Raw genomic sequence first — 115,699 nt, 5'->3', positions numbered from 1 at the left:
TATTATTATTATTATTATTATTATTATTATTATTATTATTATTATTATTATCCTCCTTTATTTATGAAGCGCTGTAAATTTACACAGCGCTGTACATACAATCTTTTTAATTAGACCGTTCCCTGCCCTCGGGTTACAATCTAAAAAGACATGACACAAAAGGAGAAGGTTAGGGTAACATTATAGAACAAGTCACAGCTTCATCCACTCCTTCCACTCCACAAACAGAGGTTTGGAAATTTCAGTTCCTTAGATTAACTACAGTTTATTGTCTTGCCTGGATCCAGACATACTGTGTTCAACCTTAGTTATGATTAGTGGAAGGAAATCAGCTTCGAAGTACAGATTGTAATGATGGGTTTTAAAAATCTGAACTTGAAAATATTATTTTTGGACTATAATTTTCACAATTTTCAGACATAGCATAGCTCTTGAGGTTTCTGGAAGTTCTAGTCCAAAAAGTAGTATTTCTAAGATTTGAAACTAACCATAGTTAAGATTAACCAGTTTACGGTTCAGAAAACAAACTAAATGCATCTAATTTGGAGCAAGAATGGAAGCTTTGCAGGTGTGGTGGAGAGGAGAAGAGGGTGTACAAGCCTGAGGCTCATTGCCATACAGCTCATGAAGTAGATTCGGTTTAGGGAAGCTTATGCTACAAACCTCTCTTAGCTATCATGAAAGGTGCTATAATATTTCTTTGCATACCAATCCAAACGAAGGTGGTTATGCCTTTGAATTAAGTCACTTCTTGTAATTCTAACCATGGGTTAGCTTTATGTCTAAAAATTGCCTTAAATGAAGCATATTGGGGCCCAGCAACCACCTAATGGAACAAAAGGAACAAAATAAACACAAAATAAAGGAAGCAACATGCTTTATCCAACAATGGAATATCCTAAAGATCTTTTCACATTGCACACTTTTAGCACTATGAGTCCATATTAACTGCTTTGGCTACATCATAGGGAATGTCTAGTTTGATAAGGCACCAGAGCTCACCCACTGAGAACTTTAAATACCTTTATCTAAACTGAAAATCCCAGGATTCCATGGATGGAATAATGACAATTAAATTGTATCACATTGCTGTGACTGTGTAGTGTGAAAGGGCCCCCAGTAGTCATCCAGGTGAACCTGTTCTATTAAGACAGACCTGTATGTCACAGCATATTAGCTTAATAACATATTTCAGAAAGAACCCTTGCAAAAGGGTGTTACCATAAAGTTACTCCCACAGCAATGGATATGATTATACACCAGATAATACTTTTAAAATAGTCCTGCAGTTGAAAAGCATGAACAAAATCTTTCCTCTGAGTAACAACTATGTGAGATACAGGTACACATATACTGTATATACTCATTATAAGTCTAGAAATTTAGGTTAAAAAATTGACCCAAAAAACCCTGAGCCGACTTATCCACGGATCAATGTTAAGTACTGTATCTTAACTCTTATTTAAAAGAAAGAACTGTCTTGTGGTGAAAAGCAATATAATCTGTGAAGCATCAACCCCCTCTATTCTCTCATCCATCCAGTCTAAGAGTTATGTCTGCTGGAATTTTCTAAGTTCTTTGACATTGTTTTGCTTTGCTTCATCCTTTAGATTGTTTGCTATGTGCCTCTAAATTTTACTCTCGACCTATCCACGGGTCATAGCAAAATCCATAATTTTGGCCCCAAAACTTGCCCTCGACTTATACATGAGGTCAATTTATAGTCGAGTATATAAGGTATGTGTGTATTAGTATTGTATTTCTCTGTCCTAAATACATGCATTTAAAGATTTATTTATTGGTATTCTCAGTATTACAAAAACACAGGGATCAGTGAAGGTGAACAGGGTGGTTCTACACTGCGCATGCTTGTATAGCCCTTATCTCTGATTCCTTTGATCAGTCCTGAGGGATACTGAGAAACAGCCACAGACAGAATTTAGATTCAAAGCACAGAATAAGCACATAGGAAGCCTCTGGAATGTGTAATATAATGGTGGTGTTAGAATATCTACACAAAAATATCCAACATGCTAGATTACGTAACAGCACAAGATCCCTTGCACATAATACAGGCATACTTCACTTAACGAAACAGATGTGTTATTGGGCATTCCTTCTTTTAACAGAAAATTTGTTACCAGAGACATAAATAACAGGGAAAGAAAAGGGATACATCTCTACACCACAAAAAAAGAGCAGTTCAACATGTTTCGGAGAACCTTTTATTCAAAACTAACAATATGCACTTGAAACTTGGTTGTTTCATTTCCAATACCAAGAGCCTCAACAGACCGGCATCAATGTCCGGCATTCTCCACCTTGCTTATGATTTCCAAACATACAGATCTGTACTGTCCAAACTTAAAAGATTTAAGGGGGAGCTTGTGAGACAGGCTAATTTGGCTTCCCACTTTCAGTATCTATTTTTGTTGTTCACACATTCTAAGGGATCTGGAGGCAGCTTCTGTTTACCCAGTCTGTTGTAGGAAGGCACACATGGCTACATTAGAATTAGCTTGAAGTGAATCTCATTCTTTCCCAGCTCAAACTTTATTGTTTAGTGCAGTCATGCTGCTGCTGTTCAGCACCAAAACTCTGTATTTTTCCAGTTTTCCTTCTCCATCTTCCAATGCTAATGCTAGTTTAAAAACACACACATAGAGTATGAGGAAAGGGGGTTGGCCAGGGCTAAGAAAACTCTATGTAATTCATGGGTTGCTGTAAGTCAACAGGCCACTTGATGGTACAGATATACAAAATCTTGCCTTCTGGTTTCTGAAATAATAACAGGTGATCATCTTAAATCATAAGGATAATGTTACAAAAAGTTACGAAAGTTAACTAATGAAAATGCACACCGTGATCTTCAGCTCCATTGCCAAATGTAGACAGCTTGCGGTGCAGCCCTGCCAGTTATCAAGAATTGTTGTTCCTTCTCTTTTGTTTGCATTGCTTCTGGCTAAATTGTAAACCAGCTGGGTAAAGAACTTTTTGCAATTCTTTTATTTTTAGAGTATTTATTTATTTAGAGTATTTATACCCTGCTCTTCAGTCACAAAGGTTCTCAGAGAGATTTATAAATGTCTAATTTGACAGCTCCCTGCCCTTGGGTTTGCACTGTAAAAAGACATGGCACAAAAGGAGAAGGGAATGGCAGTGGGGAAGGGGTTCAAGTCTAGCAGATACTGCTGGTTTTTCTCTTCCTTTCTCTAGGCATGGTGGAGATGAATTCTTCTAGTATGCAGTTTTATGCAGCGAGAATTCAGAGTCAAGTTCTTCATGGTCTCATTAATTTCACTGGAGAAAATTTAATTTATCGAATTAAATCAATTTAACTTTCACCCATTAAAACTTGAAAGACTTAAACATCACTGAAGTCTAAACTGCATAATGCCAGTTCATTCAATTTAAGTGTGATTTGTTGTTCTGGGGCTTTGGGAAACGGTGGGCTTTATGCTGCCCTTCCTGCAGTCCAGCCACCATCATCCAGCCTCAGAGGAGAGAGGAGCAATCCAGCTCCATCAGCCCTAGCCAAGAGTAAGAGAAAGGCCCTGCCTTCAGCCCATCTGCCATAGCCATGGCCCCTGAGGGAAATAAGAACTGCTGAACTTGATCCCCTTCCCCACCGCCATTCTCTTGTCCTTTTGTGTCATGTCTATTTTAGATTGTAAGCCTGAGGGCAGGGAACTGTCTAATTAAAAAAAAATTAATCCGCTCTGACAGCCTTTGTAGCTGAAGAGTGGGGTGTAAATACTCCAAATAAGTAAAATAAATAAATAGAATGCAGGCAAGTCACAATCTCTCAGCCTCCGATGATGATCATGGCAAACCCCTGCTGAAGACACTTTCCAAGAAAAACCTATTACAAGTTCACCTTTGAGTAGCTGTAAGGTGGAAGGGACTTGAATGCACACAACAAGAACAACGCTCATTTGGGAGTTTATAATCCAGGAACAAGAAATGCCAGACGTCCAAATTGGGTTCTGAGGAAGAGGCACAAGGGATCGTATTGCAAATGTATGTTGGCTGAGGGACTGCATCAAAGAATTTCAGAAGAAAACCCTGCCTGTGCTTCATAGATTGTGGCAAAGCCTTTGATTGTGTAGATCATGAAAAAGTGTGGATTGTGCTTGAAGAAATGGGTGTGCCACAACATTTCACTGTCCTGATGAGTAACCTGACTCAGGACAAGAGGCTACTGTTAGGGCAGAATAGGGAGAAATGGAATGGATTCCAATTGGCAAAGAAGTTGGGCAAGGCTTCATTTTATAATCCTATCTGCTTAACTTGTACACCGAATGTATCAAAAGCAGGATTGGACTCAGAAGAAGGAGGCAAGAAAATTGGAGGAAGGAACCTCAACAATTTAAGATATGCAGAGGACATCATACTGCTAGCAGAAAAAAGCAAAGACTTGGAACGATTACTGAAGAGAGTCTAGGAAGAAAGTGCAAAGGCATGTTTACAGTGGAACATTAAGAAGACAAAAATCATGACCAAAGATTATTAAAAAACTTGAAAGCAAGCAAAGAAGACGTCAAAATAGATCCAATACAGTATCTTCCATACCTGTGTAATGACTGGGCCTCCAGTCACTGGAAGGCTTCTGCCAGGTAATAAGAGTAAGCTGGGAGGGAGGCACATGCAAATAAGTAATGGCATCACAGGGGACAGAAGGCTCACTTGTCCAATCAGGGAGCAGGAGCAAGAGTTTCTTCCGGAAGCTTCTAAGAGAAAAAGTCTCTGAGACCAAGAGACACTTGTGACAGTTGGAGAGTCTTCAGCAGTTAGTGGTTTCTACAGTGAGAGTTCAAGATGGGAATCTCTCCCTCGCGTTAGTCTTACAGGTTAGGAAAACTGTAGCATTGTGCCTACAGCAAGAAGGCATAATTCAGGCAGAAATGGGATTTTAAAATCCACTAAACACCCGCAAATGCAGGTTGTTTATCGGACACGTTAGAGAAATAACACGAAAATAACCTGAATGGAAAGCCGAAAAAAACCCACACTTCTTTCTACTTTCAGAATTTCCCCAAACCAAAAAGGAATGGGATTTGTCAGCTTTCTGTTCGGGTTATTTTCGCGTTCTCTTTCATGCAAACGTTGCCTGAAAAACAACCCACATTTGTGTTTTTTCCCTCTACAGTACTTTCTGTTCTGGTTAATCCTGAACGTCATGCGGGTGTTTTCATTTTAAATCTAGTTTCTGCACATGATTCGTCCCGTGTGATAAACTCCTAGGACTTGCAAGGGCAGCTATGAAGGAACTAGACAAGATCCTGATGTGTAAAGATATACAATTAAACACTAAAGTTAGGACCGTTCATGCCATCGTATTTCTCATTTCTATGTATTTCTATGTATTCCATTTCTATGAACAGGTTTAATTTCTAAACTGTATTGTTTTTAATCCTGTTTCAAAGGGGGTGTGTGTCAATTTATTCATTGGAAGTATGTATTATTCCAACATATTCTAGTCATGTAAGCCACCTTGAATGCTACAGCAGAAAAGTGGGGTATAAGAATAAAGTTTATTTATTATTATTATTATTTATTTTTGTATAGTTGTGAAAGTTGGACAGTGAGGAAAGCTGAAAGGAGGAAAATCAACTCATTTAGCAACAGCAAGCACATTTCTATACCACTTATCAGTGGACGTGGTTTACAGCCTATAAACCAATTGCTCCCAAGAAACTGGATACTCATATTACCGACCTACGAAATGATAGAAGGCTGAGATGTGGTGCTGGAAGAGCCCAAAAGACCAACAAATGGACCCTACAGCAAATCAAACCTGAACGTTAGAAGCCAAGATAACTAAACTTTTTTTTAAAATAAGTTTATTTATAGCAAATATAACACTTAAACTGAACAAAATAATCGCATATATTGTCATGTAAATCTCGTATCTTATTTACAATATTTCCTTCGTTCCATTAATAGCTAACACCTTAATGAATAATAGCATTTTTGTGTTTTTCTACATCCGTTCTCTTTCCATATGCACTCTTGATCGAAACAAATAAGTAGATAGCCCTACTTATTAGTGTGTGTGTGTGTGTGTGTGTGTGTGTGTATATATATATATATAGTCATCTTCAACCTGATTTATGTTTAACCTTCCATTGTTCCCCTTGCCAGTTCATTTCCATATTTCTTTACAATAATCTGCTACTGGAGACCATTCCTTGTCTACTTGCTCTAAATCTTTCTGATTTATTAAAGCTGTTAGTCTCTCCATTTCTTTCATCTCAGTTAGTTTCATAAGCTAGTTCTCTATTGTAGGTAGTTCTTGATCTTTCCATTTTTGAGCGAACAAACGTCTAACCGCAGAAATCATATACAGTATAATAAAATTCTCCCATTTTTTTCCCTCAGTTACCGGGTCAGTCTTATTTACCATATTTAATAAATAGACCACTGGTCTTAATTTGCATTTGCTTTTAAATATTTCTTGTATTGAATCATGACTCTTTTTCCAATTTCTTTTTCTCAGTTTCAAAACTGAGTTGAAAAGACCATCCTGTTCAGGGAAGCATTCCCAGATATTGTGGGGTTGTAATATTATGTTTTTAATTTGTTGCCTGCTTTATTTTATTGAACCCTTCCCTGTATTATTATGGATTATTTTATATGGATTATGCTATTATTTCGTGGAAAGCACGCTATGGGCAGGTTTATTTATTTTTTATCTATTTTACTGATTGTATGTACAGTGCTGTGTAATTCTACAGCACTATATTAATAAAGCATAATAATAATAACAATAATAATAATTTCATTTTAGCACATCTCCACCACACATGGAAACATGAACCAACATTGTTTGCATTTCCAACAGTTGTTTGTACTCCCCCCCCCCATAATTCTCCTTCAAAAGAAGCCAAGATGACAACTGAGGTGATTTTACTTTGGACATATCAAGAGAAGACAAGATTCACTAATAAAGTCCTGATGGAAAGGCGGGGTATAAATAAAAGTTTTGTTACTATTATTATTATTATGCTTGGCAAGGCAGAAGGCAGCAGGAAAAGAGGATGACCACATTCTAGAACTGTGGTCTCAATCCAGGATGCCACTTAGGTTTGCAAGACCTGAGCAGAAACGGTGGGCTACTTAAAGGCTCTTATTCATAGGGTCGCCATGACAGCAGTAAACAACAACAACCGTCCAGGTTTGGGCTTTTATTAGTTGTGGGCACACCTAGGCCCCAGACTGCTGCTCCCCTGTCAACTACAAAATGACCACAGACAGGGAGCCATCTCTTCAGCGTCCTCAGTATTTATAGAAACCCCTCGACCAATCCGGTCCCGCTCCTGCCCTCACGTGACACCTCCCAGCTGGCACGAGCCGCCAGTTTGAATAGAAAAGGGTCGGTTGGAAGAGCTCTCAGCTCCCTCCCTCCCCAAAGCTTCGAATGACACGTGACCCCTTTCAGCCAATAGCGTTCAAGAGCAAGACATGAGCGCCGGCCGGTATCTCTCCCTAAACTTCCCTCTGCTTCCCCCTCCCCCTTCGCCTCACTTCTCCAGCCGTTTAACAAAACTCACCCGCCAGTTTTAACAGCCTCCAGGAGGAGCGGGCGCGAGAGCTGTCAATCAGAACGTCAAAACTCCAGGCGCTTCCGGGTTGTGCGTTACCCTTTGGAACCCGAAAGGAGTGGGCGGAGCCTGTGGACGCCGCCTCAGGGCTGGGCTCCATGGAGGCGCCGCCATTTTAGGCCTGGAAAGGCGGTCTTTCTGGGCTGTTTTCCACGCCTGTCTCCTCCTCCCTTCGTTGACGGGGAGCGAAAGAGGCAAAGCAGCCTAGAAACCCCGCCCTTTCTCTGGGCAGCTCCGTTATCGCTGTAAAAATAAATATGAATTAAAATACACACAAAAATACACAAAGACACACTTTTATTTATTGGGCTAAGCTTACTGTGGAAAAAAATAAGCACAAAACACACAATTCCCCTGCTTGCCCCCCCCCCAAATAAACCGGCGTTTATTCCTCAATGTGCGTACTATTTTTATAACAAAACTCGCGTCTTTGCTTTTGTATTTGCTTTCTTAATGTTTTACATTGTTTGGAAAATCTTAAAAACCCATAAAACAGCGATACTTTTGTTGCACAAAGTACACAACGCAAGCCTTCCAAAGTTTCCACTAACTGCTTCTTCTCTTCAGGCTAAGGCGTTTAAAAAAGAAAACCATACACATGGGGGGGGGATATGTGGAAGTTTCGAAATTCAAGGGTTTTTTTAAAATGTGTTGAAGTCTAAATGGACTAAAGGTAAAAGATCCCGTCTGATCTTGGAAGCTAAGCAGGGTCAGCCCTGGTTAGTACTTGGATGGGAGCCCGACAAGGAAAACCAGAGGCTGTAGGCTGTATTTCAGGGGAACTGGCAGAACTACCCATAGGTATTCCTTGCCTGAGAAAACCCAACACAGTTCCTGAGGTCATAAATGCACAGGGGACTTGAAAGTTATATCCACAGACATTTGCCCCTGGATGCTGGGATGGATGTCATGTGCTGACAAAGTTATTTATTATTTGAACTACAACCCCTTGAAGCCTCTGGCCAATGCAGAATTCTGGGAACTGCAGTTTTAAATAAAGTAACTTCCAGGCTTTTCCTGTAATATAGTCTACTGACTATATGGTTGGCATCCTTGTTAATGACTTAAAACATGTGCAGTGGTCCTTATACATGTAGTTTTACTGTTTTGGGCTGTAGCATAAAATTGAAGACTGCAGAAGCAAAACTGAATGCACACTGCAATGTTCTTGCAGATGTCCATTGACATTTTGTGAATGCGCATCTCACATTTGTTTGCACATTCAGTTGCATACAGACTTCAGACTCTCCTTAATGTGGCAAGGATACCTTCAATTAATCCTATTTCATGCAATCATTCCAGCTGCTTTAAAAACAGCCCAGTTCCTCTTCCCTGCCATTTTCCTCAGCTTGAGTTGCTGCAAAGGAGCTTCAAAGTGTTTGCACTCAAATAACTCAAAGGAAGAGAAATCCTTCCCTCCCCAGTAGGCTTAGGCAAAAGCAACGTGCTGCAATCTCTTTTGGTTTGTGCATTCTTCCCCAATAACTTCTGCCATCTTGACCATGCTCTGGCGCTGCTTGGCCGCACATGTTCTGGTTTTCATCTGTGAAATGCTGGGGAGTATGCTATATGATGCTGCAATTCACTATTGCAGAATCATCAGGTAATTCTGCCAGTGTAAGTTACTTTCTCCTTGTTGTAGGATCTTGACCCTTCTTATACACTGATTTTTATACACAGATTCAAGCATCCACGGTTTGAAAATATTCAAAAAAGTATAAATTTTAAATATCAAACCTTGATTTTCCATTTTTTATAAGGGACACCATTTTAGTCATTATATTTAATGGGACTTGAGCATCCACGGATTTTGTTATCCATGGGAGATCTTGGAACCAAACCCCAGCATATACCAAGGGTCCACTGTAGTCTCTAGAAAGTTCAAAATGCTTTTATTTACTTATGCAGGGCTTACCTGACCTGGTTGTTTCATTTCCCATGTGCTGGAACATTTTGAACTGTTCTTCTATCCCTATTCTGTCAATTTTTTTGTGTGTCTCTGGTACCTAATTTTCTGTTATAGAAAGAATGCTCATGAACACATCTATTTTGCTAATGGATCCATGCCATGATTTCTTGTTTGTTAGGTTGTCAGTTACTCTCATACAAATATATGCTGCATTACCCTCAGTGATAATCCCCCAAAAGGGAATAATTAAATTGTCACAAGTGCTCTTACCCTGAGTCCAGTGCAATTCAACATCTTTATCAATGATTTAGATGAAAGAATAGAGGGCGTGCTTATCAAATTTGCAAATGACACCAAATTAGGAGGAATAGCTAACACCCCAGAGGACACGATCAAAATTCAAAATGACTTTAATAATTGGAAAGCTGGGCCAAAGCTAACAAAATGAATTTCAACATGGAGAAATGTAACATGCTGCATTTAGGGCGGAAAAATGAAATGCAAAGATGTAGGATACCTGGCTTGACAACACTACCTGTGAAAGGGATCTAGGAATCCAAGTAGACCACAAGTTGAACACTAATCAACAGTGTGATGCGGTGGCTAAAAAAGCCAATGCAATTTTAGGCTGCATCAATAGAAGAATAGTGTCTAGATCAAGGGAAGTAATAGTGCTACTCTATTCTGCTCTGGTCAGGCCTCACCTGGAATACTGTGTTCAGTTCTGGGTACCACATTTCAAAAAGGACATTGAGAAACTAGTGTGTCTGAAGAAGGGCGACTAAAATAGTGTAGGGTCTGGAAACCATGTCTTATGAGGAGAGACTTAGGGAGCTGAGTATATTTAGCCTGGAGAAGAGACATTTAAGAGCTGATATATTGGCCCTGTTTAATAATTGAAAGGATGTCATGTTGAAGATGGAGCAAGCTTCTTTTCTGCTGTGCCAGAGAATCAGACCAGGAACAATGGATGCAAGCTACAGGAAAAGAGATTCCACTTAACATTAGAAGGAACGTCTTGACAGTAAAAGCTGTTCAATAGTGGGACACACTGCCTTGAAGAGTAGTGGAGTCTCCTTCTTTGGAGATCTTTAAACAGAAGCTGGACGTCCATCTGTCGGGAATGCTTTGATTGTGAGTTCCTGCATGGCAAGGGGGGTTTGACTGGATAGCCCTGTGGTATCTTCCAACTCTATGATTCTATGGAAGTTTCCTGCTTTTCAGAGGAACTTTTTCATGTTAGTTTGTTAAATAATAATAATAATAATAATATTTATTTGTATTCCGCCCTCTGGCAAACCAATCCGGGTGGTTAACAACAGTAAAATATAAAATATGACAATTAAAAACACTTTATCCCTCCCCCCCTTAAGACAGTATTAAACAGTATAACATATTAAAAACACAATATCAAAGCATAAAAACAACAATTAAAAACTAAAAACCCTGATATCCCTCTGTTGATCCTCAACCATCACTAAGATGGGGCCACGGGAGGAATGAGGGAGTCAGGGAACCTGGGCTGGGATGGTTAATCTGGAAAGGCCTGCCGGAAGAGATCCGTCTTGACCGCTTTTTTAAAGCTGTCTAATGATGTTATCTGACAGATCTCATTCGGCAGGTCGTTCCAGAGTTTGGGGGCGACAGCAGAGAACGCCCTCTGGGAGGTTGCCGCAAGCCTAGATTTTAAAGGCTGCAGTAAGTTCCTCCCAGAGGACCGGAGAGCGCGGGGAGGATTGTACGGGAGGAGGCGGTCCCTAAGATAGCTTGGACCCAAGCCATTTAGGGCTTTAAAGGTGATAACCAACACCTTGTACTGGGCCCGGAAGCCGATAGGCAGCCAGTGGAGGGACCTCAAAACCGGAGTAATGTGGTCCCTCCTAGATGTTCCTGAGACAAGCCTGGCTGCCATATTTTGAACCAGCTGTAATTTCCGAGTCAAGCACAGGGGTAGCCCCATGTAGAGTGCATTACAGAAGTCAAGGCGTGAGGTTACCAGCGCGTGCACAACCGTCTCGAGATCCCTTACTTCCAGAAAAAGGCGCAGCTGGCGTATCAGCCGAAGCTGATAACAGGCACTCCTGACCGTCGCATTTACCTGATTTGTCATAAAGAGTCAAACTGTTTATATATGAAAAACATACAGGAGGAAAATGTTTTCCAGACAATCTCAGATCCCCTAGAGGCAGCAACCTTTGTTAACATTGTGACAGGCAGAGATTCAACAGGTGAATTAACCATCAATTAAAGTCTCACATATGTGGACACACCAATGACTTTCATATTCCTCTACCTTGATTCCCATTTTAAAAAAAATACTGTTAGGCTTGGGTACTGGCACTCTAGGTATGTTGACTTAGTATTAGAGGAATGAGGACTATTTTATACAACTAAAAAAACAGCACAGGAGGCTGCTTTATCCTGAATAAGATTACTTCTTTGTCCATCTAGGCTTGCACTGTTAATTATGACCAGGACTTCTCTAGAGTTTCAGGCAGGATTCTTTGTTAGCCCAGCCAGGAGATCCTGATACGCTTCCAGCTAAGTGCTAATACCACCCTCAACCTTGCTTTCAGTCAGTATCTACATAAAGTCTGAATTGGTACCCTTTCTGTATGATCCAGCTGTATGGTTATTGAACAATTCACCCCATCAAACTTGGCCTTGAATCAGTGCTATCTAATTAAATACTTTTAGGCATCACACTATTGAAAATTCTTACTGACAATGTAACATCCCAGGCAAGTATTTAATCAGAGGTTGGAAATGTTATGGATTACCTAGATCCTTTGGTTAACCTAGCTAGTGTTCATGATAGTTAAGGGATTTCTGGGAGTTATAGTCCCCCGAAATAACATGTCCAAGCTCTGGATTTACTCCCACATTAAGTATGTAGGATTGCAGCCTGAATCATACCTTTCTTACAAATGAGACTAGAGCCAGGAGGTTTTTTTGTCTAAGGTTGTAAGAACAGCATTTTTTGGTCCCAGAGGTTGGTTTTGGTGCTGGCAATGGGATGAAAGGAAGAGAACACAGTGAATTGCTGGAAAATGAGACATGTACTCCAGAATTGTTGTGGGCAAAACGTTAAGTTATGCTATTGTTTAAAAGGCTTTTATTTATCCTGCTGACGTGTTTCAGGAAGACCGTTCGTCAAGAGGTATTGTTCTGTTTCTCTCTTTCTGTGGGCAGAGTTTTTAATGTTGAATCAAAATAAGCAATGGAAAGTACTCTTTATACAGTATATTGAGATTATATACTGAGCTGGCAGTGGGAGGGACAGGGGCACATATATACGCATGCATATGCATGCATGCGTGTGCCCCCAAACACATATTTCCCCTTTTCTCCCCACTCCAGTGTAATTTGTTCATTTCCTTTCTACTCCAATTTCATCTGGCTGGCTTACTTACCAAGTAGTGAAGTTGGTTCAGTTGAGATGCCCATTTTTCATATTTTAAGAACTTGACATAGTAGACAAGGGGTGAGAAACAGCTTTCTAGATGTTCCTATACTATAACTGGATTGTCATGGATTGTAACTAGCAACAACCAGTAGCTCACATCTGGTGGGTAACCATTCATAACCTATGTTATAAAAAAGGACTCCGATCTGGGAGAGAGTGAGGAAGAATGATGGAGAGAATTAGGGATATGAAAGTAGCAGGAGGGGGGGACTTGATTTTAAAAGGCTTGCATGCAAGATACCCCTTCAAATATGTAATATTCCCTATGGCTGTGTAATCCCTACATAAGTGAAAAACTAAACTGATGCTTGGAAAACTTTTTTGGACTACAAGTCACACAACTCCACAGTCTGAATGGCCACTCAAGAAGTTACATCTCCAAACTTCAAACAACACTAGCATGGCTGTCAAGAAAAATGATGTGTTCTCTTAATTTATTGCATCTATTATAAAAATGCTGTTCTTAATAGGTCCTTTGTTTTGTGTGCCTTCATGTTGTCTGTCTTATGGTGTGCCTAAGGTGAAAACATCATGGGATTTTCCTGGGAGAATTTGTTCAGAGGGGATTTTCCACGGCCTCCCCCTGAGGCTGAGAGGCTGTGTCTTGCCCAAGGTCACCCAGTGGTTTTCCATGTCTGAGCAGGGATCTGAACCCTGGTCTCCCATTGTCTTGGCAAACACTCAAACCACTACACCACAGTTGCTCTCTTTTTATAAAATCACAAAATAGCCAAACAACAGTCAAAACCTTATTAAAATTTGTCTTTTTCAAAATCTGCATTATAAAAAGAAACCAGAATGAATTTATTAAAAACAAAATTCACCAAGGACTAATTACTATAGCATCAGCTGCAAGCCATTGTTTTCAAACTTCTCATGCTTTTTTATTATCCAGACATACAGCTCTCCATAGGCCCTGAATAAATTTATAATACATGATAGACATGCACTGAACAAACCACCAAACCAGCTACCAGTATTTCAGCATGTTGTAGAGTACATTATTTTGTACAAAGCTCATGCTTGTGTCTACTCTCAAAATGCAGAATTTTATTACATCTCCCAGAAATCTCCTTTTTGAGATAGTTCCTACCTTTCCAAATACACAGCGTTCTTACTAACACATTAGTTGTATTGTTGTGTGCCTTCAAGTCATTTCTGACTTATGGCGACCCTAAGGCTTTTCTTGCAAGATTTGCTGACAGAATGTGAATTGTCCAAAGTCAACCATGGCCAAGCTGGGATTTGAACCCTGGTATCCAGTGTCATATCCCAGTGCTCAAACTAATGCACCACACTGGCCCGTATCACACCTGGGGGGTTTGCAGCTCAGATCCACAGTCACTCCTGTTCTAGCAATGTGAAACATCATGTTTTTTCACACCAGATCCAGAGTCACTCCTGTCTAGCAATCCGAATTAAGGTTAAAATGTGATGTTTTACCACACCTGGTTGCCTTTCTGTTGCCCTTCTGAATGGAGGGGGAAGCGAAGTCAGTTCTATTCCAAGCAAGTCACGTGATGTGGATTCAAGCAAAGCAGGGTGTGTGCACATTGTATTACCACAACGGAACATACTTTGAGGGTTCAACAATTCGAATCAGCACCCTTGCGCATGCTCAATGGGGCTCTGGACGCTGTCATCCTTCCCTGCCCCCTCCTTAGTTGTCATCCTTCATCAAGGCGAAGGAGGCAGGGGAAGATGGGATAGGTGGCAGGGTGAAGGAGGGGAGCAGATCGGGGTCTAGGAGGACGCAGGGGATGATGGGATAGGCTGCAGGATGAAGGAGGGGAGCAGATTGGGGTCTAGGAGGATGCAGGGGATGATAGGATGGGTGGCAGGGAGGAGGAGATGGCGTGAAGGAGGAGGAGGGGGATGATGGAGGAGGGGAATGACGGAGCAGGATACAGTGGGCCAAAGGGGGCGACATCGGAGTGATCTTCCACACCAAACCAATTCGAAGTGAAATCGAAGTGAGCTTGAATGTGAATTCTGTGAATTCCCTTTTTTCTGGAATTCATCAAAATGAGGAGTCACTTTGGATTCACTGCGGAAGCCCCACAGAAGGCGCTCCCATAGAAAGGAATCGTGTCTGTAAACACATTCACATTATGATGTTAATTCACATCGTCGGAACTGAGCTGCAAAAGCTCTAAAAATCTCCGTGTGATAAACCTCACTGACTCTCAAATTCTTCAATTCTGATTCTGACTCTGAAATAAGTATGCATGAATCCAGTGAGACATAGGGGCAAAACAGAAGGCCTAGATAGAGTGGCGTTGTGCCGCCCTTTTCAGCACCTGATCAGCCCCACCACAGCCCCAAGCCAGCAGTTTGCTGGCTCAAAAAGAGGCAGCAAAATGCCACTCCTTTGAGAGCTAGCAAAAAGGTGATATTGCCACCACGGCAGCACTTTGCAGCGCTCCTTTCAGCATGCAGCATATAAACACTGCACCAAAAGATCACTGTGATGCCACCCTCCATGTGGTCAGGCAGGCGGTGTGACACCAGTGTGGGACAGCATGAGGGCATGCATTGTCCAAATGCCATGCCCCCATGCCATCTCCACGTCGGCACTTCAAGCCGGTCTGTTTAGCCCCATAGTCTCACAGCTACTGACATATAAAATTGCGGCCTCAGCAAACTTATACTTAATCCAAAACACCATGAGATGAAAATCAGATGAACTGAACTGCTGAATTATAGTTCAGAGTTCCAATATTGTTCTGATGGATTTATATGAATATTCAGGGTAGGGATGAAAATTGTGCAGCCCTCCAGATGTTAGACTACAACTCCCATTAGTTCTAGCCAACACAGCCAATTGTGAGGAACGCTAGGTGTTGCAGTCAAACAGCAATTGGTGGGCCACATTAATCCCACCCTTGATTTTGGATTTTTCCCCTCACATGTAAATATACATGTATCCCAGATTCAAGAAATGTCTGACATACATGAACCAGCTAAAACATACACTCTTCAAAGAAACAAATATATTATACAGTAGCATAAAAATTGGGAGGGCAGGCAGGAAAATGTGACTTACAGCCCAATGATATACATCTTCACTGAGAAATAAGTCCCACTTCTTTCAATGGCAAAATCAGAATGGATGCCTTAATATTTAGAGAATCCAGATATCTAAAGGTCAAAACATTCTTATTAACAAAGCTGTTTATTAAATGTTTCCTAAATCATCATGTTGGTTCATTTATTTGCCAGTAACTACATCCAGTTTGCAAATCTGACTACTACTGTTGCCATCTGAAACTTCTATGTAACCTGGGCAACTGTACAGTAATTAAAAAGTGACACATTTCACATACTGTAATGGCAAAGTACAACTGAGCAATTATGACTATTACTTTTCCTACTGGGAGAAAAGTAGCACACAGTGGGGAGAGATTTATTTATCAGAAAGACGGCAGGAAGATAAATGGTTAAATCACTGTCAGATCACTGGGAGTGGGATGTCTAGTTCTGCCTTTTCAGTGAAATCAGCAGGACATAATGAAAAATAAAGTATGTAGGATCCAAGGCCAAAGTATCCCATAAGAATCTGACACTTGGTCAAGCTAATTGTAAAACATTGTGTGACACCATGTAGTTTGCTTACAACAGGATTTACTAATGACTATTTTAGCTTAGCAGCACAAGGAATGATAATTTTAAAAAATGTCACTGACACTTCAACAGAAGTAATTTTTGACTTGGGAGCAGTTATGCATTGCTGATCTTGCACATGTAGTATTATTTACTTTCTAACTGCAGTTTCTCAAAGCAGTATATATTACTTAACATAACATAAAACACAATTTCAGTTGTCACAGTAGATTCTATCCAAAGATACAGGCACAAAACCATAGCCTATGCACACCTATGGTGATTCAATTATGATTGGAAACCAATCCAACAATATGAATCATCTGTACATTCCCAGATGATGGAAACATCAAGGCTGAAACTGGGCACACAACACTATTTGAATGGCTTCAATCTACATACATGCTTTCAATGTAGAAGATGTCATAGTGACAAAATCACCATATTCATTTTCCATCTTTTATTTAAATTACATTTCCGGCTCATTTTTCTTCTTGAAAAAATAGGATTATCTATCCTGGATTAGATCCAGATTTAGTCACTGAACAAACTTAAATCAATGGAATTTAAGCAGATACTGACTAAAGTCTCAGTAATTTCAGTAGGTCATCTACTGACTAAATCTGAATTCTGTGTTGAACATGAAGGCTCGCTTTAGCAAGGAACATCCTTGGATGAGCCAGGGTGGCATAGTGACTCTGGTAACTTAGACTATGACTTTGAAGACCAGGGTTCAAATTGTGTCTCAGCCATGTAAATGCACTGGGTGGCCCTGGGCAAATCACACTCTCACAGCCTTAGAGGATGGTAATAGCTAACCTACGCAGAACAAAACGTGCCAAGAAAACCCCATGATAGGTTTGCCTTAAGTTGGAAATGACTTAAAGGTACACAACATGAACAACAACAAAGCTTTCTCGCATAGTTCATTGCTTGGGTTGCAAACATCAAAGTAGAGTTTGCCTCAGCCTAGCATGTGTGATGGCTGATAAATCCCAGCTAAATATGATATTCAAGACACAGCTGGCAGAAGAGAGATAAATGAATTTCCAAGTAACTTATAACATTAAATCTGAGGTTGGGCAATGTTGATCTACTGTCCTTCGAAAATTCTTTAAAATAGAAGATTCAAGCATTTCTAGGAAGTAAGAAAGGAAACAAAATGGTCCATTTAAAGGAACAGAAAATGGTAAAGCCTTGCTTTATACTTTCATGCCCTACATAAAATATTGATCCACTAGGTTATTAAAGAGCAAATAGAGCAGGCCAATAGATGAATATATGTAAGCTGTAACACATGTAATCTGAAGACATGAGAGTAATGAGCAAGACAGTTAATTAGATGGAACATCAACAATATTCAAATTTGAAGCTATTGTCTATATTAAAAACTTTGCTAGAAATAGCATCTCCAGAATCCAGGCTCTTTCTTAACTAAAGTCTCATTTAGAAAAAAAAAGTTAAGCGATGTACATTAGGGTTGATGAACCATTTAAAAAAAGACAGAACCTTTTACAACCTATGGAAACATTTTCTACTTATAGTTTTAAACCTTCCTCAGACTGATTCATTTATATACACAACACCACATTATTATAAAAGAGACACAGCATCTTGCATTACAACAGCTGAAACTATCTAAATATTCAGAGAAATCACACATTTAGAACAAGACTGAGCAACCTACAGCCCTTCAAAGATTATTAGATTGCAATTCCCATCAGACCTAGCAAGTATAGGCAATGTTTTGGAAGGCAGCTATAATCTGCCCATCCCTAAATGTAAATCATTCTTTAAATTGCCCTTTAATTTATATCATCCTAGAACCACGTGCACATCCCTAAATTTAAATCCTCTTAGAACCAGTGGCACCTCTTACAGTTGCACATTTCCGCCTATACATGCTTTTCTACTGGCTGGATCTCTGCCTCCAGTGCTCATGGCTAGACTCCAGGGATGAACAACAGATGAATAACTTGCACAGCATCCATCCGGTATTTGAGAGTATGGCTGAATCCTACCCATGATGGGAAAGCTGAGTGACCCACCAGGTACATATTATATAAGCAATTTCCTTTTTTTAAAAAAAAGAAAAGAAACACAGATTTTTTTCCCCCATTCTCAAAAAACTGCTTTTTATTGAAAAGAAGCAGCTGCAAAATTTGAATCCAACAACCCATGCCTTCAATTATGACAAGACAAAAATTAGGCAGCATGGAATGTTGTCTTCAATACTAGAAAATTCAAGGATAAATTGAAAAGTGGAGCAATGCACTTTTGCCTGCATGGATTTTAGCTGAACTTGTCCTTTTGTATTGTGTAACCTAATAAAGCTGGAAAACATGTTTCTAGAAGTTATTTACTATCAAGATTAAAAAGGGTGTCGTTCTGACACAGACATTTCTGAAGAAATGGAATGTCAAAATTATAACCACACTCATTTGCAGGATCTTTTAGGTCAGAATGTCCCAAACTGAACATCTAGCATTATTTCCTCTACTCATCTGCATCACTGAGATGTTCCACATGAAGCATTTTAGAACATCTTAACTGGGCCTTTGTTTCTTCATGGAATGTTATGCCCACAAAGAGATCTTAATTCCACAGTCATTCCCAGATAAGACTGAAGAACCCCTAACATACCATATGGGTTTAAGCTGCTGGTATCCCAAAGAAAGCAGCTGCCAACAAAATATCAAATAAAAACCAGAGCAAACAAACACATTGACTAAGAATGTAATAACCGCTGCCCAACTGAAGTGCTACAAGATGCTGGGCAGACTTCCAGGCTTTAGAAGCTTTCCAGTTTAAAGCACATTGATGCAAAACCCTCTTTTGCAACCCATTAAGCTGCATGGCAACAGGTACAGGTTGACTCTGAACCTATACAAAGACTGAATTCAAAGTTTTCTCTTGATGTGGACAGTATCTGAATGTATTCCATTCTCACCAGGTATATGAGCTGTGCTTTGACAACAGGCAGAACAAAAAATGTCAGAAAAAAAGCAACAGCTTCCTCCATGTTTTTGAAATACACATTGTCTCTACATGGATGTACTAACCAACATCTGTTGCTCTAAGTGATGTCATTATTACAGGGCACAACACTGCACTGGAATTTCCACTGACAAATGCACATGAAAGCAAAACTTGATCATTCATTTCCATTCCTGTTGTACCGTTTCATGTTTTACATCCGTGTAGCATCTTGAATATGTCTCGATCTTTATTTCAGTCTGGTTTCTTATTAGAACATGTCCTCTGGCTATAAGAATGTAAATACTGAAGCTATTTTAAAGCTGCTTCAAAAATTTAAAAGGAGAAGCACAAACCCTTTAATTCTCTGAATGAAAAATTCTAAAGTTTTTTTTTAATTCATTTACTTCTGACGCCAGCCTCCACGAAACATTCGAGCGTCTGCTGCTGGTGCTATAATTAAGGGTATTTTTTCCCCTGTTGTTTTTAAATGACAGTGTGACTGAATGCTTCTCCCTGGTGATTAGTAGCCATGTTATCAATAAATGGCATGCACTGTGCATTCAAAGCCTGAGAAGAAACCTCAGACATCACCCCTTTTTTGCAGTTGGTCCAGCTTCCTTTTTAAAAGACTATAGTTCTCCCTGGTCCCAGCTGCTGTGGGGTCAAGCTTCAGAGAGACTTCATAGTGTTTCTTGGCTAAGTCAAGATTTCCCCAGCGATGGTACAGCACAGCTGAAACAGCAAAGAGAAGCTTTTGTTAGCAACGTTGCTGAAGAATAGACAATCTTGCCAATTACTTAGAAAACATTAAAACATTTGGTTGGACGTCGGTATGGTGGCAGCCTGTTCTGTTGCCAGCTGGAGGGGACACATTTGAGAGCCGAGCAGGCCAAGGAATGACAAGAGCAGATTGTGCTAGAGCCATAAATTGCTGTTTTTATCTGGAGAGCTCATGGCGGTTTGCAAGCACGACACAAAAGAGCCAATTTGCCACCACTGACATGCAGCTACCTCTGGGCTGCAGTGTGCTGCCTGGTTGGTCTACCATACAATGCAGTAGGCTTTGCATTCTTGGGACCCCATCTCACAGGACTCCATTCTCTTGTTGGCAATTTGTTTAGCAAGCAGGCAGAATAGAAATCTAGCCAGCAAAAGAATGCCTTAGAACAGTACTTTTTAAAGACAATGAACATGAAAAGAAGTACAAGCAATGTGTCTGTTTTTTGAGTTTTTTTTTAAGTTTGCACTAGGGGAGCTGTAAAATGTCTTACCCAAATTACCATGGTAACTGGCTGCAGTTGGATTGGCTTTAATTGCCTTGTGGAACAAAGCTTCAGATTCCTGAATAATTCAGAAAAAGAGATCAACAGGACAAGCTATTTTTGTAGTGCATACAATGTCAAGTACAAGCAAACACTACCAATTACCTCATGCTCTGTGGTCTATTAATGTGATTATGTCACCATATTTTTTTCATGTGCATTCACACTTCTACGTTTCTTTAATGGATATACATACAATATAATTCACAGCCAGATCCAGCTGTTGTCTGGTAGTTGCTGTCAATTAAGAAGTAATTACTTCAGTGCTAGTAAGAACACAAAAACACTTGTGGACGGCATTATAAACCGGATGCTCACACAAATCACCACTTAAAACCAGTATACTTGCATTAATGTGAAGTTAATCAGAACAGAAATCAATGGGATGAGCTATCTTTAATACAGGTAGATTGACATACATCGCTATTAAATTACAGTTATTGAGTTTTGATAAGGTATATACTTTATTTTAAAGCTAAAAAGAATAAATATTTTACAAAAGATGTTTCACTGATTTCTGTCTGTTGTTGCATTCCTGGGCAAAACCTCTCTCAGTTTTACATGGAGTCTTGTTGCTTAAAATAAAATCCCTTTGCTGGACAAACTGAAACTACTGGATGTTTTAATGATTCGTTTTTATGTTTATTTCTACAAAGTGCTTACATCTCTCCTATGTGACACCGTTAAACTTTTAAGAATATATTTAGTTCAATTTGCACAATAACCACTTTTAAATAAGTGTTGTTAAATAAGTACAGTCACGCTAAAAATAAAAAATACAATGAGTTGAATGCAATGCAGCTTATGTTGACATAATTAAATGGTTATTTTACAGAAATGTTTGTTAATATTAATGTAAGTACTGAAGTCATATCTAATCTTGTTTGGTAGAAAACTATAGTTATTTTTTGTAACTGAGCTTGTGGCATATAGTAATATGTGGGGCACTGCCACCTTTTAAAATGTAGTTTAATTATCCTAGAAGGCACGTTTCTTTGTCTGTTCACTCCCCACCCCCTGTAAAGTTTATCAACATATTTGCAGTAAGGAATCCAGTGCCTCTGCTTAGCTTGAAATGTGCCCAAAATACAGAGTAGTCTCTTGCAATTGTTGACTGTAACGTGTCCTTCCAATAGGACAAACTCTGTTTGGAGCATACCAAAGTTTTCACGCAAGACAAAAGATATGAAGTCTAAGAGCATATACAGGTTGCGTATCCCTTAACCAAAATGCTTGGGATCAGAAGTATTTTAAATTTTTTCAGAGTTTTGAATATTTGTACATACAGTACATAATGAGATATCTGGGAGATGGGACTCAAGTTTGAACATGAAATTCATTTATGTTTCAAATACACCTTATATATGTAGCCTGAAGAAAAAATTTATACAATATTTTTAATACTTGGTCCATGAAACAAAATTTGTGTATATCAAAACACCAGGAAGCCAAAGTGTCACTGTCATTTTTGTATTTTAGAGTATATTGGCATTCTGGATAATTATACAACTTTTATAACTATAAACATATATCATTATCAATGTATTATTATAATACTTGCAATATACCACTCTCTCCATCAACTGCAATAAATACAAAGATTCCAGTCTGTTTTCTTTTTTCACAATAGGACTGCAATTTTTTTAAAATTCAGAATGGTGACATTAAATCAGTTTAAATAGGTGAATCACTACATTAGTAGCTTAAGAAGAACTACAAAGGATCTCTCCAAAAAATAAGCAGAAAGAGTGTTAGAAGTATTGTGACACCTAATCCTAACTAAAAATTAATGGCTTTTGAACTCAAAGTAGTTGGGATGTCATCCCTCTACAATCTTGGGCTTGTTATAACAGCATGCAACAAATGGAATAGCAAAATGTGTCCTGGTGCAGTGCATCAGCTCTAAATTCCCAAGACATGCACCATACAAACATAAGAAGTCAGTGTGTGGACTGCACAGCCTTTTCCTCTGGTGGATGGGAAAGTAGCACAGGATAATTTTGTCATGCTAGTCTGGATAGGCAAGTTGTGAAGTGGAATTTCATCACTTTTAAGAACAAGATAATTATGTATGTGCAAGATACAAAGGATCAAATAACTTGTTCTGCCCTCCCAGACTTTGTTCAGCTTGGTTTTTTTTTAACAGAAGCCCCCTACTCTTCGAGTAAAAATCATTTTTGAAATTGACATTTAGTAGCATACTATGACATGGTCCAAGGATATCTGCTATTTAAATAAATTGCCAGACTTGCTACTGCGACATATAAGCCCTTGGATATTTCGTAAATAGTGCCTTCTGTCCCAGCCACAAAATCAGACAACTGCTTAAAAAACACAAAGCCCAAGGATGGATTTTGCTTTTTATGAAATCTGTACTGTTGACACTATTCACAATGTATTAATAAGTGGTCCATACTCAATGCTGGAGGTCTGCTTGTGCAACAGCAGAAAACAATATAGGTTAAGAAAGGAATCTCCCCCCCCCCCCTCCGGCCTACTGCAGCTCCTGAGCACCACAAATACCAGACGAACTCCACATTTGGGGGCTTGGTGCCTTCTGGAGCTGCTGGGGGGAATGGGAAAGGAGGGGATGCTATGACATGCTTTTCCATCATTCCTGAGTTTGGGCCATTAGGATTAAGCCTAGTTAATTCCAAGTCACATTAAAAACTCACTTTTGTTAGTCTTAGGCTGCATCTGCACTGCAGAAATAATCCAGTCTGACATCACTTTGATTGTCTTGGCTCAATGCTATGGAATTCTGGGCATTGCAATTTTGCTAGACATTTAGTCTTGCTTGTTAGAGAGCTCTAGTGCCACAACAAACTACAGTTCCCAGAATTCCATAGAACTGAGCCATCGCAGTTAAAGTGGTGTCAGACCACTATTACTATTTCTGTAGTATGGAGGCAGCCTCAAGAGGAATTGAAATAACATTTTAAAAGGTAAATGAATTTTTTCCAAATCATTCGTTTTTAAATTTATTCTCACCCTACTATTTCTCTCTTGTTTGACATAAAAAAGTCTGTAAAATTAAGCCTCTTTCATTAAGGGAGAGGTGGAACTTTGTAGCCAGAAATCATTGGCTTAAGGTGTCTGTCAAATAGCAATGACCTTCTCTTGCACGAAACAATACCTTAGTTTAATAACCCACTGAAGCGATAAATTTTACAAGTCCAGACTGTAACTGTCTAAGGATATGCAGTGAGGGAACATTTTCTGATACTTAAAACAGAGGCTCATTTCATAGTTGGTATTCCCCTGTCACACAACTGTGAAAGCACAGAGTATATCACTTGGGGGTTAAAATTTGCATCTTTAATTAGTTTAGCCCCAGGAATTGTTTCAAAAGACTATCCTCCTTCCTGTTCCATAGAAAATCTTACATCTGTTTAACATCTATGGAACACCATCAGATTCCACACAAAAATCTGTCAGTTTATCCAACTGAAGTTTTTTTTTGTAGTACTCTATGGTCTTCGATATTTTTCCTTTCTTTCTCTCTCATGACCCTTTCTGTCACCAATGAATTTATTCTCCCGAATTTAGGATTTCTAGAATAGAATGAATCAGTAGGTTAAAATAAAAAAGCCACTACAAACTTGGTTGTTTGACAAAATTACTGAGCTTAAGAGAACTGGGTTTGGTTTTCTGGAAGAATCCATTGCCTAGAGATTATGAGTTGCAGGCTATTCGAATTAAACCTCATCACACATTTCTGTAAGTGTGGGAAACATCTTCCAGGGCTAGCTGTGTTGGCCATGCAGAAAGTTCAACAAAATGCACCAAATCCATAAAACAGCCAACCAAAATGCACAAAATATATCATGCAAGGTTTTGAAGCTTCACTGGCTTCTTCATCAGGCAAAGATGTTAAAATCATAAAGGAGAGGAAAAGGTACAGTGTTAGAGTCACAGGTCTACTATTTGTCTTAGATGTTACAGTGCTTCTGTTGTCAGTTAAGATGGTCTGGAAAGATTTCAATGTAGGAAGAGGTCACTCCCTTTCTTGGCCATATGGGGACTTTGTTGGAGGTAATACCTTGAAGAATTAAGTTATTTAGCTTCCTTTGTGAGTTTGCTTTCTCTTCCTGATAGAACAGAGGAGAAATTAGAAACAAAGGCTGTTAGTAGTTTAGGAAACTGTGGGGTTTGGCAGATTAGGAAAGTATATACTGAGGAATATATGGGTCCTTCGATAAAAGTGGATCCAAATTCTCCATGGGAAGAACCCCTGCCTTGACAACATGCACATGCCATCACAGGTAAGGAATTTATATGCTTAATGGACATACAGAAACTGTAGATTTCTGTTGTACAAGGCTATGCTGACACCCTTTTTAACAGTATTTTGCTGCACCATGAAGAACTTCTTATACAGTGAAAAACTTATTTAAGAAGCTATTTTTTATCAGATTAGTAAGGTTTTTTCAATATCTGTGTTTTTATCTGCCACAACTATCTCCTTTTGTTGTTGTTCCTATTTTGGAATGTTATTGTTTTTGTGCACTATTATTAATGGTTATTAATTGCCCTCGGTTATATTTAAGTTACAGAAAAAGGGACTTTTTAAAAAAAAGAAACACACAAATGCAATAAAATCTTGACATTTGCAAAATCCCAATGACTTTTTAAAAAACCAGTCACACATTTAAAGGATATATTCTGTCCATGAGTAGTGAAGACATAAATATGCTAAATATTATTTGAAATTTGTGTATAAAAAATATTTGTACCTTATATTTCTGTGATTTCCCCAATACATTTGCCAATGAAAACATGAGCGCGTGATCATTGGGTATTAATTCCAAAGCTTCCCTTCCCACAGCTTCTGCTTGTGCTAAGTTACCTAGGAACATACAGACAGATAGGACTGAGTGAATAGCAATATTTAACAAGATAAATGTGTTAACCATTTCCCATAAATGTAAGTAGTAAAAGTCACATAAAAGGACAAAAAATGAATCTTGCAAATGATGAAAATACTGCATTTATATATCAAGACAAGTAATTTGAGGTGATTAAAATTGTTACACACGGAAACATTCAGTCACCACATCAGTTCACGAGACACTGAAACATTTGTACTGATTGCAATTTGATCCTTTTTTGCTCAGTGATTACAGTGTCCTTGCATGCCACTAAAAGATCTGGAGAATTTATTTCAGCTTTCTGCAGTGAACCTAATCTGGAAACCAAGAACCCAACATTTTCTGTTAACATTCTGTAACCTCCACTTCCTCCAAAAAAATTACAGGCTGAGTTCCAGCAATAGGAAGCATCTGTTAGGTGATTAATAAAAACACTGGTCCTCTGTTCCTGATTTTTTTAAAAAAAATAATGAGTGAAGTAAAACAAACTGGGATACACTGCAGATAACTAATCAACTGGACATTTGATTTGATGTTCAAAGCTCCTCTTTTATCAAGGGATGAAATAATGAGACTACAAACTGAATATAAATTTCTGCTTCAAAAAGCACCTGTTTCATTGCTAGTTCCTCCACCCTGATGTGCACTCTATGTTACTTTGCTGATCTCAACAACAGGGAAAGTATTAGGGGCAGGAAAACCCCCAAGCAGGTATTGACACAGTCACAGCAACTGGCTGGATCAAACTGCTAGAACATTCCATTTCCCCCCCAAAATTCAATTATGTTTTTCCAAATGCTAAACTGCTGTTTTAAATATAACAACAACAACAACAACAACAATATTTATTTGTATGCCACTTTTTCACAAAGGAATCAAAGCAGATTCCAACAGTATAAATAAAACATCAAACAATTAAAAATTACAATTAAAAAACAAAACAAAATCCCAACCCTCCCCCCAGTGATAAAAACAGTTTAAAAGATTAAACATAAAAAAATTGAAAATTATCCAATAGGAATATATTAAAATTTCAAGCAGATTAGCACAAGAAATGAACCTTCCTTTAGAGGAGAGGGGGACAGGGGTAATGGTATCAATCAATTTGGTGTTGGTATCAATGGAGGGGGAGGCAAGTCTGATGGATCTAATGAATCTAATGTATTAAATATGATCTGAAAGCTTTCATACAAGAACATGCAAGAATAATGGGTAGCATGCATTTGATTCAATCTCCAAATAAACATTTTAGGCATGTATAATACTCCCCTCCCCCTGTAGAACAGCAGACTATGAGGAAGGTTTCAAAAGCAGTTTGCAGTAAGGTGTTATGTGGCAGTAACTCAACTTCAAAACTTTGCTTCAAAATTTTGGTAAAAATTTTGCAGCGTGCATCACGGCGTTCCTGACTGGGGTGTCATGTACAAGGCATACTAGCCTTTCTTCTACAGTGGGCAAGTATTGAAAATAAACCATTTACTTAAATACTGTTCTGTAAATACTGTACCTGTATTATCAAGCAATATAATCATGTTGTTCCAAGCTAAACTGTGTTGTGGTTTCAGAACAGTGGCATTTCTCCAGGCATTCAGTGCATCTACGTGGCGATTTAGATCGGCATACTGAAAGCAACAGGGTTGGCAATTTGATAGCAAGTACAATAAAGATAGTTAAGTCCTTGTTCAATTCCCACCCCACTCTTTATTTCTCTATGCACACAGACTATAGAGATGAATAAGTTAGAGTAGTGAGTTACAATGAATTCTGAAGATAAATGCTTGGGAATCATTTTAGTGGTCAAAACTGAGAAAGAAAACCTACAGCAAAAACTGATGCTGTTAATAGTGCCAGGGAATGAAATACAGGGTAAACTATGTGCTCATTGTCACCTGCCATAGAAAAACATGGAAAAACCACAGGTATCTGTATTTTCTAAGCATCTGTGATTCCTGTCCATATCATTTGTGACTATAGCACTACTGGGATTTGTGTGAGGGAATGAGGTCTCACAGAGTGAGCAGAGACAGCATTTTCACAACATTTCCATTCTAGTGTTTCTCAAAAGAAACACTACACACATTTAGCAGCAGCCAATTATGAAACTCATATAGTCTAGTGATGTATATATATTTCTTATCCTAGGAATATACTATACCAATCACCTGTGAAATAAACAACTGTGCCTAGTCTTTTGATTTTTTAACGTTATCCTACATTCTTTAAATATTTTTTTTGCATGTTAATTACTTTTAATGGTTCAATTCTTCATCTTCTTTTGTTTTTATCTGCTGCTCTTTTCGTTAGCTTTTCAATTTGCTTTTTTGGAAGTGAAACTTAATACTCAGTTTTAAGCTGGAAAGGTAAGTAGTTGTGTATTCTTAGTTATTTCTGGAGACCCTAAGGCAAACCTAACACAGGGTTTTCTTGGCAGAATTTGCCAGAGGGAGTTTGCCTTTGCATTCTTCTGAAGCTGAGAGTGTGTGACTTGCCCAACATCACCTTGTGGCCGAATGGGGATTCAAACCCTGGTTTCCCAAACCACTATACCATGCAGGCTTAGCAAGGTAAGATATAAATATTTTTAACAGAAGACAGAATACATGCATTCTGTACATGTGCCCAGTCACCAACTAAGCAATCAGCACTTGCTCAATTGTTGGATCGCCTCATTCTGAGCAATATCAGCAGCACATGGATCCAATGGGATTTAAAGGTCTATTGACTCATCTTCTTAACAGCATTTAAAAACCTTATTGAACTGACACCCCCTGCTATCTTTTTTCCTACACTCTTTTCCAGGTTTTTTTTTAGATTTTAACATGGGGAAGGGTCTTCTGTGTTTATTTTATAAACAATGCCCAACACAAGTGCTTGAAAAATAAGCAATTATAATAATTGAGCAATGCTTTAAATATCCCAGTCTCGTGACATAACAGTGACACAAGGGAGATGTTCAAATGAGTATCTGTGTAGTTTACACACATATAACTTTAGGTGTAAAAGGCTCTCTTTGCGCAATTAGGATGCTTATTTGTACTGCAGGGTTTCCGGTCATGGAAAAGAAGAATACATATGTAGACTATAATTAAAATAATTAAGTTTGCCCACTCATGTGCATTCACTTATTGCATTTATTTCAGGGTTTACAGTGTCTTGGTGTTTCCTTCCTTAGTATACTGTTTGTTTTGCTCTGCAGGGAACATTTACATTGCCATAGGAGGTTCAGAGTCTGATTTTCGGCATCTGTGGAAGATGGCAGAACGTTAGAAAAACACACCAACTTCTCCTTTCTATTATGCCTCCTACATGGCAATCCTCCATGTCTAGTCCAAGGTAAATGGCACAGGTGCACAACCTCAACCTTTTTTTTTAAAAAAAAGGCAAAGTAAACAAATCCTGAACATGTTTATTCAGAAGCAAGCCTCAATTATTTCAGCAGGACAAGTCCTAGTAAATATGGCTCTGTTTGATACAGAAACCTCATTCAAAATCTATTCCATTCCATAATCTCTTGGCTCATTAGTCATAAATATAGAGATACACATACCAAACGGCCTAAATTATAGTAACAGTCTGGATATTTTTTTCTGTGCCTAATTGCAGTCCAATAGCTTTGCTCCGCTTCTTCATATCTTCGCAAACTATTTTGCACTATTCCTAAATTCATCCATGCTGCTGCAAAATCAGGCCTAGGAAAAATGTTTGGATACATTTTAGCATACAGAACACAACATCCCTTTAATATCTTTTAATTATTTATCAAATGGTTTCTCAGCATCCATTGGCCAAAAAACACTCCCAAGTCAATTTACAATACAAAACATTAAAATATCATAACACACCAAATTAAGGAGGGAAAATAACCCACCCAGGAACTAGAGTTAACACTATAAAATCAAAGAAAACATATGTTAACAGCCTACCTAAGCATAAACAGAGAAGGGTTTAGTCTACCTTTTGTAGGAAGAGAGTTCCTACAAACTCTGAGGTGCTGCCACAGAAAGTGGCCTTCATTGGCAGTGAAGGAAAGAGATCTTATACTAGAAGCATGTTTATGGGAGGAGGTGATCTTTCAGATACCCTGACCACAAAACATTTAAGGCTTTTTAAATGAATTGTGCCTGGTAAACAAAATAGCAGTCTAGTGTAACATTAAAAAAGAAAGTGACAGAAAGCAATCCAGTGGCCACGTTCTTCATAAGCTGAAGTTTCCAATTCCAAGCATATTACAGTAGTCTGAACAGGCATGGATCACAATAGGCAGCTCTGCCTTCTCCAAAAAGGAGCAAAACTGGTGCACCAGCCACAGCTAGGCAAAGCCAATCCTGACCACAGCAGCCACATAAACCTCCAGAAGAAAGGTTGTGTTCAGAAGCACAAGCTGTGATTCCCCATTCTTCAGAGGGAATGCAATTCCATCTAGAATAAGCTATATCTCCAATCCCAGTTGTCTATTGACCAGACAGTATCACTGTACTACCTGGACAGAACCTTGTTAATTTAGATCCAGGACTTTTTTTATTCCAAAACTAGGCTTTATCACAAATGGGAAAGGATCCAGATAATGGACGATAAACTGCTGGGCAACAGCAACAGGATTCTTGTGTTTAAAACGTACTGGATTTGTACAGCTAGCAGCAGAAGCTCTTCTGCTTCTTGTAGTTCATTCCTTTCTTTCAAGATGTTTCCCAAGTTGTTCATAGCATGCACATACTTTGGATTCAATCTGGGATTAAAACAAAACAAAACAAGAGGAGAGAAAATTCACTGCAAGAAAGTAGCTCTATTCCTTTTTCTTAAAAAAAACAAACAAACAAACAGAGAACTGTTACCAATCCCACCTCCTCACCATTTTTACATCAGAGCCAGCTTTGGGCATTTTAAAGCACCTGAACTGTCTGCATCCCATTCACGATGCAGACAGAGAGGCAGGAAATGGCGCCCCCTCCAGAACACTCATAGAAACAGTTTTCATGCTGCTACATGGCTAGACTGATTTTACTATCCACAGTGCTTGCTGTCAAGCTTTGTTTTAATGAATGACAATACTGATAGCTAGCTAGGCAACCTATTTTGATGGTTAATAAAATCTGTACAAATAGGAAATAAGTCCTTCATTATATAATTTCTCCCCCCACAAACACCAGTCATCCCAGTTGCTGCTTTCTTTCATGAGCCCACACAACCATTTAATTTGTTAAGGTTGCCATTGAATAAGTAAGTATTGTTTGGTTATTTTTGGACACCTCTGTGCTTTCATACCACATTATAACTGCTGTTTATAACATTTGTTGTATCTCAACATCAACAACAAAGTGCTGAATTGAAATCCAAATTGTTATCTTGGAGAGGTTTTTTTATAGCTATGCAAATTTGGATTAAGAGGCCATCACCAAAAAGGATGAAAAGTAGTGTTTCTTGTGTCACACTGCCTCTATTTTTCATTCAGTTTTTGCACTTGGTATGACCACTAAGGAAACATTTATTTACACAACAGAACGTTGTATTAAAATTGATTCTACATTAGGAAAGACGTCCTATGGGTTTGTCGAAATGTTCAGTTAATCACCATTGTGCATCTACTCCCTGTTACTTTTTTCCAACAAAGTGACCCATACCTTACCGCCTCCCTGTAATAGTTGATTGCAGCAGTTTGGTTGCCTTTATCAGCCAAGTTTTTGCCAACATTATAATGAACCTGAAAGTAAAGGAAGGAACTGCATTAATTATTCTAAACAAACATTTATTGCTCTTATAACACAGCATGTTTATAGTGTACAGTACTGTATTTTACCTCTGTAAAATATATTTATGACTTAACAAAGCAGCCATAAATCTATAAAGTGGTTTGTATGGAGTTGATTGTAGTGGCTTTTTATCTTCTCTGAATAATATGAATTTATGGTGATCTCTCAAAATGATAAAAAGGGTTGGCTTCAAATAAAAATATCCATATTTTAACCATTCTTATTAAAGACGTATCCCTTCAACCTCCTGAAATTTTGACCCAGGTCAACATTAAACTGATGCATTCATTGATACCTTTTCTTTACCCAGTGGTAGTAGGACTGAGGGAGCCAGTGTGGAATAGTGGTTTGAGTGTTGGATTATAAATGAAGACCAGGGTTCGAATCTTGGTGAAGTGTCACACTCTCAGCCTCAGAAGATGGTAATGGCAAACCACCTCTGAAGAAAGTTGCCAAGAATACCATGATAGGTTTGTTTTAGGGTCACCAAAATGACTTGGAGGCAAAACAATACAACACAGCAGGACTGAGGGCTACCATATAGACAAACCCCTGTTAGGCATGAGAAGTGTTTACGACACATTCTGGTGGCATCTAGGACTTCCAGTAATAATTCAAAATGAAGCTCAAGAGAATGTGGTGCAAGGAAACTGGGAGATTAAGAAGAAGATAATGAAAGAATAAGCATCCCAGCTTAAAAAAAGCCAGCAGTTATTTAGTTATTTTTTAAAATTACTGAATTCAGCTGAAATCCTAGCATATAAATTGTTTTTATGTTAGTCTGATGTATTTACAGATTTGTGGGTGTTTAAAAATCTGCTGATTCTAGGAGGCACTGGTCAGCAAAGAACAGATAACAGCTGCTGCTTATTTTGCTGAATAATAAAAATTCTATTTTGGAGACTTCTGGAAGAACTCTATTTGAATTGGGGGCAGGGAAGAACTGACCTCATAGCAGCCTCACTAAACAGACCTGATGCACTAAACAGACACATGCCTCCACCACCAGAATATCAACCTGTGTCAGTGTACCTGACATGCTGCCATTGATGAAAAAGAAAGGACTATTGGTGGTTCTGGCAGCAGTAATCCATTGTCCCTGCTAGGCCCAGTATGCTGGTACAAGCTGATTAAGAATTTAATAAGAATTAGTACACTTTAAGCACACAGTCTGTATAGCCAAACAGTAATCCCAATTGTGCCAAAATCTGTGTAGGTCAGAGAAATTCAGCTGTACCTATATTTATCTACCAAATACCAAATGGGATATAAGAAAGTAGTGAGCTAACAAAATAACTGATTTGAACATAGTGACGGGTGTATTGTTTCTTTGCTAATAATATTGCATCAAGGAAAACAGGCCTTTTCTGTCCTGGCCAGTCAGTCCGAAGCCAGTCCAGAGCATTATGCTCTGACACTGGCTCTGAATTTGCCATAATGGCAGCCACACACAGTGAGCCAAAACCGGGGTGGCAGTACAGCATTGTCTACAACATTGGTGGTACAGGGTTGTATGTCCTATAACTCCATCCCTGGAGCCATCACTGCTGCATCACTTACTTGCATGAGCTCCAGAGATCTTTGCCAAGTGATCAGTGGGTCCCTCTGCCCTATCTTCTCATAGGAAGAAGTGGGATGACATGGTACTTGGCATGTGAAAAGCTGGCCAGTGCAAACTGGGCCTGATCCAGCTGTTTGCATGCCACAAAACCCTGCACTAATCCTGGAGTTTGAAGAAACACTAAGGTTTCCCACAAGTTTGCGGACTCCAGGAGAAAGTCATCTTAACTACAGAAACCCATGGTATTTCACTGGAAGTCATCATGCATTGTAGAAACAGACAACACCACTGTCGGGGTGAGCATGGGCTTTCACCCATGCAGGCAAGGCCACAGTATGAAAGACTGGTATATTCTCTACTGTCCCTGTGCCCTCAGAGAGCTATCTGGTAGACTTTTTCAGATGATAAAGCCACTATCACATTTAGACATGCAGAAGGAAGACCTGCTGAGACAGATTTACTGTGTGCCATGAAGGAAAAGGTGCTCAAAATATGTTCTAATCTAAATGTCACTGACACAGTTGTAGAAGGGATATAGGACAGATGTTTTGAGATTGCTTTCAGCTGTTGTAGCAACTGACAATGCAGACAATGGTATTTGGAGAAGTCTATCCATCCACCTTTTCTAGAGATGGAAAATAATTACTTTGCACCTCTCAGGATCTCATAGAAGACAAAGCATACCTTGCCTCTGAGGTCTGCCCATTTGTAAGGTTCACAGTATGTGCTGCAAGCACACAATACACAAAAAAAGCATACATTTTTAAAATATGAATGTTAAAAATGTGTACGGTTGAAAAATTCCTAAAACATACTTCAGCCAAAAGAAAAAAATGTGCACAAATATGGTTTTATTAGGAAAAATGCATAGAAATATGTACATAGTTAATAGTATGAAAATCTACTGTGACATTAAGAAAAATCCGAAGATATAGCTGTGCTAGTCTGTAGAATCAGTATGTAGAAAATTCTTGTAGCACCTTTGAGACTAACTGAAAGAAAGAAGTTGGCAGCATGAGTATTCGTAGACTGAAGTCTACTTCCTCAGAGGCATTTAGGAACAAATGCATTTAGGATAGATGCATCTGAGAAAGTAGACTTTAGTCTACAAATATTCATGCTGCCAACTTCTTTCTTTAAGTTAGTCTCAAAGGTGCTACAAGATCCCTCTACATTAAGAAAAGTTGACAGATTCAGACACACCTATGAAAAGAGTGACAATAAAAAATCCTGGTTCATTGCAAAAATGGCTGGAAAAATTACACATTACAGTATAGCTTTCTTCTGGTCATCTTAGAGACCAGATTCTGGACACTTTCTTCCTTCTTCTTTTTCGTGGGGAGGGAGTTTCATGTATTGGTGTTGTGTGTCTTCAAGTTGTTTCCAATTTATAGCGACCCTAAGGCAACTCTATCATGGTTTTTTTTCTTGCCAAGATTTATTCAGAGGGGGTTTGCCTTTGCCTTCCCTTGAGGCTGAGAGTATGTGACTTGACCAAGATCACCCAATGGGTTTCATGGCTGGGCAGGAAATTATACCCTGGTCTCCACAGTCATAGTCCAACACTCAAATCACTAAGATGTCTCTCTTCAAGTATATTAACCCACTTCTAAAATAAGGCAAATGTGAGAAAAACTAACAATTCAGCTGCTCATATTTTCTGCATTAGCAAATGTAATAAGAAAAAGTAAAAACGGGGATGGCAAAGCTTGTTGGGGAACTAATTTAACACTTCAATCAATGCAAGGAAAATACGATACACTCTTAAAGATTTTATTTTATATCCTGTCATTGTGTTTAGTGATGCATAAAAGCAGGGATTGACCTGATTTCCAGAGAAATATTATGCATGCAAAAATGATAACAGATCTTGAATTCTCTGAGATCCTCTTATGTTTATTCATACTGTTAAATGACACAATGAAAGAAATCCTTAGCTCTAGAGTAGGTTTGAGGATGTATCTTTGTTGTCACTTAGAAATAAAACAGTAATATTTCTCCAAATGCCTTTTCTATAAGCACAACTTGAGATTCTAGGTAGCAAACATGGATACAACCCTATCAACTTAAATGAAATAATTTCTGCACTGTGTATTTACAGTTCATGCCTTTGGACTCCAAGTAACAGGCAATCAACAGGTGGCCAACTTCAATAATGAGGGCTGTGTGTGCTGTTATGTATGCATATGTGTTTGTATACAAACATACATGTATAAAACTACATCCCAATCTATTTGAGGAAGCTTATCATATTTTCCTGATCTACTCAATCTGAAGACGAGCAGTATTGCACCGGAACTTTTATGTACAATAGCTTTCCCATCTCTTATCTCCTTTCCTTTTGTACAATTTTCTGTAACAAGATTTCTCTTCATAAACTGGCATGCACATAGATGATGCTACATCTTTACTGCTGTTCTAAACACTGCCTGACAGAAAAGCTATAACTTCTGATAACATTCCTGTGGAATTTTAGTAGTAAATACTACTTTATTAATTGCTGAATTTCCTCATAAATTTGCTTTACTCAGTAAAATCTGGCTTGTCATCCTTCCTAAAAATTAATAAGAAGAAACAACAAGAATTTTGTAGTCCTATGACTAAAGATGTAACCATTCAGCTCAGCCTCTATGCTTCTAACTACCATTAAGAGAGCAAGATGTTTATGTCGCCAATGCAAGGAAGTGAAACTGTGAAAGCACAGACAGAAAAGTTAGAAATGAATCTGTCAACATGTATGTCTTAATGAAATTACTACTACTGTAACGACAAACTGACTGGTAAGTGAAGAATAACTCTGGTCCTCAAATGCAATCTTGTGAGACGCTAATGCTAGCAATGCAATTTGTTATTACTGTCAGTCAAATACTTGAAAAAACAAAGAGAAATCTTACTTTGGCATTCAATGGACACACTGACAAAGCACTCCTAAAAAGCTGCTCTTCTGATCTCCACTGGTTACTGCGGATTACACAACGCCATACGTTTATCACCAAGACGCCCAGCAGAGCAGCAACAAGAAATTTCTTGAAGAAAGGAGATACATGTTAAAGACCACTCCTTCAAATGTCCTTTTACATGTCCCAGTTGTCAGTAATAAGGTTCACTTCATTAGTACCTTTTTCTTAACTTGTTTGCTCAACAGACTGAATCCATACGTAATCAACATGCAGTAGCCAATACTGGGCAAATAGGTTACTCTTTCCGCAATGACAAATCCAACTCGAAAGAACAGATTGCTCGCCGGAAGAAAAGGAATAATGAGAAATCCCAATCCCAATGTAAGGATTCTGGAAAACAAGAAAGACATCACAGGTTGAGGATTAACTTTACTGCAGTACTGTACTTTTACTTATCATTTTAATAACTGGATATAGGGTGGAATTTTGAAGAGTTCATTTGAGTGGTAAAACTTGAATGTAGAAGCTGTGGGCACCATGAGTCTTTTCAGTGTTGTCTGGCAACAACATTAGTCCAAGGTCACATGGGAAAAATCCATGCCACAGCTACTTTTCACCCCCACATCTGTCCATTCCCCAGGAGAGGCAATGCAAGTAGGAAGGAACTGCTGCATGGTCTCCTTCTTCCACAAGATCTTGAACCTCCAGTCCTACTATGTAGAGGGAAGAAGCCTATCTGCCACAGCTCACCTGCCACCAAAGGTAATGCTGAAAGCGAGTCCAAGCAATTTAAAAGAAATTATGAAAGCAAGTGATTCTCAAAGTTTGATCTTCTAGGTGTTTTGGGACTTCACCTCCTAGAAGCCAACTGACAGAGTAACACTGATGTAAATGACATATTTATATGCATGTCATGTGATAGTTTAAGTGATGCAGGGGTAAATAAAAGGCTCAAGTCCAGAGATTTTACCTACACTTGTGGACCTTGTACATTCCCTTCAATCTAAAAGGGAACATTTGGTGTACACAGTGAAGAAAAACCCTCTGGCATGGGGACTCTAATTCTCTTATAGATGCAAGTTCTAGATCTTCCCAAAAACTCTCTACAGCAGTTGTTTTGCCATTGGGATCAATGGGCTTTCACATGAGTTTTTTTCCTACTCTATGGCTGAACCATAGACCAAGCATATCTGTGTTGGCTCAGTTTCACCATACAAATAAGCAAGCCCCAAAGATTAACTAACAAAATCCGTATGTTGGGCCTCTGATTGTGGGATACTGTTACAATTTGTTCTGGATATTATCTAGGAACACCTATGTAGAAGAAAGCCCTGAATTAGCTTGATTTAGCATGGAATCCAAGTCACGTACACAAACAAGAAGGTGGGAAATGGCACATAGACTAAACGTGTCAGCCACAATGTTACTGTGCTCAATCTCATATCACAGGCAAACTTCTGTTTTTTCACTTGCAATATTAGGATATGAATACCTTTTTAGACCTTGTCAGGCTGCTGAAATAGCGAAGCACTATGAATATTCTGAAAGCATTACTAGATGATAATTTAAATTTTTAAAAGGGGGAAATGAGAACAAAATCCATACAAAATTCCTGTGGAGGATGAAGAAATGCTTAATTCAAACAACGGACATGGTGCTAATTAAGAAAATTATGTTTGTGATCCTTAAATTATGCAATTTCTTCAAGAACACCAGAGATACACCTGTTGAATTTTCTTAGATGCTTAAAGTAACTTTCATTTCCTTAAAATCACAGCATTTCTCCCATTTTTGTATCCATATATGTTTACTGATGAAAGACCAATCACTCTAGGACAGAATTTTATTTATTTTTAAACCAACAGCTAGAACCAATACCACCCCCTCACTTTTCTTTTCCTTTTTAAAGTTATTTTAAGTTTATTTATTTATTTAACAAAAGAAACATTGTTGAAGAAGGTGAAGAAAACAACATCCATCAATTACACTTCATTCTGGCCACAAATTACTTTTTACCCCCTACAGAGTTAAGGATTTCAAAATGCCATTTCAGGGGGAAGATAAAGCAACCATCCGTGCCCGCCCCTTCTTTTTACAAGTCTTCCCCCCCATAGGCAGCAAAAAAAAATGATGGAACCAAATTGGGAAGGGAATGCAAGTCAACGCTATAAATATTTATTTGAAGTGCACTGGCAAAGGTGTATCGATTCTCCCAATTCATTAAAAGAAAGAAAAAGAACAGTTCTGCATTTAAGGCCATAATGCCTACAAAACCACGGAGAGATTTAAAATTCAACAATGTCTTTTACCTTCTCTTCTGGCTGTCTTCGGAGCACAAGGCTTGGCACATCAGAGCAATTAGGCAGAACCAAAGAACTCCGAGTGCAATTATTCTCCAGTCACTGACTGATTTAATAAGGGGCACGCAGCCCATTGACCAATCAAAACACAGCCACCAGGGACACAGCAGCAACCATGCATTCAAGGAATAGTAGTAATTATAGTTTATAGCCTGTCAGTCAAAGGAAAAACAAACATTTACTTCATACTGAACTTAAGAGGCTGTTGGGAGGGAGGAAGAGATAAAATTTTACGACACCCATTTCAGGTATTAAGAGTTTTGTTGAAGCCTTTACTAAATGAAGGACTCTAGGTGAAGTCTTTACCATGTAGGATGCATCTAATGCAATTTGACGCTGCTTTACGTGCCGTAATGCTATCCAATGGAAATCTGGGATTTGTACTTTTACAAGGTCTTTAGCCTTCTGTGCCAAAGGGTGCTGGTGCCTCACAAAATGACGAATCCCAGGATTCTGATGGATGGAGCCACGGCAGTTAAACTGGTGTCAAATTGTGTTACGTATACAATGTAGATGAACCCTGAGACATATTTAGGCTGAGTGTAATCAGATATACCACTAACCACAATCCTCATTATACAAATTCGAATAGTCCAAGAACTATTTGTTTCTAGGAAGGCCACAGTGATTTTGGGCTTGCCCACTTTTTGCTGTGGAATGTTATTCTTAAAATTCGTGGACTTTAATATTAATTTATTTATAGAATTTTAATTCTACACCTTAGCCCAAAAGGCCTTCAGAACAATTTAAATGCATTCAGTGAAAACAGGCCTCAGAGGGAGAGAAGAACCACTGGACCTCATCCCCTTTCCCTCCACCATTCCCTTCTCCTTTTGTTTTGTGTCTTTTAGATTGTAAGCCTGAGGGCAGGGAACGGTCTGATTAAAAATAATAATTGTAAGCTGCCCTGAGAGCCATTAGGGCTGAAGGGTGGAATATAAATACCTAAATAATAACATTGATGAAACAGAACTTGCTCCCAAACTTACCGTATATACTTGACTTTTAGTCGATGCCGTGTATAAGTCGAGAGCAAGTTTTGGGGCTTAATCAAGGGGCATGCAACAAAGGATCTAAATGATGAAGCGAAGGTAAATGATGCCCAAGAACCTACAAAATTCTGGCTGGCATAATAACAATAACAATAACTTGTATCCCTTTCTTGGATCGAGGTGGGTAACAGCAAACAAGTTTGTGCTCACCCTAAAGGCTGGATGGATGAGAGTAGATGGGGGGGGTGCCATTGCTTCCAGGACACATTACATTTTTGCCTATCATCAAGGGATGATTCCCTTTTCTATGAGTTGAAATATGGAATTTACAGTGACCTTTTGGTACTGCCAGGGACTAAACTGGAGACTTCATTCATATAAATTACTAGTTCTACCCTGAGGGGCCTAAATAACCTTAAGGCACCAAATTCCGTCTAGTCTTAGAAGCTGAGCACAGTTGGCCTTAGCTAGTCCTTAGGAAGACTGCCAAAGAATCATGGGTGCTATAGGCTATATTTCAGAGAAAGGCCATGACAAACCTCTTCTGAGTATTCCTTGCCTAAGCAAACCCTACGGAATTCATGGGGTCACTATAAGTTGATAGGAGACTTGGAAGGTAGGTAAATACAGACACACACCACTGACCTTTGCATACTTCCCACTTTTTTTAACTTACTGAAAAGCAATGCCATTGCAACTTACCCTTACAAGTGGACTATCATCAAATGAAGCAGGGTTATCCACTTCAGTAAATGCTGGGGGACCTGTGCCCATAATTCGCCAGCGCACATAGAGAACAGTAGCTCCTCCAGATAACAGGAGAGTTATCCTGAAAAGGAGTCCTTTTCTAAATACCACCAGACTCTAGAGAGAGAGAAAAATAGTGGGTGTGGGAATGAGTGAGTGATAGAACTGCTAAAACCTCAAAATGGTTTTGTTAAAAACTGGAGTGGTAGTGGGAACCTTACAAGATAAATGTAGTGAGATGACAAAACAGTAATTGAAAAAAAATGACAGTACAGGTTGAGTCTCCTTTATCTGAAATGCTTGGGACCAGAGGTGTTTTAGATTTAAGATGGTGGTGGTGATGATGATGATGATGATTGGATTTTGGAATATTTACACATACATAATAATAAGATATCTTGGGAGATAGGACCCAAGTCTAAACACAAAATTCATTTATGTTTCATATACACCTTATACACATAGCTGGAAGCTAATTTTATATATAACATTTTAAATAATTTTGAGCTTGAAACTAAGTTTGTGTACACTGAACCATCACAAAGCAAAGGTTTCATGATCTCAGCCACCCATGTGGACAATTTTGGATTCTGCAGTGTTTCAGTTTTTGGAATTCCAAATAAGGGAGACTCTGACCCTGGAAAGGCTCTTCTTCATATAAAAATACATAGTAGAAAGAAGTTTGGTAGATGCTTGCTACCATCATGATGCAATGAGGTGAGCCATTCAGTTTTTAACAACATAGGAAACCTGTTCAGGACAGGCAAGGCATGGACAACATTATTGCTACTCATAAAGATGTCATCATTCTTGGAGCAGTATGGAACAGTATGAGCAATCTTCTACTGTGTTTCACATTTTCATATAAAAAGGTGGGAGAAGTCACAATAGCCAGGGGCCAGTGTATCAGACTAATGCTGGGGAGACCCAGGTTAAAAGCAAGGCATACTACATTGAGCTCCTTGGAGGAAAGATGGTATATAAATGTAGTAAGCAAGGTTTTTGTTTTTTTAATTAAATGTCCTGAGCTTTTAGAAAGCCAGAAAGCTTCACGTGCCTGTTGACAGTTAAGAGGGACTAAAGCTGGGTATAAAGTTGGGTTGGGTATTTTGGATTTTGTTGTACTACCTGCCTTGTTAGTCCTTACCCAGGATGACTAAAAGCAGAACAAATTATGCAAACAGTGAAAATAGATGCAAATATGCACTAAGCTGAAAAACAAACCAACAAACAATCCAGGATTTCTGAGAAAGCAAGATGGGCCTCAGCTCCCTTTGGGGATTTTCTCTTTTTTTCATGCTTTGACAGTTATATGAAAAGGCCTTGAAAAAAGTAACAATAATCTTGCCTTTCATATCCTTAGCCATGTTAAGCTCTAATAGCTGTGAGCCAAATGAGAGCAACATAAAGTTTGTAAGAAATGGGTTGTTATAGCAACACTACCCAGTAAAATTAAAGAATATAAGTATGAAATTTTTCACTCTGCTTTCACGTGAGGCTTTATGTTTGTTGAATTGATACTGTTTTAAACTTATTTTGGATGTAGTTAACTAATTTATTAATGCAACCTTTTTGTAGACCACCAGAGGGATATGGTTGATAGCCAGATAATAAAATAAATGAATAAAAAGTTTAAAAATAAATAAATCAGCATCCTACTCTGCAGTATTAGTCACAAGAGGAAACAGTTAAAATTTTTTATTAAGCTCCCTATGTGATCAGCAAGTGTTTCTGACAAACAAGACAGTAACAATAAAATGACTATCGACCCTTAAATTGGGAAGGTTTTGGACAACCAGAAGTGGACGCTTTTTTGTTTAATAGGGGACTGAGAATTTAGTTCAGTTCTGGTATGAGAAACAAGTTCCTAGCATGTGCTCTGATCATTATTGTGGGGGACGGGCACCTGGCTCTGGTCAAAGTAAATACAAAGTAGACTGATAAGTAGAGCTCTCTTTTTTTTTTTTTGGAAGAGTCCCTTGCTCCCTAATCCGAACCTTTCTTATAATTTTTACAAAACTACCCTTTTCTTCGGCTCAGTTTTGTACCTTTGACTAAAGATAATGTTCTAGGTTTCCTTACTTCCTCTTTATTTTATTTCATGGAAAGGCTTAGACTTTGCTACACTATCACTATACATACATATACAATTGTCAGAGCCTGTCAACACCTTGAGTGGCATGAGGATAAAAAGCCATGCAAACCTCTTCTCACCCACTGTCCTTTCAGGCCAGAGTTGTGTAAACTGTGGGCTGAAAAGGCTGGGCGAGTGAGAGGAATGTGGAAAAGCTTGTGCAACCAAAAGGGGGAAAAAAGAGGGCCCATGAGAAAAGGGAACAAGCTGCACCTCTCAAGTAGCCCAGTCTCTCAGCACTCCTCTCAACCTCCCAGCCCTTCTGGCCTCGAGTTGCTCTTCTTTTGCAAGACACAACTTGTGCCTCCTTTCTTTTCAGACAGGTCAAGAGGCAAAAGATGGAGTTGGTGCTGGAGCGCATCAAGCAGCACTCCACAGTGGTGGATGACACCAGGAATTTCAATGGTGAAGATGAAAAGGAAAATACTCTGCCACCATTAGTGTTGCAGCAATTTCCAGAGAAGGGCCTGGAGAAAGGTGAACTTCTAGGATGCTTGTCCTGTCAATCAGGGTTTAGGAGGGTTGAGTCCCTTTTCCCTGCATAACTCTCTTTCGAAAAAGTTACCTCTCTGGGTGTAGCTTGAGAAAGAAAACCACCTCTCCGAATGGACTCAGTTTCATCTGTTTTTGTCAGGCCTAGTTAAGCATGTAGATGGCAAACCTCCAGAGGATCCCAGGGATATGCAAATTGGGCTAGGAAGGGATCTTGCCAGAAGTACTTGGGAAGCCATCACTGCCAGTCGTAGCTAACAGTGATTGAATGAATATGATTAATGTAAACAAGAAGGGCATGTGAGCTTCTTCACACTCCTCTCACCCCCCCCCACTCCTTCTGGGCTGGAGTTGTTAAAACTTTATTCTATACTATACAGAGGGTCTCCTGAGGTGTAGCTTGCACTCCCCTTCTTTGTGGACAGCCAGTGTTTGAGTCTGCAGCAACAAAATATATTTAAAAAGAGTCCGTGGTGAATAAAAGGTTAAGAACTATTGTTATGTGATATCTGACAGCTATTTGATTGCTCCTAATCGAGTGTATTTGATTAACACCAAATGGAGAAAGACAGACTGGCATCATGTCTAATACGTTCATATTTGAAAATAAAGTCTTATTTCTGCACTGAATGCTAATGCTAACACTAATGCGAGTGTTAATGCTAATAATAATAATAATAATAATAATAATAATAATAATAATAATGACAACAGCAATAATTTTATTAAATATATGTTTTATTTTTGTTCTTATATAGTTTATTATCTTTGATCTATTCTGGACAGCACTTCTCAGTAAAATGTAGTTAAAATGCTATGCAAGGCAGAATTATCAATGGTGAAATGGGAGCAAATTTTCCAGGATCTTTAATAGCAAAGGACCCCATTGTGTAGCTACATATACAGAGAGCGACACACACACACACACACACATTTTTTGTACTGAAATACTGTCAAAAGACAAATACTCCTAGAGAGTGGGGCTGTAAGTCTTTCTTCCAACCCTACTCTTCTCCCCATAGATTAGTTTTGTTTTCAGCCTACTTCATCTGCATTTTCCAGATGGGGCAGCTGATTCCTGGGTTAAAAACTGTACCTTCATGCCCAATCTGTTATCCCATATGAATACATAAAGCTTTTATATTTATGTGTTGCCCACCTACTTTCAAGGAAGGGATATGTGCCTAACAACCTTCTCTGGCAGATGGAATGGAATGCCAAAAACAAATTACTATGTTGCTCACCACTCCAGTCCTAAATTTAACATCTTGATTCTAACCACAATAACTTAGAAGTAAGTTCCACTGAAATAAATTAAACTTGCCCTTTTGTAACATGTATGGTTCCTTGAATTCTAGGATACCATGGTAAAACTTTGTGTATACTTTTATGACAGAATTCATTTCCATTTCTATGAACTATCCTGATTCAGTCACTCAATTTTCAAGGAAAGGGGAAATTATTCCAAAATACAGCATGAGTCAGTGAAAATATCACTACCATAATGTGAATGAACATTCACAAGCTAACAGACTGTTCGGTGAATGAATCCCCCAACAAGAGATTTTAGTTTCTGCAAAGGAGATAAGATGTCAGTTTGGCTGGGGAGAAAACTCTTACCACAAAAAACTACACAGAGAAAGAATTGAAATATGGAAATCTGAATGGGGAGGGGATTTCTAAAGACAGGTAGTTCAGAGGCAAAGTAACTGAAGGGCTGAGAAAAAAGAAAGGCAGATAAAACAGGAAGGATGTTAATGAGAATGGCTACCAAAAAACCCCGTACATGACTAAAATAGAATCCTGACTGAAAGAGTAACTAGTCACTGGCCAACAAGAAGATTGCAGAGTAGTCACAGTTAAGTCTGATTGGAATAAAAAAAAATCATAACAAGGTTATGGACAAAACAAAATAAGAGGGAAAATTCAAATAGAGAGTTACCTAGACTGCCCTAGGGAGAAAGGAGATTTGGAAGGATTTAATTGTATTCCTCCAATAAGAAGCCTCTTGACCCACATGATTAACCAGTTTAATGGCTTTCGGTTTCATGTTCAGAGAAGTGCTTAGAGTACTACAACTGTAGCTCATTTTTCAGAGGGCTTGCATGATTGAATCTTATTCAATATTCACATTTTATTGAAGAACGGTATCCACTGCAGCATGAAAGTGATATTCTAGATGAGAACATTATGCTACTAATGTTAACATTTAAACTTTAACCATATGAGGACACCAAACTAAAGTGAAATAGACTCACCTCCAATGATTTATCCTTATGCAGTATCTTCAAAAGGATTTCCAAAATATTAAGCTTGTTAATCACTACAGCATCAAAAAGAGCATTTAAACCCTAAAAAGACAGGCGTTAAGGAGAGTAAGAATGCCGAAGAAAGAGGATAATATAAAACTTTTAAATATGGTAGTTACTTATTTATAACAAGATACAAAAAACATCCAGACAACGTGAAAGTCTGTGAGGAAAAAAATGGGGAAATTGAAATACTAGTCACAATACTTACATTTCCTATCAAATCAGAATTTATTTTACTGCTTTAATAATACAACACACAAATTTATAATTTGGCACATACAACTGTAATATTTTTCACATTTATTTGTTTTAAAATGAGAGATGGCCATAAGTTGTGAAGGTGATAATTATATTTAATAACTACACACACACACACACACACACACACACTATTTTAAATTTTAATTGCTAAATTTTTAAAATTGTAAATTGCTGTATAATCATATGATCGATGCTGGATATATGATATATGTTATTTTGTTGTTGTGACATTGTTTTATGCAATGACCATTGGCCAAAAGCAATAAAATTTGACTGACTGAATGCTAATTGCATTTGCTTTACACACTAGCTTGAGGAACTATGGTTTCTTCTAACCAAAGTCAGTCAGGATATCAAACTGCAGTTTAACTGATGAAAGCAAATCACAGTTCTACAATGTTTACCTAACATAGAACTCTGGATTACTTTAAAGTGAAAGAGGAATTTTATTCTTCTCTTTTTGCCTATAATGGAGGGGAAGAGAGGGGAAATGCAGGAGCCCAAAGTGCCCTGTGGTTCACTCATAATCAACAAACTACAATTTAGGGCAAGGATGGACAACTGTGGAGAGGACAAAAACCATTTTTCACTCGCAGCCATGCTGGCAGGTTGCACTGGCATGCCCAATGTGGTTGGTGCTGACATCAAAGCATTTCCATTTTCATTTTTGGCCAAGAGCTGCAAAAACAATATATGGTTCCTTAGCTACCCTTTCTCACCTCTGTTATAGATATATCGCATTCTTCAATAACACTAAAATATACCTCTGAACTTAACAAATAAATTTTGAAACACAAAAGTGAACACAAGATGGATAACAAAGAAAGTTACTGGAATTTCTGTTGTCATGCACTTTATCAATTTTATCACAATTTTATTACGAAACTAGGGTTTCATAAGGAAACCATAGTGCACAAGCTATGCATAGGAAACACACATCTTGCTTCAAGATATTTTACTGAACTGAGTTCAGCACATTAGAAATGAAGAGAAAACTTGCCAGTATTGTAATTCCTTGTTCTTTGCACAACATGGCTGTAGCACCGAGGAGAACACTCAACAAGACCCAGGTTGTAGAAAAATTGGATCCTTCTTTACCTAGCAGTTTTAAAACAAGACATAAAGAATAAAGACAACATGTGCAACTGTTCAAAACTGGGTACCAGGTAGAAAGTTTTTTTAAAAATCTATCATTTAAAGTTATGTTCTATGTCAGTAACTCTGTGTAGCGTATGGAAGTGCAAATGTCTTTTCTCCTTGGTGGAAATTTTCAGTCAAATATATATATCTACATAGCTATTATTATTCTGTTTGTATGCATTAGTATACGGTACATTTTCAATGGTGCATTCAATTTAAGCTGTAGTTCCATCCTTTGGGAAAGTTACGTTTTTCCGGGAAGTTAAATTTTTCCAGGAAGCCATTGCCATCCCCTGAGGCTGACAGAGTGTGACTTGCCCAAGGTCATCCAGTGGGTTTATATGGCTGAGCCAGGATTCAAACCCTAGTCTTCAGAGTCCTAGTCCAATACTCAAACCACGATGCCAAGCTGGCTATACTTCTCTAACATGGAAAAGAGACACTACTGGGTAATCGTGAATCTGGAGAGAAAAGGCAAGATGCTACAGAAATGGCAATCCCTAAACTATGACAGATGTAACATGTTGCCCAGTTTATTGTTAGACTGTTAGAAATAACTAGTTATGAACCAATTATTCCTTTGCCTCAATACAGTACAGTCATCCCTCCATATTTGTGGCTTTGGCACTCACGGTTTTGATCATTTGTGTAGTCAAGGCCTCCATGAGCATCCGCACTCCCCTCCTCTCCAACCTTTTCCTGCCACCCTGTAAGTGGCCCAACTGAGTCAGCTACAGAGCGATCTGTCATACTTTGCCAGAGTTTGCACTTCCAAACCTTTGCAATGCTAACAGCCTCATCGGTGTAAAAGAAAGATCCCCCTCTTCCCTCTCCACCGAGACAGAAAAAAAAAAAAAAGAAATACCTTACCTCCTATACTTTGCCAGAGTTTGCATTCCTTTTTCCAATCCTTTCCGCTTTCAACCTGATTGGGAAAGATCCACCTTCCCCCCCCCCACTCCTCCTCCTCCCTCTCGCTCCCAGTCAGGCAAAAGCAATACCCTCCCCTCCCCATTTTGCCAGACTTTGTATCTCCCTTGTTTCCAAAGTTCTCTCACTTTCAATCTGATGTTAGCAGCCATAATCACAACAGATCCACCTTCTTCTCATTTCTTTTCCTCCCCATAAAACACATAAATGAGGTTGGCTGCTAGTGAGACAACAATCTTTTTTTGTCCCTACAACCGCACTCAGGTGATTCATCTCACAGTGTGCTGTGTCTCACCTTTCTTGTAACCAAAAGGTAATCATGGGTCAAAAGTGTAGTGCTCCCAGTGTTTCTGAAGCTGTTTCCAAGAGTCGAAGTGTGGCAAGGTGGGAAGCAGTACAGGTCCTAAAAGAGAGTGAGGAGGAGGGAGGAGAAAAAAACTGGAAGCACTTTGGAAACGAGGTGATGCAAAGTCTGGCAAAATGGAGAAGGGAGGGTGTTACTTTTGCCTGGCTAGGAGGGAAAGGGAGGATGAGGGAGGAATGAAGGTGGATCTTTCCTAATCAGATTGAAAGCAGAAAGGTGTGGAAATTATGGAAATCCAAACTCTGGCAAAGTACAGGAAGTGTAGTGTTAGTGTTTCTTTTTCTGTCTTAGTGGAGGGGAGAGGAGGGAAAGGAGGAAGGGGATGAGAGGGATCTTATGCCGATGAGACTGCTAGCATTGCAAAGTTTTGGAAATGCAAAAGGAGAGGAAAGAGAGGCAAGTGTGCACGCTCTTCTCTAGCCCCCCTACCTGCCACCCTGTAACTGGGGGGAGAGGTTATTTGTGAAATTTTCACATTCGTGAGGGGCCTTTGCCCCTAACACCCACGAATAGGGAGGGATGGCGGTACTATACAATGGTACCTTGTGAAAGACAGCTTAATTACTTTTGAGATATAACTGTAATTTTTATAGTCATGGGTATATGGTTCAACTAAATGGTCACTGCATCCTTGTGTTCTGTTGTGAAGGTTAAGAAAGACAAAAGGAGTGTTTTTTTTTTTGCCAGAGGACTGTGGCATTCAGATTTACAAAACAAAACACTGAACTACAACTATTTTTTTAAAAAAAACAATTAACTTATTATTTTTTAGCAATGGGAAATTTATTTATTTCTTATTTTATACATTTACACCCCACCCTTTTCTCAATTTTAATTTGAGGTTTGAATTGCTTTAATCTTGTGAATAGTTTAATTATATTTTAATGCTCACTTTTTGTATGTTTTAATTGTAATGTGCTTTTAAATGGTGACTCGCTTTGAGTCCCAATTTTGGAAAAATCAGGATACAAATAGATAAATATAATAAATACTAATCATACTAATACTACTACTAATAATAATAGGACTCAAGGCAACTTAAAAAAACAATCAGCCATAAATTAGAGGTTGCTTTTAAAAAAACTATCTCTGTTAATTATAAAATATTTTAAGTGGGCTGGAAGGATAAATAGAATTACCTGAAGTTATTTTCAAGAAAGTAACTTTCCAAGCTTTGGTTTCAGGTATACTTTTGGAAAGTGAAGCACAAGAAGTAACAACAGTTTTCATTCAGAAATAAGATTCTCTAGTTCTACAACATGCTTTCATTTACATCAAAGGAGAATATAAATCTGGTAGCCAGGTACACTGAAAGAGCTTGATTCAGTTATGATCAAAATTTAAGAACACAGGTTGTGGTATTTTTTAAAAAAACCTTTTGTTTGTGCTTTCTTGATTGTTGCTCCAAGAACAGGAATTGTGTAAATTCATAAAAACCAAATGCATTCCAGAACTGCATACCCAAGTAATCAATTAGCAGTGAAAATATAAAGCAAGGAATGATTGTCAATTAGTACCCTGAAGATACACATGTGCCAAGTGTGTTAATCAGTTTAACGAAGCACACTCCCTACTAACTACGCTACATTTCCCACCATGATCGCCTGTCAGAGAATGGAACTCATTTCTGGTTGGCACCTAGATGTAGTTTAAACTGGTACACCATATTGTGGAAAGGCACTCTGCCACCTTCACCAGATGGTCACAACTTTAACGAGTGCCAACAATTTGCAGCAAACATTTGATTCCTGTTCCAAAAGCAAAATGCCCACAAGTGTTTCTGTCATTTTATATAAGAAAATCTAGTTTACAGAACTAGATTAAACTCATACTGTGAGGTCATACAACTTGAGCACACTTTTATGCTTCAATGATGTCATTGTGGGACAGAGGTCTATTTGGGTTGCAGGCTTGCCTGAACACCTAGCTTTACATGTTTTTGTATTAGGAAATGTGGCCTGCAATGCGCTACCAACTTTGCAAAAATACTAGCCCCAGCAAAGAGAACACCCAGGAGGATAGGGAGGTCTTACCATCATTACCACTCCCCAGCATCTTCACTTTGCTGTAATTAGTCTTTTCAGGAGAAGAGATGAGGAAGACATCTTAGTAACATCTAGGGGAGGAGACCCTGTCTGCTTTATTTAGACAAGGCAAGAATAATAAAATTATCACACTGGAAGGGCTTTACGGGGTACCAGCTTCCAACCCCTTGTCCAGTGAAGGATCTCCAGCTGAAGTGTCCCCAGTAGGAAGCTGACCAGCTTTTTAAAGAAAGATCTCCACAGAAGAAGACCCCACCACCTCTCTAGGGAATTGGTTCCATTGCTAAACCACTCTTACTGTCAAGAGGTTCCTTCTAATGTTCAACTGAAATGTACTCTCTTATAATTTCAAACCATTAGACTCTCTGAGACAGCAGAGAACAGGCCTCCCCCTTCCTTCTGTGATAGCCCTTTAAGTATTAGAAGAGTGCAATCATGTCATCCCTCAGTGTTCTCTTCACCAAGCTGAACAAGTCCAGTGCCTTCAACCTTTCCTTATAGGTTTTGTTCTCCTCTTATCATCCTTGTTGCCCTTCTCTGAACTTGTTCCTGTTCCATCTGGTCTATATCCTTCATAAAATGAGGTGCCACAGTATAGCAGATGAGGTCTGATCAGTGCTGAACATAGTGGGATTCATACTTCTCTCAACTCGGAAACATGTTTTAGCTGGTCTCCTTAGGGTGCAGCAAGACTACTACTAGCTGTGAAGGTTAGCTCTTCTTTAAAAATCTGTTACCCATTATATCACTCTCTGTGTATTAACTTTCACAGGAGCAGCTATTTTATTTCACTATCTGTGTATTAAGCTTCATAGGAACAGTGTGTTCCTGAACTGGGATCTGAGCCTAGAAGCTCAGGTCTCAGCAGTGGCCAGGAGAGCATTTGTACAGAACTCCAGCTGCGCCCATTCCTTGAGAAGTCAGATCTGGCTATGGTGGGACATGCCTTGATTATATCCTGTCTGGACTACTGTAACACACTCAACATTAGGCTGCCTTAGGAAACTTCTGTGGGTCCAAAATTCTGCAGCTGGGCTGTTGATCAGGGCTGGGTTCAGGGTTCATCTGACCCTCACAGCTGAAAACCCTGCATTGGCTACTGGTCTATTTCTGGGCAGAATTCAAAGTGCTGGTTTTGACCATTTAAGACCTACATGGCTTGGGTCCGGTCTAGGGCATGCACTGAGATCTGCAAGGGAGGGCTTTTTCAGGCACAATTGGTGAAGACTTGGAGACAGCCTTCTCCATGGCTGCTCCCAGATTGTGGAATGCCTTTCCACAGGAGGTCAAGTCGGCCCCTTCCTTCCTTCCTTTCTGCCGTCAGGTGATGATGTTCTTATTTAGGCAGACTTGAATTTTAATTATGGAGTTGTAGTCTCTTTCTTTGTGTGTGTAATATGGTGTGCTGTATTTTTATATTTTTTAATCTTTTAATGAAACTATGTTGTAAATATGTTTTAAGTGTTTTTATTGTTTTTACCATGTTTTAATAATACTGATATTTAATTCTCTTTTATTTTGTAATCAAAGGCAGGATATCATCAATCAATCAATCAATCAGTATTTCATTGTACAATGAAATTTATTCTGTAGCTACTACATTATTTTTAGTTGAATTTGAATTTGTAAAATCTATTTTTCCTCCTGTTCCATCTCTTCAAGTTGTAATTTAGTTTAATAAGCAATATTTATTTTGGGCCATTTTGGTGTGACTACTCAAACCAGGGTTAAGCAACTGTGGAAGACTTGAGGACTGTGTTAGCCCTCTAGGAGAGCTTAGAGGGCTACACCAGCCCCTGCTAAATAAATATTTTTTCCACTTAAAACACCCTCTATGTGACTTGGTTGCATTTTTGAGGACCTTCTTGGGCTCCTAAAGGGCATCTGAGACATTTGGAGGCAATTAAAAATTCACAAAATTTCATTTTGACTTCTGGGTGGTCCACGGGGTGCCAAACATGTGAAAACGCTGTCTAGACCGCCCAAAAATAATTTTGGACATTTTTAAGAGAAAAAAAGTTTGCTTTTTTTTTAAACCGTGAGTGGTAAAAACATGGGCACACTTTGCCCCCCCCCATGACTTAAACTAAATAACATTTTTGATCTCAGCATGTCCTTGCTTTGAGCCAGAGTGAATTCAAGTAACCTAAAGCACAAGGTGAGTTAATTTAGAACAAACATTGCATCAAAGAGTTAAGGAAAAGCCCCTAACACTTAGTTGTTGGAAGTAGATTAATATGGACTGCAGAAGCCATCCTGTATCTCCAGACTAGGTTCTCATACACCTAGCTAACTATGAAGTTTGAAAAATGTATACATTTTCAGTAGACAAATGTATTATTTTCATCTCTATGATCAAACTGACAGACATGTTCAGAAATCGATGGTATGAAAGTACTTACTTTCTCTAAATGCCTTGCAGTAGACAAGGAAAGACAACAAAAAGAACAGGGCACACAACAGGTCTGCTCTGCCAACAATCCCTGCAATCTTGAAAGGAAAAGGAAGATAAATTTAAAATTACCCCCAAAAGGGGGAGGGGAGGGGAAGGGAGAAAAAGAGTCTTTCCTCAAGTAAAGTGCAATAGGTGGGCAATTCATTTATAAAGAACTGTATCCACATCACTCTGGATTTATGATTTGTGAGCACAATTCATTGAAACACCTCCAAGTTCCCTTGATTTCAAATATGAGAAGGTTGATCAAAAGTTTCATCCATTCCTCTGAAACCAATGCATTTTAGGCTTTGTTAGGATTATATCCATGGTCATAATATGTGGTAAAGGTGCATGGTTCTCTCCTACACTGGAAGTCAAAACAAAAGTTTCCATCACAGATAAAGACCTCCTGAGCAAAGCTGACTCTGTGTTAAGCAGTTTTCATATACTGTTGTTGTGTTTCTTCAAGACATTTCTGACTTATGGTGACCCTAAGGTGCCCTTCTCATACGATTTTCATGGCAAGATTCATTCAGAGGAGGTTTGAGATTGTCTTCCTGTGAGGCTGGGGGCATACAACTTGCCCAAAGTCACCCAGTGGTTTTCAAACCCAAGTCTAAATGGGGGAAAGCAAGATAGGAAAGGTTTCTTTACTGAAATCCTCTACTCTTTCAGGAGGATAGTCAAAACAATCCCTGTATACCTCACACTCCACACCCCTGTATACTCGCACTTCTGCAGTTACACTCAAGTTGTCCTCGCCTGGAAATGTTAATTCTTTGGACAACAAATCACCTGCTACTGGCCCACACAGGGATTCTAGTAGCCCCCAAAAGTAACATTTCCCAGTTTTGCATTGACTGTATTATGTGATAAATGTGTGTGCAGGGCTCTTTTGAAATTTAGAGCAAGTATAGGCAACCTGAAGGCACATACACATATACTTTCAAGCTATGTGTCCTCAGTCCTGTTCAGAAATACTAGTTTCCTAACAAAACTCAGGAAATGACACCAAGAAATATTAAAATACGAAGTACTTCTCTCCACTCCGACATTTTACATATGAAAAGTTTTAGATCCATTGTGTTGATGTCTGCCATCACAAAAGAAACCAGAATATCACTCTGGAGACAGATTATTTCAAATAACCATGTGTCAAAACATGCCATTTATGCTGATAATCAAGGCTGTTGCTATTACAAAACAAGTGGCTTTTCACTGTCTTGGGCTTCTGCATATTGGAATAAAGCAAAAGGAACTCTAATACTGTTGTACCATGATAGCTGCCATTAAATGCTTACGATATAAAAAAAAAAAATAGTTTTGCTCAGATTACTATGAATTATCCCCATTAGATAATTTTGCATAATTAAGAATTTGATGAATAAATGCATTATTTCGATTATAAAAATTCTAAAAGGAGAAAGAAGAGGTACATGAATGTATGATGTGGCACTGAAGTTTACTTTTACAGAACAGATTTAGATGGAACTAACATATCCAATGAAAAGTATCAGGAGAGTAGAAGCCACAGGGTTACTAAAGTGAGGAGCTGTTCATCTTGGTCTAAATCTGTTTGTTAATCCCAATTCTAGTACACCCATTAGATCAATGGGCTCTGTGTAAGTCCTGTTGATGCAATGGACCTATTCTAGTTGGAACTAACAGCTTGATTTAGGCTTTCATCAGCATCAGACTATGGGGGGCTTTGTGGAAGACATAGGTCCTAAGATATTAACCACAGTTCATAAAAGGAAAGTATCCCATCTGCCCTTCTCCTTGCAACCGCTTTTCCACCCACAGAGCCTCTCCTTTGCAACTTTGGGGCCAAAGGGATGAGAAGCTTTCCTTTCACCAACATCCTTAAGGTGATTTCTTAGGATATAGTCTGAATCGGCAGTAAAGGAAGAATCATAATTTTATTTATATATTAGTTATATTTACAAACTCCTGTTCTTTTAATGAGCTGAAGGCAATGTACATGGCTGTGTCCCTTTCCTGCTTCCTCCTGAAAACAACCTCATGAGGTAGGTCAGATGAGAGTCACTATTCCATAGTCACCCAAATGGTTAAATGGCTAGGTGGGAACTAGAACTTAAAAACTCCCAAGTCCATTCCAACTCTTTAACCTACACACCGCAGCCAGGTTGAGTCTCCCTTTTCTGAAATGCTTGGGACCAGAAGAGTTGTGGATTTTGGAGTTTTTCAGATTTTGGAATATTTGCATATACATAATGAGATATCTTGGAGATGAGACCCAAGTCTATGAAATTCATTTATGTTTCATATATGCTCTACAAATATTGCCTGAAGGTAATTTTATACATTATATTTTTAAAATATTAAGTAGACAATTTTGGGTTTTCAATACTGTATTTTGGAATTTGGAATTCTGGATAAGGGAGACTCGAGATGTAAACTTCTGAGACCATGGCCAACTTCACATGTTACTGAGAGATGGTCATGGCAAAAATAAAGAATGCAACTCAAATAAGGAAAGGCACCATATCATGGCCATATCATTGCTAAGTGGCACTTGTATAACTGCATCATATATGAAGGCTCCCCTTCAGTGCTACATTTCCCCAGGGGGCACTGTTCTGACCCATGAGAGATGCAACACAATTTCCAACAGATATAGCCCTCTGTGTCATACTGTTTCAGACCCACCAGGAGACTGGAGGAGAAGTGAGGATCAGGAAAAACGATCTGTCCTGCCTCAAGGAAAGCCACCATGGGATACTAGAACTTGTGTCATCAATATCCAAAGGGCCATCTGCATTAGTCTATTGCAGCAGAAACAAATGCAAAGGCTAACAAGTTCCATTTTGTACAATCTTCTGCATATTCAACTCCTCTTCTTCAGATGCTTCTTTCACTTGGAGAAGTGGAAAGGTGTCAGCAACAACTTAAGCCAAATAAAGTTTGTTAATCTTGAAGAAGCTACATTATGAAGCAATACACAGCACATGCAGATAAATGTTGCACAAACAGATTAGCCATGATTTATACACACACACACACACACACACTTGAAGGACTGCATACACGAGATGTATTTGCAATAAGGGAAGAATTGGTAGAGTTAATGGAACCCTAGCATTTTTTAATGATTTTCAATCCTTGAATTATTAGGTACTTACACATTCAGTGTGCACAGGATGTACAGCAAACAGCAAAGCAGCTAGCAGGGATGATTTGGGGACAAAGTTTAGTCGTCTTCCTTTATTGGTGTACTGCAGTCCACCCAATAATATTGAGAAGACATCAACAATTAAGACAGAGATCACACAATGGAGTATTATATTGATGATATGAAAGCCCAATGGGTGGAAGCCTCCAGCTAAAAGGTAATTAATCCTATACAAGGAAAACAAAAAACAGAACAAAATACTGAGTTTAGAAATTAGGATATATTAAATTTTTATCAAACTGTGAAGCAGTTATACAAATCTTGCTTTGAGAAAATGTAATTAAAGTTCCATCAACTCTACATGCTGATTACATGTCACACAATGGCAAAGGATTCTGGGATATTAGGCAAAATAGTCAAATTGAATCTGCAGCTCTGCAGATTACTGTCCTGGCTTTCCCCCCAGAATTATCTTCCAAGCTTCTAGCTGGGTAATTAAACTGGCATGGATCATTAATAAAGAATCTTACACACCAATGGGAAGGAAGAAGTAGTGAACTTGTGACACAAAGATGAGTGTTAGCTGAAAAGTGTTTTTTCACCTGAGTACAGTATTCTTCTCCAGCATAATACATCAACAGCCTATTACTTCCAACGCTTATTATTCAACAGCAGATATTTTACAGTAGATTGTGTTGTTGTGTGCCTTCAAGGCAAACCTATCACAGAAGGGTTTTTTGGAGCTGTGTGACTCATCCAAGGTTTCCAGTGGGTTTCCATGGACCAAGCAGGGAACTGAACCCTGATCTCCAGAATATGTTGGAAACATCATAAATAGGAAACATCTTTCCAAGGCACAGAACAACAAAAAGTAATAAAGCTCGAACTAGAAAAAATAGGACTCTCTTCTAGGCAATCCTACTGTAGCTGTGTGTGCCTGCCTACAGTAAGAAAGATAAATAGCGGCTGCCTCCAGAATTCCTTACTGAGCATGCATGAACAGCAAAACAGAGGGAAGAGGGGAAAGCAGATAAACCTGGCTCATGAGATACCTCCCAGTATGTTAAAAACAACAACACAGTTCTATAAATCTGGCCACCAAAACAGAAATCATAAGAACAGTGAAAGAAAAAGTCACGACTGGATGCCTTTTGGAAGAAGCTTTCAGGGAGTCTCTAGAAGGTTCAAAGTAATTTGCTCATTTATTCACAGCTTACCTGACCCAGTTGTTTCATTTTGCATACCCTTGTTGTTTGTTTTGAATAAAAAAAATTTGAAACATGCTGAACTGCTCTTCTTGGTTGCCGTGTAGAAACATACCCCTATTCTTTCCATGTTCTTTCTGCTTCTGGTACCAAACTTTTGGTCAAAGATGTAATGTTCAGGAACACATCTACTTAATTAATTGAGGTGTATCTACAGAATGAAAGAGCCCCATCCAAGGTAGTCTTAGGCAAACCAGGCTGGCTACAAGGGTTTTGATCCATCCTGGAACTTTATGAGACCTTCTAAGTGCTATTGTTTTAATGGGGGGGGGGGGGTTTAACCCCATCCAAGCTGTTCATAAATGGAAAACACTAGGCAGAGGGGAGGAAGAATAAGAGGGGAGTTATGTTGTTCAGTGATAGTGATCCTTAACTAGGGAATTTTATTTTAAAGAGTAAGTATTGCTTGGAAGAATATAAAAGCAAACTGCAGAATTTGTTACCACAAGATGGCCACAGCAAGAGTGGGATCTGTGTGTGGCTTTCCAGATAGTGTTACTCTGAACAGCACTAGCTGCATAGTCAGGAATTCTAAGAGTTGCAATCCCGTGACAAGTGGAGGGCTGCACCATTCCCACCTGGCATAAAGTGTAGCCATACTTCAAAATTAAAGCAGTTTGACACCATTTTAACTGCAGCGACTCTATCCTACAGAATCCTGGGATTTGTTAGTTTGGTGAGGTATTCTGCCAGGTCAGTCAGAAAGCTCTGATGCTTCACCAAACTACAAATCCCAGGATTCTTTAGGATAGGGTCACGGCAATTAAATTGACATCAAACTACTTTAATTCTGCAGTGTGGCTACATCCTCAGACAAATCCATAGAACATAAGGATGTCAACAACCATGATGGATAAATATTACCTCCAATATCACAGGAAGTACTGGGTGCACAAGAAGAAGCATACTTTCACCATCTTGTCCTGCAAAGATCTGGTTACCAGTGGGAGAACAGAACGCTGAACTGAATACAAGTTTGGTCTGATCTAGCACAGCTCTTCTTATGTTCTTATTTCAGTGGGGCTCTTTTTTTAAAAAAAACAACTTCCAGTTGCAGCACCTCTGGAAGAAAGCAGTAGTTGTGCTGCTGTAGCTCGTCTCCTTGCACCAGCTCTATTATCTACTCATGGATTTATTCATTAAAGTATCCTCACTGCCACTAGGCAAGCCTATGAATGAGTGAGGTTAACAACTGCCCCACCCATCCCTCTCCCACTCTTACTTTGTAGAAAAGGTAGAAGTAGTGGAATAATGGGTCAGGAAACAAGAACAGCCAATCATTAAGATTTGTAGGGAGAATCTGAGACTGCATGAAAGAGACTCTCCTCTTCCCTGAGCCTCACAGGCTGGAATCAGGTAGCTTGAATATGAAGGTGTCTTTCAAAAAGGTTTAGCCCAAGTTGTTTCAGCCCAGAAATATTTTTACAACCCTTTTTAGAACCAAATAGCCCCTTAAGAAGGCCACAGTCTTGACTGAAACATATTTGGTTCATTTATGGAATGAAACCTTTTTCAAATAAATCCTGAGACTCATATCAGGTCCAGTGGCTGTTTCCAATTCCTTCTGCTTTCATGATGAGACAGTTGTGTCTTCAAGTCATTTCTGACTTCTGGTGACCCGAAGGAGAACTTATCATGGGAATTTTTAAAACAGAATTTGTTGAGAGGGTATGTGTCATGGTCATCCTCTGAAGCTGAAAAACAGCATGACTTGCCCAAGGTCACCCAATGGGTTTCTATGGCCAAGTGGAGATTTGAACCCTGGTCTCCAGAGTCATAATCCAATGCTCAAACCACTGCACCATGCTAGCTCTTACCAAGACAGAAGCTGATATCAACTGGAGCCAACATAGTGAGGCAGGCCCCTATTTGAGCCAACAAAGCTGACTCTGAAGTACATACTTAGCACCCTAGAAGGATGTGCCCAGATGTGAAGATAATATAGGTTGCAATAAACAAGTTTTATGTATTTATATAAAGCATTTTAAAATGTCCCACTAGCAAGTACTCTTTGAGCAGTGTACAATCTGTTAAAATTATAAAATGCTTTAAAATACAATAATATAGTGAAATGATGACTAAAAAAGCAGAATATAAAACGAAGAAATTAAATACTCTATGACCTAGAACTGAACAGTTGCTGCTGCTATCTGTGTCATGCTTCTGCTGTCTCTACCAATAAGGAAAACAAGGATAGGATTTTTCACTGTGGGGTAATCTGAAACTATTATTTAGCTTGTGATCTTGCCACCGATTCTACACAAATATACAGGAAACTCATTCCATGCTGGAGGATTTAGTGTACATCATCAAAAATCAACCTTCCCTCCACACTAAAGGCAGATTCTCTTTAAATTCCATTTTCCGTTATTATAATTTCTTGCATTTTTTTAAAAGAGGAAGAAAGCTTTGACATGCTCTGAAAATGTCTCACCTGAACGTTAGCACAGTAAGTGGTCGATAGGATTTGTGACTGGTATTGCTACTGAGTTTGCTGCCCCAAAAGTCATGATGCCACAGATCACCAAGGGGAGTTTCTGACCTGAGGTCCTGAAACAACACAGGTTTATAACATCAATATCATGAATGAAAAACATAGTTTTGGCCAAAGTAAATCAGCCAATTCTTCACGTTTTGAGAAGAATAAATCAGGTGCCTCTGTGTATGTTAACCCAGCAATCATACCATTTATTTATTATTTGCGCTTATTTGCTTCCTTTCTTTCAAAAAGCCCACACACCTACTTGAGCATCCACAGATTTTGGTATTCATGGGGGGAGGGGGGTGTTTCCTGTAACCAAACCCTAGCAGATACCAAGGACCCACTATATATCGATAGTACATAATGGGAAGAAAGAACCCTTAAAAGAATCCTATACATACTTTTTCTCAATAAGCCCCATTTTATTAATATTTTCAAGCTATGGATAGTTGAATTCATGGGTGCAGAATCCTTGGATTTGGAGCATCAACTATATTTGTTCTGCACTAACAAAAATGAGATGGAGAATGGTCAGCATCTTGTTATACATACAAAACCGAACACAAGCAATAAAAATTATTCAGGCGTGTTGCCTAGAGTAGTATTATAATCAGACCAGCTATCGGCTTTTTATAATTTCAGTAAATAAAAAAGCAAGGGAAAGCAAACAGAGGATTCAGAAACATTTTGAAATTAATTTCAAGCCTCCTTTCAGTTAACAGCAAATTTTTCATATGCTTACATGAAGGCAGGATTTTGCCCTAGAAAAATAAATCAATGACCGCCTATGCTAATAACGCCCCAATGACTTGAACAGACATCAATAATATATTAGCAAACACAGTTCCTGAATAATCAGTTGAGTGGCTGGATTTCACCTTATAGCTGCAACAGAATGAATTCTCGTAAGCATTTAGGCATTTACTTTACACTTAAGAAAACAACAAGTCGTTCTACAATACAGCTTGGATACTAACAAAATTGTGGCATCCTTAGTGTAGTACAGCCAGGGTTTGCAAGACTGAAGCACCAGGGGCTCTTTCACACTACACAGTTAGACAGCTAGGATTTCATTTCAACTGCCATGGCAACATCCTAGGGGATCCTGAGGTTTTCAGTTTAGAGGGAGACATTTAGAATTCTTGGCCACCAAACTCTACTGCCTCCCCAAAATACAAGCCCCAGGATTTCATGGAATGCTATCAAGAAAGTTAAAGTGGAATCATAGAGCTATAATTGTGTAATATGAAAGGGCCCTGGGCTTTCTCATTAACAAGAATGATGAGGCTAGAGGAGGTTATGCCTCACAGGACACCTCTGATGGCAGCAGGACAGAGCTTCAAAGAGAGATGTGTTGCTGCGTATAAGACTGGGTCAGGCGGCAGCTTCTGAAGAGAAGGTGGCAGGAGTGGAGTTAAGAAGCAGATCATTTGCAGCCCACAGAAATGTCTATGCCAGGTTTCTTTCAGAAGCACACTCCAGTGCCTTGACAAGCATGCTTCTGGTTTGTTTGGCACAGCCAGACATTTGTCCTAGGCTGCCATATTTCTCATCTGCTGTATCCTTAATACATTTGTTGAGTCTTACATGTGAACAAGTGAGAAGACAATTACATCTTGAGTCTTACATGTGAACAAGTGAGAAGACAATTGCATCTGGGTATGCTGATATTTTTATTCACACAGACACCCTCCTTACCTATCCTCTTGTCCCCATAGCCCATTCCCATGCAGGTTTATTTATAGACATCCTTATGGTTAAAGCACATATAGGGCTGCAGCTCTATCTCTGACAAAAGTGTGCAATTGGAAATGTTTTTTGTTTGCACTGCACATTGCTGTAATCAGCATGTGCACTGAACCAGTCACTGGCAGAGCCAGAGAGTCGGTCATAGCCTCTCACTTTAGGACTCACATAGCTCCCTGTGATGCCACACTGATGGTGCTTCACATTCCACACTACTATAAAAACAGCACTTTTGTTATGTCTCGTGTGCTATCAAGCATGTAAAGGTAGAGACCTGTTCTTTTTTTTTTCTGAAATAAAAATACTGCAGCCAGTTTATTACTGAAAAGTTCTTCCTAACTTCTTTCCTAGGGAAAGATTTTGTGATTTGCAGTCCTTAGTGAGCAGTTAAGTTCCACTGAATTTGAGGGGAACTGAAAACAGAATTGCAAATATTATGCCCCTTCACTAGAGTCAGGTTATTGTGCTGCCTGTGACCACAGGCAACCCAGGTTTATTCTGGATGTCCCCAATGCTTTTCACACCCCTGTACCTTGTTTAGGGCAGAAAATACATTTTTGGAAAACATCCGTACACAAAACAGTGATGTGATCACTCTTGGAATACTGTGTACAATTATGAAAAAGGCTACTGTAGAACTGGTTATGGTGCAGGAAAGGCCAATCAAAATGATCAAGGGACTAGAGCAACTGGTGTACAAGGAAAGGTGATGTTTGATGCTGTTCAGCATTGTAAAAAGGAGAAGTGTGGGGCAAGAGAGACCGCTCAAAAGGGGTGGATTGGGGCCACCCTGGTGCTGCTTGCCCTGAAGCTGTGGCAACTGCAACTGCACATGCCTGGCCCCAATCTGGCCCATCACCGCTGTTCCCAGCCAGCCTCTAAATTGGAACCTTTTTTCCGCTCCTTTTCATGCTGTCTCTTCCGGGTTGGGGCAGCTTCAGGCTGCCTTCGGGGCATGCATCTTCTAAATGCCACACCCTCAATGCAGCCCAACAGCAGACCTTTTGGGCCGTCTGTTTCAGACCTTAGATACTGTGGGCTATATTTCAGAAGAGGGAACTGGCAAAACCACCCCTGAGTATTCCTTGCTTAAGAAAAACCCTATGAAATACATGGGGTTGCCACAAGTCGACTGGTGACCTGAAGACACATATGCACACAAGAAGAGATATAGCGGAAGTGTGTAAAAAGATGCACAATGTGGAGAAAGTATACAGGAAGAAAGTTTTCTCCTTCAGTCATTATAGTAAGACTCAAGAGTGATCCACTGACTCTAAATGGTGGGAGGTTTAGGATAGATCAAAAGAAATACAGTACTTATTCACACAGTGCATAGCTGAAATGTAGAATTCACTACCACAGTAATTATGGTTGTTAGCTCAGAAAAAGCCAGAAGAGGCCAATGTCCATGCTGGCTGGGATTTCAAGGGAGGTGTGATTGTAAAGGTAACTTTTCTATGCTCCAAGAATAGCTTGGGTTCATGTTCACTGTAAAAGTTGAAGTGACAAAGTGGATAGTAGAAGTGTGGTGGTGGTGGGAATCCAAGAGGAAGAGAATTTTAAGTCCGCAACAGACAGGCCCTTTAGCACGTCCTGATGACATGCTAGGGTTGCCTCGAGGCGCTTTTTCCAGACGCTTCGCAACCCTAGCACATGACAAGGGTGTCAAAATGGTGGCGCCCTGTATACCTGGGTGCCGCCATTGTTACGCAAGTGCCATGTGGCACTTGTGTAACGAGTGCGCCAGTGGTGCACTGTGGCACACTCGTTATGCCACCACTACGACATTTGGCAGCTGAGGATTCCCTCTGGTGGAAAACCAGGTGCCGGCAGGCCACCCTTTTTGGGAGGTCTGTACCCCACCTTAGTCAGTTTTGAAAAACAGGACAGTAAATTATTACTTCTTTTTTTAAAAATTATGATAGCAGACCACTATGAACCTGTACAGACTGGCACTTTGTGCTGGCCTGCAGGCAAACAAGAGCTCAGACAGGGATGAGCATTCATATGCTCAAAGCCCTACTTGTGTAGCCCAGGCACCATCTTGGTGTGCGCCTGTTTGGATGGTGCACGCCATGATGATGTCCCTTGTGCGCAGTGCCCAAACAGCTGTGCCAGGGAACTTATGGCACCTCTTCTACAGGGCAAATAGGAGCCGTTTTCGTAGCTCCTTTTTACACCGGGTTGGGGCATGGCATGTGGTTGCCGCATCCCCAACTCAGCGCTTCCAGGGGTGGCATAGAGCTGCCCCTTACCGGGCTGTCTGTACCAGCCCCTATAACTATAACAAATTACTTCTAAACAGTAATTTTCCAAAGCCTGATTTCTTTGGATACCAGAAGATGCATACCTTTGTTTATCAACTGATAGAGAGTTGAAACAGGAGGGTGTAGCTGCTTTCATATTCTGGCCATGGGTTCCCATAGGGAACTGACTGACCACTATATGAATAGGATGCTGGACTAGATTGGTGTTTGACCTCATTCAGCCTGGACCTTCATATGGACTTTTCTAAATATGAAAGGATCTGCAGATTTGAACAAATACAACTGCCTTGTACCATTTCAGACTACTGCATTGACCTCTCTGACTGGAAGAGGATATCAAGAGCCCTAGGAGTCCTTCCAAAATCAGTTATCACAGATCTTTTGTAAATGCTGGGAAGCCCTTGCACCACTATGAACCACACTTGGACAACAAAACAAACAAAAAAGCAGATCTCATTTTTAATAGAAAGCCTATCATACCTCCTAACCATTTTGATGGCCCCTGTGTTAAGAATAGAGTACAAAAAAGTTACTACTATGCAAGCATAACCTCCAAGGCCCCATTGCCACTGGCTTATAAAGCGGATCAAGACTCAGATTATGGGGGCATCATTCCCATTTGAGCGCGCATTTGATTCTCATTGAGCCGATTTCGTTCCCATTGGAATTCAGATATGATCTCCATGTAATCGATTTTTCCAGGGAAAACCCGAATCAGGGGGGGCTCGAACCCAGGTTAATTTGACTGTACTTTTTCAGAGGTTTTTCCTGCATCTCCTGGGTCCGATCCGGGGCAAATGAATGGGAACGACAAGGGTGTCAGATTCAGGAACTTGGGGATGGTGCTCAAGGGGCTGGCCTGGGGGTGTTACCCACTTTGTTCTCTTTCCTGCATTACCGGCACCATTTCCCCCCATTCACGTAGCCTTTCCCCTGGTGGAGTGGGAGGCAGGGTAAGGCGATCGCGTGTGTAGACAAACTGATTTTTTTAAAAATTAAACTTTCGATCGGCTAGGCGCTCTGTCGGGTGTCCAAACATAGCAAATTGCTACATTGACCTCCAAATGCGGTAAACACATTACGTCCCTCTGCAACCTCCCCTCTTCTCCATATTCATAGACCGACATGTGAGGAGACCCATTGAACATCAATTTTAAACTATTATTACATGCCTACTCGATCGCGCCCCAGGGAGCAATGGGGGAGGCAAAGGGACTTGGGGGAATAGAGGCTCATTTTCCCAGAGGGGCTCTGGGGAAACACAGGAAAGCTTGGGAGGCAAAGGGACCTGGGGGGATGGAGGCTCCTTCTCCCTTTCCTAGATGGGCTCTGGGAAGACACAGGACAGCTTGGGAGGCGAAGGGACTTGCAGGGATGGAGGCTCCTTCTCCTTTTCCCAGAGGGGAAAAGCGCCTAAGCGATTGATTGACTGTTTAAAACAAAATGAAACAGAAAAACAGGTTTGAAAGGCTCAAATGGGAACCAAAATAGCCTGTACCAAAATGCATCGAAGCAACTGCCGTCACTGTGATGTCTAATCGCCTAAGCGCTGGATTGACAGCTGCTTAAAAAAAAGAGGTTCCAGAAGGGCAATGGAAACGGGGAGCAAATTACTCCACTTTAAAATACAGTAGGGAAAAATCCAATGGGAACAAAAACATGGGTCAGAATAAATTGAGTCATTTTGCAGCCTTTCCTAATGGGAGCAAAGGACCAGATTTGATTAGGACTCAGAAAAAAAATTCGAGCCAGAATCGCAACAATATACATCGCTTTTTGTGCCCAGTGGGAATGGGGCCCAAATGTACTGATTTGTTGGGGCAATCCCAGTTAATCCTCTGTCATACCACTTTTTCAGCTGCTTTTAACCCCCCCTCCTCCCGATTCTCTCTCCTTCTCCCATTTACCCATGTAATCCTCTGTTTACTTCAATTGCTGCAAACTGATTTTCAAAGTGCATGAGTAGTTTGCACTCAATTAACTTAATGACATGGGGCAAAGGGGTAGAATTTTGCCCTTTACAACAGGCGCAGACAATAGCAAACTACTGATGTCTCTCCTATCTCTTTCTCTTTATTAATATTTGCCAACTTATCCATGTTCTGATGTTGCTTGGCCACATACATTCCAGTTTGCATTTGTAAAATGTCAGAGGGAATGTGCAGAACATGTATTTCCCAGTACAAGCAAGTCCCATATGAGGAGATAGTGTATTAAAGATTTGGCATATAATTCCACTGTATCTCAACATTATATCCCTATTCCAGGTGTTGATGTGGGGAGGTCGATTTTATAACTGACTAGTAAGGGGGAGAAACTAGGAAACAGAGGTTAACTACCAAACCCAGCCACAATTTTCTGGGTCCTTGTTTCCACTGAATTCAAAGCGATTTGCTTCTGAGTGAACATGGCTCAAAATCAGGTTGTCAGAAGCTGTTACAGTGAGACAATAAAATGACATATGGTTCTGTGTGGAGCACAAAGATGACAGCTGTATCACCTTCTCATTCAATCTGGGCTGACAGTTTTTATATATAATCACAACAGTTGGAACATATGCCCAAGAAGCGGTTGTGTGAATCAACCTTAATTCAAAGCAAACAAGTCATAAGGGCATTCGCAGTGGGAAAGCTTTCCCATCAAAAATGAACTCTATTTTACAAGACTGTACCAAATGAAAAAAAAATATTTTATTATCCTCTCTTCAGCAAGCTGCATATAATCACTGGAGAAATCATGTATATATTCCTCTGTTGGCTTAGAATCTCTACAGTGTTTGATTTTGAACATATTTTTTTTATCACTTGGTGTTATTTCAGGGAAAACTCATTGTGCTCATTAACACATGTAAGAGACAAACACTCTGCCTCAGCTGCTTTACTTGTTCAAATGTTTGTCTTCCTAAAACATACAAAAGACAGACCATTGCTGTACATGGCTTTAAAACTAGAAAAAATATAGAGCTGCTTGCAGTGGCACGAATACATCTTTAAAACTGTCTTGAACACCAATAAAATCCAATAAGAGATTGCTCTGTGCTACAATAGGCATGGAGCCAATGGAAGAGAATCTTTCATCAGAACGCCAGGGAAAGAGGGAAGAGCAAAACTTTCTTAAAAGTACCACATTGTGATATCCAGTGCTGGAACAGTTATAAATCAATATATCTACAAAATGGCTTCTTTTACTAGGTATCACAGAGAAAAAGGATTAAATATGTTGTATGCTGGGACACCCCCCCCCCCACTAAGCTTAATTTTTGGTCAGTTCTTAATGTGCCAAATGCCAGACCATCAGCTCCACATTTTTCCAAAATGGCTTTAATGTGGATATTAGAAAAGAAAAAGACCATGGGTTGAATCCAGACTTCCTCATAATCAGAGGGGACACGCTGAGGTCAATGGGAGTAGAATTAACTCGTCTCATTGATTTCAATGGGCTTTCTTTTAGTATGATGAAGTCCGAATCTGACCCAATATTCTCATGACAGTGGAAGAGAACAGATGCTGCTCATTTTTATGAGGAATGTTTGTTTGTTGTTATCCTGTGTTTCTCATAGTATGGCACCCAAGGAAACTAGAAACTAAATAATATATAAAATAAATAGATTAAGCCCTCCATTTCCAGAGGCAAGTAGCATAAGAACAAGTCTTTATGCACACAAAAACAGACTTTCAGTACATTTTTGAAGAGGGAAAGCAGGCAAGTTGAAAAAGAACATGTTTCATATATTAATAGTGAAAAAACTGGAGGAATCTGCAAGCACAGAAAGAGTGCGTATAGCCAAAAGAAAGAAAGAGACACAGCCTGTTGTTGAATCCTTGGGAACAAAGATTGGGAACAATACAGGCTGGAGCAGCAGGAAAGCAAACATGTAATTCCTTACGAACATTACAATTCATCAAAGGAACACAATACTGTCATAACTGCTCTGAGAGACAGATTAAACTAAGAGATTGAGATTTGTACAGATCTACCCAAATTAGCATAGATGTTGGAAAGGTTACTTTTTCAGTATTACTACAACTCCTGGAATCGCACACATAGCATGAGACTTTTTTTATTGGGACTAACAACTCAGCATAGGCCTACTTAACTTTTCAGTTCTGTTCTTATTCAGAACTAATAAAAAAGCAGATTAAAGTTCTATAACCAGTTGCCAAATTGAACTATTATTCTGAAGTAGGTTAAACCCTATAGAGATTACCTTGTCAACCCCAAAATGAATGTAATTCTAGAACTTGGTCATATTTGTCCACTGAGATGACAAAGTGATTTTCAAAGCAGGAAAAAAAATGACAGAGTTCTAATTCCTTTTAAGTATTTTTTTAAAAATTATTTTTGTTCATTTCCAACACAAAGCATAATGCCATTATACAAAAATATAGTGCAGCTGCTTTTAGAATATTGACTACTTTTCTGGTTTATGCATGTAATTTATTGACTGCAGCATTAAGTAACAATTTACATATGCTGAACCAGCCATTAGAGATTAATTGCCACACACAGCCCTTACATGTGGAACCTCTGGTTCTTCAGACGTTGTTGGACTGTAATTTCCATCATCCCTCCCCAATGGTTGTTTTGGGTAGGGTTGATGGGAGTTGCAGTTCAACAACATCTCGAGGGCCACGTATTTCCTGCCTCAGCTACAGACTAAGCAGAAACGCACTCACGAAATGCTTCCCCTTATATGGCCAAAAAGGACATCATCCCCACACAAGAGCAAGTGATCAACAGGTTTGAGGAAACCTCCAGTCTTTGAAGAATTCTCCCTTCCAACCAAAAAAGATATAGGAAAAAAAATCTATGGGGTGTATGTGTATATACATATAGCTGAAGGAGAGGGTTTGTAGGAACAGGACTGCTTGACAAGGTTGGGGTGGAAATGGGTGAGCGGCTAAAACTGGAATAGAATACCCTGGGGAAATGATAGGGTTCATTGACTGGTACCCTAAAAGGACCAGACTACACTGCAACATTTTTTTTCAAGTCTCAACTTTATTACATTATTTATTTATTTATTTATTTATTTCTAGCCCGCCCTATCACAGAGAATCCGGGCGGGTTACAACAGTAAAATACATCAAAGTTACAATAAAATCCAAGAAGAAAACAATCCCTATACCCACCCCCCATTCCCAATGCTAAAACAGAATTAAACAGTCATAGTATAAAAGCATTAAAAATTGTAAAAACATTAAAACATTCAACTAGAATCTGGAAGAAAATAAGCGGACAAGGAGGCATTATTCATAATTGTGATCATGTTCATGTCAGGTTCGTGTCCAGATCTATATCTATATCTCTATATCTGGGGATGAGTAACTAAGTTGGAAATTAGAATCAAATGATATTTTTAATTGCAACAGAGACACTCGAGTAACCTCATGCACTTAGAGATCAAGTGGGTAGCAGACAAACAATGTTCTGATGTAAGGCAGCTTGTAGAGAAAGGAGTGTCTGCAATTTCAGCTTGCCAAGGCTCAGAGTGTGGCTCAAATCAGGAGACAGCTCCCAACCCACATATTCCCCAGAAGCCCTAGCATGGATCCCCACTCTATCTCCACTTTCCCCCACAAATTTTTAAGGTTTAAAAAAACACCCCTAAACATTTGAAGATGACCCTACTCTAGAGACTGTGGGAGACAACTGTGCCATGGTTTGGTGGCAGGCCAGTCCTATGTTAGGCTGAAACCATAAATGACTTTTGGCAATTATTCTCGTCAAGTCAAAATCCACAAGGCAACAAAATCTCCTCTGCCTGGTTGCTGGAAGATGTTCTTACCACAGTTGACCAGTTAAGTAGCAAAGAAAAAGGCACTAACCTTATTATTGATGATAGCTTCCGAATCATCAAAGACAAAGTCACCATCATAGCTGTTCACAAAGCAGATGATGGAAAGGAGGCCCACAACAGTTTTAGCCCAGTAGGGTGGAAGGAATAAGAGTGGTATGTCATGGTCCAGGTTACCTTCTGCCTGCGCCATGCTGTACAATACTTGCTCAAAATTTGGAGTGCCAACATTATGCTGGTTGGAAATCTGAAACAAATGCAAGATGCATTTATGAAAAGGTAGCTCAACCTTACCAAAAAGTTTTTAATACTTACTGGCCTATAAAAAATATTTGTTAATCCTCCTGCTTGCAAAGACTGATATTAGTTATTTCTGTGGAGCAGTGGCAATCTGAGAGGGGAGGTGAAAAGTGCAACTGCCTTCCAACATAGAAAGTAGTCCCTGCTGGGTACAGAAGTAAGGCTTAAATCTCCTTACCACTTTTTGGGTTACAGCAACCAACTTATCTTGTCATAATCTGCATTTGGTAAATGACTGTGTTTATTCACTCTCTGCAACTCAAAATCCATTTACTATCTTATAAAATTAGAATTCCCAATAGTCTAGAATTTCCCTGCTCTTGAAAATGTCTTGCTTAGAACAGCAACACTAATTTGCCTGACACCAAAAATACTTCCTCCCCCCTTCCTTTTAACAGCCGAAGGATCACAAGTGAAGCCACCAGTTTTAAAGGAGTTAGCCAAACCACAAAGAGATTTCATTAAGCACAGTGTGACTGACAGACTGAGCAATATTAGGCTGCAATCCTACATAACAGGGATGCTTAACTGTCAGCAGTTAGGGAGAGGCAATCACACACACACACCAGAGTCCTTGCAAGATCTCACCCCCTGCCAAGATTTTTCATCCCTCAGTGCCCCAGAGGGTTTGGGAGAAAGTTCAGCGACATGTTTTGGGGGAGCCGGGTGCCATATGCGTCCCATGAAACTCACTTTCCTCACCCCTTCTCTACACAGTTAACTGACATCCTGCTGAACTCAAGGGCAATAACACTCAAGGAGACATGCACATGATTGCAGTACTGATTAGCCTTTTAAAAACATTTCTGGACTGTAATTCTTTTTTGGGGGGGTGGGGGGAGTAGTTTTGTAATGGCCAGTAGAAAGTGCTAAATGATTGCTTTGTAATACTGAAGAATAAGAGCTAACTGTTTCCCAAACACAAAGTCCCATACACATATAATGAATTCATTCCCACTTCTTCCCAACCAAGTGACTTACCATCCCATCCAAGAAACAAGCAATACAGCTATCAGTTTGTCTCTCACCGAACACTGTTCCCCCCAGAGGGGTCAGCAGGGGAGTGCGGACCACACTGGGTGACATCCCAGAGGGGGCTGTACACTTGATGGGGCAGTATACTTGGTAGGGCTAGTGCAAGAGAGAATGGGCACTGCTTCCCTTTCTTGCTCACTCATCGGCTGTGTCAGACCATGAATAGCCATCTGAAGGCCACAGCATTGCCCCCTGCAGCAGCAACTGCTGCTGGGGACATGGTGACTTCTGTTCCAAGTATGGCATGCCTGCTGGCCAGCTGGCACGACAGACACTAAATGGGTTGTCCAGAGGCCGCAGCACTGTCCCCCCAGCAGTGGTCTGGACAAGAGGGGGCAGCCGGCCAGAGGATAGAAAAGTGACACAGCGGGAGGGTGGGTTGGGCAGTTCACTACTAATCCCCCCACCCTGGCAGCACTTTCCAGACAACCACACTGGGTGACACCAACCACAGTGATGTTCCACTGTAATTAATCTATTTTCCTCTTTCTTCTGATTCCCAAACTGACCTTATCAATCCAATTATCCACTAGACCTTTCTGCCACTCACAGTATTTATGAAAAAAAAATGCATTTATTTATTTACTGTATTTATATCCCACTATTCAGCCTCAAAGTCTCTCAGAGAGGCTTACAGATAGTTAATTAGACATTTACCTGCCCTCAGGCTTCCAGTCTAAACAGACATAACACAAAAAGAGAATGGGATGGCAATGGGGAAGGTAAATAGGTCCAGCAGTTCTTCTATCCCTCTGAGGGCTAGACCATGGCAGATGGCATGGAGGGCCTTCTTCTTTAGAAATTCTTTACAATGCAAACTACAGAGTGATACGTCTATTGTAGAACTAACATTGTTAATTACAATTAATTACTCTTGATAATCCATATTTTCATCAGGGACCATTTCAGACTAGAACCCATCATTCTTCAAAACTGATCAGGGTCAGGAGATCCTATACCTCTTGGCCTCCCTAAGGGGAATCATATTCCGAAAGCATACCTCCTTACTTTCCCAGTTCTTAGAATAATAGAATTCTTCCCTCCTGGAGAAAGAAAATGATTACTGAAGACTGCACTTGTGGAACCACCCATGTGGGATATTCCTAGGATGTTGGGACTATAGAGAATGGGATGCCTGTTGTTCCCAGCATTTCTGGATATACTCCATAAACATAAGATTTTAGAAGGGCTGGACAAGACTCCAGGCAAACTTATTAGAACTTGAAGAGTCATCTTCCAGGAAGCACAATCCTCCTTTAAACCAAGATGTATGTCCCCTGTGTACCTTGTTCTGGTAAAAATAGGGTGGAGTGAAACTGGAAATAAAACTTCCACATACATCAAGTTTCAGCAGGAGAGAACCTTTTTGTCTCGCGGAGCCCTTTTTAGAATCAATTTCTATGGTGGAGTCCCTAAGAGGCCTACCCTATGTCTTACAGGTTATTGGTGTTTAAGAGTAGTATTACTTTTTGTTTCTTATTTTTAAATTTCATTCAATTTTTATTTCTTTAATTTTCCTGGAGTGGCTACAGAGCACCTAGGATGTGCATGCGGAGCCCCAAGAGCTCCTTGGAGCACAGGTTGGGAACTGCTGGTGGAGGTGATTAGGATGGACAGTTGGCTCTAAACTTTTTAAAGCTGTCAACCTCTACTCTAGGGCATAATTTCTTACTGTTAGCCTTTATTGCCAAGAATAGAGTTTACTCTGGAGCTTAACCAACAATGGGCACACATTCTGTCCTGGTCTCTGTCACAGTGGGAAACAATAATTGCTGGTGCCCCATATCAAATAGCTTGAGAAACACTGCTCTAGACCACTCTTCCATCCTCCTGTCCCTCCAACACATACTGAGAAGAAATGGAGAGCCCACTGAGCAGAAGGTCAATTTTTTGGCATTAATGTGTCCACAGGGGTTAAGAATCCTAGACCAGTGCTCCTGGGCTACTGGATATGAGCAGTTGGCCACTTCCCCCCTACTGCTTCAGAGACCAGTACTGTGTTTGCATCCACTGGCTATAACTGCTGCTTTCCTTGCTGGAAATCCCCCTTGGATCAGTAGTCAATGGCTCATAGATGAGCCTAGGGACCACTACTTTGAGCAGCATTGTCTAGGCCCAGGCAAACAGTGATATGATTGCCATGCATGAGAGCCTATCAGTGCTTCATAAATAAAGGTTAATAATAATAATAAATAATAAGTCAGATCCACAAGATGCCCAGGAAATGAATCCATTTACAGTGGGCCCTCCACATTCACAGGGGTTAGTGGCGCAGAGCCCCCATAAAAGTGGAAAAACTGAAATAAAAAAAGCCACTAGTTTTTTACATCAGACAACACCTCTCTAGGGATCTCTAGGTCCTTTGGGGCAACACTGTGGTCAACGTCTGCTGGAAGTTGACCATACAATCATATTGTAAAAATGCCTAGATAAGTGTTCTCTCTAAAAAAAAAAATGGTCTTGTAGCATGACTAGATGCTCAACATCCAATGGAAGATAACAACAGAGTTGTAGTGGAGGACCTAGAGATTCCTAGAGAGATCATATTAATCAAATCTGTGAATAATGACAACCGCAAAAGTCAAAGCCACAAATGTGGAGCGCCAACTGTATTATCAAGCATTTTCACCCTTCATTAACAAGAGGAGCAAAACAAAACATTTTCAGAACACTTCCATAAAGTGATCAGGTCTTTGGTATCTTCTCTTTATAGCACCCCACAATCTTTTAACTACAACACATTCTTCCTCAGAGTATCAGATCTCTGGCCTACCCATACAGCAGATATGGGCCACTCTGGCCCTGTGAGGAGGAGACAGCCTCCATGCAAACTTCACTTTTCTCTATGGAGAGGGTTGTTTCAAGTACAAGATGCCACAAGATTCAAACGAGAATCCCAAGAACCTTCCTCATGTAGGTTGCATGCACTGAGTTCAGTCAGAAATCATTTAGTCATTGAAAGCAACAGTTTCTCTTACATCATCTGTTAGGCCATTTATATGTTACACAGCTTTAAACAGCAACTGCTTGTAAATTCCACATCTGTCAAAAAACCTCTGCTTATTCCACCAAACATGTCAACTGTCAGAGAAAATTGTCCCTTGGCCCATTAATTTGTTGGTTGTCTGGAGTTTTATAAACACGTATGTTAGACAGAAGAATAAGCCACGGTTGGCGTGATATAGGACAACTATTCTTGACTGCAGTACATTTTCTAAAAGACTTCGTTCATGCGTTTCTTCTACTTTCAGGCTCAGAGCTTAGAAAATCTACTGTTTCGGACTATCACTCTCAATATCCCCCAAGGAGCATAGCTGCTGAGGTTACAGAAGAGTCTGAGAGTGGCTCTCCAAAAAAGTAATTCTCTCCCCCTTCCCCAGCTCTGCTGCTATCCAAAAAAGATACACAACAAACAGCTTTTCTGCACTACAGACATAAAACAGTTTGGTACCACTTTAACTGTCATGGCTCCATCCTGTGGAATCCTGGTATATATACTTTGGTGAGTTATTCAGCCTGGTTTGTCACAGAGCTCACCAAACTACAAATCCTAGGATTTTGTAGGACAGAGTCATGGCAGTTAAGAGTCGTGTCGAACTGCTTTATTTTTGCAGTGTGGAGTCACACAAAATGATACATACTTACACACTATATTTTATATGTACCTCGTTCATATTAGTACACATTTATATATGGTATAGCTGTGGCCAAAACGAGCATTTTGAGCATAGGATTTTTTTGTTTCTATGTATCCTTTCCCCCAAATTCTGAAACATCGCAATGCAGATTTCAAAGGCCCCCAACCTTCATTTCAAGGCCTGACAAAACGGACTGTACTATGCAGAGCATTTTCTTCTTGGTTTTTAAATCTCTGTGGCAATTGTTCTGAATAACAAAATAAAACAAAACAAAAGCAATTTATAAAGGCAGGCAGGCAGTAATCATCCCTGGACTTCTAAAAGATGCTAGGTCCTACCTAACAAAAGCAAAGAGCTTGTTGGAAATACGAACTGGGCTAAGTTCTCTTGTGCAGGTATTAATTCAGTCCAGAGCTGAGTCCCGGTTACTATAGCAATGTCCCTTATAGTGGTAGCAATTAATAATACATGGAGTGGCATCCAAGAAGTAACAGGGACCTTCCTAGCATTATGCTAATAAGCCATTCCCTTGATGTCTTATAACCAGCCTACTGAATGAAAAGGGCAACATTTTGATTGGACCAAGAAATAAATCCAACAACTAATAAAGCAAAGATCAAAACCACCAAGTGCTCAGCACAAATATAATGGATGGGGCTATTCTCCTCACACTTCAAAACTATTACTGCCATCTCTTTCTAAAGTGGATCTCTCCCCCCCAACTTCACGCCATTCTTCTGTGCATTTGGTTAAACAATCTGGATTACAGTGGATAATACGGGTGGAAATAAAACCCTGCATGTAGTGCAATCCTAAATTTGCAGCTTCCTCAGAAATGAATCCAACCAAATTCTGGGTGTGACACAGGCTGCATCCACACCACAGAAATAATCCGATTTGACACCACTTTGACCTCTGGTGCCACAACAAACTACAAACCCCAGAACTACATAACACTGAGCCATGGCAATTAAAGTGGTGTCAAACCGGATTATTTCTGCAGTGTGGATGCAGCCACAGCATGTTATTACACAGAAAAAAGTCCCATGGAGTCCAACAGAGCTTATTCCCCAACAGTTGTGCATAGCATTAGACCCTGTCTGGTGGCTCCTAGTTCCTCCCCCCCTCTAACCAATAGCTTTCTACAAGGGATGGGTCATACATTCCACTTTCTGATGCATCCTCAGAAACTCATAAAAGATCATTTAAGGATTCTAGCCGCTTTTCCCTCGCAATCTGGAAAACCCTGTGAAGATTTTGCCAGCCAGCAGTTTCCACTGAAGCGACAGAGTTTGAAATCCATTCATAAGCTAAACTTCATGGCGGTGGAGGGGGGGACGACCTTAATGAAACACAGTTTATTTCAAATATTATCTTTCTCAGACAGCTAGATAGACATATTTTAATATATCTTATATATAAATTAGGTAGATAGATTTTATATAAATTATTTCATATATAAATTATATAGATAATAGATAAGTAGAAAGATAGATGATGATAGGTAGGTAGGTAATAGATAGATAGATAGATAGATAGATAGATAGATAGATGAATGATAGGTAGGTAGGTAGGTAGGTAGATTCCACTTGGCCATTATGAGGAACTTCCTGACAGTAAGGGCTGTTCGACAATGGAACACACTCCCTTGGAGTGTAGTGGAGTCTCCTTCCTTGGAGGTCTTTAAACAGAGGCTGGATGGCCATCTGTCATGGATGCTTTGAGTGAGAGTTCCTGCATGGCAGAATGGGGTTGGACTGGATGGCCCTTGGGGTCTCTTCCAACTCTACCATTCTATGATTCTATGACAGATTTTTATATAAATCATTATATATATAAATTAGATAGATAGATAATAGGTAGGAAGGTAGATGATAGATAGATAGATAGATAGATAGATAGATAGATAGATAGATAGATAGATAGATAGATAGATAGATAGATAGACGCCCATGCTCTCAGGCTTTCTTCCCCCCCCCCCCCCCCCCAGGGCTGTTTCTTCCAAAGCCTGACCCCAGGCCACAAAAGCCCAGCTCCTGGAGACCCCTTGCTCCCTGGGATCTCCCCTAGACCAAGTGGCCCAGTGCTGGGGCATCCCAGTGCCCCCCCCCCCCAAACCCAGAAACCCCTGCAGCCCAGGGCTGGGGGTGATCCAACCTCTCTCTCTCCTTCCTTGGAAGGGAGGGAGGGAGGCTTGGCCAAGTTGGAAGGGGTGTAACGCAGAGGCAGCAGCCCGGGGAGGAAGGCGTTCCCTTGCCCTGCAACAACCTCCCAGGGAGGAAGCCGGAAAGCAGCCCTTCCTGGAAGGCAGGGAGAAGAAAGGGATCTGGGCAAAAAGAGCCCCCAAGTAAGGAGTGGAGGATGAGGGAGTGACTCCAGAGAGAGCATGGGGGGATCCTTTTGTCTTGGGACTGGAGAGGGGCTCTCTCTCTCTCTCTGCTGCAGAGAAGGGGATCAGGGAGATTCTCCCCCCATCCAAGCCAGCCCCCCAGCCCCCTTCCTCCCCCCCAAGTGGGCTTTACCTGCGGCTGGAAGGAGCCCGAGAGGCATCATCATCATCATCATCGCCCACCGGAGCCAGGCACTCTCAGAGTCAGCCCTCCTCCACTCCGCCTCCCTTCTTCTTCTTCTCCTCCTCCTCTCCTCCTCCATTGGAGAGCCAGCCCTGACGTCTGCAAGGCGGAGCACTTTGGGGAGGAGGCCCCTCTCTTGGCCCCAGCCCCCCCCCCAGCCCTGATCCCCTTCCCTGGGGGCTTAAAAGGGAGCCACACTTTGGTCCCCCCCCCCAAGACAAAAAGGGATGCTCTTCCAAGATCATCTCCTCAACTAGAATCCCCTCCTTCTGCACTTCACACAGTCAGCCTATTGCAAAAAAGTTCTTTTTGGATGATCTTAGCTTTGGGAATCTGATGCATTTCTAGTGGATCTGGCCTCTGTGGTTATTCAGTTTGAATCCAGCCTCTCAGGTTCATGGTTCCAGGTGGTTTTTGGTACTACTTTTAGAAGGTATCTGATTGTTGTGTTTTGTTTGGATTCTTTCTTCTTTTTGTAATGGCATCCATTACACAAATAAATGACTTACATTAATGATTTCTAAGTGAGTAAAAGATCTGAGAAGGAACAGCTTTACTTGGGGGGGGGGGCATCCAGCAATAAATCTAGTAAGTGAACATGGATCATCTTATATGAATGCAGAAGGAGGAGAACCCTATCCAAAGTCAGGTGGAAGGTAGCACTTTATAAATAAAGGTTAATAATAATAATAATAATAATAAGTTATGCCTGCTGGGATTTTGTAACATTGTTGGTATTGTTTTCCTTTGCTTTGTCATTTATATCCTTCATTACATGACCCTAAGTTTTACCCCCAGCTTATCCATGGGTCATATCAAAATCCATAATTTTGGCCCCCAAATCTGCCCATGAGGTCTACTTATACTTGAGTATATACGGCTCTTACTTACTTCACACAGTGGCTTGCTTGCCTTAACCCCCAGATGGACAAAAGGACAGCAAATAGGTTAAGGCCCAGAGATTTCCAAATTTGGGCTCTCCAGGTATTTTTGGACTTCAGTTCCCAGAAACCTCCAGCCACTGTGGGCAGTGCCCAGGAATCCTGGTAGTTGAAATCCAAATGCCATTCCCAGACTCTGCTCCTCCAGGTTTTGGGACTTCAGTTCCCAGAAGCCTCAGCCATCTTGGGCAATGGTCTGGGATTCTGGGAGTTGAAGTCCAAAACACTTGGAAAGTCAGAGTTTGGGAATCACACTGTTTTGGATCTGAACTCCCAGGATTCCTGGATGCTGTGCTCATATCTCCCCTTTTGTTCAGTAATGTGGAAAATAATAAAGTCAGTAAGTATCTCATATTTATTGGTAGATTTATCCTGGGAGCAAACTCTACTTCCATCCCATCCATGTGTGTTTTGTACATCCTCAATTTGTACTACAGTTGCAGTTCAAAATAATTAAAAATTCATTGGAGTCCATGCTCTAAATAGGTAATTCAGGTAAGGTTGCAGTTCACTATATACATATTCCTCTGAGTAGGTCTCCTTGAACTAAATAAAACTGACTTCTGATTAAACATTGAATCGGGCTGTATGTTTAAGCAGACTGCTTATTTTAGCATCTTTGGGCAAACCACATGAGATGCTATAATTTATTTAGTACTGTATGTAGACATATTATTTCCAGAGTATGGCTTAATTGCTCAAAAGCAACATTATGTGTTTTGTTTTTCCCTAACCATACCCAGATAAGGAAATACAGAGAATACATGACAGTGAAGTAAAAGAGATCTTTGTGCATTGCATTTTAGCAGACTATAAACTCCAGTATCCAAAAAAGTAAATAAAATTCAGTGAATATGATTCTCTGTGTAAATTACTTGCTGAGTTGTATGACTCTTCCGCCATACTGTTTTATTCACAAACCAAAACTTTCAAAACACATCCATCTGATGATATTCAGATCGATTATCAGCTTCCTAACACCATCCTGCTATCTGTAGCATCAATAAATGTGAATTAATATTACTTTAACTGTACTGATGTATGCTTTGCACCTTTGCAATTTTCACCTAAACAGCTGAAAGTGAGATTGAGGGTAGGTGGCATTTGACAGGTGTCTGGATCTTAAAAATCAACAATATGAATTCTTAAATACAATGTAAATTCCTTCAGTTCAATGCATTTTCTGGAAACAATGACTAATATTCTACATCAGCTACTTGGTTACCTATATGTAGCTAAGTAGGTGGCACCGTAGTGTAGTGGCTTGAGCATTGGACTATGACTCTGGAGATCAGGGTTCAAATCTGGGCCCAGCAATAGAAACCCACTGGGTGACCTTGAGCAGGTCACACTCTCCCAGCCTCAGAGGATGGCAATGGCAAACCCCTTCTGAAGAAACTTGCCAAGAAAACCCCATGATAGGTGTGCCTTAGTGTCATGATAAGTCGGAAATGACTTGAAGGTGCACAACAACAAGGAGGATCACATAACCAGCCCGCTTCCAGCAGTGAATGCGGCTGCAACAATCAGAAGCAGGATCTTTGTTGCAGTACCTCATGGCACCCTCCTTGCTGGCAGGAAGAGGTTGAAAATGGAATCTTCTTTTTGTCCTGATTATCCACTGAACATTCTCCTGATCCAGCTGCTGGTTTTTAAGGTGGATTGGAAGGGGCACTTATGTATTACAGTAAGACTACATAGGGCTAGTCTACCTGATTAAAATACTCCTCATTCCAGCTGAATAGAATTTGATCCAGCCACACACAGTCTGCAGGACTTTGAACCCCCCCCCCCCCCCGGCCAAAAAAAACTGCAGAAAAAGTATTTGTGGTTTTTACTGGAGTATCCATGGAAATCCACAGAAATGCACATTATCGCACCTATGGCTGTCCATTTGCTTTGCATGAATTTAGATTGCTGCACATTTTTGGCAGCAGGAGGGTGAATAGATGGAAATTTGTACAGGCAGAAAATGAAATGCATATACTGTATAGAGGATGAAGGATACCTGGCTTATTGAGACTATGTGTGAAAGGGATCTAGGAGTCCTAGTAGACCATAAGTTGAAGATCAGTCAACAGTATGATGCGGAAGCTAAAAAGGCCAATGCGATTTTAGGCTGCCTCAAAAGGAGTATAGTGTCTAGATCAAGAGAAGTAATACTGCCATTCTCTTCTGCTTGGAATACTGTGTCCAGTTCTGGGCACCACAATTCAAAAAGGATGTTAACAAGTTGGAGCGGAGGGCCACCAAAATGGTGAAGTGTTTGGAAACCGTGGCCTATGAGGTCTTACGGTAATAGGGAGCTACGTATGTTTAGCCTGGGGAAGAGACAGATAAGAGGAGATACGATAGCCCTGTTTAAGTATTTTAAGGGGTGCCAAGTTGAGGGTGGAACAAGCTTGCTTTCTGCTGCTCCAGAGACAAGAACATGGAACAATGGATGCAAGCTATGAAAAGAGATTCCACCTCAACCTTAGGAGGAACTTCCTGGGAGTAGCATCACTGGGAAGGTGCGAGGTGTGTGGATCACACTGGGTGACACCCTAGAAGGGGTGACACCCAGTTAGCTCCCCTGCCCCCAGCCGTCCCTGCCACGCTCCCGTTCTCAGAAGAAGGGAGCCAGGCTGAGTGTGTGCACGCCCCCTGTACATCCTTGCCACTGCCCTCTTTTCCCCCCTGAGGAGAAGAGGGTGGCGTCAAGGACTACTGAGAGGCATGCGTGCTTCTCCCGGCTCCTTGCTGCCACCCTTCAGTCATGTGGCATGCATGCACTGCCATTGACAGTAATGGCCAATCCGCAGATGGCTAGCCCACTAATAAGGAGGGCCAACTGTACCTGTGATTTAAATGTAATTAACTTCTCAGAGCTGATTTAGAGGTTGCTGCTACCAAAGACCTTTCCCTTGAAAAATTCTGTTTAACACTGGAATCCTTATTCACACAGATGTGGAACTACGGTAAATCTCAAGAATACACTCACAGGAGTGCTCTATAAATGTTTCTTCTACATTCATAGTTCTAAATGTGCTCCTAGGAGTGTATGAATTGTTGCATTTGTTTAGACTGTCCCATGAACAATACACATTTAAATGCTCATCACATATTGCTCATGCTGCAAAAGTATTGTGACAACTACTATGGGCAAGTTACTTTTGGAGGCCAAACACTGATATTTTTTTTTAAGCAAAATACTTTGGATCATATTCCTATAGAGCTTTTTGTTGTTCTCAGTGAAATGAAATTTATCATCTGTCCTTGACACTGAAAATGATGACTGAGCAGAAGGTTTAATGAAATATGGAACACTGTGACCATTTTTCAAAGAGGCTTTTCAAGGGTTTCTTCAAAACTTGCATCAAACAATAAACATTATATTTATCAGAAGTAATAGCTGAGGACAAAATTCAGCTCTCATTAGAGTGAGTGTCACACACCCCTTTGTCTTTAGTAAAAGGTTAAGGGAGAAAGGCGACTGCTTGAAATAACAATACATAGGTAATATATTCCTGGATTTTATATCTCTCAACATTATTTCTGAAACCTTACAGTTTATACAAAGAACTCCAATATCCTAAATAAAAGTGTTTTAAAAATGCATAAATACAGTACTGCCAGAGAATGCCATCTTTCTCCATTAGTCTCCCCGAAGATGTCATTTTAAAGCTACTCTGTTTTAATATATCAAATGGATTGAAATAAATTCAGAGCAGACCAGATTATAGTAAATAAAGTAGCACTTAGTGCTTATGGGGTAAGACAGTACTTGTATGACAAGTGCTTAAAGGGCCATACTGTCCTCCTAGCCATTGGGCCAATGGAAGGAGAGCCACATAAGAAGACCAGGAGATTCCACCTAGAAGATGGGGGGGGGGGGGATCAATTACAGGTATGCTTCCTCTGCTTTGGTCCTAAATCCATGGGTGTAGGAAACGATATCTGTGACCCCATAGCAATGAAGCAAGATAGATAAATAAATAAATAATATATTGTGGATCGTAGTTCAAGATATTAATGAAAAGTTATTTCCTTGATTTGATGCACTGTTGTCCAGTTCTCATGAGCTTTGCTGATGTTGACACTCGTGGGCTGCTTTATATCTGCCCAAAAAGAGAATTAGCATATGCTGATGAGCAAAGCTGTCAAAAACCTGTTTCTTGTTTCTTGTCAAATTCATTTTCCCCACACACTTGAGGATTTCTCCAGTCTTAAATCTTAATTCATCTTGAAGTCAGATAATTTTTTTTAATTTGCATGAATATTTATACATATTTTTGCACAGTTTCTATCCCATGTATTTCTCTACACAGTTTTGCCTAACACATTTGGTAAGGTTCTCTAGTCCAATGTATTTTAATGTTATGTTAATTCATTATGGATTTTTGTTTGCTGTTTCCTCTCCTGTACACTTTTTGGTATGCACCTGGAGAACTCCTCTGCAAAATATGCAAATTTAACAGTTTTGGTTGAAGCTGTTGTGTGCCTTCTGTTTGTTTCTGAATTATGGTGACCCTAAGACAATCCTATCACAGGCTTTTTTTTTTTTAGCAAGACTTGTTCAGAGGAGTTTAGCCTCTTCCTTGCCCTGAGACTGAGGAAGTGTGACTTGCTCACGGTCACCCACTGGCAGAGCGAGGATTCAAACCTTGATCTTCAGAATCATAGCCCAGTTCTTAAACCTCTATACCACACTGGCTCTTGATATATTGATTTGAAACCACAAAAATGAATCAAAATGCAAACCAAATGAATTTATTTCCCATCCCTACATGCTCTCCTACCCTTCTTTTACTCCAGTTGTGAGAAAGTGATAGGTTATTGGGGGATGCTGTCATGCCCTGCATGTGGATTTCCCACAGATGTCCAGTTAGCCACATGGGAAACAAGATGGTAGATTATGCCTTTGTTCCAATCCACCAGGGCTCTTTTGTTCTCAGACATTTATATTTTTATGTTTCCCTATTCATAGGTACAACTACTATAAACTAATTTTATGTCTGTCAACCTATATGATATAGCTTGTTTTTTCTTCATATACTGCTACTATTCTTTCTTGGGCCAAACTTCTCTCAAAAGTTAGTTGTCTATTTTTCTGTTCCTTTCCCTTGGGCGGTCCACTAACATGTCTTCTGCTCATTTTTTGTAGCATTCCTTCCTACAGGCATCTTCCTCTTCTTTTAATGTTTGTATCTATAACAAGCCAGTCTGGTGTAATGGCTTGAGCATGGGACTATGACTCTGGAGAGTAGGGTTCAAATCCCTACTTGGGCATGGAAACTCACCGAGCGATCTTGGGCAAGTCACATGCTCTCAGCCGCAGGGGAAGGCAAAGGCAAAACCTCTCTGAACAAGTATTGCCAAGAAAACCCTGTGCTAGGTTCACCTTAGAGTTGCCATAAGTCAGAAACAACTTGAAGGCATACAACAACAAGATTATTATTTTCTTTGGATCTTGATTACTGTACCTATGGGAGGGTTTATGATTATTTTCTCTAGACATATGGCCTGCTGTCACAATCACCTATTTGTCATAACCATTCTGATGTTGGCTCATGTCTCAGTATCACAGACACAGCCTTGTGTTCATGTTTTTTTACTCAGTAATTTGTCTTAGCAAACTCAAAGGCCTCTGTAAACATCCCCCTAAAGAATCTGGATAGGGAAGAGCAACTGAATGGTAGCATTATTACTTTTTGTCATAAAGATAAGCTCTACTCCCATATTTCTACTCAGAATCAATTACCATTACCTCCAAGGGTCCATAAGAAAACAATTTGATGCTCAAACAGATTATTCACTAGGAGTGAGAACCAAAGGAGTGATTTCCCCCTTATCATTATAGTACAATCTCTGATCCTGCACAGGTTGCATAAGAAAAGGAGGAGGAAGGAGGAGCAAAACTCAATATACTACTTCCCAAGCTTTTAAACATCTCTTTTGGAAATACAATGTGAAGAAACAAATTCATCCCCAAAAGGCATTTTACTCTTTTTGAAATCTCCTCACCATTTATTTTCTGGTACTTCCACTCTGAACTTGCATGTGCAAAATTAATGGCATTGAGAGGGGAAAAAATAAGACAACACAGTGAGTGAAAAACATGTTTGCTAAGGGTGAATCCTGATTAATTTAAAAGACCAGAAAGTCTCATCTTTTGTTCTTTTACTTTCCAGTTTATTTTTGAGATATCCCAAGAATATTTGGTTATCCCAGAATATTTTCAGTCAGCTCCTCAGGTCAGTTATTTTGACCCAGTATAAAATCGGAAAGAACAAGAACAAAATCTGAGACTTTACAATTAGTCTGGATGCACCCTTAGTAGGAAACAATGCACTGTACACCAGTATGTCTTTAGGTTTTCTTGCCATCTTCAATCCATATCATGAACTGTGTCCATAGATTTTATATAAAAACATTTATATCAACCATGGCATAGGTTTTATTTTGCAGCAGAATTTTCTTTTCCTTTTCCTTTTAGTAGGTACTCCTTGGGTAGTATGAAAATTTGGGCAGAAAAACAGCAACTTTTTGCCACTTGCAGAAAATATACCCATCCTGCCATATGGCATGTTCAACATAACAGTAACTTAGAATTACTTGACAACTGATGAATAATCAAAGACTTGTTAAGATATCTCTTGAGGCATTGAAATGTCTTCCTATCAGTGGGAGGGGCACAGAATTTATTTGAAATTCCACACAGAGAAGGTGTGTATGTGTGTTTGTTTAGTTGGAATTCACCAGGTTGAAACATAGTTTTGAGGACTGTGGGGTGCATATTACAGCTCTAGGGAATCCCATGCAGGATCAAGGAGTTGGCTTGCATCCAATGATCTATGCTTGTTGTTGTCAACTGCCCTCAAATTGGCCCTGACTCATGGTAACTCTGTGGATGAGACATCTCCAAGACCACATGTCCTCATTTCTCTGCTTGTCTTGTAGATTCAGGCCCATAACCTCCCCCATTGAGTCTAGCCATCTGAAATGTTCTCTCTCTTTCTTTCTACTGCCCTCCACCTTTCCTAGCATTATGTCCTACATTTTGCAGTGCATTCTTCTACTTTGTGCTTATGACATCAGGTCAACCTGAGAAAGTTCTTCTACCTGGAGATTTGCACACATTCCTTGTGCTTCTAAAACTGGAGATTTTGAACCCCTGCCTCCCACCCAAAGGTGATCCCTGGAAACTGGAGACTCAGGGCAGGGCAGAGATCTGGTAACCCTATTCACAAATGTAACCATGGGAAAGGTCTATTTGGTTCTGGCCCATGTGCCATGCTGCTTGCATATGTTACCCAGCACACAAATGTTACCCAGCACACCATCCCATGAGTACACAGACCACAAAGCATTGTCTTTTCACGCTTTGTACAACCATTCTAAGTTATACTTTGTTCCATATATTCTTTTCCATTTAGTATAATGATGGAATTAAAAACAAGAAAACACTGTACTAACCCCCTTTAGATATTTTCATTTGAAGAATGCTACACAGCAAGAGAGGGAAGAGCCCTGGTTATTTTTCTCCTGTATATACGTTTGAAAGTAGTTGCTATAAGTCATGAAGTTAAGGCTAATAAAGAAAGACATTCAGAGAGAGCTAGCAGTGTATATTGAACATAATTAGTATTAGGCTTGTAACTATATCAAGTTAATTATCAGTGTACTCCAATTTAAAATGCCATAAATACATTTTAAAAAATATCATCAGAAGATGAATTAGGGTGGGGAGGTCATAGTACTATAGAATTGCAAGAGACCGCAGAGTATCATACAATCATAGAATTGCAAGAGACCTCAAGGAACATCAAATCCAAAACCTTGCCATGCATGAATACACAACCAAAGCACTCCCAACAGATGGCTATCTGTCTTAGGTGTCAACAACTAACCAACTGTTTAATTCCTTTTAATTACCTCTACATTAATGCAGCAAAATTTATAAAGCAATCCTATGTATGTATAGTCAGAAGCTAAGGGCCTGTACAGACCAGCAATTTGTGCTGGCCTGTGGGCAGAGTCAGGGCTCAGCGTCCTGACAACGCATGCCCTAACTCTGCCCCATGGCACCATAATGGCACACGCCGCTTCAGATGGCATGTGCCATCCTGATACACCGCTGGCCCGCTGCATCCAAATGACGTAGTGCCAAAGGGATGCCATAGAGCCGGGCCGCCACTGCAATGGTGCCCCTTGGAAGGTGCAAAAAGGAGCCGCTTTTTGCGTCTCCTTTTTGTGCCCTTCAGAGGCTGGACTGGGGCTGTGGTGTGACCAGAATTTTTTTTTTTACCCTCAGAGAGGACTTTTTTTTTAATAAATTTATTTAGAATAAACATTACACAAAAAGTGAAAGAAAAAGTAATAAAAGAAATAAAAAACCAACATACAAACACGCATACAAACAAGTTTACAATACCTTATATTACCTTCTAATAACAAACAAATATGTACTATTTACAAAGGATATTTGAAGTCATTGTCTTTCTAGTCATACTTCCTTTACAATTGAGTATTCCCACATCATGAATTTTTTTTTGTTTACTCCTAATATTTATATTCTATCTTTATCTGTTCCTGTGTTGACATAACCATATCACATAGCCTTCATTTATTATTTACTTTTTTTTTATTATCATCTCTTCCTTCAAAATTCAATATTTTTAAGACATTTCCATTCCTCTTCTGTCTGATTTTTATCTTTTCCTCTTAATGTAGCTGATATTATATCCATATTTTTTGCCTCATATATTTTAATCAACCAATCTTCTATCAATGGATTAACAGTATTTTTCCAGTGTTGAGCATATAAAATTCTTGCGCATGTGACCATATATAAAATGATCCTATTGTTATTTTTTAAAGATTTAAGATTGTGTGTTATATTTAATAAGAATAATTTTGCATCGTATGGAATTTTCCAGAGAGGACTTTTAAGGACTACAGACCCAATGCCTTTTAGTGAGATCACTTTGTTTTAAGGGCCAGGCTGCACACATATCAGTGGTACATGCAGTAGTTATAGACAGAAAAATATGTTTGCTGTCAAACAGAATAAACAATGATGCTCCCAGGCCCTGACAGCTGGATAGTATCAAGGGGATTATTCTAAGGAAGTGCTTGTAAATGGAATAAAGATTTTACAGATGGGACAGCAAGATCCTAAAAATAGAGTAAATCTGTCATTAAATAGCAGAGGTGCTATAATGTGTATGTACCCATGTGATTCACTGAATCCCTGATTTTTTGTGAATACCCACTGGTGTCAAATAAGCCTTTTTAAAATGCCATGCACAAATTGGGGCATGTGGAGACTCTATAAAACTATGGGGGATTATATTCTGCCCATTTTACATAGCGGTCCTAGTCTAGGTTGTATTTGCCTGCATATGCTTCTTTGTTGTAAGTGAAAAGCAAAGATTTGTGTATTTAACATACTGGCCCCAAACATGTTGCTGTTTTCAAGGGGAGCAGACCACTAAAAAAAGTTGTTCAGTGGTACATCCATATCAGGGCTGTACAAATGCGGAAAGCTAGGGAGCCATATTTGCTTCTCATGAGACATTGTACCTCTCCAGCATAAACGTTGCCCCAATTTTTTTTTAAATGACCCCAAAAGCCTGCTAGGTGACATTGAGGGCATTTTCACCATGCAGAAGTAACTTCCTGTTCACTTCATGTTTCAAAAAGACCTCTCCTAGGCCTAAATTGGCTTGGAAGCACAAAGTATGGAAGAAATGTGCCCCATAGCCCCAGGGGACATTTTATTATTATTATTATTATTATTATTATTATTATTATTATTATTATGGATTAATATTTTCCTGAAAATATCAAGAGTGTGTATAATTAAGCAAATTACAACCCCCACATGTTAGGTATAACTAGCATGAACTTTAATAAGGTTGTAATGGCAGGTCCTTTGGATGATGTGTTGAATTCTTACACACGTGTAGGTCTTTGTTCTTCGTAGTGGAATCCTGGAATAGTATGGATTCCAACTACAAATTGGTATATAACTGTAGCCTCCCTGTAACTGTTCACTTGAAGTGTTCCTTCCTCATTGCAACCCCTTCAGTGAATAAATATTCAATGTCCACGGTCCTAAATCACACCATCATAGAGTTGGAAGAGACCACAAAAGCCATCCAGTCCAACCCCCTGCCACGCAGGAAATCTAAATCAAAGCATCCATGACAGATGGCCATCCAGCCTCTGTTTAAAGACCTCCAAGGAAGGAGGCCCCACTACATTCCGAGGGAGTTTGTTCCACTGTCAAACAGCCCTTATTATCAGGAAGTTTTCCTGTAACTTGCATCCATTGCTCCGGGTCCTAATCTCTGGAGCAGCAGAAAATAAGTTAGCTCCCTCCTCAATATGACATCCTTTCAAGTATTTAAATAGGGCTATCATATCACCTCTTAACCTTCTCTTCTCCAGGCTAAACATCCCCAGCTCCCTAAGTCTTTCCTCATAGGACATGATTTCAAGCCCTTCACCATTTTAGTTGCCCTCCTTTGGACACGCTCCAGTTTCTCAACATCCTTTTTGAATTGTGGTTCCCAGAACTGGACACAATATTCCAGGTGGGGCCTGACCAGAGTAGAATAGAGTGGCACTATTACTTCCCTTGATCTAGACACTATACTTCTATTGATGCAGCCTAAAATCGCATTGGCCTTGTTAGCTGCTGCATCGCACTGTTGACTCATGTTCAATTTGTGGTTTACTTGGACTCCCAGATCCCTTTCACATATAGTCTCGTTCAGCCAGATGTTAAGATCAACTTATTTTTGAAACTGATGGGGCTGCAGTCTGAGAAGGTAAACAAAGCTCACAAATTGTTTTCTTTTTTGCAATCTAATTTACAGTCCAGTTAAGAAATATAAGCCAGCTTTTTGAAACTAAGCATGATTCAAATTGTTATAAATGTATTTAGGTATTATACTTTAAAAACAATTTCTTTACTAAGGCTTAATTTGCATTTTGGACTGGAATGTCTTTGCGATCAATTATGCAGCACTTATTGTGGTCTTTTAAGCTCACAGTTTACAGTGAGTTCATAGTTTAACCAAGGACTGTGTCAAGGAATAGTACACTAATGCATTATTTATTTGAACATTTATATCCTAATTTTAATTTTAAAAAACCATTTGATTTCTTAATCTGTCCTCCCCACATGCTCCCTTTCACATGTACAGAACATAGCCAAATAAATTTAACACAAACAAAGTCAAGGAAGAAAGGATTGGGGGAAAAAGAGAAAAATAAAAGATGGAGGTTCTAATTCTACCATAAGGATAGAAATGTAATACTTCAGCATAAAAAAATGATATCAGGAATACTGTAAAATAATTAATAAAGCATAAATAATTTAGCATGAATAAGCTTCAACCTTGCTGGTCTGCTAGAAAATGCTTCACATTACAATACTATAATCCTTGGAATGCCATCCGAGACCATTGGAAAGATTAGTTCTTCCCATTCAATGTCAAACAGAGCTCTGCTGCTGGGACATTCTATGAGATTGCAGATGATGCCAAACTAGGAGTGGTAGCTAACAAATTGTTTTTGTTGTTGTCAGTTAAGATGGTCTGAAGTGATATCAATGCCACAACAACATCTTGACAAAATGTAGGGCTGACTGTAACATTGTCATTTTTTCTTCTTCTCCTGTTTGATTTTTAACACCTTTGCCTGATGAAGAAGGCAGCTTTGAAAACTTGCATCATGTATTTAGTGTTATTGTATTTTGCTGTATGGCCAACATGGCTACCCTAGATGTTTTATGGTTTTAAGTTAGAGGAGAGTAGATTTTGACTGAACATTAGAAGGAACTGTGCAAAGTTGAAGGCTTTCACGGTCGGCTTCTATAGTGGTTTGTGGGTTTTCAGGCTATGTGGCCATGTTGGCCACATAGCCCAAAAAACCCACAAAAAACTTAGAAGGAACTTCTTCATAGAAATAGCAGTTGCCTAGAAATAGGGTTGCCATAAGTCAGGACCTCCAAACCAGGACAAATGTAGGACTACATTTTCAAATGTAGGAAACAGTTTTAATAAATGGAGAACACGCGAAAAAAATTGATGATTTTTTAAAAATGTTAATATAAATGCATGTTTCTTAGGCATGATCAAAATGGAAAAGGAGGAGGATGCCTGGTCACCTTGTCTCTGGTCCAAAATACACTGCAGAAATAAAACATAGCTGGACTGAAATGGCCAGAGTTCCTTATCAAAGCTGCATCCACACTGAGGAAATAATCCAGTTCGAGAGTGACTTAACTGTCCTGGGTTAGTGCTGGGGAATGCTGGGAATTGTAATACACTGTGGCCCCAGAGCTATCTCTGACAGGGAGTCCCATAACCCTCCAAACGTAGTTGAACTGCAGTGCCCAGAATGTCTCAATGTCTCCCAAACACTAGCATTCCCAGGATTCCCTAGCATTGAGTTAAAGCAGTCTCAAAGGGGGTTATTACTCCTGCAGTGTGTGAGAGAGATAGAAAGGCTAGGGACTGGATTCATTCATTAACTCACAAAAGGAGGATATCTGTGTCCAAAACACACTGCTTGGACTGCCAGGGCTCAGTGCTATGGAATCCTGGGAATTGTAGTTTATTGTGGCAACAGAGCTCTCTGACAGAGAAGGCCAAATGCCTCACAGACACCAGACTTCCAGAGCATTGAGCCCTGGCAGTCAAAGTTAGAAAAAATACACGGGGCAAAATAAATATTGAAAATAGCCACGCACCTCCTCCTCCTCCTCCTCATCCTCACGTCGGTGCCAAAGAAAATGGCCCTCTCCCCGCTGCTACCTTGGGGACCAAACAGAGGAGGAGCTCCTCTTCCTGACTCTGGCAACCTCCTGTTGCCAACAAGCCTCAAAGATAATTCCCCAAACGTTTGGCCAAAACTCACCAAATCCCCCCATATCTCACCAAATATTCAGTCAAAATCCCTGAAAAGTCCCTGTAATGTTAATATGGCAATAAAACGGAGCCCTAATTGAATAAAAATAATTGGAACTTATTTCAACTCTCAAAATTACCATTAAAGCCAAGCACCAAAATCACACCAAAGGCTCTGAAAAGTACCCACTTTGGTGTGAAAGTCACCAGATTGGCAAACCTGGGAGGAAACCGTGCAGGGACGCCCCCTAGTGGTGAAAAACCGGGAATGTCCCGCCGGCAGGAGGGTTATGGCAACCCTACTCGTAAGGCCCATTATAAGGTCCATCTGTCTGTCATTTGCTGCTCTTTGCTTGGATGAGATGGAGGCTTCTGTACTTCCCAAAACTTTGTTTTCGCATAAGCTATGTTTTTTATATTTTTAATTTCCCCCTAATTTAGGGTACTAATAATGGAACAGAAGTCCTGACAGAAAGCAAGATTTTGGTAAGTGTAGTGCAAACAGGTTTCCCATTTGGTTCGGTGAAGTGTGAAGCAGGCCTTTGCTTATGAAAATCACAGAGAAGTAAATGAGGAACCTTTGGACTATTGAGATGGGGAACTTCAATTTGCACTTGGATATTCTCCAACCTCAAGGAACCTTTGTTTTCTATCTCCACAGCTCCACATACTGAAACCATGGATCCGATTCACAGAAGCAACTCTAGTAGTTGTAACCCCCCCCCCCCCCAAAAAAACTTTTCCAACATCTTCAGCAAATCCATCTTCTTGCATAAATCACCTGCAAGACAGGACAGAGTACATAGAAATTATGAGTTCAGAAGAGGTGATGAAATCCCGATAGGCTAAAAACATGAAAACCTACATGCAGTATAGTATCGCACCCTATCCCAAGTCTGTCACCTGCTCACAACTCCCTGCTGCTTCTAGTTTTGCTTTAATTTATCCGAGGACAAGTTTCTGTATAGAGATATACTTCTTTGTACATGTTTGATATGCAACCTAAACATCCATATTCTATGCTCAAATCTTTAGTTCCCAGTCACTGGAAATTCTTCCACTGTGTTCAATAGCCTACACATTGTTCTTCATAAAGGGAATCAAATACAGGAAGAACACTTGCTAATTTACCATTATATATATTTTAAAATGTCTGCTCTTTTGACTCTCCATTCCCTTTGGGGAGCTGATGAAAGGCCACTTCCTTGTGCAATAAAAACAAAATTGAAATATCTCATGTGCCAGCCGGCTGTTAACAGCTGCAGCATGCACTGATGCATTATGCATGATTCTTGACTGCTCAGAGGCAGGAAAAAGATACCCTCCACAAAATCTTCCATAACTGAATTCCAATGCTATGCTAAGTGTTTGAACTTCATTATTTTAGGTAATTATGGTAACTTAGTGCTGTTTACACATTCAAAAATGTGTTAATAATAATGATACAGTGTTTTTGTAATAGAGGCAATTCAAAATTAAGTTTAATACAGTAAGAGCAATTATTTCGTTTAGCATTTGCTGAAAAATAGGTTGCATATTATTAGGCAGTAAAGTTGTGCTGTGCTGGAATGGAATGGAATGTTTCTAAGTAATTTTTAAAAACCCTCTCCTTCCCTTTCTTTTGGTGAAGATCAGTGCTATCCAAAATGGTGGTCTGTAGACTACCAGTACTCCCTCAGCCATCTACTGCCGGTCCCTGCAGAACAATGAAACAATTCTAGCTAGGCTTGCTAGGTGAAATAAGGGACATGAATCATTGAGCTGGTCTTGTTCTTGTGACCACTAATATATCCTGAAATTCCTTTTTGTATGCAACCACCATTCTGAAAGAAGCGCAAACATGAAACCAGTTCCTGGCTAATCAGGGGGGAAAATTACTCCACATCCAATCACATACTGATTGCTGTAAATGATGTCCATTCATCCTGAATGTTAGCTACAACAACAACAACAACAACAATAATAATAATAGGATTTATTTATATACCACCCAATCACTGGGAAACCGAGCGGTTTACAACAGAGGGGATAATAGACGGTTCTCTGCCCTCAGGCTTACAATCTAAAAGACACAACACAAAAGGAGAAGGGAATGGTGAGGGGGGAGGGGATCAGGTCCAGCATTCTTCTCTCTCTCTGAGGCCTGGACCAAGGCAGATGGACCGGGGGGAGGGCTCTTCTTCCAGTCAGGCCTGGTAGAGCTAGCCTGCCTCAAAATAAAATACAAACACATTTAAAAATTCATGATGAAATGACTTAGAAAAGTTGGGTTTGTTGAGATGTGTGGCCATCTTGACCCTTCCCTTTTGCCCACTGCACACGTTTTTAGTAATTAAACATAGTTTAAAAATAAAACTCTTTTTTAATAGGCTAGGGCACAGTACATATTGCCCAAAAAGGGCGGCCTGCCGGTTCCTGTTTTCCCTCCACAGGGAAGCTGCAAATGTCAAACGGTGCAGCTTCCCTGTGGAGTAACAAGTGCGCCACAGTGCACCACTGGCACATTCATTACGCAAACACCATGCAGCACTGTGCGGATGCCGTGCGGTGCTTGTGTAACAATGGCAGCGCCCATGTGTACAGGGCGCCGCCATTGTGACACCCTCATCACATGTTAGGGTTGAAGGGCGTGTGGAAGCGCCTCCCCGAGACAACCCTAGCACATGACGAGAGCGTCACAAAGGGCCGGTCTGTATTGGCCTAAAGATAACTTGGTGGAATTAAGTTGATGAAATGAACACCCGGAGATTATGAAACATTCTCTTTACCAGGAAATTATTATTATTAATCAGCTTTATTTATATAATACTGTAAATTTACACATTTGGAAATGGAATATTTGGGCTTTCAAAAGTTAACATTTAAAATTATTTTTGTAAAGCTTTAGATCAGGTTGTGTAGCATTTCCAAGAGTCACTATCAATAACAAAATACAGTGGGATCTTGATATCTGTGGGCTTGCCACCTGCGGATTTAAGCATCACAAATGGCAAGCCTCATTGCTTTCAATGGAGACATGCACGTGTGGCCTCATTAGTGGCTATGGGCATGTTGCACCCACCACTCAAAACAATGGGATTTGGGGTCCTATGTTTTTCCTTTTCTATGGGTGGGTGTCTGGAATGGATCCCCCACAGGTATGAAGGGCAGACTGTAATCACAATAGAGCAAAACCAAGAGACCTTAAACTCTATTATATTAAGTAACAAATTCATCAACATATAGAACAAGAAACATTCAGAGCAGCAGTCCTGCAAATATTTTACAATGGACCTTTGGTGTTTGCTGGGTTTTCTTCCAGGACGTCCCGTGGATACCAAAATCCATGGATGTTCACATCCCATTAAATATAATGATGTAATGAAATAGTGTCCCTTGTATAAAACAGAAAATCAAGGTTGTTTTTTTTTATTTTTTGGCATTTATATTTTTTGAATATTTTGAAGCCATGAATGGTTGAATCCATGGATAAAGAACCATGGATACAAAGTAATGTGTTCTTTCCCATTGTTTCTCTTTTACCTTTGCTTTTGAAATCCCCCCCAAAAAACGTGAAGGCCTTAATATCGCTTGTATAGCTCATATCACATATTTCATGGGCTCCTCTGTCCAGCAACTGTTTGACAGACTTGGAGGCTTTCCAGGAAAACAGACTGAGGTTTTGAGGAGGTCAGCCTAATGTAATTTTTCATTTCACTTTTACTGCACTGACTAGAATTGCTGTGCCCCTTGCCTTCTACTTCTTGGCCTTGTCTGGACCTCAAGCTGGTCTGGAGAGCTGAACTTTGAGAAGGTGAATGCAACAGAAAACTGATGCTGTTATCATTTACAAGCACGACTCTCCTCCATCTCCAGCCTTGCTCAAGAGATGCTTATGAAGTTAACTGCCAAAAGGATAAAATAATAGTTGTGTTGTGTGCATGTGTCACTCAGTGTTAGAGGATTAAAGAAACCACTTGGCTACCTGCTTCTTCACTTAACAAAGTGCCATGCAGTGAAGTGAAAGATGTGACCTGTACTGTCCCAGACTCATACAGGGAACAAAAACACGAGAGAGCCCTCTGAGATGTATCACTACCATTATAGATTTTACTTAGATGAAAATAAACTGTTCCACAACAGAAAATTTGTCAAAAAACATTGCTGTGTACTTTGTATAAAACACAAGTAGACAATCACACAGCATGGTATAGCAGTTTGAGCATTGGATTCTGACTCTGGAGATCAGGGTTCAATTCCCTGTTCATCCATGGAAACCCACTGGGTAACTTTGAACAAATACAGTAACACACTCTCAGCCCCAGAAAACCCCACGATAGGTTCACCTTAGGATCCCCATAAGTGAGAGACTGCTTGAAGGCACACAACTACAACAATGACAATGTTTTAATCATGTGTGAAGTCAGCAGTGTGGATAGTTGTGCCATCTCCAGCCATTTCCTTGTGTTTGAGGGTTCACATCTCCATGGGGGTTCCACCCAGGGGCATCACTATGAGTATAGCCTAAGGGGACTAGGGTGGTGGCGGCACCACTGCTTCCCAAACATCTGACTTTGGGCAGAAATGAGCTATGGTGTTCACTTGTGCCCCCTTAAAATGCTGAAGAGATGGTGTGAGTGGGGCAAGACTGGGTGGGAGAAGAAAGAAGAGGCCATAGGTTTTTGTTTTGTTTTTAAATAAAATTTAAATTTTAAAATATTTTAATTACATTAATTTTTTTAATTGCTTTAAAATTGTATTTAAAACATCACATCTTACCAAGTTTTCACTTTGATTGCATGAAATAATAAATGATAATAGTCTGTTGCTAAAGTGGCTCAGCTGGTACTTAGAGGTTTATCAGAGCCTTAATTTTTTGAGAAGAGGGGGTATTAAAACCAAATGACTAGTCCATGTATATATAAATCTTTCTAAATATATGTTGTAATGAAGAATATAGTTGAAAATTTGGCCCCTTTGATTTGAAGAATTTTTAGGCTCGCTTTCAAGGACCCCATTTTTCATGGCTGGAGAAGCAACGGGTATATATACAGTATGAACAGCAACAGGGAGACTAAGAGTCCAAAACACTCTGCAGAAATAATCCAGTCTCAGATTGCTTTAACTGCCCTAGCTCAGTGCTATGGAATCCTGGGAACAGTAGTTTATTGTGGCACCAGAGCTCTCTGACAGTGAAAGCTAAATGTCTCACAAAACTACAGTTCCCAGAATTCCCTAGCATTGACCCAGTGCAGTTAAAGCCATCTCAAACTGAGCTGTTTCTGCAGTGTGTTTTGGATCTAGGAGATACCGAGGATAACCTTGTTGTCTTTCCTTAACAGTCATTGGCCAGACTGAGAAAGTGCAACAAATCTTGGATCAGAATTTGGAAAAATTATCTTTCTAGAATGCCATACTTACAACCCAGCAGTCTGCATTGGCACTGGCCATGTTGACTCCGGGATTCTAGGTGTTCTGGACCAAAAAACTGATTTCTCCAAGCTGTACCAAAGAACCATATTGTTGGTAATAGGGCTATCTTTCTAAGATCCCCTGATTTTTAGGGCTAGGCGAACAGAGCTCCACCTGGGTCACGTCAAAGTCCTAGCAACTCCAATATCCTATATGCCACTACCTACCATGAGATGTACTGCCTATGATCTTGCAGGTAGCATATAGTCATCATGGCTATTAGCTAATATCAGGTATTAAAAGATAGAAGTACATGTTGGATTACAGTTTTCCTCAGACCTAGCCAACACAGCCAAAAGGGAGGGATGATGGGAACTGTAGTTTAGCAGAAACTGAAGAGCCACAAGTTGCTCACCTCTGCTGTAGACCTTCAAACCTTTGATCACACTCCTGTGAACAAATGCTCTAGTTTCTCCTTGATTTTAGGATAATACAGAAAAGTGGTCAGTGGGCAGCACTGTTCAACAGTGTATTTAATGGAGGTGGGAGAGGCTCTGAAAACAGCTTAGATAAAGATGTTAGTAAGATACTAGTATGGCAATTTTTGTCTCCTTGTGCACAGGTGCTTTGTGTAAATTACTGACAGAAGGGCAGGGATGGGTAGACTTTCTCAAATGTACCTCCTAGCAGTTGGCTACCAGACCTTCCCTTCTTTTCTCCCTTACTTCAGTAGATTTGCATCTGACATCTGGCAAATCTCTACTCAGTTGAACCCACACATGTATACAGAAATATGCTTTGTATATAAAGCAAATGTCTCAAGAAAACAATGCTATAGAACCCTTCTCCAACCCCTCACTAAATGGCTGCCTATTGGCTGAAATAATTACTCAGAGCAGATGCTATACAATGTAACAGGGGGCACCCTGCTATGAGCATAATACCAGTCTCTGCTGTACTTGCCAAAAGTTGATCTAAATTTAAAATTGCTTTAAACGGTTTAATCTTTGTGTACTGTAATGAGCAACTATTTTACTGCCAGAGCCAACAGAAAAATTGGCTTTAGCTTCTCTCCATTATGATTTTAGTACTGCAAACAATTGGGGTTCACCAAGCATGATGCAGCAACAGGGATATTTTCTCCCATTATCCTACACACCAAGGAGAAAGTGGACTGTCACAGACACCCATTCTAAATGTCATTCAAATTATTTCCTTATGATCAAATCCAAGCACTAAATTGGCTTACGTTGGAAGTACTTGCTAAATAAATATATTCCACTGGGCCAGAGGGTAGTAATCAGAATTTATTTTATCTCGGCCATCATTGGTTTCCTGCCAATATTCCTTTTCTAACACGCTGGAAACAGTACCAAACCAGAAGGCCTCAACAGAAAAAAAAGGCATAGATTTCCATAATTCACAGATGACATCTATTAGCAGACAGACTGGGTCAGATTCTTCCAGGTGATGTGCTAAAGCCACTCTGTTTTGAAATTCATAATGAAAAAATACCTATTTATAATAGCTTTAACAAGGATAAACAAAAGAGGCAATTTGATTTTGAGTTTAGAAATAATGTTATGGTTTTGGTATTCCACTGCTATTTCAGAGTCCTAAATCTCACATTGTACTGTTGAATGCCTACTGCATTGGGACTGTCTTCTTCCCTATAGTCCTCTGCATCCTTTGAAAATACACTCTGGAAGGTTTTTCAGTTTTTCAGAGCAGGTTTTGAGGGTGCACAAGCAATTTCAGGGTATGAAGATTGACTCTGTATCAGTTCCATTGCCATAAGCTGTTCTCCCATTGGAGTGACCTCTTGGCAATCACTCCCAAAATTGACAAATGATCTCATATCCTCCAAAATTTCACAGATGAAACCTGTGACACATGTGATCAAGCAACATCAGCTTATGGACAAGCTGGCACAAATAATGGATGAAGAAAAACATACAAACTAGAAGATGGTGCAGCAGTTTGCTTTTGTCTGAGTCCACTGTGAAGAGAAAAACACTGCTACTTCCTCGTCTCCCCCTTCCCCTACTGAGTTAATTGAATGCAAACTAATTTTGTACAGTTGGCCCTCCATATCCACAGATTATTTTTATCCATGGATACAACCATCCATGTGTTACCCAAAATGCAAGGGTCTTGAGAGTGCATCCACATCTACCAGGAATCATCTAGGTATCAGAAATAAAATTGGTTTAAATAGGCACAAAATTGGGCATTTTGAGAGATTTATTAAATGGCATATTTAGATTACAATATGTATTTCCTTGAATACCTTTTTTGCCACTTTTACCATGGAACTGTAATTCCAAAAGAGGAAAAAGGGATCTTGCTGCTTATCAAACTGGGATCTGTAAGACAATACACACTGTAATATCTACTCTTCTCAAGGTAAGGTGCCTGCCAATACACAGAAAGCTGTTGTGGTATGACTCAAACTATACTGTACATCATAGGAATTTTATCCACTTTAAAAGAGGCAATCCATGTGTTGTGTGGTATGATCCTCCCCCATAAAGACCCAACCTCAGAAAAGTTAACTTTTTGGACTACAGCGCCTACAGTTGTGTATTCCAGAAGTTATGATCCACAAATGTGACTTTTTCAAGCACTGCTCCTTGCGTGTCTCATTTTGAGAACTACTGAAATCATTATATTAAGCCGTCTATAGATGTTATAAATGAACAGATAAATATTTGGCAAGAGATTGAAAGATTGTGGTGCAAGCTGCAGTCTAGCTAGCCTTCTTTAACATTGTTATGGCCATTGTAAAAGGAATTCTAAATTGTACTTTGAAGATGAGCCCATTTCTTGTCTACACAAGGACAAGGAGGGCATAGCTTTGTTGCAAATCTTCTCCTTCAACTTGGCAGTTGCCTCTGTGTGTGTCCTCACCCCTGAAAAATGGCTGAATATAGGTGGGGAAGCTTTCCATTCCTTTTTGTGTGTCTATGGGAAAGGTTTTTACAAAAAAATCTCCCCTTTTCTTTGGCTCAGCTCTAGGAAATTCCATTAAACAAACATATTTCCAATCCTTCTCCTTGAGAATGGCCTTGATCAAATGCCGAAAACAGAATTTTTTCTAAACAAGAAATCTCAATTTTATCATATATTCATTTATTCTATAATGTGCTGAACATACATTGCATAGAAGACATTCAAAATGTGGAGATTCCTAGCATAGACAAAGATGGGTCCTGCTGTTATATGAATAAGATTCGTTCAAGCGGAAGATCCAGCAGAGGGATCTAGTATGTGGGAGGTTTTTTTTTTGTTGGTAATGCAACAGATGTCTTGGCTGTGGTTTGTGGGTCAAACAAGGTTGTATCAAGCATCTACCAATTAAGCTCTTGACAATGTAGCCTAGTATCTTCACTAATCTATACATCCTTCTTGTATAGCAGAGCTTTAATTATTCTAGGCAGCAAAGGATAAACAATATTTCAGGGCATGGTACATACAGAGGCCAGTAGGGCATCACACGCATCATTTTCAGACCAGTAAGCAAGTCAAAACATAGCCATCATGTTAGTGCCATTCCTTCCACACCACCCAAACTAAATGGGCATGAAGTCATGAAGTATTCAAGCACAATACAAACCACATCCAATCAGAATAATAGGAGAAAAAAACAGGGGCAGGGGATTTCAGTAGACCAAACACCGGTCAATTTGACCAACTCTGTGAGAATATTTCACTGAGATAATGACGAATTCCCTCCCACATAGGAATAGGTATTGTTTTTGGTGTTATGGCTTCAGGCATCTTTTCCAAACCAACAGTTATGTACTGTATTCAGTATGTTCTGATGCCAATTTAAAACTGTAAGTTTTATTGCATTATTTTATTACTATTGACATTTTTAAACATTTTGGTCATTAATCTGTAAAGTCTCTGTGTTTTTAATCTATGTGTTTAAAAATAAATACAAATAAGTAATTTACCTGTTACTATTCAAATTCCTCAGGTATCTTTTGAAGAGATACGATGGTAACCACCTTGCTGCAATCAAGTGGGTTTGATTCTCCATGGGAATGCATATATTATGCTACTATACCCTTTACTGGGTAGGAAGAAATAATCTGAAATACCACAGAAATGTAATTTGGTGAATTTAAAAATAGTTAATGTGATTTTGATTACTGTCCTGACAGTTGCATGTGAAAAATTTCTATTGTGCACAGTTTAAATGTAAAGATGCTTTGACAAGATTGTCTAGTTGTGTCCGACTGTAGGGGGCAGTGCTCATCTCTGTTATTAAGCTGAGGGAGTCAGTTTTGTCAACAATGATTCTGTGGCCATGTGGCCAGCTTGCCTGCACAGAACAGTATTACGTTCTCACTGAAGTGGTACCTATTTAACTACTTGCACTTTTACATACTTTTGAACTGGTAGCTGGGACTAGTGATGGGAGCTCACTCTGTCAAGTGGCACTTGGGCTTTGAATTGCCAACCTGCTGATCTTGCAGTTGTCAGAGTCAGCATCTTAACCGCTGAGCCACAGAGTCCCTAACCCAATGGTAATAACTACCACTAATTTCAAGAGTCATGAAATATATCCCAAATCTTTCTTTCCATCTTTGGATCCCATCATCTGTGCTTGGTAAATAACTTTTATTAACAACTGAATGAGAACTGTCATAGAGACAGTGGATAACAGAAAATGGTGCCTCCTTGGAAACTATTAGGGTGATGCAGATGGGTCAAAAAGAGTGGCCAGAGGCCACTCCAGCCCCAATCACTCCGGGACTGCGGCAAACAGGCTACCAGCAAGAGTGGCTTTTCGCCGCCCCTTTTTGGGCTGCCTTAGGTGGCCTCAGAGAGACTTCCGGGCAGTTTGGAGGCACGTGTATTTTGAACACCATGCTCCCAAAGTGCCCGGAAGGCACTTTATTTGGTCCATGTGTTTTGGGCCTATTGAGAAACTGCATCAAGTGTCACTGTGAATAAACTGTGAATAAACTCTGAATCAGGATGGGCTTCTTAGGATCACCCAGAATTAATGTTTCATTGTTGGTCCTTCTTCCTTGTTCTTTTCCTAACACAATTCAAAACTGGGTTTTATAATCTCTAAAGCAGTTAATGGTTAGACCCAAAATAAATTAGACCTTTATCTTTATTCCATCTATATACTGCCTTTCTCTTAGTAAGAGACCCAAGGCAACTCACAAAACATAATAACATAATTAGAATCATTCCATTCAAAGGATAGATTAAAAATAGTATAAAATAATAAAAAAAACTTACAGTACAAGTTAAAAATAAAACACACACACCATAAGAAGCATCCCTCCCCTATCATGCAATCTCCTCTCACGTGACTTTAAAAGTGTTTGGCTCTTAGGACAAATCAAGATAGGGGCAGTACTAGAATTGCATGTTTAGCATGGATTTGCTCCAACTGTGTACAGAGAATGTGTACAGAGAATTTTAAGAGCTCCCTATATTTCAGGATTCACAGAACCACACACCACCACACTTACAAAAATAATGTCAAACTGCTGAGCACTATGTTGCTCAGTCAATAAATAATACAAATAGATTGGGATTGATTTGCTAGGAAATCCTTGTATGATTTAGTTCAGGCATTCTCATGACACTCATGGGATCCACTTGGTGAAGCATGAGCACACACTTCTCCCGCCACACCAAGTAACCTATTACTCTACTATTACATTGCCACAGCCCTTTGCATGAAATCTAATTTTCATAATCCTTTCTGATATTTTAAAAACCAACTGAAAAAGTGGAATGCAAGGAAAATAATTGGGACTGTTCCTACCAAACTGGGACACTTGGAGAGTGTTAGAATTATGTGTCATGTTATAGACTTTCCAAATTTGTTGTGGCATAGGCTTTTGTGCACACTTTTCACTTCATTAGATGTAATAAATGTGTTATTCTTTGAAGTGACAGAACTTTGAGGTGTAGCAAAACTCTCTTATGGTTTTGCTACAAAAGACTAACCCAAATATTCCTTTAAAAAATTAGAAAATGTATGAACTACCCTTCAGCCCAGGGTAGCATAGCAGTTAAAATAAACTGGCACAATAAAAAAAAAAGCAATGGTAAAAAAATAGAAAACATACCAGAGTGATAATATCACTGACATAAGTTTAAAGAGAGAGAGCGAGAGGAAGGAGGAGAAAAGAAAGATACCGTTTTATTCCAAAATGTCTCAGAATTTTTGTTTTTAAAAAAACACATACTTGAGGGTAGGAATAAAATGTTGCTGCTGGTGCTGGGAATCCCCCCCCCCCAAGAGTCTGGGACAGTAGAAATATTTTGGAGGTCCATACAGATTTGGTTTAACTAAGAATATTCTCGGTCAGCTCCCAATACAATAGAGACTTTTTATACCACTTCCCCAGGTAAGTAAGTTTTATCCCAGTAAAAAAATTGGAAAATGGGGGCAAAATCTGGTGCTTTTCAATCAGCTTGGATGCGCAAACATTGAAATATTTTTTTAAAAACCCAGAGAACTACACCTAAAAGTATTATAACATCCTAACGCATTTGCCCTATCTTCACCCTTTGCTTCTTCATTTAAAAAAATATGTAAAATTAAACCCATTTTTCTTAGTTACAGTATTATAGTGCATTAGTGAAATGGCACTGTTAAACTGTATCTCTAAAATTATTAGAGGAGGAAATTGGCTCTTCAGACCATAGACTCACTTCTGCAAAGACTACGATGAGTGGACATGGATATGGCGACCAGCAAAATCAAGGAGCTGTACCGAAAGAACTGATGCTTCTTTGGACCCATCTAGAAGGGCCCAAATTCTCCTAGTGTTGTGAATCCAGGAATTTTTACATGTTGGACCCTGGTGAGACTAAGGAGTTTATTATACAGGGGGAAATGGGAGCTTAAACAATGATTAAGCTATGAAAATCATGCAGTTGACATTAAAACATGCTTAAAATGACATTAACACAAGTGCCATTATCCCATGAAGAACCAAAGAATAACCAGGCAAGAAATAGCAAAAAGCAATTCACAGGAAAATTCTGTGAATGAGTTACTGTTGTTTCTTACCTGGTTATTCACGGGATTGTGGCACTTTAATCATGTTTCGTCTCAAACCCTTCATGCAATTGTGTGCAAGTGCAAGTTAATCATGGGTTATTCACGGGATAATTGTGACATTGTGTGAAAACCATTTGCGCAATTGCAGGTTAATCACTGTTTACACTTCCAGTTAACTCCTGTGTGATAAACTTTGGAATAATAGTGCAGTCCTTCCTCTGCTCCACCAGTTCAGACTATTAAAAGAAACAGAAAATGTTTGTATTGCTGCTATTATGTAAATGCAATTGGATTAGTTCTGAGATTAAAGTTTCTGTTAAAATCTCTTATTTGATATCTGTTTAAATTGGAGTAAACCTCACTGACCTCATTGAGCTTTACTTTTGAGTAGACCTACACAGGATTACGCTATGAGAAAAGAAAATGAGCTGTTTGTTTTCAAAAGCACTCTAGGGCAAGCTAATCCAGGAATAGCAATGATGTGGCTTTCTAGACATTCTACTGCAACTCCTAGCATTCATCACCATTGGCTATACTGCCAAAGGATGCTGGGAGCAGCAGTTCAACCACTTCTGGGGAGCTGTATGACTACACTACACTGCTGAATTATAGCAGTATGATTTAATTTTAACTGCCTATGCAATTCTGGGATTTGTAGAACTCTAGATGTCTCTCTCTAAACTACAAATTCCAGGATTCCATAGGCTGAAGCCATGACAGTTAAAGCAGAATCACAGTGTTAAAACTGTGTAGTATAAATGTTCCTTAGTCAGGGTTGCAGTGGTAGCTCTGGTTGTAGTGGTCTTCAAGGGGATATGGATTTTAACTGATAATCTGCATTACTTAATTTATTTCAGAATATAGTAAATCATGGACATTCTGTATACTCTGCTGAGTAGGGCCTTGAGTTTCTGCTCCCAAATTCTGCTCTGATGGCACCAGTGGCTGTTGTGAAACATGATAGCGCTGTGTAGATTTAGACAGCACTCCAAAAATAGTTGAAAGATTTTAATATAGTAATATCCCATGGGATGGGTACTTGTCTTGTTGTACTTTGTAAAGACTAACGCACATTGGTGGTGTTAATTAATAAATTAATATACTTTAATATGACTAAAGCAGTAATTAGAAGCAAAACAATCTAATGCATTTATGTGTGAGACCATAATATCCTTATTACTAAATGGCTCATCTGTTTGGCAACATCCCCCCCCCCACAACCTCTTGAAATACTTCAAACCATTTCATTATTAAGCAAGTGGAAATTAAACTGCTACTATTTATTTTGCCAAGATACTGGGGAAAAGGAGAAAGACAAATTCAGTCATGTGTTATTATGAAACCCCATGATATTGACTTCTGATCCAACTAGTAGTGGATGCTATGCTATGTTGTTGTTGTTGTTGTTGTGTGCCTTCAAGTCAATCCATCATCAGGTTTTCTTGGCAAGATTTGTTCAGAGGAGGTTTGCCATTGCCTTCCCCTGAAAGCTGACTTCTCATAAATTATCAATTTTGGGCCACAATGAACCATTCAGCCTCAAAGAGTTAAATTTCTTTCTTTTTAGGTTATGCACAGTTGTAGCCTCTCAGCTTGAACTCCCAAGACACATTGAATGATATTTTATAGTTTGATATTCTTGCTTCATGTTAGCATATGGCAATATAAATCAGAAGTTAGATTTTGAAATGTGAATTATATGTGTATATTTGTTGTTCTTATGTGCCTTCAAGGAGATTATCACATAGAGGGTAAGGACAGGAGCAAAGTGGATTGCCCCCATCCTTATTCTGTCTCATTTGCACAACTGGGGGAAAGATTATCACACCCCATGTGCTTATCCTATTTTTCTCTCATCCATGAAGTGTAATGGACCCATCATTTGGGATTAATGGGAGTTTCCTTAATACAAGGTTCACTCCAGGTCGAGCGCCTCCAGGGCAGCCCCAATCCACCTTTTTCGATGGTCTGTTTCACCCCTATGATATCTAGTGAGTTACCATGGCAGGGTAGGGATTTGAACTCTGGCCTGTGTATTCCTAGTCCAATGCTCCAACAACTACACTACAAGGCCTCTCAAATATGTATATTTGTGTATATTTAAATTTCCTAAGGCTTTAGCCTTTGTAAAGAAACAAAAATATTTAAATATCAAAAATGTTGAAGCCAACCCTGTTAGGGTCTAGCTTTAAATCAGCAGAGTAGAAATGTGCCTTTGTCTAATTATGCTTCCCTAAGAACGGAGGAGTGCTGAGGATTTCATCCCTTCGAGCTACTGGTTAATAATTGCAATTTGGCTTCAGTTTGCTTTTTTTACCCACTTTTTAAACCTCGGAGGACGATTATCACATACCATAAGCTGAATACTGTTTTGCTTCTGGCTGTAGACAAATTCTGAAAAAAACTTCATCTTAATAAACAGCAGTTTTAAATGTCCCATGTTTTCTAGGTTATATATGGTTCTCATTGGACAAATAAATAGATACATAAATTCCAAATAATGGTGCAAGTGATAGTTTTGACTACACAAGAAAAATATAGTCATATAATATTAATATTATATGAATATAGATTACATATAATCTAGTATTCTTCTTTACTCACTTTCCATCAGTGCTACATGAATGATCCATATGATCTCAAGTAAAGGTCCTTTTGGTTGTATAATATGAACATGTTTCTACTCAGGATATGTTTGTGTGCTCTCCAGAAGGGAGTATTGAGTTGGAACTGATTATTTGAGGATGCTGGGTGGCTACTGACATGGAAACGTATTGGACAAAGTGGTCAAGTTCACCGCAATGAGAAGAAGGCTAAGCAGTGTGAGGTGGTTTGGGAAAATGGGATATTGATTTATTTGGAGGGCTGATGCTTTTAGTGCTGTTATTATATTCAACCCAGTGGTACTAATTCTAGGTTTAACACAATCTCAGAAGATTATAGCACTTACCACCGCATCACTGAAGTTCAAACACCAGATGTGTGATCCTTAGGATCCTTTCACTCAGGGGATGTTGTGAAAACAATGATTACGCAAAGCAAATTGATTCTCCAGAGCATGTATGGTAGCCTTACCTGTTCTTCCTCAGTCTGTTGCACTAACACTATAATACTTAGTTCTGTATTTTATTGTACAAATTACAATCATGTTTTATGAACTCACTTGAATTGTGATTGAGGTTAGGTGCCATAACATGTTTCCTAGACAATATTTCAAAATATGCAGAATAACTTCAGTGAAGAGACAAATATTTCCTATATCTGTCTTTACTGCACAGAACTAAAATACTTCTCTAACTTAAGTCTATAGAGATTATCTCACAGGAAATCTGCACTGGGATAGACGCGGATTGTAACCACCTGGAACAGAGCCTGGGCAGTAGGAGCCCATATCCAACCTGGGCGGCTCTGCCTCTGGCAGCTTTTCAAGAATGGGACAATCTCGTTCATTAAAAGCTGGCAGAGAAGCTCAGGTTGGATACAGGCTGCCTACTGCTCAGGTTTGTGGCTGTGTGATAAGATCTGTTCCAGTGAGGTGGATGGTTTTAATGATTAATATCCCCACAATAGATTTATATAAAATGGTTGCACAGTGGATACATAGAAGTAAGATTTTTGAGTTGAGGCCTTGTGAGAGAGAGAATGCTGAAAAGGATTTGCAGTAGGAATGTTTAGAGACAAGATGACCTTTGAAGGCTCATCAAGGCGTCTGGACTGCTCTGAAAGCCAAAATAATAAAAGAGCAGCATCCCTGAATGAGAAAGTAACACATGAGTGATAAGGGTGATGGAATATTCCAAATGTGCCTTAAGTGTATTTTAATGTATTCATGTATCTTTGCTCTGATTGCAAGAAAGTTTTGTACGTTTAAACTTTGAACCAGCCAATAGAATGTATGTTAGGGACCTCTTTGCTTGAATTACTATAAAGGTAGCCTTTTTCTTTTGTTCTAGGCCTCAGGGTTTTTTTTTGGAATTTGATTTCCACTGAGGTCTTTGCTGGCAATTAAATATTTTATTTTTTTTTGGATTCTCAGCATACTGGGTTCTTTTGTCATCTTTGCTCTGTCAAGCTGGTGGACTTAGTGAGAGAAAGTCCAGGCTTTTAAGGTTCCCACAACACCAGACGATTACAACCCACATCTATCCAGGTGTGGATTTCATGTGCAATAATGTCCTGTATGTTTTCAATCATATCAAATATATGGTTAGGCAGAAACAGAGATTTAAGTCCAGTTGCTAATTCCAACTAGAAAGGTCTACAGAATCATGTGAATTTGATAAGTCAACACTTGTGTAACTAACAATTAGATTTGGGTGAGAATGTTCTGTTATCCACTCACCCTGCACCCTTTTTATAGTTTGATGGAGTACTTTTATTAAAAGTCAATAAGCAACTGTTTCCCTTTGGAACTCTTTCTAGGATACTAGTGCAAATTACTTCTACATAGATACTAGTGCCCATGTCTGCATGATTTGAGCTGACCCATGACACTTTGCTTCCTGATGAGGTAAAAGAGAAGATGATGCCACTTCCATTCCGCTTACAGAATCTGATCAGATTGGCAGCTGAATCCTATTCAGTGATCAAAGTAGTGATCATGGGGCAATATCTTCCATCTTATCAAAGGGCAACAGACTAACTGAGAAGATTCATATTGATTAAACTTTTTTTCACTGAATAAAAGCAATTTTATGCATCTGTAGTTGTTTGAGTTTTGGCTCTGGAAGCCAGGGTTTGAATCTTGGCTCAGCAATATAAAACCCACTGGGTGACCTTGGGTAAGTCACATTCTCTCAGCTTCAGAGGATGGCAATGGGAAATCCTTTGTGAAGAAACTTGCCAAGAAAACCCCATAAATCAGAAATGATTTGGAGGCACAAAATAATAACAAGAAATACCAAAAACATTGAAATCTCATCCATATTGTGTTTTTCTTTATCCTTTCAAAAGATGACAGATTATTATCCAACCACTGCCTAAATGTGGTTTAAACATTATTCAAGTTCTGTACCACACCAAATTCTGGCATTTCACAATTTAGGAGAATATTGCATACGTTTTTCTACTGAGCTGGGCACAGCTGGGTATGGGTGTAAACCACTTAAAAACTGATGTTTTTGCATGCTTCTGTGTCCAGTTTGGAGGTATGGCATACTCGATCTGGACTTTGCAAGGAATGGAACTTTTCCATTCTTTGCAAAGTCTTGGGAAGTCTGGATTGGGTATATGATGCTACCGAGCTGGGCACAGAGGTATGCAAAAACATCCATTTTTAATCGGTTTACGAGCATACCCAGCTTGTGCCCAGCTTGGGAGAAAAACATGTGCAATAATCTCCTTAGACCAGGGCTTTGTCTTATTTAAACATAGGGGAAGGATCAGGGAAATATGATGTAATGGTAAGCAGTAAGAATCCTAAATCATGGAGTCCATGACAGACAATCTACTGTTTAGAAGAACTCTGGCAGCTTACTTCTACCGGGGCAGGAAGCAAAGGTGGCTTTTTAGTGGCTCATTTGCCTGCCTGGTGGATTTTCATTTTTGTTTATTTTCTTCCTCATTGAAACTACAGGAAAATACCTACCACCCATTCTAGACTTAAATATGCCCAGGTCTTGATGTCAGTGGTTGCTTTTATTCTGAAGATTCTTATTATTGGAGACCCTAAACTGTAGTTTGCTTTGCTTATGCATAAATCTAGGACTGACTGGGGGGTTTCAACAGGACAAATATGCACTGAAACAAATGGCCATGAAGAGGTGGCTTGAAGCCATCCTAGCCCAAGACGCTGTGGGATCATGGCAAGCACACACTGCGGTCCCAAAGGCACCCTCTGCTGCTGGCCCAAATGGGAATGGAAGAGATTTGGGCTGGGTTTGGGTGGCCTGGAAGCAGCTTCAGCATGGCTTCCTAGCATCTTATGGGTATGCGTTGTCTAATGGTCACACCCCTGAGCCGCATGGAAGCTGGCTTTTTCAGCCCGTCTGTTCAGGCCCTATGCTGCCTGTCTTGCCATTAGGGTGTCTTCCATAGCCTCCAACATTTGACAGATGAAAACCAGGACATGTGTGGCCAAGCAACATCAGAATGTGGTCAAGATGGCAATTATTATTAATGAGGAAGAACACACAAACTAGCAAAAGCTATAGCAGTTGGCCTTTGCCTGAGTCTACAGGGAAGAGCAAGACTCTCCTCTCACCCTCTCCTCCCTGCTGACTTAAGTGAGTACAAATTACTTTTGCACTCTGAACTCAGTTTGCACCAATTGAAGTCAGCTAAGAACAAGGGGCGGGAGTAGGAGCAGAATAAAACTGTGCCATTTAAAAGCAGATGAAAAACTAGGATGACAGAGGATTAATTCCGACTGTCCTTACCAAATTGGGATCGTTGGATGTCTTGTCCTAATGCCTGTCAACTACCTCTTTTTGTCTCAGTTTCAGCTCTTGGGATTTTTTTTATTGCACTCTAAATTATTAAAAGAAAATAAACCCATTGTACAAAGGTTATATAAAAATAAGTGTGCGTTGCCATAAAAATGAGCAAAGCTAATATTCCAGTCTACTAATATGTTGGTTTAAGTAATTCAGTTTTGCTTACTGCTCTTGCATTTGTGCAAACCCCTTGAGCGCATCTCATAGTTTTATGTTTTACAGGAAGAAGTACATGCTGTACAAAATGTTGGACATCACAGAAATAAGATGAAAACACGCATACTGTGGCTATAATAGTTTCTTCTAACAAAACCATAATGTGTTAGTAGTTCTAATAGCTGGATCATTATGGGCATATTACAGGTATATTCCTCACCATCTCACCTATAATGGTGTTAATAAGTGTTAAAGGAAAGAGACTTCTCAAAGAGGCTTCATGAGTTGTTTTCTCCACATGGAGAAATAACTTGCATCCCAAAGAAACAAGGCTCACACTGTGAGGAACTTGATTCTCATGTAGCAAAGGCTCAACCTCTACCCCTGCTTGGGTCAGCTTTAGCTTTGGTGTCTTTTCATTGAGTGCAAATAAGTATTCGACCTGTAGACTCCAGTAGGTTGTTTTTGTCTCTCTCAGCTATCTCCAAGAATGCAATAAAGTTTGTCTGACAAGCTGAAGGAAGCATATCGATTTTTCATACTGTTATACTGTGGGCTTTTCAGAAGGACTACCATTAAGTTGACTTATTTGCTCTGGTTACAGGCTTCTGAGGAATTCTCAGGTTCTAAATGATGAGTAAGTTTAATGTAGAAGTACTGTTAGCAATCAAGAGTTCTGTCATTAAGCTGTAGAACAAGGATAGTCAAAAACCCAAATTTTCATTGATATTTAGTGTCAGTTAGGGTCCCTTAGGAGAGTTAACATTGGTGGGCAGTGGTAGACCACTAACATTTCCGTCTCCCAATTGTTTAACAATAACAGCAGCAGCACCCTTCACAAATTAACACCCAGCAAATTATATGGTTGAAATGCTTGTAGTAACTTGAAGATAATTCTTGTGTGGAAGAGCTATGGCCTCTGTTCAGTTCTAGTACTTAAAATAATTTCCTTGGCTATAAATTCATTCTTAGAGCTTTTTGCACTAGTCTCAAATTAGGGGATCTCAATGTTCTAGTAAAAAACCAGAGTTAATCACACCACTCTGAAATCTGATTTAAAGAGCTTCTGCCCAATCGGGTGAAGCTTGCTTCAGCCATCATAGCTTCATAGAGTTGAAGGAGGGTCTTGAAGCCGATTATTCCAATGTTTATGCTCGGTGCAGGAAATCCAGACCTAGTGTATCCCTAAGTGATGGCCATCTAGTCTCTGTTGATGTCCTTCAGCAAAGGAGAACCCACCATCTGCTCCCTTTAGATAACTAATTCCACTGTCCCAGCTTGTTCTAAAAGGTACATTGAGTTCAACATTAGGAAAAAACCTTTTGACAATAACATTTTAGTGTTAAGATGTTTTTCTTAACGTTGAGCCCAACATCCTTTAACAGCAAGCTGGTTGAGCAGATGGTGGGTTCTCCTTTTTGTCTTCTGTGTGACAGACATTTGGATATTTGAAGATTGCTATCAAAGTTGAATCCACATAATTTGTTCCTACCTCAATCCCAGTACTGTTGGAACACATGAGATTTGTCTAGATTTGAAGTGAAAGCACTTATTTTTGATGTCGGAGAGGCTGTACAGACCGCCCCTTTTAGTGTCCTTTTAGTGTCAGATTGGGGCCATGGCAACAGCATGTCGCACCCCAATCTGGCCTTTCAGTGGTGCAAAAGGGAGCCACAAAAAGCGTCTCCTTTCTGCACTGCAGAAAGGCCAACATAGCCACTGGTGCATGGCTTTTCCATGCTTCTTTCGCATTGCAGCATGTAGATGTAGCACCAGAGGAGTGCTGTGATGCCACCTGGCATGTGATGTGGTGCACGGTGTCACGCTGACCTGGGGCGGAATTGAGGTGTGTGTTGGGTGGTTGGAGGGAGGAAGGGACAGTTTGGTGAGAAGTGACCTTGGCATCCATGCTCAGCAAGTGTGTTGTCCGCATTTTTTGCTGTTGATGGGCTATTGAGGTTATGAAAGAGTTTCCCCTGCAACCTTTTTCCTGAAGACATAATGATAACAGTAACATTAGTATTGGTGTTCCTACTGAACCAGCCAACATCCGATGTGGAAGATCGAAGCTGGTGCAGGGGTGGAAAGAGCCTTTGTATTCATTTATGGAAATGCACAGCTTTTTTCTTGAAAATGTTTCATCATTGGTATATATCACCGAATAAACTGAATTTGATATATAAGATGGGAAATGCAAGATGCTGGAAGTGCCGGAAACCTGACACCAATTTTTTTCATATGTGGTGGGACTGCAGACTTGCTTGTCAGTACTGGAAGAATATTCATTCTTTAATAACTGAAATGCTTAAAACTACAGTTCCCTTTGACCCTCTTCTCTTCCTTTTAAACATGACAGTTATAATAATAGACAAAGCTGTAGAAGAGAAACACAGAAGAATATGCCAAACACTGGAAAAAATCTACAATACCTACAAAAGATGAATGGCTTTATAAACTGTTTGAAGCAATGGAGATGGATATTTTAACTGCTCGATTAAAAAATAGTCAAACAGAAGCAATAAGTGAAAGGGAAAAGGAATGGCTATGTGTTGAAAAATATATAGATAGAAATAAATGCATGTGTGACTAAGATGGAAATGTCAGCAAGGTTGTAAATATATGTTACAAGTATATGTAACCATGTTATTTATGTAGCTATATATCGGGTTATATATATGATAGATACACAAATCGACTCTGTGGGTTGCTGACTATTTTACGTTATATTGATCCCTAAGGGAAATCAGTACAAAGAGAGTGGAAACAAACGTATATGAATAAATAAGAGTGGTAAAGACCACCTAGGAAGTATAAGATACTTGATATAATATATGCTTTAGGATCTACGATATAGCCAATATGTAACCGAAAGCCAACATGTTTTGTTTTATTTTTGATGTTTTCTGTTTTGTAATTTATACATATATGTTGTATGTTGTATGTTATAAGTTCATGTGCTTTATAAATAAATAAACAAGTATTTAAAAAAATTATGGAAATGCACAGTTTTTAAGAAAGTAGGAAGACAGAGAAGGGAGGAGCAAGGTGAGACAGAAAGATCTAGAAAGAGTTTGTTTCAGTTCCAGCTGACATCTCCCCACAGCAAAACACGCCAACCCGCTCCTCACCCATAGTTGCCATCTCAAGCCACTTCATTTCATTTTCCAGGGCTGAGAGGGATCTTGTTTGCCTTTACATTCAAGCAATTTTCCACCCTCCATCTTCCAGCTCACTCCCATCCTGGGAAACAGGAGAGATATAAATTCAAAAATAATAGTAAAATAATTTGCTCAGTGGTCCCAGAGACACTGCCACCTCTTTGCTTCCCTGCTGAGAACATGAGCATTGTGCAGTGTTGCAGTTCACCTTTACATGATCATAAGATGGTTTATGATCAAGTAAATACCTAACAGGATGCCAGCCCATGTCTTCTGTCTCCCTTGTAGTGTTACAGGCCTTTCTTTCTAAAATACTTATAGTGGAGGTGAAGAATAACCTTTACCTAAATGAATGCACAAAGAAACAAACAAAGTAGCAGCAGTGTTTTAAAAGTCTTTTCACATCAGCAAAGTCACATCAAGCCTCTCAGAATAATGGATTGTGCAACATTTCTGGAAGACATTATTCAGCTGTTAGGGAACTATAGCCATGCAAGCTGCCTGTAAATTAATTCCCTTGCTAGCTTACAAATACACAGACCCAGAAACACACACCCACAGAGCAATCTCTAAAACAGAGGAAAATAGAGGAAAATAAAAAATGCATGGAGCCAAGCAGTAAATGGTGCGGGGAAAGGGAAAATTAAATCTGTAGAGAGAAAAAAATGATATGCTAATATGCTTATAAAGCTGTAACTGAAAATGTAGGGTAAGTCCACTTCTGTTCATATATCTACTTTCCCACCCATATGCCTGTTTCAACTATAACAACCCCCAAAGCATCTTACAATGAATTAAAAAAACTACCTAGGGCAGGTCTAACCAATTCATAGATGTTGCTTTTTAAGGCATGTGTAAACAAAACTGACTTAAACTCAGTCTGAAAGACAATAAAGATGATGAGGAGTGAATTTGCTGAAGAAGGAAATTCTTCATTTGCTTCCATGCAAGCCTCCCCATGTTTTGAGATCTTCTGGCCAGGCCCTCTTCTTCGCTATCCACCATCACATAGGTGCATGCAACAGGGGAGAGGGCCTTCTCAGTGGCTGCCCCCAGGCTCTGGAATTCCCTTCCCCGGGAGGTTAGACTGGTCTGGCACCCTCCTTCCTACCTTTCCACAGGCAGGTGAAGAACTTCTTGTTCCAACAGGCCTTTGAGAATTGGTTTTTTAAGTTGAAACAGGTGTTGTATAATGTGTTGGACTTCTTTTTCTTCTTGATGTTGTTTAAATAGTTTATGTTTTGCCTGGTTTTAATTTTCTGATAGTTCAATTGATCTTTAACTTATGTATGTTGTGACTTTTAACTATGGGCCTCTACAGACAGGCGGCTTAATGCTGCCCATGTTTGCCACAGATGGAGGCCGTGGCAACCACATGCCATGGCCTCTGGAAGGAGCAAAAAGAAGTGTCCCGGAAGGGGCTCCATATGCATGCTGGCACGCCATGATGATGGCCCTTCTGTTCAGCACTGTTTGGGCGCTGCAGCCGGCGGGTATCATCATGGCATGCACTGTGTGGAAAGGCATGCACCAAGATGGCACCCAGGTGGTGCAGTGAGGGCTTGGAATGTGCGGACGCTCAACCCCCACTGTGCATACAGGCCACACAAAGTGCCGGTCTGTACAGCCCCTATGGCTCCATGTGCACAGCAGAAATAATCCAGTTTGACACCACTTTATCTGCCATGGCTCTCTACTCTGGGATTCTGGGAATTATAGTTTGTTGTGGGACCAGAGGCCTCTAACAGAGAGGGATAAACGTCTCACAAAACTACAGTTCCCAGAATGCCATAGCATTGAGCCATGACAGTTAAAGTGGTATCAAACTTGACTATTTCTGCAGCATGGATGTTGCCTATGTCTGTTTTAACTCTTGTAAGCTGCCTTGAGTTCCAGAATGGGTAAAAAGCAAGATGATGATGATAACAATTCCACAACTGCAGAACACTTATGAAAAAAAGGCTCTAACAGCCCACTTCTGTAAATATTGAGGTAGAAGGAAAAAAAGGCCTTTATAGGCAGATTTGGGGCTTTAAAATAATTCTGAGAGATCCAATACAGACTTGTTACACGGCCCCGTCTTACATACACTATACATATATTACATACATTACAGCTCACTTATTCATAATGAGCAACATTCATCATTATAATTTTATCATTACAAAAACATTTTGGGTGGGATATTTTGAAGTAGCCCATCCCACATTATTTTCCCGTTCTTTAAAAGGGCCGGGATAAACCCGGGTCATGTACAGGATCAATACTGCCCAGCAATGGAGCTGTGCAATAGTATCTGTCCCTGCCTGTCCCTAGTGTGGGATTAAAGCCCCATTCAATAAACTCCTTAGACTATTTTCATACTTTTAAATGTGAAATATGCAATAGACAGATAGAGTTAGTGTTCCCTCTTCTGTTTAAAATAGGGCTTAAATAGTTTTGACATGAAATTCATATTTGGAAAAAAAATGTTGCCAAAATGCCACTTTATCTTAAAGGAGTAGCAACATCCATACTGCAAGCAACAAACAGATTCTTCCTCCTTTGCCTGTTCCTTCAGCAGTGCTTGGAAAAGAAACATGGGAGAGGAACTCAGCCTATAGCTATATCTTGGAAACGGATGTAGCATATTTAACTCGGTTAGACCTGTTCAATTAATTTTATACAGGCTGCCAGTTTGGTAAGGCTAACTGATTCCATTCAGAACGTTGTTTATACTGTGTATTTCATTAGGATCGATTCCAAATTGATTTGCAGCCTTCCGCCATTCAGAGTAGCTGACATACTCTCGTTATTATGTTTGAGAAAAGTACAGGATGTATCTCAGAGGGCTTTGGCCTAGTCATGCCTCCCAGAGCCCAGTTGGTAAAGTTTTAATTAAGATCAGTGGTGAAATAGCTATTTACATTCATTCAATCACACAATAAGAGACAGGCATTTTTCATATCACATATATCTTGCAGACTTCTGTACTTGATGTTAAAATGTAATCTGTGTATTGTTGAGCCTGTTTCATGTCTAAATAATCCTCAGCCAAACTCTTCATACTATGTTGATAGGTTTTTTGGATTTTTGACATAAAAGCCAACACTTTCCCATTACTGTTACTTTAGTTAAATCCTGACTTAAAGTAAGCTTTAAATATACACAAACACATTCATTGAGTGTCCTGTGCTGGAACTAGCTGTAGCTCCAAGCTTCCACAAGTTTTCATTGGGAATTGAACACTTGACACTCATTACTGTCAGGACATTTAA

The 115,699-nt window shown here is 39.6% G+C and overlaps 2 protein-coding genes across 9 annotated transcripts in view; both read right to left on the bottom strand.

The window, feature by feature from the left end:
- Positions 1–7,738, bottom strand: part of GGACT (gamma-glutamylamine cyclotransferase) — a 27,558-nt gene extending 19,820 nt beyond the window's left edge. The window contains exon 1 of one of the 4 annotated variants that reach the window (XM_042460395.1): positions 7,554–7,738. In XM_042460395.1, the coding sequence (XP_042316329.1) occupies positions 7,554–7,704 (151 nt within the window). In that variant the 5' untranslated portion in view covers positions 7,705–7,738. Of the gene's footprint in view, positions 1–4,572; positions 4,669–7,553 lie in introns of those variants that run through there. The other 3 variants (XM_042460399.1, XM_042460396.1, XM_042460400.1) reach the window with 3 other exon arrangements.
- A 7,352-nt stretch (positions 7,739–15,090) lies between these two features.
- TMTC4 (transmembrane O-mannosyltransferase targeting cadherins 4) lies at positions 15,091–90,272 on the bottom strand. Of its 5 annotated transcripts, none has more exons than XM_042459219.1 (18): positions 90,102–90,272; positions 68,898–69,113; positions 59,009–59,124; positions 55,320–55,536; positions 52,142–52,229; positions 46,261–46,358; positions 44,946–45,038; positions 40,017–40,178; positions 38,272–38,474; positions 36,181–36,352; positions 35,957–36,088; positions 31,373–31,452; positions 30,373–30,480; positions 29,302–29,443; positions 27,262–27,376; positions 25,620–25,732; positions 20,833–20,902; positions 15,091–20,293 (listed from the first exon to the last, which is right to left on the bottom strand). In XM_042459219.1, the coding sequence occupies exons 2-18, from the start codon at positions 69,057–69,059 to the stop codon at positions 20,142–20,144; spliced, it is 2,223 nt and encodes a 740-aa protein (XP_042315153.1). In that variant the 5' UTR covers positions 69,060–69,113; positions 90,102–90,272; the 3' UTR covers positions 15,091–20,141. The 5 variants fall into 5 exon arrangements, with proteins under 5 accessions (XP_042315153.1, XP_042315155.1, XP_042315152.1 ...); XM_042459221.1 differs by lacking the exon at positions 90,102–90,272 and adding an exon at positions 85,271–85,290; XM_042459218.1 differs by lacking the exon at positions 90,102–90,272 and adding an exon at positions 76,362–76,523.
- Positions 90,273–115,699: the final 25,427 nt, after the last annotated feature.

The sequence above is a fragment of the Sceloporus undulatus genome, chromosome 3 (assembly GCF_019175285.1).
Source record: "Sceloporus undulatus isolate JIND9_A2432 ecotype Alabama chromosome 3, SceUnd_v1.1, whole genome shotgun sequence".
In the NCBI taxonomy this organism is placed as follows: domain Eukaryota; kingdom Metazoa; phylum Chordata; class Lepidosauria; order Squamata; family Phrynosomatidae; genus Sceloporus; species Sceloporus undulatus.
The sequence above is the reverse complement of the archived record's forward strand: the minus strand, read 5'-3'. Positions and strand labels throughout refer to the sequence as shown.

Coding starts and splice junctions, on each gene's coding strand:
- TMTC4 (XM_042459219.1), bottom strand. CDS start 69,059: ATGGCGCAGGCAGAAGGTAACCTGGACCATGACATACCACTCTTATTC. Junction 52,230..55,319: donor ATCCTGTGCACACTGAATGT/GTAAGTACCTAA, acceptor TTTCCTTTCAAG/ATTGCAGGGATTGTTGGCAG. Junction 20,903..25,619: donor GGAAATCACAGAAATATAAG/GTACAAATATTT, acceptor TGAATTATTCAG/GAATCTGAAGCTTTGTTCCA.